The sequence below is a fragment of the Excalfactoria chinensis genome, chromosome 2 (genome assembly GCF_039878825.1).
Source record: "Excalfactoria chinensis isolate bCotChi1 chromosome 2, bCotChi1.hap2, whole genome shotgun sequence".
NCBI classification, from domain to species: domain Eukaryota; kingdom Metazoa; phylum Chordata; class Aves; order Galliformes; family Phasianidae; genus Excalfactoria; species Excalfactoria chinensis.
This window is the reverse complement of record NC_092826.1, coordinates 148,948-277,079: the sequence shown is the minus strand read 5'-3', so window position 1 is coordinate 277,079 and position 128,132 is coordinate 148,948. Positions and strand designations below refer to the sequence as shown.

Here is a 128,132-nt window from a genome sequence, read left to right as displayed (position 1 = left end):
CGGGCTTCTGGTTGGTGTCCCTGCAGATAGCAGGGGGTTGGAGCAGGATGAGCGTTTTGGGCCTTCTCAACCCAGGCCATTCTGTGATTCTGTGATTCTGTGATTCTATGATTTTCTTCCAGCCCGTTGTGATTTCCAAAGCAGAAAGATGAATGATGAGACACAGACACAGCGGAGGCAGGTGTTGTTGATTTCCTCCTGGTGTATTTTGGCAGGGCTGGTCTACATGTTATGCAACAAAACCCACAGATTGGAGTGGGAGCAGTGCAGCCCTGGACATGCGCTCCCATCTCACGGTCTGCTGCTTTCCTTTCTGTCCAGCTGTGCCAATAAACTGCTTTGCAGAGTCACTGTATGAACTGGATCAGGAAACAACTACAAACATTAAGGCATTTGAAATGAAAATGTTCTTTGTCAAGACTGAAGGTGCAAAGCAGGTAGGTGGGCGTAATTCAGTTAAAACCAGGAAGCAATGCAGGACACAATAACACAGAGCATCTTCATTGCGCAGCACCCAAGGGAAGGCAGTGAGTTACTTTTTGTGAGCAGCTGGATAAAAACACGCTGCGTGCAGTTAGATGTGGAGGGAAATAGAATGATTAAATTTGCAGTAATTTACTCTTATTTTTATTGACACAAACGGTGAGGTGGAAACATGGATCTCAACAAGGATACCAATAGATGCATACACCAGAGCTCACTGGAGAAAGAACATTATAGTCAGTCAGCAGTCAGATCTCATCCAAGTCCTGCCTTAAGAATGGAAAAGAAATGAATCGCTGAGCCTTGCCATACCTGAATATCTTTCTTTTGAGCCCAAGACCACTCTAGTCACAAGGTGCACACATCGGTTTCATTTTAATGCACTCTCTCAATCAGCCATCTTCATTACTGACTGCACACACGGCGCTGCTGTGCATTGAGCTCAGCCTGACGTGCGGCCAGGTGGAAATGCAGCTCCAGACAAACTTCAGGACAGGGGAGTGAAATGGAAAGCAGAGCCCTTCTTCTCTGGTGGGTTTGTTGGTACTTTCATAGAATCCTGGAATGGCCTGGGTTGAAAAGGACCACAGTGATCATCTAGTTTCAACCCTCTTGCTATACACAGGGTCACCAACCAGCAGACCAGGCTGCCCAGAGCCACATCCAGCCTGGCCTTGGATGCCTGCAGGGATGGGGCATCCACAGCCTCTTTGGGCAACCTGTTCCATAGTATCACCACCCTCTGTGTGTAAACCTTCCTTCCAGTATCCAACCTAAACCTCCCCTGTCTCAGTTTAAAACCATTCCCCCTTGTCCTATCACTGCCCACCCTCACAAACAGCCATTCTCCCTCCTGTTTAAACACTTCCTTCTCCCTGCAGTCTTCTCCAGGCTAAACAAGCCCGGTTCTCTCAACCTTTCCTCACAGGAGAGCTGCTCCAGCCCTCTGACCATCATAGTGGCCTCCTCTGGACCCACACCAAGAGTTCCACATCCTTCCTGTTCCAGGACCCCCAGGCCTGGATGCAGCCCTGCAGATGGGGCCTCACAAGAGCTGAGCAGAGAGGGACAATCACCTCCCTCTCCCTGCTGGCCACCCCTTTTTAATGCAGCCCAGCACACAGTTGGCCTTCTGGGCTGTGAGTGTACACTGATGGCTCATGTCCAGCTTCTCATTCACCAGGACCCCCAAGTCCTTCTCCACAGGGCTGCTCTCAGTTTGTATAAACACCTGGGATTGCTCTGACCCAAATGCAGCATCCTGCACTTGGCCTTAATGAACCTCATTAGGTTCTCACTTCTCCAGCCTGTCCAGGTCCCTCCGGATGGCTTTTTTCTTCCTTACCCAACGTTGAAGTCCAGCAGCTGTGGTAGCTGCAGCCACCTGAAAAGAGGTTTGCTCATTTCTGACTCCTTGGTTGATCCCACAGCAGCATCATGTCATTAACTGAGATTATCAGCATTCTGGGGCAGCAAACGTTTCCTTCCTATTGGCTCTTTGTTCAAAGGCAGTTATAGCATAGAAGAGCCCTGGTGGAGACATTAGTGACAAACAGTAATTATCCAGATGTATTACAAAGTGAAGCCAGTGTGACAATATATACATTATAATTAGTTAGTAAAGCAAACAGTTTTACTATTGAACGCATTCGCTGAGGTTTCCCTTAAAATAACTGCTATTATATTGGAAGTAATAAGGAAAAATAAACACAATCAACTTGCAGAATAAAAAATGTATTACTTGAAAAAAAACGTGTTATTTCAAAACTTATTATTACTGAGTGGAAACACGCAGGCAATATCATTGTGCTGTAGTGTGATAATGAAGGATTATTGCAGACCCTCAGAAATGAGATCCTCTCTTAGGAATCCCCCTCTGAAAATCAGCCATCCCGGGTATTTTTCAAGGGCATGTCAGAGAGCGGCTCAGGAAGGGCCAAACTCATTAAGAGCTGAAGAACCATTTGGACGATGCTCTCAGAAATACGGTTTGAACTGCAGGGAGCTGGACGTGATGGAAACAATCCAACTGGGCATGCTCTATGATTCTGTGGTATTGCAGTGTCATACAGGGATGAGTCCCAACCTCATAATGAAAGTTGCTTTTCTTACAGTCATCTTCAGTTCATCAATCCTGAATCTCAGCCTGGTCTGGCGGTTGGCAACCTGCACATAGCAGGGGGTTGGAACTGGATAAGTATGGTGGTCCTTATCAACATCCTTATCTAGGATCCGATGAAAGATGGCCTGCTGTCAGGTGAAGTTGGCAAGATGCAATCCAGCCTGAACACATCACAAGATCACACAGTCATAGCAGTAGGAAGGGACCTCTGGAGGCCATCTACTGCAATACCTCCAAAGCAGGCTCTGTCCAGAAAGCTGCACAGGAGTGTCCACATAGGCCTGAATATCGTTATTGTTTTAAAGTGAGACAGGGGAGGTTTAGGTTGGATATCAGGAGGAAGTTTTTCACCCAAGAGGGTGGTGACGCACTGGAACAGGTTGCCCAAGGAGGCTGTGGATGCCCCATCCCTGCAGGCATTCAAGGCCTGGCTGGATGTGGCTCTGGGCAGCCTGGGCTGCTGGTTGGTGACCCTGCAGATAGCAGGGGGTTGGAGCTGGATGAGCACTGTGGGCCTTTGCAACCCGGGCCATTCTAGGATTCCGTGATTCTATGATCCCAAGCTCAAGGGTGGCATTCCCTGCTCAGTCATGCAGAAGACTTCAGAAACAGAGAAAACAGCCACACCTTCAATGCGACACTGTAAAACAAAACCCATAATACTAATTGTAACTGCAACATGGCTTTGAAAGATATTTTGTGCATAGAAATAGTAAAAATTTAGAGAAGTGAAGTAAAAATCATAAGGCAGAAATAAAGACATGTAAAGGCATAAAGCAGAAAATAATGAGTCACATACATCCATCATTTTTAAGCATGTTGTATTAGAACTGGAGGGCCAACGAGGACTGACCTGCAGATGACTTCAATCAGGGAAAGAAACCTTTCCCTTAGTTTCAGTTGTCTCTGCCATTCATGATAAGCTCTGATGACACAAAGACGAGCAGCTTAAAGCTGGCACACAGCCCTGAGTGTCCTTTGGCACAGCCTGCCTACACCAGGGCAGCACAGACAGTTCAGCTCAAAGATGAAAACCAGACGGCCAAAGTATGACCTGAAAAAGAAAGTGGCTGGGTAAGTGACAGGGTTTTGGAAAGCCATAGGAGCACAGAATCAGAAACCTAGAGTGGCCTGGGCTGAGAAAGACCACAATGCACACTGAGTTCCAACCATCAGACCAGGCTGCCCAGAGAACCCATAGGATTTCATAAGAATCCAGAGTGTGCCATAGGGACCCACAGGGTACTGTAAGAACCCCTAGGGTGCCATAAGAACCCCTAGGGTTCCAACATCACATAATCATCATAGAATCCTAGAACAGCCTGGGTTGAAAAGGACCACAGTGCTCACCCAGTTCTAACCCCCTGATGTGTGCAGCTTCATTCAGCAATCAGGCTGTAAGAATTCTATAGAATACAGCAAAATATTTCCTTAGCAATGTGTTACCTGCACAAACTGACCAAGCACTCTGTGCACTGGCAAAGACCTCCAGGGTATGCACACAAAATACACACAGACGTTGTGAGGTTCTATACTGTCACAGGTAGGCTGTGAGCATCCCAGCAGCACAGCGGGACTTTCTATGAGTGCAGTTTTGCTCATGCTTTGCTTCAAAACACATTTATTTGATCTTGCCTTTAGCAAAACAACCACCTGCACATTAAAAGCAAGAACAGAACGTCAAAGCCCTACCGAAGGAAAATACTTCAGGCCACACACAGTTCTACCCAAGAGAAAAGAAGATGACAGAGCAAAGAGATCAGCACAACTATGATGTGCTGCTGGAATGCAGCTTTTCTAATAGCAGAAATCACTGAAAGATTAAGAAATCACAGATTTAAAACTGTTTCACCTCACTATGCAGCTGCATTCCAAGTTACTGTCTCCAACGAGCACTTAAAGTGAGGGGATATTGTAAATGGAATCCTTTCCTGCAACACAGGGATAATCACCTCATCACATCCCAATTGAGTACTGAGGAGTTAATTGGTGTTTGTGAAGCATTCCAGCAGTGCAGTGATGAGCAGCCTGGCTCCGACAGCTCCATGGAGGTTAATGGTCCCATCGGTGCGGTGTCTGAGTGGCAGGTGGTGAATAACGCCCTGGGCCACGCAGGGAGGGACAATGAAAAGCAGCATTTATTTACTGGTGACCACTTCAGTTCCACTCTCCCCATCTTGTAGCACTGAGTTAAATAAGTTCCTATAGAAGAATATCCCACAGGTATGTAACTTCTCTGTACCACTGTGCATATTTCCAGACTCTCAGGGCACCGTCTTGTCTCCTTGATCACAGAATTATAGAGTGGCCTGGGCTGAAAAGGACCAGAATGACCCCCTGCTATGTGTAGGGTCACTAACCACCAGACCAGGCTGCCCAGAGAACTCATAGTGTGCAACTGAAATCCATAGTGTGCCACAGGGATCCATTAGGTGCCATAAGGATCCATAGGGTGCCGTAATCATAGAATCATCATAGAATGGCCTGGCTTGCAAAGGACCCCAATGCTCAGCCAGTTCCAGCCCCCTGCTATGTGCAGGGTCACTAACCACCAGACCAGGCTGCCCAGAGAACCCATAGGGTGCCATAGGGATCCACAAGGTGCCACAGGGATCCATAGGCTGCACAAAGGATGTATAGGCTCTTAAGGTACCCTGTTGATCCATAGGTCACCTAAGGTTACCATAAGCATCCACAGGGTACCACAGGGATCCATAGGGTGTCCTAAAAATCCATGGGGTGCTACTGGAATCCGTTAGGTGCCATAAAGATCCATAAGGATGCCCTGAGGATGCATGGGGTGCCATAAGGACACATAGAATCATAGAATCCTTAGAATAGCCTAGGTTGACAAGGCCCACAGTGCTCATCCAGTTCCAACCCCCTGCAGTGTGCAGGGTCACCAACCACCACACCAGGCTGTTAAGAGCCACATCCAGACAGGCCTTGAATGCCTCCAAATAGGATGGGGCATCCACAGCCTCCTTGGGCAACCTGTTGCAGTGCATCACCACCCTCTGGGTGAAAAAATCCCTCCCAAAATCCAACCTAAACCTCCCATCTCAGTTTAAAACCATTCCCCCTTGTCCTATCACTTGGACTGGATGATCTTGAAGGCCTTTTCCAACCTGAGTTGATTCTACGACTCTGTGAAGGAGAACTGAGTTCAGCTGTGACGGGGAAATGACTCACAGTGATGCCCCACAGAGCTGTGGGTGTCCCATCCTTTGAGTCGCTCAATACCAGGGATGGTGTCTGCGCAGCCTCAGCTGCACCCAGCCCACATCACGGGGTTGGCACTGCTGCTCTCTGAGCTCCTTTCCAACCCAACCAACCCAGCCATCCCTCAGCCCTTTGGCCGTACAGTAAGAGCCCCCCGAGCGCCGCTCCACCCCCGGAGCTCCTCAGCTCTGTTAAGATGGCGGCCGCGCCCTCCGCCCCGCCCCGCCCGCCAGAACCGGGCCGCCCGCCCTGAGTCACCGCCGAGCCGCCTCCCGCCGCACCCTCCCCGCAGCCCGGGCACCGCCCGACACACGGCAGCCGCGGAGCTCGCCAAGTTGAATAAGATAGAACATGAAAGGCGAAATAACAGGAGCTGCCACGCCCGGGGCTGCGGGGAATCTCGCTTAACCCTTTTTCTGCCCGCACCCGGACCGGCTGCATGAAGGGCCGGCTGGGCAGCCCCTCCGTGGGGTGGGGGCGCTGTGGTGGGCTCACCAGGGTGGATGAGATACCCTGGGTACAATTTCACATTGCCTTTGAGGGCATTCCTGTGCAGGTGGGGCACGTTTATAAGGCCTCACGGACCCTTGGGGGCACTCAAATATATTGGGAGGGCTGTGTGGGTAAGGCCTTGGGTGCACAGCACTCTGCTGAAAGAGGCCTAAGAGCCGGCCCTGCTATGCAGTGCTGCTCCTGCATAGGCCCTGCTGTACCAAAGTCCTTCCAGCACAGACCCAGAGCGTGACAAGGTCCTGCCGAGCCCAAACCTGCTGTCCCAGAGCGGTTCCGGGCTGTGTTGTGCCTGAGCCCAGCTGTGCTGCAATGGACTCCCAGGCCCGCTCCCAGCACCAGGCCCAAGCTGGTCCGACAGGCTCGGGGCAGACGGAAGGGAGAGGCCGCCCGCGGCTCAGGAATGTGCAGCCCTTATCTCTGCTCCCCTGCAATCCTGGGGAGGGAATAACTCTCCGGAGTTTGCCTTTCTCTCGCTCTTACTCACCCTCTGCCCTGGGTGGAGCTTGATCCTGCGGGCTCGGAGGTGCCCGTGAATCAGGCTGCAGGCACGTCCAGGGCAGCACAGAGCCAGCTGAGAGAACGACCCGTCACCTGCCCGGCACACCTGGGAAGGTAGGAGAAGTTCAGAGCTCCTGGGGTACCCGAATGGCGGTGTGAAGCGGTGGGCAGGGGCTGGGGAGGTCCATTCCTGCTCCAATGCTTTGGGCTGGGCGCTCAGAATTTGTGGCAGGGAATTTGTGCAGGTGGGAGATGGCTGCTTGGTGGGTTTAGAGGCACATGTTGTGAGTAGTGCAGGGGGGGAAGGAGAGTCCGAGGAGATCACAGAATGGCTTGCGTTGGAAAGGACCACAGTGCTCATCTCCTTCCAACCCCCTGCTATGTGCGGGGTCACCAACCACTAGACCAGGCTGCCCAGAGAACCTATAGGGGTCCATAGGGTGCCATAAGGGATCTATAGGTAGCCGTAATCATAGAATCCTTGAATAGCCTGGGTTGAAAAGGATCACAGTGCTCATCCAGTTCCAACCCTCCTGCTATATGCAGGGTCACCAACCAGCAGACCAGGCTGCCCAGAGCCACATCCAGCCTGGCCCTGAATGCCTCCAAATGGGAGAGGGAATTTGGGAGAGTGAGTGCCGCAGCACAGACGATAGTGTGGCTCATGAGGAAAGGGACCCATCAGTCTCTTGCTCAGGCGACCCATCTCGTCTTCTTGGAGAAGAACCCAACGGGAGGATGTTTCCAAATGTAGCTCTGTCCTTGGGAAGAAATCTCACAGCCTAAATCTGCTTCCCATAGAGAATTAACTGACCTTTTCCTGGGGTGCAGACCCTCATAGAATCGTAGAATAGCCTGGGTTGAAAAGGACCACAGTGTTCATCTGGTTTCAACGTCCTGCTATGTGCAGGGTCACCAACCACTGTGTGCCCCAGATACTGGGTCAGTGTGTGGTAGTAGGGCTGGAAGAGCCCTGCAGAAGGCAAAGAGCCAGGGAATATCTCATGAGGCTCATTGTCCCATGCCTGCTTTGTGCTCATGCTGCATGCATGGGTGTATAGCTGTCTGCCAGCATGGCCTGCAAGCAGCAACGCAGACGTTCATGCACGTACATGCAGAGGCACAGGCAGATGTGTACGGACACATTCACACATGCATATAGCTCATTTTTTCCACAGCTGTGAGCCTGTCTGACTGAACTCTGGTTTTGTGTGTGTGCAGAGAGGAAGGAGAAGGAAGGTTTTGTGTTCTCAGCACTCTAAATTGACTGCAGTCAATGGAGTTCAATTATGGCCTTTGTCTGGCCCCAGGACCCAGGTTCTCTATCATCTACAACGGTTAGAGGAGGAGAAGTTAGAGGAGGAGAAGGCGTCACTTGGAGGGGGGAAGAAGCGCCTATAAAAACTTGCTGAAAGCAGTTAATTGGTGAAAGCTGCAATAAGCTCAGCTGTGATGGAGGACAAACATGCAAACAGCAAACCAGTCTCCATGCAGAGCCATGACAAATACAGTGCAGAACTCTGGTGAGCAGGATCACTTAGCACAGTCTACAGCAGCATGTATTTCCACTATCATAGTACCAGAGTGGGATCATGGCTCAGGAGGCAGACAGTTATCTGCCCTGCCTCATGGCTCAGGCAATTGTTCTGAACAACTGAAACTTAACCAGCAAACTGTGCAGGGTTGGACTTCATTCAGTTTATAAATAAGGGGAACGATTTGGGGCTGCTTTTCAGGCCCCATTTGGCAAACCTTGATGGAGAAGAGTTGTTTTCTACAATGTCAGTCAGGGTGTGGGGGATAGTAAAGGCCCAGGGCTGCGTGCTGTTATCCTCCAAATTGCACCATACATTATTGGGCTTTTTCCTGAAGTTATTCATGTTTTCATGACTGAATGGGAGTGACAGGAAAGAAGGGACAGACTCTTTAGTAGGGTCTGTGGTGATAGAACAAGGGGAGATGGCTTCAGGCACAAGGAGTGTAGATTTAGGTTAGATATAAGGAAGAAGTCTTCTGCAGTGAGGATGGTGAGGCACTGAGCAGTTTACCCAGTGATGTGGTGGATGCCCCATCCCTAGAGACTTCCAAGGTAAGGCTGGAGCAGGTTCTGAGCATCCTGGTGTAGCCATGGTGTCTCTGTGCAGTGCAGGGGAGTTGGACTGGATGGCCTTTAAAAATCCCTCCCAACTCTAAGGACTCTGATTCTGTCAGGCTGAAAGAGAGTGAATTTGGCGTAAGCATTGCTTTTCCATCAGGTAACCTCTCTGTAGAGGACTCGTTTACATGCAGAATCTCAGTTTTCAGTCCTTCTCAGCACACAGCAGTAGCTCTAAATATTGTTTTGCCCCAGTGACTGCCTGCGCCACTGCACAGTCTTTATTATTGCATAAGAGTTAAGACTGACAAGCTGAAGCACTTTCTCAGTAACCACTTCACAGGGAAAATTACAACATGTAACTTTTCTTCTCCTTTGCCCTTCCACTGCCCCATAGGAGGATCTCCTGGACCTTCTCCTATGAGGAAAGGTTGAGGGAAATGGGCTTGTTTAGCTTGGAGAAGAGAAGGCTCTGGGGAGACCTCACTTTGGCCTTCCAGTACTTGAAGGGAGTGTATAAGCAGGAGGGGGGATGGCTGTTCACAGGGGTGGATGGTGACAGGACAAGGGGGGATGATTTTAAACTGAGACGGGAAGTTTAGGTTGGATATTAGGAGGAAGTTTTTCACCCAAGAGGGTGGTGACGCACTGCAACAGGTTGCCCAAGGAGGCTGTGGATGCCCCATCCCTGCAGGCATTCAAGGCCAGGCTGGATGTGGCTCTGGGCAGCCTGGCATGGTGGTTGGTGACCCTGCATATAGCAGGGGGTTGGAACTGAATGAGCGCTGGGGTCCTTTTCAGCCCAGACCATTCTAGGATTCTGTGATTTTGAATGAATGTTTCATTTTGATTCTGCAGTAGTTAATATCAAGGATCCTTTGCACTGACAGACAGAGGTGAGTGGGAGTCCAGGAGGCATTCAGCAGTGCTGAAAGGTTCCCATCTCTGCTGTACCACTTGCTGGTAGCATGCAGTCTCCAAACAAACAAAGGTGACATTTTGCTCACCTTGGACATTTTGTTTCTTTCATCGCTTCTTAAGGTGAAGTAGAACATGTGTGCAGTATGGGAGATCAAGCTGTTATCTCTAGAAGTTCAGTGAGTGAAATGAATGAATGACTTGAAGCAATTTATTATCTGGTGACTGCGACTCCGGGTGAAATGAAATTCCTAAACCACAGCAGACAAACACAACATCTTTTAAAATGATGGCTGTGATGCGCATAAAACCACTTAGAGCCAAGAGTGGGCTCCCATTTGCTCATTTGACATGGGGTTGTTAGCAGGGGCTGATCAGATGGCCACAAGTGGAAGCCTGGAGTTGCATACAGTATTGTGACAGGAATAACAGATTTCCTATTGTTATCTTCCAAACAGAAACTTTGACAGCAATACAGGCATTGAGCCTACAACTGAGAGAGCCTTAGAATGAGAGCACTGAGAGACTTCAGCAGAAAATACAGACAGGAAGATTGGAAGAGAGCTGTGGTCCAGCATCCCTTGCTGTAGCTCTTGTGAAGTTTCCATGGCAGTATGTTATGTCTAAACCAGGAAATCCTGGGGTGCACTGAAAACTGAGAGTGCTCCATGCAGATCACTGTGAGACTGGCAAGTAAGCTGAGAGGTCCTTTCTGGGTAGAAGTAAAATCCTTAGTTGAGAAGTGCATACAGGAGCAGGTCCCAGATGGGCCGAGCATAGCTGTCACTGTTAATGGCCTGCTTCAGCAGGATTAGAAAGCACCATCCATCCATCCATTGCACGGTGCAGAACTAAAGAACCAAACATACCTTAAACCATAGTTCAGAAGACAGATCCCTTCCCACTCTTCTATCTAATACAGCATTTCCTTGAGAGCAAGTCAATGTTTTCCATGTCCCGTTACCATGCCAACCATAGGCATGACCATAGGCATCACTGTGCTCTCCTAAAAGTTACTCTCACAGAACATGAGCAGTCTGCTCTCCCGTCTTCTATTTTATCAAGCCAAAGGCACATTTTTAAATCACTTGTTTCTAAGCTTTGGAGGTTCAGGACGTTGTGGGAACCTGACAGTTCTTCACTACCCACCATACAGTGGTGTAAGTGATGTCATTTAATAGGAGCCAGCTGTGGCCCACTCACTCCTTTGGGATCACAGCTGAGAAGTCTCTCCTTTTCATTGTTCTCCAGGATATATCCTTGATGGCACTCAGAATCATTTTGGTTCACTCCTTCAGTGGCATTTGGCAGTCCCTCTCATGCTGACAGCATGAAGTGGTTGTGCAGCAGTGTTGGGAGTCTGGCAGGCAAAAGTGAATCATTTTGGGTTGCCTTCTCCTCTTGATGGTGCCCAGCCAACAAAACCAAGGCGTGTAAGCCCAGGAGGTTGTGCATATACTTGCCTATAAGCGTGGGGTCACGGGCAGAGATCATTTTCTACCACCCCTTTCCAAGCAGTGTGGAACAGCCACTGCTTGTCAGGCAATCTCATCTGCTTGTGCATGGAGTGCTGTGGAAGCCTCAGCTTTTGGGAGTGTCTGGAAGCAGAGAAGCAGGTCCAGCCAGGGAAGGCATCACCTGAGAGAGGCAGAGTGGGAACTCGCTGTGCAGGCAGAACGCGTCACAACAAGCACTGCAGTCAGCACTGCAAAGGCAGATAAAGCTGCCCGAGGTGCTGAGGCATCACCAAGGCTGGCATTAAGCAGCAGCAGATGGAAGGGAAACATCGAACCAGTTTCCTTTTGCTTAGGTGGAGAAATAGAGTCCGTCTCAATTCAGTTTTGATTCACACCTGATGTTTCATTCAGGAGAATGAAGAAAAATGCGTGTCTTTTTTTGGTTGCTGTTTAAATGCTTTGTGGCCTTGTCTTCATCCTTCACTCACTTTCTGAGACTGGAATTTCACACTGCTCTTCTGGAAACCAGGTGAAACTCCATTGAAACGTGTCCAGTGAGGCTGTGGATGTCCCTCCCTGGAAGCACTCAAGGCCAGGCTGGATGGGGCTGTGAGCAGCCTGGGCTCTGGGGGCTGTCCCTGCATACAGCAGGGGGTTGGAACTACGTGGTCTTACAGGTCCCTTCCAACCCAAACCATTCTGTGTCTCTATGTCTGAGGCATCAAATGAAGCACAAGCTAACAAGCTCTACATATACATATTTAGTTTCTGCTCTTGGTTTAGAGGTAAAAGGAGGACTTTTACATCTGTAATTTTCCCCTCTGCCTAAGATTAAATGTGTCCTTATGACTGAACATTTGTCTCTGCAGAGATACGTGCAGGCTGTGCCCACATCACCTCCTGCTGTTCTCACTGTGGAGTGGGCAGTGCTTGTGATGAGTATCAGGCTGATAAAGGTGCTCCCAATTACACCAATGTGAACAGAACCAGAGGAAGGTTCTGTAGAAGACTCCCTCCTCAAAACAGCCCCTGGTAACTGAATGAAGAGCTGCATCTCCTTTCTCTCCTCCTGTTTCTCCTCTGCAATGTAGGGACAAGGGGGAATGGTTTGAAACTGAGACAGGGGAGGTTTAGGTTGGATATGAGGAGGAAGTTTTTCACCCAGAGGGTGGTGACGCACTGGAACTGGTTGCCCAAGGAGGCTGTGGATGCCCCATCCCTGCAGGCATTCAAGGCCAGGCTGGATGTGGCTCTGGGCAGCCTGGACCCTGCCCACAGCAGGGAGCTGGAGCTGGATGAGCACTGTGGGCCTTTGCAACCCAGGCCATTCTGTGATTCTATGTGTTCTGCATGAGGAGGGCAGATTGCCTACAGAGGTGCAACCAATGCGGTGTCTTTGGGAAGGCCCGAGCAGATGGGTGGGGGAGGCCTTCACTACTGAGGTGAGATCCTTCCTCTCATCAGCCCATTTTATCGGCTTTCATCTCCCACTTGTCAGGTTTTCAGCAAGCTCCTTCGTGCTTTCCTTCATCCTCTGCCCCTGAGCATGGGAGGAGCTGTTCATAAGCAGCTACAAAGTCTGCCTTCTCCTTCAGCTTCTTCCTGCACAGAAATGTCTGTGCTATATTAACATGCTAATCAGCAACTTCTGAGGAGCAGTGTTGAATAATTCTTTATATTGCCCTCTCCCTATCTGTGTTCATTATTGCCTGGTGGACTGGGAGGAGGAATTTCTTGGGGAAGAGCTCAGATCTGTAGTTTGGGTTCATTCATTACCTGCTGTGGTGAGGTTCTAATTGGTGCTTTTGGAAAGCTACTCTAGAATCTATGTAACAAATAAATTCACAGCTGTGTCCTCTTGTTCCATGCACCCTCAGTGGTGGAGCGTGATACTCCCGGTGAGGCTTCTCATCTGTTTCATGCAAGTTACTTTTCTTTGGGCAGTGGGATAGCTCTTACGTTACGAAACTCCATCCAGATTTTGTTTCCCTTATCTCCCTGCAGAAGCTGGCTGTAGTATAGTGCTCATAAGCCACTTAATTGCACAGCAGATGATGCATGCAGTGCTACATTCGCACATCTCCCTGTTCCTTTGCACCCCTTGGATATCTTTCCCTTTCATCTGTTTGCCATGTTTAATGTGGTTTAGATTATGAGAGCTGCTTAAGCAAGGACGAATTTAGTGGTTGCTGATGCTTCATCTGCCTGACTCCCAACCAAAACCTTTTGCTGTAACTGAAAATTGAACCAAAGCAGCATGGGTGTTTGCCTGTCCCCACCTGGGATTCAGGGAATTCAATTGCTTGTTGCTGGGGCAGTTCAGAAATGGGAGAAATGAAAGGAAATTAAAAAGAGATTTGTAATCCTGTTTTATCCACTAGCAGGATGCTCCTTGCTCTGTAGTAGTCTAAAATCAAATGGAAAGTTATGAAAGAAACAGAATGTAAAGGGTTACTCTGTGCTGGTGTGGCCTCACCTCGAGTGCTGTGTACATCTTTGGGTGCCATAGCATAAGGAGGACATAAAAGTATTAGTAAGCATCCAAATGAAGGCTGCAGGGATGGCGAGGGTGTGGAGGGGAAGATGTATGAGGGGCAGCTGAGGTCCCTTGGTTTGTTCAGCCCAGAAGGAGGCTGAGGGGAGGCCCAGTGTATCCTCAAAGAGGCCAGCAGGGTCAGTGTTAGGAAAAGGTTCTACACCAGAGGGAATGGAACAGCCCCAGAGGGCAGTGGGAATGCCCTGAGATGATGCAGCGCTCAGACGTTGGGTTTGGGGCAGATTGGGGCAGCGCTCAGACGTTGGGTTTGGGGTTTTGAGTGGTCCTGTGTGGGGCCGTGCATTGGGCTCAGTGATCCTTGTGGGTATGATTCTGTGATGGTAGCACTGTGAGTAAGGCTGTACTTCACACTCAGCTTGGAGCTCCAATCCCACAACTTCCAAAAATGATGTGGGAGGAGAGAATAATTCAGAGGGACTAAACCAGAGGATTGCCAGAGACACAGAACATGCAAGAAAGAGCTGAATAAGGTGGTATTGTCCATCTAGAAATGAGATGATTGAGTTGATGCATACAATCAGTGTGGCACAATGAGGTTCAGTAGGTACTGATTTTCCTATCCAAAGCAAAAAACAAATGGGTGGCGGGTTCCAAAGCAAAGGAGGCTGTTGTTTGCAGCTGAGCTGTAAAACTTCTGCCTCTGGCTGCTGTAGATACTGAGATTATAGATGGATTTGGGGAAACTTTGTGAGTTGATGGCAGCAAAGTCCTTTGAAGTCATTAAAGCATATCTGGCTCAGGACGTTTGTGTGCCTCGAGAAGCTAAAATTGAGTTTGGGAAGCTGGTGAAGCATAAATGCTCATCTTATCTCTGTGTGTTTTCCATGTTATTGACTCTTAGATCCTTTTGCAAATGGGATTCTGGACTACCAGAATATTTAGTCTGATCCCATACAGTGGATTTCATGTTCTCCCTTCGTCATTTGGTTTCAGAAACATACAGTAAAGGGAGGGTTCAGGCAGTGAGAATGAGTGTTGGATACCAAACATCTGGGGACTCTTCGTTTAGACAGGCCAGAAAGTAAAGACCTTTAGTGCTGAGGAGTACCAAGCATAGTGTACTGTATGGAATGGGATTGGGAAAACCTATAATCTTTATGGAGGATTACGACCTAAATCAACATCGCTCATATGAGGAAGAGTCATCATAGCAGTTTAATGAGAGAAAATTGCTTGACATGTGTTATTTCAAATACGGTTTCAGATTAAGGACTTGGCCACCCACAAAAACACTGTATAGTGAGGTGTGTCATCACAGAGTGGCTTTTTACAGGGCTGCCTGTGTGTAGATACCCTGTGGTAAGTGCAGGGCACTGCAGTTCACTTCCATTGCAGAGGTAATTACCTTTCACTCCTGGTGAGGAAAGTGCACGGCAGGCATTGCCGTGAGATTCCTACAAACACAGCTTACTTCACACTAATTGTGTGATGAGTCCATAATCTACCAGCTATTAGCTAGATGAGTATGCTACAGTCATTTCAGTGTACAAAAGCAGATTGCTTTCAGAAGGCCGTTGATAAGATCTGTCACAAAGCTTTCTGAAAATAATCATAGATTGGCCTGGGTTGAAAAGGACCACAATGCTCATCTTGTTCAAACCCTCTGCTATGTGCAGGGTCACCAACCACCAGACCAGGCTGCCCAGAGCCACATCCAGCCTGGCCTTGAATGCCTGCAGGGATGGGGCATCCACAGCCTCCTTGGGCAACCTGTTCCCATATCAGTGATAATGAATACTGGGATCATAGAATTCAGAGAGAAATGCAGATAATTCTGAAACAAAACCTCTCCAATCCAGCTGAAAAGCCAGAGTAATGCAAATGAAACTATGTGCTGCTGGTGCAGGGTTTATTCATACAGTTATATGCCCTTTGGATTATAAATAGTTTTGGTCGGTGATGGTTTGAGTATATTTATTATAATAACCCCAGACTTTCCCAGGTAATTTAAAGTGCTGCTTTCTGAAATATGATTAGAAATCCTATGTTATGTTAATAGGTTTTCTGTTGAGATGCTGTCAATCATTAAAGAGAAGGTATTAATGCTCACTGATAGCAGACATCCCAGCAGTGGGGTCTGCTCCTGGTGCTGCTCAGGAGGATGCTGAAATGTTCAGGTTGTCATTAAGCAGTCCTGCTAAACTGCAGTGATAGCGTAAAGCTTTAGGAAATGGTAAATATCAGTAAAGGCAACATCACAATCTGATGGAATGTACTTTAAGATGAAGAACAATGTACCGAAATCCAGAATGAAGGTTAGAACTGAAGCCATTTTGCTGCGATGTGCAGTGTAAGATAGAGGCACCATTAGGGCACTTTTCCTTCTGGAGGAAGAAGATGAATGACATTTTGAGAGGAAGTCTAAAGAATTCGTGACAGAAAGGCACAAACATTGTCCAGGGACAATAAACAACAGAAAATCTGTTGGGTTTAGCATGGATGGAGCTCAGCAGTGGTGCACGCTGCACTGGAACAGACAAAGGTGTGGCACTGGGTAATCTTCCTACTTTGCTAATGGAGGCATTGAGACAATTAAAATTGGAAGGTGAAGATTAATTTGACTTTGAAATGAGATTCATTGTTACTGAGGAAAGGCTGTGATGGCTGAAGCAGGTTGCTAAGAAGTGGGGCTGTGTGCTGCCTGCTAGCCATGGCTATTGCTTCTCCTCTTATAGATCGAAATAGAAGTGATGTACTTCCCAAACTGAAGTCTTGTCTGAAGCACCTGGCAAGTGGTTTTCCTCATGGCGCAGCCATATGACTGTATGTTATATATGTATGTTATAGTCAGTGCTAAGCCAATGGTTTGCAGTGCTATATAAGATAATAATCCACTCTGTGTACTCTTCATTAAAAGGAAGTTGTGATATTGAGTGGGCAGCAGACATTGCAAAATGGAAATGCATGCTTTAAAGTATTAAGCTTATAGAGACCCAGATCAGCCCATAAAATGCTGACAATTAGGATTGTGTTGATACCCAGATACCCAAAATGTCAGTGATATTATTCCTCTCTGTTTAAAGTCGTAAAACAAAAGCACGAATAATGAGGCTGTTAGGTACTTGATTTTTGTGAAAGCCAAAAGAAATAGAAGGCGCCCATACAGAGCGCCGTGGGTCAGTTGGTAAACTGATGCATCAGAACATGTAGCTTAAACAGCTAATAATCAAGAATCCATTTCATAGGTAGAAAAAGGAGATTGCATCTCAACAACACCTCAAAACGTAACAGGTGTCAGAATAAGCAATGAGCTGAAGTTCAGTGAAGATCAATACACACCGATGTAAAATCAGGAGTAAGGAAGTAGCTTCATTTTAAATATGCTGTTTCTTATGCAGGCCAGAATGCCATGGGCCCTCCTGGCCACCTGGGCACTGCTGCAGATCAGACCTCACTTTGGCCTTCCAGTACTTGAATGTAGCATATAAACAGGAGGAGAATGACTGTTTGTGAGGGTGGGCAGTGATAGGACAAGGGGGAATGGTTTGAAACTGAGACAGGGGAGGTTTAGGTTGGATATTTGGATATTTTCATGCAGAGGGTGGTGACGCACTGGGACAGGTTGCCCAAGGAGGCTGTGGATGCCCCATCCCATTTGGAGGCATTCAAGGCCGGGCTGGATGTGGCTCTGGGCAGCCTGGTCTGCTGGTTGGCGACCCTACACACAGCAGAGGTTTGGAACTGGATGAGCACTGTGGGCCTTTTCAATCCAGGTCATTCTATGATGATTCTGTGAAATCAAGAAGTTTATTTTCTGCCTGGCAGCTTTGAGCCACTCGTGACCAAATGTGTCTGTATTGGATGGCTCTCGTTGCGTATGCAGTCAATTTTGTTGGCATATAAGAGTGCTCTGGGGTATCTGAAACATAGCAGATGTGGCACAAAGCCCTGTGAGAGACTCAGCCTTTCTCAGCCAGCAGCTGGAAGCCAGGAAAAGTGCCCGAGGGTACCACTGGTGGCATTAAATGGCTGAACTGCTCCCCTTCTGCTAGTTAGTTTGCACTTATTTATGTTCAGCTTATCAGACACTGAAGGGCTCACATTGGGATTGTTTCTCTTACTGCCTGATATGTCTGCTTGGATATTGCTAAAACAACAGGGACTGCAGAGCAGTTAATGAGTAGTATTAGCCAGTGTGCTTAATGGCCTGAAAGAAATTCTTGGGTCCCATTCTGCTGCGTTCTGCTTATAAAAAGGAGTTTAGAACAATTTCCAGACCATATTGGCGGGATCAAACAGGGCCTTTGCTTTCTTGTGCAGTGTAGGGGTGGAATTCTTGTGTGCTTCATCTTTCCAGTCCCCTTCTGCTATTTCATTATAGGTTTTATCACTTTGGTGCTACGGATCTTCCTTCAGAATGTGGCACAAGGATGGATGGAGGGATGGTCAGCGGCTCTTTGTGGGGGATCCTTTGTCACATGGCTGCATTTCAGCTGCAGAAGCTGGAGGAGCTGCCTGATATGAATGCAGTGCGTGACCACCCTCTGTGTGAAAAACCTCCTAATATCCAACCTAAACCTCCCCTGTCTCAGTTTAAAACCATTCCCCCTCGTCCTACCAACAGCCTCGAGAGTTGGTTGTGTATATATCCGTAGGGAAGTATCACCACAGCCTCCGGGCCCAGTGAGGGTTTGGAAGGGTTGGAGCTTCTGTATAGAGGGGAAAAAGCTTGAGCAAATGAACATAATAATAATACTCTGATTGAGGACTGCAGGCTTTACACACTGGAACAGGTTGCCCAAGGAGGCTGTGGATGCCCCATCCTTGCAGGCATTCAAGGCCAGGCTGGATGTGGCTCTGGGCAGCCTGGTGTGGTGGTTGGTGACCCTGCAGATAGCAGAGAGTTGGAACTGGATGAGCATTGTGGGCCTTTTCAACACAGGCCATTCTGTGATTCTATGACCATCATTTTACCCGCTGTGTCAAACACATCAGCCAGCTGCCCAGGCCAAAAGGATGCTGTGCGGGCAGGAATTTGTTCCTGCAGTGATAATGCAGCGATATTCTGTATGACAGTCTTCCTTAAAGCTACTGGAGTAGAATCGTAGAATCATAAATTGGCCTGGGTTGAAAAGGACCGCAGTGATCATCTGATTTCAGCCCCCTGCTCTGTGCAGGGTCACCAACCACCAGACCACTGGTTTCTAGTTAGCAGCTGTTAGCACTTACATGGCTAGAAAAGCAGTTCAGTGCTGTGTAAGGTGATGTGATGTGCTTCGTGTGCTTTCTGCATGCTGCAGAATTGGCTGCCATTCATTAATTTCCCAGTCTGCAGCAACACAATGGCTGGCATGAAGAACCTTGCTTTGTCTCCATGTATACAATCAATATTGTCTATGTCCATGGAACCATTTTAAGCCCTAAAAAGTACCAGGAGTTTCTGTGAAGAAATACCCCAGGAATGCATAGCATTGTCACCAGCCCAGTAAACATCCTCCAGCTCCTCACATGCTGCTGTTCCACAGTGAGCATGTCCCATGCTTTGCATGGCAAAAGATGCACAGAATGAGCAATATGCTTTCAAAACCATTTCCTGTGCATGCAAGCAGCAGAGAAGTCAGCTGCAGCTTCAGGTATTATCTTGCTTCACATATGATCACGATAAACATGAGCTGATGGATGAGTGCAGTCCTACAGAAGTGACTTGGGTACCTCCTGAGCAGAAGTTGCTCCAAATGGTAATGCACTGTGATGCAGCAGAAGCACAGCTTTGGATTCCACACACCTCTGCAGGTACCCTCCTGTTCTGCCCACCTTGCAGACTTCATCTCAGCTCTTAACTCCCTGCAACAAATGGAGCAGGAGAAATGGGGAGGGAGGTGTTGGCCTCTTCTCCTGTAGGCACCTCTGTGCATTGCAGGGCAGTTGGACACAGTGACCTTTAAAGGTCCCTTCCAGCCCTAAGGATTCCATGATTCTGTGATAAGCAGCTCCTCATTCCCTATCAAACCTGTGGCAGCTGTCAGGCAGGAGTTCCAGAAGGACCAAAATGAAGGAAATATGCAGCAGAAGTAAAGCAGGGAGAGAGCTCTGTGAGATAGACAGCCCATGTGGGACCTTGCTTGGAACCCATTGACAAAGGCTCCCATTCAGTTTAGATGCAAGTCTTTGCTTTTATGCGTTTGTTCTTCTCAGGAGAATTTACCGAATCCTTTCTCAGATTTCCTGAATCCAGAGTGGAGAGATGATGGCAGACATCATTTATTGGCATTCTTGCATGATGGATGGAAGATTAATCCTAGAAGGTTATGGTATCATTGATAACAAAGGGGGAACTCCATGAGGTGTTGCCTTATTGCTTAAACTTCACGTGCAAATCAAATCTCTTCCTATAGCTTCTCTCAGTGCAGCAGTGTGCTCTTGCAGCTCAGAAAGAAAATGGTGTCCTGTGCTCCATCAACAGAGGGATGGCCAACAGCGACAGGGATTGTCCCCCTCTGCTTTGCTCTTACGAGGCCTCACCTGCAGTGCTGTGTCCAGGTGTGGAGTCCCCAGTACAAGAAGGACGGAGAGCTGTTGGAGAGGGCCCAGAGGAGGCCACAAAGATGCTCGGAGGGCTGCAGCACCTCCCCTACAAAGACAGGCTGGGCTTGTTCAGCCTGGAGAAGAGAAGGCTGCAGAGTGACCTCATTGCAGCCTTTCAGTACCTAAAAGGAGACCATAAACACAAGGGGAGTCAACTGTTTGAAAGGGCAGATAACAGCAGGACAAGGGGAAGTGGTTTGAACTTGAAGGAGGGGGGACTGAGGTTGGATGTCAGGGTGAAGTTCTTTACTGTGAGAGTGGTGAGGTGCTGGAACAGCTGCCCAGAGAGGCTGTGGATGCCCTGTCCATCCCTGGAGGTGATCAAGGCCAGGTTGGATGGGGCCCTGGGCAGCCTGGGCTGGTATTAATGTGGAGGTTGGTGGCCCTTCCTGTGGTGGTGGTGGGGTTGGATCTTCATGATCCTTGAAGTCCCTTCCAACCCAGGCCATTCTGTGATTCTGAGGTGCAGACAGTTGTTCCATTTCTGATATACAAGCATTGCCTTGCCTGTGTTGTAGGACCCCATCATACTGAATGCCTTCCAGGTAGATCCCAAGAATGGCTGTAATGCTTTAACTCACCAGAATCCCATTCTGTATGTTATTATTTTTTTTCCTAAGAGCTGCAGAATATTTAAGAAGACTCCTGCTTAGGGGTTGTGTAATCTGCTTGCAAACAGACGTACTGCTGTGTGATTGATTTGCAAGGAGGGGATTTCAGAAGCATCCTAAAAGTCAGCTGACGTTAGCATTTCCTCACACTTCCATTCTGGGTAATCTGATGACTTCTGGAGGGAAAAGAGCTCTTTTTTACAGCTTTCCTGCCTCTCCTTGGGAACAGCACAACAGTCAAATGCCGCTACTCCTAATTCATGGCACTCACTTGTGAGGGACTCTCCTTCTATCACTGCAGCTCTGGAGCATGTAGGCTTATAGTGGCAGATCCATAACTTCTGTTTGTTTTTGTTTTTCACAGTTCTCAGATTTGTGCATCTGCTTCTGAAGGACTTGAGGAGCTGAATGGCAGAGCCTTACCAGGCAGGCACAGCAATGGCACACTCAGCAGACGGCAGCTGCTCTGCATGCAGGGTCTGATGGTGCTTCCTCAGCACTGCCTTACAAGAAGGAGCTGTCTGGACACAGCATCTCCGTCCCCACTTCTCACCCCGTGAGCCCAGCAGGGTGACGGTGCAGATCTTCTTGCCTTGTTACTCAGCTGCAGGACCGGTGACGCTCCAGAGTTCGGTGTGATCCAGTTCAGGTGTTTGCTGCAGCCCTCTGGCTCTGTTTTCACAGGTAAATGTGACGTGGGGAACCGCCTCCCTTCCTCCCCAGCCCCACCTCAGCCCCACTGCTCTGTGTTGTGGGCCCGGCTCTGATCCCCGAGGTCAGCTCTGATCCCTCTGCTGCTTGTCCTGCTGCCAGGTGGGCGACGCTGTGTGCTGTGCAGCAGGAGGGCTGATGGCCCTCTGAACGTCCCAGACTGTGCTGACAAACCTGCTCACTGCCTGCCCTCAGGCCACACCGCACCCTGGGCCCAGCCCACAGAGCCAAGCAGACACCCCATGGCTTTCCCAGCCTAAGCTGACACTCCTTAAAGCACACGCAGAGAAATGACAGCTTCCAACACGTATGTGCAGAGCCAACGCCCTCCTGGAAGGCTGTTTTTGCTGTGGCAGCACAACTGGGTGCAGATGTCTGTCCCTGTTTGTCTCATGAGCCTCCTTCCAATCCCTCCTGGGCTGTGATCTCTATATTCAGTCCTACAGGAATTCCTCCAGCTCCGTGTTTGCCCTAAGCCAGCAACTTGAAGAAAAACATAAATATGATTTTGCTTTTTCAGAAAGGCACTTCTTCAGTTGTTCACTTCTTGCTTGTTCATGTTGACAACCAGAAAGCCTGAGGTGACTTCAGGGACTTCCTCCATTGCAAACACAGCCCCACGCAGCCTTCCTTTGTTTCCTGCCCTACCTTTCCAGCCACAAATTGTTATAGTGGGAAAGGGTTCTGACAAAGCATTGCCTGTCTCTCCTGCTCACAGCTGCCTCCTTGAGCACTTCTTGTTGCCCACCAGAGATCGATGGGCCCAGCAAATCATGGTGCTGACCAATATAGACACTTTGAGAAAGCAGGAGATTTTCCTCATACAATGGTCTGGGTTGCAAAGGCTCATCCAGTTCCAACCCCCTGCTGTGTGCAGCGTCGCCAACCACCAGACCAGGCTGCCCAGAGCCACATCCAGCCGCACAGGAGAGCTGCTCCAGCCCTCTGACCATCATGGTGGCCTCCTCTGGACCCACCATGTCCTTTCTGTGCTGGGGGCCCAGGCCTGGACGCAGCCCTGCAGATGGGGCCTCACAAGAGCTGAGCAGAGGGGGACAATCACCTCCCTCTCCCTGCTGGCCACCCCTTTTTAATGCAGCCCAGCACACAGTTGGCCTTCTGGGCTGCAAGTGTACACTCATGTCCAGCTTCTCATCCACCAGGACCCCCAAGTCCTTCTCCACAGGGCTGCTCTCAAGAAGAGCATCTCTTTGTGTCCAACTTACTGTACTCTCTCTCCACTTCCCAGGCTGCAGCTGTTCAACTGACATCCCTTCAGCTCAGGCAGCAGTGCTGTCTCCTGCTGCCATTGCCACCTCCTTAGCCCCACCATGACCACTTCAGCCACTACAGCACCAGCACTGAAACCACACTTACAGCCAAACTGTGCCATCATCATTCATCCTCTCCTGGTTATTTGTTACCCTGCCTCGTGTACCCATTTCCCCCGGCATAGGTGTCCCGTCCAGGTCAAGCAGCACGTATCAGCTTGAGCTTCACACAGTGACTGCTGTGATACACACATACCTCACCAGTGAGACTGACCTTGCTGGTGGAAGTGCCAGCTCACACACCCTCAGTTTATGAGTGGCAGAATTGCTAATAGCAGCAGCTCGTGATTTGCATCGGGATGGATCCTTTATTCTTTTTGTTGTTGGTCTGCAGATTAGTCAGGGAATTTAGTTTGGAACTGACCTGTCTATCTTGACTCAGAGATACTTGGCCTTTGTCAGCAGCAATCAGGAGCTGTGTAAATCCTGGTGAGATATTAATTGCTATGCAATGAGTGTCAAAGGTTTAGGTAGATTCATACGTGCGTTTTAGTACAGCTGGATGCTGTGTTGACGTGAAAACAGTTCTTCATCCTAGGCTGCAGTGATGCTGGAAGTGACAAAAGAGCCAAAATCAGATGAGAAGAAATGCCACACATCAGATTGATGGTCAGAGGGCTGTTCTCCTATGAGTAAAGGTTGAGGGAACTGGGTTTAGCTTGGAGAAGAGAAGGCTGCAGGGAGACCTCATCGTGGGCTTCCAGTACTTGAAGGAAGTGTATAAACAGGAGGGCGAATGGCTGTTTATGAGGGTGGACAGTAATAGGACAAGGGGGAATGGTTTTCAACTGAGGCAGACTGGATAGTAGGAGGAAGTTTTTCATGCAGAGGATGGTGACGCACTGGAACAGGTTGCCCAAGGAGGCTGTGGGTGCCCCATCCCATTTGGAGGCATTCAAGGCCAGGCTGGATGTGGCTCTGGGCAGTCTGGTCTGCTGGTTGGCAACCCTGCAGATAGCAGGGGGTTGGAAATGGATGAGCACTGTGGTCATTTTCAACACAAGCCATTCTGTGATTCTATGATCCTACAATATCAATTTGGTATTTCCTTACCAATAATGGCAAGCAGGGATGCATGGGGAAGAGTGGCAGTACTTCCTCGGAGATCTCTTGTGGTCCACAATTATACCTTTAATGGTCTACAGAGGATTTTCTGCTTAAAATCAGGTTTGTCTCAAGTCTCAAGCATTAGGTTTCCCACAGGCACATCACTGTAAAATACCAAATAAATTAGCCCAGGTTTTCTCAGCCTTAACTCCAGTAGACTGAAGAAGTAATCATGCCCCTTGTTTTCATTTCCTCATGGCTCTCATGAGGACTTCTGAGCATACAGCAGTATGGCACCCTTATACCTGCCTGCATTCCCTTGCTTCTACTCACATATTGAAGTGATGTTAAAGCACAATTTATAAGGATTCAGTGGGGGCATTTCTAGACCTGCATGTGCATTTGCACACCAATTTTATTTTATTATTATTATTTTTGCATCTGGAAATGAGCTTCAGTGGCATTCAGATAATAACCAGCATTGTTGGTTTTCAGAGAAAAAAATGAAAAGATTAAAATAAAAGACAAATTTTAGCTTGGCTGTGAGTAGCCTTTGGTCCAGATGCCCATGCATTGTTTTGTTATGTGATGCCATAATTGATTTGTTTCTCATTTTGCCCCGAAATATTTAGCTACATTAAATTCCTCCAGTGATTACCATCTTTGCCTGCTTTAAGGTGAGCATTAATTATGAATAAACTTTCTGGTAATCCCAGATATGGATACTGATTTCTGGAAGAACTTGAGAGTAGTCCTGATGAGAAGAACCGAGAGGTCCTGGGAGATGAAAAAGTAAGCCAGCATTGTGTGCCTGCAGCCCAGAAGGTCAATAATATCCCAGTCTGCATCAGAAGGGTGGCCAGCAGAGCAAAGGAGGTGATGGTGCCTCTCTGTTCTGCCCCAGATGGAGTATTGCATCCAGGTCTGTGGTCCTCAATGCAGGAAAGATATCAGTATTTTGGGGAGGGTCCAAAGGAGGGCCATGCAGTTCGTCAGAGGGCTGGAGCATCTCTGTTATGGAGACAGGATGAAGGAGCTGGGCTTGTTTGGTCGGGAGAAGAGAAGGCTGCGGGCTGACCCGCATTATGACCTTCCAGTATGTAGAGGGAGATCATAAACAGAAGGAAAAACAACTTTATACATGAGTAGATAGTGATAGGACAACAAGGAATGGCTTTAAGCTGAAGGAGGGAAGATTTAGGTTAGGTGTTGGGAAGTTTTTCACTGAGAAGGTGTTGAGGTGCTGGAACAGATTGCCCAGAGGTTGTGGATGCCCTGTCCATCTGTGGAGGTGTTCAAGGCCAGGCTGGATGGGGCCCTGGGCAGCCTGTGCTGGTGTTTGATGTAGCAGTTGGCCATTGTGCCTGTGGCAGCAGAGTTGGAACCTGATGATCCCTGAGGTCCCTTCCAACTCAAGCTGTCCTATGGTTCTTTGATTCTCCAACATTCTCTTTTGATTTTACCATCGTGACCCCTCAGCTTTCACCACTCATGAGGACAGGTGTATCGTTGAAGTGGACCTGCTGCCATGACAGTCCCTGTTCTCATTGTTGTCTCCTCTTTTCTTACAGCTCTCCCTCCCCTCATGGCTCGCCGATCTCAAAGCTCCTCACAGGGGGACAATCCACTTGACCCTAACTACCTTCCCCCCCATTATAAGGAGTATTACCGCTTGGCTCTGGATATACTCACCGAAGAGGGCAAAGAAAGTTACGAACGCTTTCTGGCAGAGGAGGCGGCCCCTGATTTTCTTTGCAACTCAGAGGTGGATCACATCCTACAGAACCTTCAGAAGCCTCAGTATGCCAATCAGGAAGGTAGCACAGACACGGCGGGTGACAATGATGTGGATGGATCCTCTGGGACATATTGGCCCATGAACTCAGACCTTGCTGTTCCGGAGCTTGACCTAGGCTGGCCCATGGTCTTTGGTTTCAGGGGAACAGAAGTAACAACCCTCGTGCAACCGCCACCCCCTGACAATCCCAGCATTAAGGAAGAGGCTCGCAGAATGATTCGAGCTGCTCAGCAGGTGAGACATGAGAGAGTCCAAGAGCAGAGAGAAAGACTGTAAGTAAGTTTGTGAAAGGATGCGCCGTGTCCTCTGCTAAGTTCCTTAATGTTGCTCTGAGGACCTGAGTCAGAAGAAGGTTGATTCTAAAACTGCTGCTTATTTCATTAAAGCTGGTCTCTGTTCTTTGGATTTGAGAAAAACTGTGTAAGGCCACGATAAAGTACACCAAGAGTTCAGAAAATCACAGAGTAGCCAAGGTTAGAAAGGGACCTCTGGAGGTCATCCAGTCCAGCCTCTCAATCAGAGTCAATTAGAGAAGGTTACTGAGGACATTTCCTTGCGTACATCCAAGAGTGGAGATTGCTGTATTTCTGGGCACCCTGTTGATCTTTAGTCACCCTTACAGTAAGAAGTTTTTCTTCTGTATGAGTGGAACATCCTGCATTTCAGTGTGTGTCCACTGTGTCTTTTCAGTGGGTAACACTGAGATGAGTTTCTCTCCATCTTCCTTACTCCTTCCCACCAGGTATTGTACACTGATAAGAGTTACGAAGGACAGGGAAATTCTACAGAGCTTTGAACCATGGAATCATTTCAGGTAGTTATGGAGAGTGATGAGGGGTTTCCCTTCAGATTAAGCAGCCCCAGTTCCCCTAGATGACACTCACATGCCTTGTTTTCTGGAACTGCTTTCAAAGCTACAATTAAAAGCTACTTCTAAAGGTACTAGTGGCATTTAGAAGTGGCTCTACAGTGGCTGACTCAACATTGGCCAGGACTTTATTTTAAAATGGCAAATATGCTGGAGGGTGTGAGGGGGTAGTGGCCAGGCAGGTCAATGATAATACCTGCCAGTGAGGTTCTGTGACCAAAAAATGTCTGCTGTGACCACTGGATTAATGGATAAGAGAATGATCAGCCTCAGAGAGGATTTTCTCTCACTTTGCACATCGTATACACAATACACATGTCAGATAACAAATCTGTTTCCACTTCTGGAGCCCATTGAATAGGATGTTGAAGTGGAGTCAGTTTAACAGTGCAGCTTTGGAATGTTGTGTGCTGGAGAACATGAACAGTAAGGCTGCAGGCAGGCACAGATCTCTGAAAACTTCCCTGTATTCTTTTCCTAGGTGGTAGCCATAGTCATGGACATTTTCACTGATGTGGATCTGCTGCTTGAAGTGCTGGATGCTGCTTCTCGCAGAGTCCCTGTGTACATCTTGCTCGATGAAATGAACTCTCAGCTTTTCCTTGATACTGCTGCAAAATGCAGGGTCAATCTGAACTATGTGGAGGTGAGCAACCCAAAACCAACCCGACTTATAATTCCCATCCCAAGAGGGGTACATCTGTGGACACAATGGGCTGTTCTTACAGTAAAAACTTGAGAAAGGGGAAATCTGGGCCAGAAAATAGAGAAATATATTTGTGAAGCCAGGAGACCTGGCACAGTACAGGCGTGAAGGCAAAGGGCCCGCTGATAAAAAAGGTTGCTTATGCATTGTGCATGCAGACAGAACAGCTAGTGCTGGAGTATAAGAATGGCGGCAGGAGGGACATTAAGAGAGTATGGGGAAAAAAGGGGGGCAGGGGAAGTAACTGCCTTGTCTGGTTTGCAGTTCCTAAGAGTGAGAACAGTTTCTGGCCCAACCTACTACTGCCGCACGGGGATGTCTTTCAAAGGACACGTGAAAGAGAAATTCCTCTTGGTGGACTGCATGGTGGTGCTGAGTGGCAACTACAGGTGAGAAGCCCTGTGATGTTAATGGCCCAGTGTCACTGAATAATAGACTGTTTGTTTTCTGGGTAATGCCGTTTCAGCTGCTGCTGATAAGGAAGTGTTAAACCTAACTCAAAATAGTGTCACCAACTCTAACCAGACAACCCAGTACAAACCAGAACAGTTGAAAGAGACCCAGCAGTATGTGTTTACCTTTCAAGTGCAAGTTAAATGTATTACCCATTTCTCATGTTTTCTTTAGTAAGGACTACACTATGCTCATAGAATCACCGAATCCTAGAATGGCCTGGGTTGAAAAGAGCCACAATGCTCATCCAGTTCCAACTCCCTGCTATCTGCAGGGTCACCAACCAGCAGACCAGGCTGCCCAGAGCCATATCCAGCCTGGCCTTGAATGCCTCCGAATGGGATGAGGCATCCACAGCCTCCTTGGGCAACCTATTCCTGTGACGAAAATCAGGATGAGTTTCCTCAGACAAGCAGATGGTGAAACATGTAGTTGTGCAGCTGAGTTATTTGATGCTAATGCTATCTTTACTTCTCTTTGTAGTTTCATGTGGTCTTTTGAGAAGATCCACAGAAGCATCGCACACATCTTCCAGGGTGAGCTGGTGGCCAGCTTCGATGAAGAGTTCCGGATTTTGTTTGCACAGTCAGAACCTCTCATTCCTCCAGCCAATGTCTTGGCAAAGGCAGAGAACCCATTTGCCATTACTCCCTTTGGCAATAACATGCCATTCTTTCCTAAAAAATCACCCCTTATGTTCCAGAGGGACGACAACCTTTTTCCCTCCTTTATGGACAGAGTTGATCCAGACAGGTACTTCCTGTCCAATTTCAGGCGAGATGATATGTTACGCCATACCGTGGAGGGGTCAGCCATGCGAATGTACAAGAAGGTAGAGATGGAGAATGCTCAGATGGATCCCGTCAGGGGTTTTCTCCGTTCTAAGCAGTTGGAGTTGGATGCTTTTAAGAGACACAGTTTTGCAGAAGGAACGTTTGAAAATTTTGCTTCTTCTAAGCAGTATGCCAGGCAGATGTTCATGAACAATATGGATGAATTTAAAATCCAGTCTAGTCATTTTCAGAAGGATCAGTTCTACCAGTACCAGTTTGAACACCCCCACCTTTCTGGCAGACCCCAAGGGTTCTTTGACAGAATACGAGGTGGTAGGCCAGGATTCAATGAATTGGAAGAGGGAGGACCTCTACCCTATGGAGAGGGACCCAGATACCCTGAACTTGAATCCGGTTTTCCACAGGAGGGTTTCCCCTTAAGGCTGGATTATGTGCCTTCAAATTCTTCCAGGGAAGTGAGACATGGCTCTGATCAGCTGAACCCTGGAGGCAATGGCCCAATGGGAATGATGCTAAGACGGCAGAATATAGGACAGAAATTTATTTGCCAGACTTCTCCTACACAGAAGCAAAGCCTGGAACAGCGCCTGTTCTTACAAGACAAAGATGAGGACCAAGATCAGGACAAGAACACTCAGGAAAATAGAACAGGTTTACGCAACTGGAGGATTTCTTCATACCTCAGTGCATACCAGTCAGAACCGGAAGAAGGTCTCCCAATGCCTATGGAATCGGAAGCATATAATGATGTTCTTGGGGATCCCCTCACAAAGCACCCCACTGACCTCATCCCAGCATTCAAATCCCCTGTATCTTTTAATAGCAAGTCGCTGGGCATTGAAAATGCCAAAGAATTTGCAGATCCTGAAAGAGGAGGTGAAGAAACACCTATGATGAAACAAGATGCCTTTAGGTCCAGAATAAATCCCTTGATCCAGAGGAGCTCAAGACTCAGGTCCTCTCTGATTTTCAACGCTGCCAAGTTAGATCAGCCTAACACAACAATAGAAAAGGTTCAGATGATCCATAAGGAGCAAGTGTCCAATGAACTGACAAAAGACAATGAAACTATAAAGACAGCCACCTCATCGAAAGTGGCAGAACTTTTAGAGAAATACAAAGCTGTGGGCAAAGACGCCGAGCGAGCAACAGTCACTCACACCAAGGCTGTTTCTAGTTTTCTCCAGGAGGAATCACAGAACGCAGAAAAGAAATGTACAAAATCTGTGCAATATAAGATTCTGGAGAGCAGAGTACTGGAGTCCAAAGACTCCTGCAGTACTTACAAAATGCATGGAGAGACTGACAGACCGTTTGGAATGGCTTCATCAACCCCCCAGCTCCTCGATGCATTGAGTAAAGATCCCTTAGCACATCTGGGCACTAAAGTGGACAAATTATCGTCTCGGTTTTACCCTATAGAAAATAAACCTGCTTTTCCAGAAAAGGAGAGTCTTATATTTGTAGGAGATACTCAGAAATTGGCTCTTCCAGAAAAGAAGGAAAGGGTGACGTTCAAGGAAGACGCTGACAAATTGGTCAGTACAGAACTGAAGAAACCGCAGGTTAGGACGGGTACCACATCAGCTATTGAAAACCTGTCTAAGGGTCAAGGATCTGACAGCTCCCTCAATAAATCTGAGGAAGAGTGTTCAAAACAGGAACAAAATACAATGGAATTTTTAAGAAAAGGATCCCTACGGTTGAAGCAGTTTTTGAACCCAAAAGGTGAAAAGAAATTGGAGGAGGAACCCAGTTCTGAGATTGGAAAATCCGACAAACAGCCCATGGGTCTCAAACGATCTTCCATAGGTGACTGCCAGGAAATGGTGGTGGAAGAAGAAAAGAACCATAAATTTACATCGCCACTTCCTCCCAAAAGCAGCCAACCAACACAGGGCAGATTTCCTTCATCCACAGCCAACATTCTCTACAGCAGCAATCTCCGTGATGACACCAAGGTGATTTTGGAACAAATCTCTGCAAATAGCCAGAAGAACAGAGCCGAACTGGCCAAGCAGCTGCCATCCACCAGTAATCCCGACCTTTCTAAGTCAACTATGAGCTTGGAAAGGAAAACCGAGAAGGAGAAAAGCTGCAACATCCAAAGATCAGAGAGCTTTGGGAGCCAGAAACGAAACCTTCAGCGTCAGCCGTCAGAGGACAGAGATACCCTTCTGAAAAAAATGGAGAATATGCGGAAGGAAAAGAGAGTGTACAGCAGATTTGAGGTCTTCTGCAAAAAGGACGAGCATACAAGTCAGAGTGAGGAGGAGTACGACACAGACGCCAAAGACAAGAAGATGGGAAAATTCATGCCCAAAATCCTGGGGACCTTCAAGACCAAAAAATGATCACAATAAACACTATTTAATTCCATATCATCACTGACTGTCAAAGGCCAATGAGGAAGCAACACATTTATGATGGCTGTAAAGCTCTTCGAGGGTAGCAGGTGGGATATGTTCAGCATTACTCCTATGGCACGATTTGCCCCGTAGAGTCATGTGGTAACAGGAAACCTTATTACAGTATATTTAAAATAAAATTATTACATTGTCAAGATGTTTAAAATAACGATGTCTCTTTATGTTACCTTATTTATATATAGGATCAGGGAGCCTTTTCAGTACTTAAGAAAAATAATTCCACTTTCAGTAGGGAAAGAAACAACAGCAACAACAACAAAGAAAAAGCAGTGATTGAATTCAAGCAAGGAAAGGAAAGCATGTATGCATTTAAAAAAGCAGTTGTTTCTCAGGTGCAGATATCCTTACTTTGCACCTAATGACCGAGCTAATATGGGAGTTACCTTGTTGAAAAATGACAGGAGAAAAACATTTTAAAAGTACCTTTTTTCCCTTAGGTGTGACTGTAGTCTATTCTGGAAGAAAATGCCCAGTTTTCCTATTTGCTGTTTAATGAGCCTATTGGTTAAGTATTATTATTGGTTTGTTTTCTTCTGTATAATGGGAGTGCTTTATCTCACAGCTTCCTTACAGGGCTTTGATATCAATCTTAAGCAGTATTGAACACAGCCCGGACTAATCAGGAATTGCATTTACAAAACCAATCAGGTTTCTGCTGCTATGTTGCACTGTCTGGATGGACGGAAGATGCAGAGGCCAAGAAGCAATTGGACACACAGTTTGAGTTTCTTTTTCCCTCAGCTTGGACTGTATCCATTTTTATATATTTTCTTTATTTTTCCTGGCTAAGGGGATGGGAGAGAAGAATGTTCACACGTGGAAATAGGCTTCTGAATTTCTTGATTGCATTGGCTGGAGTTACATGCTTAACTACTGAGCTGCAAGCTTAGCAAACCTATTGAGGCACATGGCTGATGGAGGGAGGCCGCATCAGTCCCTGAAGGTAACTTTGAGACTGCAGGTGTTCTTTTTAGGATAGCACCTCCCATGGCAGCAGGCTTGATGTACTTTGAGCATCTGTAACAATTTTAGTGCTTATTGAAGAACTTAGGAAATGAAGATATAAAAGGAAATTACCCAGTTTCCATCTTACTACCGATGGTGGTAAAAAACCAACTGTAAGAATCAAGGGAGATTATCATTTTAATATAAGGAATTCTACCTGGAAGTAAATTTGAGAGGAAAAATAGGGTAGAACCAGTCAAAACTAGGGAAAAAACAAAAACAAACAAACCCAAAACAGGCTGAAGTTGCTTTCTTATTAATATCCCGTATTATACAATTGCTGTAATTGTTTGGATTGGCAGGATTTTATCCTGCTCAGCACAGTGTGTTCATTGTACAAATGTGTTCCTGGCCAGAACTGGAATGGCTGATCTCGTGTGGTGCTGAGCTGGTTAGCAGCTGTTGTGGGCTGTATGCAAATACTGCTGAATGAATCATAGTCATAGAATGGCTTATGTTGCAAGGAACCTTACAGATCAATCAGTTCCAACCCCCTGCCATGGCCTTGGTGCCCCCCACCTGCTCAGGCTGCCAGGCACTCATCCATGCCCATGGGCACCTGAATGGGGTACCCACACTTATCTGGACAGCAGTGCCAGGGCTTCAGTGCCTCCTGAGGAACATTTTTCCTCCTACTATCTAATCTAAATCTCCTGCCCCACTGCCACCCTTCTGCTGATGCAGCCCAGGATGCAGCTGGCCTTCTGGGCCACAAGCACACACTGCTGGATCATCAGGGGAGGTTTAGGTTGGATATTAGGAGGAAGTTTTTCACCCAGAGGGTGGTGACGCACTGAACAGGTTGCCCAAGGAGGCTGTGGATGCCCCATCCCTGCAGGCATTCAAGGCCAGGCTGGATGTGGCTCTGGGCAGCCTGGGCTGCTGGTTGTCAGCCCTGCACACAGCAGGGGGTTGGAACTCAATGAGCATTGTAGTCCTTTTCAACCCAGGCCATTTCATGTCCTGTGTTCATCCATCAGGATGCCTAAATTTTTCTCCATACAACTGAATAATTCAGTTGGTAATGACAAAAGCCATTCTAAGGCTGTTACAAAGTTAGTGTTATGGTCCATCGCTTCTCAGCCTGAGACTTGTTCACAGGAAGCATTAGATCATAGAATCACAGAGTCGCCAAGGTTGGAAAAGACCTACAAGGTGCTGGTGCTGCCCTTTCAGTGGACTCACAACCCTAAAATAAGCACCAGCCTCCTGCTGCAGTCAGCGAGACCTGGCAGCTTAAGACTACATGAGTCAACACACTGTAGGATGCTCCTACACAGACCTCTCACTGCCCTGTACTGTATCAGCTGTTCCAGAGATAGCCAGGAATTGCCTATTTTATGAATAAACCAGGATAAAATAGGATTTCCCTGTGAGCTGCATTTCCAACCCCCTTAGGTGACCAGACTGGATACCAAAAGTAAATGTGCTATTTTCTTTTTTAGTTTAACCATAGACTTTGGTGTTTAGGTACTGAAAAATAAAATGGACAAGCTGTCAATGGCAGCAGTACTCACATTTTGCAGTTTAATGCCTGGATTCCCTCTTTAACCACAGTTCCAAAGCTAAGAACACTAACATCACAAGTGAAGTACAATTTCATGGACAGAGACCAATAGGCATTAAATAAGAATGTATAAAGAATCAGCATTTGACCAGGAAAAGAGTTTCAAAATTGACTATATGTAAAGGACCAATGGAAGCTATGGGATGTGACACTGTAGTCCCACTTCTGCCTCATGACAGCTTCATGGTGCTGCAGCAATAGAATCTCTTGCTTTCTGAAAGAAGCTGTCATCATCTTACATACTGAATAGGACACCCCTTGTGTATTTCTCCCTTCAGCAGACTGCAAACAGCCACGAAACCATACGCTTTTTCCTGTAGCACAACACTGAAGATTTATGATTGCAGTGCTGACATTATTAATACACGGCAGGTAGAGTATTAAGTATCGTAACAGAGCCCACCCATGCTTAAAATGCTTTTCTACTTGGTTGTGTTGAAAGTAATCATCACTGATTTTGTTTAGTCAGGCTCATTTGCTTGCCCTGAAAGAGTCTTATATAAATAAGTGTGCTATAAAATGAAGGTCTTTAAGATTATCTGTGAAGAGTTCAGCCTTGATCTTCAGGAAGCAGACAGTTAATTGTTCTGCTCAAAAAAGGCCTGCACTGTGGCAGAACCTCTGACCCCACTGAAGAAATGTATGTCTGAAGACGGCCAAGTATGGAACACTGCAGCCTTCTGTGATGTTTTGCAGCAATGAAAATAAGGAATAGGGACAGAACTCGCATGGTGTGGGAGCAAATAGTTGGACAGACTGGAAGGCAAAAGGATTCATTTCTTTTCCTTGTTGTTTTATCCCAAGGAAAGCTATGAATTTCTGTTCGGCTGGGACAACTTCAAATGCCTTTTATATTGAGCTCCCATTCGCTGTTCCTGGCTTAATTAGGGGGCTGATGAGTCCTAGTTTGAACTCTTCCATGTTTGCTCCTTGTGTTGCTGGGAGGAATTTGATATCGGAAGGCTCTGCAGTGCAGATTTGCATATGGTTCCATAGGCCTGAGAGTAACTGCCCATCGATGCTTTCGGATCACCAGCAGCTCCCACATTCGCAGTAACACGGAACATCTTTTTACTGGATTTCAGAAGGGGCTGAACATCTTTGCTGTGAAATTGAGTATTTCGTGGATTCTGTGTGAGAAAGAAAAGCCAAGGCAGTTAGGAATCCGTAAACAGCTTTCTGAAATACAAATAAGGGACTCAATTTGCATCATCTGAATAGTAGAAGACATTGTGAATGTGAACTGACTAACAAACAATAAGAACAGTGTGGTGGAAATGGCATGAGGGAGAAAGGCTTTAAAAGGGGTATGTCAGGTATGAGCTAATGGCACTGGAGCAAAAAGGCCTGTTTAGATTGTAACTAGGGCTGGATGGGGCCATGGGCAGCCTGATCTACTGCCTGATTACTGTGGCAGGGAGGTTGGAACTGATGATCTTAATGGTCCCTCCAACTCAACCTATTCTATGACTCCACAGTTCTTTTGAGTGCCTAGAATTAAATATTCTGGCGAAAAGTTTGTGCTTATAAACCCATAGAGCAGCATTAGGTATGTCAGATCTGTAAGGTTAAAACCACATCTGTCCTCAGTGATTACTTCACACGGGGCTTTAAACATTACCAGACAAAACACTGGGAATGCAGGTATTGCAACACTGAGGATTAGAACATGAAAGCTCCAATCTGAATCTGCTGCATATTAGAGGTAAGTTATGACAAGTAACTTCCAGACACATTTCAGGTAGCACACTCTGCAGCACTGCAGTAAAGGAGACATATTCACTTATGCTCTGCAAGCCCAACTGCCTTATTGCACTCAGCTACTGGTACCAATGGACTGACACTACATACAGGCAGTGAAATTGAATTCTAACTGATGGGCATTTATTAACTTAATAACTCTCAGCAATATCACTTGCCTCTCATGTACGTTTCTTTACCGAGTTACAAATCATGGTATCTAGTCCCTGAAAAGTTATCTTTGTTCTGCACAGGACTGCTACTTACACTGCAAGGCTTCTGCACAGTTGTAGGAAGCAGCTGAGCATTTGCATTTGCCCACGTAATTTGTCTCCTCTGCTTCCCGTTGCTGGTGGTTCTTCCTTGCTGAGGCGGTGGTGCAGAACAGGTCCTGATCACAGCACCAGGATTTGCATTAACTGCTGGAGGAAAAATGTGAGAAAAAGTAGGAAAATCATGAGGACAAAGAATGTACTGAGGAAAGGACAGAACTTAAAGACCGAGTCAGCAATGGCCACTTCCCTTCCTCTTACTTACAGGACAAAAATATTCTGAATGAATCTCAGAATCACAGAATCCCAGAATGGCCCGGGTTGCAAAGGCCCACAGTGCTCATCCAGCTCCAACCCCTTGCTATCTGCAGGGTCGCCAACCAGCAGCCCAGGCTGCCCAGAGCCACATCCAGCCTGGCCTTGAATGGCTGCAGGGATGGGGCATCCACAGCCTCCTTGGGCAACCTGTTCAGTGCGTCACCACCCTCTGGTGAAAAACTTCCCCCCAATATCCAACCTAAACCTCCCCTGTCTCACTTTAAAACCATTCCCCCTTGCCCTATCACTATCCACCCTCACAAACAGCCATTCCCCCTCCTGTTTAAATGCTATATTCAAGTAATGGAAGGCCACAATGAGGTCTCCCCACAGCCTTCTCCAGGCTAAACAAGCCCAGAACCCTCAACCTTTCCTCACAGGAGAGCATTCAACCATATGATTCAAGAACATTTGACTGTACGATGGCAGTACCTACTCTGAGCAGCAGAGTGCGTTATGGGGTTGTATATCACATTGATCTTTGATCTCTGATGTAAAGATGTTGAGAAGTCCTCATTCAGGTTGGATGCCTGTACTTGGACATTGGCTGTACTTCCAGCATCCGTGTGTGGATGTTTTGGCAGAGGCGGCGTTGCCACTCTGTGGCTTTTCCTGGTGGTTAAAGTTGCAGGATTGGGATTTGGAAAGAATGGTCTGGGTTGAGACTGACTTAATTCAGTGTCTCCTCTCTGCATTTGCTCCTTTGGACGGCTATTGACTTTCTTTTCGAGGATCATCTACAAAAAGAAGCTGCTTAGAGTTAACACAGCTACAAGGCAAAGCAGAGGAATAAAATACAAAACGCAAGAGACAAACGTGCAAATAAATCATTTCACAGGATGTGAAATAATTATATTTTGAAAATTAATTTGGCGTTGGAAAGAAGATAAAAATTCTCAGCAGAAAGAAAGAATGGGCTGAAGCATTAAGAAAAAGGATCGACTCAGTAGATGATTTTAGCACATCTTGGGAGAGAATACCAATACATATTAACCATAGCTAAGGCAGAATCTATGTGCCAAGAAAAGTTCAGCTCTATGCAGTTTTCTCCCATCTCCGTCTAGAATTGTTTGACACACGATAAGAATTAGTTAGAACTTGTTTCTTACCCTTTAACTGGGATTATCAACAACCTGCTAATATTCATAACATCTTTTCTGCCTACGTTCAGCATTCATTTAGTCATTTCCTCATGACTCCTAACACTTTATCACAGCAAAATGTATTAGTTTATTTCTCTATTAAAGACCTCAAATAAATTTTAAGTAGGTTCAATTCTTTTTTTCTTTAAACCAGCTTTATTTTTCCTCACCCTGGGAAGGAGGACACCTTTAGCATCTGTTCTCACTACATTTGTCCACCTATAAGCTCCCTCCTCAGTCTTCTCTTCCCAACTGCCATCCTTTCCAGTGCCAGTTTCACTACAGTCAAACCCCTACATTCATTTTCCATCTTCTGTTCTTCTCACCATCTTCCTACCCTGCCTCATAATGATGAACTGTTCATCCTGAAGGCTCAGATTACATCCACTTTTGCTGCTCCTTTTATTTCTTCGTTGTTTATTCACTGTGGTTTTCCTCCCACGGCCTCACACCACTGTCCAACACAGTCCATCCCATCCCGTCCAGCAATTAGATCTGATCTGTATCTTTGCCCTTTAAGCATGACTCAAACATTGTCTGCCACCCTTCCTATCTTCTCTCTCTTCCTCTGTTCTTTTACAGCAGGTCTCACCCACTCACATTATTTCACCAACTCTGTACCCATCTACAGCCAAATTACTGAGCCAGTTTAGAGCCAGCATCAACGTGTAATCCTCATTCCATGCCCTCTTCCCCCTTTCCAGCTGAACCTCTCATTTTTCTTGTCTTCTAATCTACTCTTTTCCCTCTTACTTAAACCTACAGGGAAAGTTCAGCCTCTTATTTTCCTTGTGATTTTAGCATGTATTCCAAGTGGTATCAAGCACTGCTTTTCCCTTTTTCCCTGCACACTCCAAGATCCAGCATCACCTTATTTATTTTTTTTTCCTTCATTATTACATCATTTTCTGATCATTCAACTTCTATTATTTCTCCACATTAGTGTGTCCAAATACAGCTCCTAAGACTTGCGGAATCTCCCTTATCTCCTCAAAACAAAGAGACAGACTTGTCCCATTACCTAAACAAAGGACAAGGTTATCTATTAAGGGACTTACTGAGCTGCAACTCGTGCCAACATCAGCTTCATTTATCCTTCCCTTGTTCTTCCTTCTCTGTTAGTAGTTCTGCCATGCCCAGATGAGGAGACAAGAGGCTGGAGAGCAGCCCCACAGAAAGGGATGTGGGGGTTCTGGTTGACATCTTCCCCACAATGGGGAACAGAAGTGCTGATTTCTGCTCAATTCTGATGTGACAGAACCCAAGGGAATGGTGTGGAGCTTGGATGGACAGGGGGTCATGCTAGGGGCCAGGAAAAGGGTGGTAGACATGGAACAGGCTGCCCAGGGCAGTGGGCATAGCCCTGAGATGCTGGAGCTCAAGGAGTGTTGGGACGCTGCTCCCAAACATGGGGTTTGGGTGGTTCTGTGTGGAGCCAGGAGATGGGACTCAGCAATTGATCCTTGTGGGCAGCTTCCAACTTTTAGGGTATTCTGTGACGCTGTAATTCTTAAGTCTGTCAGTTTCGTGTATGTGATGCATCGTGCAATGGCCTTTGACTACCACTGAGCAATTAACTGTATTTTGCATGTGACAAAAGCTCACATGCACATCCACAAAGTTGCTCAGAGAGAGAATGGAAGAATGGGGACCCCAAATAATACTCTGCCAAGCTTCTCCCAGGCCATCAGCCCATCAAAGTCCATCTGCACAGAGGAGTACAGGGCTGCACAATGGGAAACCAGGTTAAGGACTCTTGGAGAGGGAGAAGCAAACTACTCAGATGGGTCCCTCCCAGAGCCATCCCAACAAAACCATCAACCCCACCACGATCAGTCATCAGCAAATCTCCAGATCACATTAAAGGCAGTTGCTGCCTAAAAGTTGGACACATTATGGGATGTAGGGGAAAAGCAGCTTGGTATCTCATGGGACTTATTACAGGGTGCTTAAGGAAGGAACCAAAGGCAGGAAAAGAGAGAAGTTCAGGCAATTTGCAGAGAAACAAGTGTGGAAAACAAGCAGCTAAAGGTGTTCAAACAGCCATTCTCATGTAAAAAGCTGGTCTATACACTTATTTGCACGGGAACAATGCAATTTGTTCTATCTTATCATTATTTTTTAACTCTTCCCTGTGTGAGGGGGGTCTTTATTTTGTCTGTATGTATGACCACAGGTCCGAGGGCCCACAAGTTCATTATGCCAGCAACTGTGTGTACGTGTTTGCAGGTATGTGATGGCCAGCAAAGATGAAACCGCTCTCGTTAGTGAATAGCTCCAGCTGCATGGGGGCACAAAGGTGAGTGGGTCTCTACAGGCCAGCCCTGGTGATGAGAGCACCCCTGTTCCTCTAGGTTTGAAAGCACAAGATTTGGGAGCACAAGTGGCACTGGCTGAAGGACGTGGGAAATCCAGGCTGTCTATGTGTGCGTAATTTGTACCTGCAACTGGAGTTAGGCAGCATTTTCAGGGACTCATATGTCACAGTGCAGTAACTGGGGGCAATCACAGAACCACAGAATGGCCTGGGTTAAAAAGGACCACAATGCTCATCCAGTTCCAACCCCCTGCTGTGTGCAGGGTCGCCAACCACCAGACTGGGCTGCCCAGAGCAACATCCAGCCTGGAAGGATGGGACGCAGTAAAGAAGAGGTAACAAATTATGAGACAGAGATCAAAGGCTGATGGAATCAGGCTGTAAAGAGAATAGCAAGCATCAGGTAGGTTGTGAACCCGGACTACTCAATCAAGGGGGAAACAGGAGGAGCTGTTGGTGTTGGGGGATACACAGCTGTGATGTGGTTTTGGTTATGTGTTCCTGTTTACAAGATGTTCACCATTGCAATGTCAAACTAAAACTTCTTCACAGGAGATCCTGCCTCCAAAAAATCATGTATTTCTCACACTACTCGCAGGACCTGGGGATGCACAGCAGCAGTCACTGGAGAAGAGAAGGCTTCAGGATGACCTCATTGCAGCCTGCCAGGACCTAAAGGGAGCCTTCAAACAGGAGGGGAGTCAACTGTTTGAAAGGGTAGATAACAGCAGGACAAGGGGAAATGGTTTTAAGATGAAGGAGGGCAAAAGGAGGTTGGATGTCAGGGGGAAGTTCTTTACTGTGAGAGTGGGGAGGTGCTGGAACAGCTGCCCAGAGAGGCTGTGGATGCCCTGTCCATCCCTGGAGGTGTTCAAGGCCATGTTGGATGGGGCCCTGGGCAGCCTGGGCTGGTATGAAATGTGGAAGTTGGTGGCCCTGCCTGTTGGGGGGTTGGAGCTTTGTGATCCTTGGGGTTCCTTCCAACCTGGGCCATTCTGTGATTCTGTGTGAATGATAAGCAACAACAAGCTGTAACTGTAAGAATGTAAGGAAAGCCCAAAGGAAGGCAAACAGAAGAGAGTGGCAGAATTCAGTCAGTTTAAGAATGACAGTTACTTGGGGGATTAAGACTTCAGAAAATAGGGCAAAAGAATGTACCTCATATAATTTGTTTCGATATTCTGCCACAGACAGCTGAGTATCATCACCTAAAGGGAGAATCACATCATAACCCAGAGAGGGCTCCCTGGCAGGGCAATGAAACCTAGGAAGATGACAACATGGTGTAAGCCACTACGACTCAAACCAGCTTCTTTGTTTTATTTCCTACAGTAAGCATAAAGGGAACTCATGCTAAAAGCAGCTTTATAACATCTCGGCAGAATATGGGAACTGGCGCATTGGCATTACTCACCTTTTCACATACGGATGCTGAAGGGCCTCCTCTGCTGTCAGCCGTTTATCAGGGTTAAACACTAAAAGCTTCTTCAGAAGATCTAATGCAGGCAAAGGAGTAGAGGATGGTAAAATCTCCTCAAACGTTACCCGCTGCCTGCAAGTTAGGAAGCAATTAGATAAGCTCATATAATCTACTTCACAGTCCTCAGAGCCTTAAGAGTTGGAAGGAACCTCTGAGGGCACTGTTCCTTTGTTGTTCCTTCTTTATTATAGCATCCAGAGAATCCACACATTTCATAGCTAGGAGGATAGGACTGCCAATTCCCTCATGAAGAAGAATGCCCAGGTCGTGATAGATAAGAGTACAGGGTATTTAGAAACTTGCTCTGGCCTTAGGCTTGTGCAGAAGTGTTGCATTTCCTTTTATTTACCAGTTAATTTACTAGTTAATGTAATCATTGACTTAAGCAGGATTATGTAGTGGTCTGTGTGAATAACAGGAGAGTTCAAAAGAACCATGAGAGGTACAGTGAAAAAAACAAAAAATCACACAGAGTCATTAAGCAGCTGGAATGAAGCTGTCAGCCTAAATAGATTCAGGTTCTCCACGTGTGAACCAATGATATTACATAGGTCATGTAATAACTAATATTACGTGAGCAATATCAAGTAAGTAATAAGTAATAATACCTCCTATTTACTTCCATGGGAACTACAGCAGTTACAAAGAGCACAATACCACTATTTGACAGAGCAAATTCTCAGCTACCAGCCATTATCTCCAAACACAGCCACCACAGCTACGCATTTTTGCCACCTTTATATACGTTTCCATGTCAGACAGCATTCTGTCAGACTGCCATCTGTCACACAGTAACAAAATGTAATGGAATATTGGTTCAGCCTCTACTGCCAAACCACCAACATCCACCTCTGATGCTGCGGGCCTACATAATACAATAGGCCCCCATAGATACCCAAACAACTCAGGACAGTAACATTCTAATTTGGAGAAAGTACAGATGACAATAGCTTGCAGTCATAGAAACATAGGATGGCCTGGATCATCCAGTTCCAACCCCCTGCTGTGTGCAGGGCCACCAACCAGCAGCCCAGGCTGCCCAGAGCCACATCCAGCCCGGCCTTGAATGCCTGCAGGGATGGGGCATCCACAGCCTCCTTGGGCAACCTTGGCACTGTGGGCCCAAGGTTTGTTACTCCCAGATTACAACATCATCAGTCTTCCTGTCATGTATTTTGGTGAGCATTGGGAGAATTCTGTATACACTAAACTGCAGTCATTGACATCTGAGACACGTTTAACGTACAGAACTTACCTGGAAGCCATGCGGTCAATAATTGAGGCCCTGTAGTCTGACTGCATAGCCATAATATCTGCAATCACAAAAATACAGCCAGTCAACAATTAGCAGAGCTTTACAGTTTGTGAAGGAAAGAAGACCCATGGCATTAAATTGTCATATAGGAAATTAGCCTAATAAATGTCATAGAAAACTATTCTAACAAAGATCAGAAGGAAATCTTATGGAGTGGAGACAGAATATCTACTTGCTTACACATTTTCTCATAACATTCACAGTTTCTATTTACATTCTCAACATGCACTCTTATACCTCCACACTTAGAAACACCAAGATACATGAGGCAAAATGGCCTGGTCCAAATTGCTGTTTTACACCAAGAACAAGAGATGGAAGCTGTTTCCTGCTGTGTTCTTTTCGACTGCTGACAACGAACCATTTTCTGGGTATGTCTGGCAGACCCTTAAAGTCAACAGTTACACTGGAATGGCCTTTTCTTTCAGAATCTTGCTTCACAGTTCCCCACAAATCTCATGGAAAAGTTGCTGCTCATAGTTTAGGCTGGATATTGGGAGGATGTTATTCATGCAGAGGGTGGTGACACACTGGAACAGGTTGCCCAAGGAGGCTGTGGATGCCCCATCCCTGCAGGCATTCAAGGCCGGGCTGGATGTGGCTCTGGGCAGTGTGGACTGGTGGCTGACGACGCTGCACAGAGCAGTGAGGTTGAAACTAGATGAACTTTAAGGTTCTTTTCAACTCAGGTCATTCTATGATTCATTCTATTATTTAGATTTTCAGACCAAAACTGCAATTTACTATGACTACGCAAGTCCAGCTGAGGTATGATAGTCTGTTTTAAACCTTTACCATCTTACAAGACTCAAAAATGCTTTGAAGGCCTTGTTCTTCTTTCTCATCTAATCAAGTATAGGCCTGTTTTACTACAAAATTAGCCTTTCTCAATTAAGTTTTATTTCCTTGGGAAGATGTTAGAAGAAGTCATAATGGATATCTTCTTCCCGATCACGGTGGGCTGTTTTCTTTCATTCTTTTTATCTCTTCTTCAACTAACTTCCCCCATAGAAAAAAGTCTTACCGTCTGAGGATGGGGCAGGAATGACCCTCAAGATCTGTTCTATTTGATTGATGGTTGATGTTCCAGGAAAAAGAGGTTTTCCAAGTAGCAGCTCACCCAGAATACAGCCAATGCTCCACATGTCTACCCCTTTAGTGTAGCTACAAATAACAACAGAAAAGAGTTAGGACTATCTTTATAGCACCTGGCATTCATATAGTCTATTTTACTCTATTTTGCAAGAAAAATAAGCTCAATTACTCCACACAAAACCAGAGAAGGAAACATATTAAAGGTGGGTTTCAGAACAAGGCAATATCTACTTTTCACATTACCAGTAGTGAAGATATAAGCTGCTGCTTAGAAGCAACTGATAGGTGTAATATGATTTTTCAGGACATAATGCGGTTAGAACATAGTTACCATTAATTGAGCACAAGAAATGGCAAACAGCGGATAAATCATAAAAAGGTTTGCAATGGAACAGACCTTAAAGACGAACTATTTCCAACCTCACTGCAGTGTGCAGGGACTTCCCATTGGATCAGGTTGCTCAAAGCCTCATCCAGTGTGGGCCTTGAGCACCTCCAGGGACAGGACTTACCTTCTCTGGGAAAACAGATCCAGTGCCTACCCACTTTTACATCCCATCTAATTCTACCTTCTTTTATTGCCCCTTCTCCTGTCACTACATGTTCTTGTAAAAAGTCCCTTCCCAGCTTTTTCATAGCCCCCCTGTAAATACGAGGAAGGTATGAAGTCACCCTGGAGTCTTTTCTCTTCCAGACTGAACACCCCCAGCCCTCGGCCCATCTTCATAGGAGATGTGCTGCAGCCTCTAAGCATCCTTATGGCCTCCTCTGGACTCACTCCAACAGATCAAAACAACAGTCTGCAAAACACCCAGATTTCAAATTTGGGGTATTAACCCTACACGTATTTTCTATTGGGAAGCATCTGCTTGTACTGAAGATCTTCCTTAGCCAAAGTACAATAAAGAAAACCTTTCAGCTCCATCAGTAAAGAAAAGCAATGCTTGAAAAGATGATCAGAGGGCTGCAGCATCTCCCCTACACAGACAGGCTGAGGGAGCTGGGCTTGTTCAGCCTGGAAAAGGATGCGGGGTGACCTCATTGCAGACTGCCAGGACCTAAAGGGAGCCTTCAAACAGGAGGGGAGTCAACTGTTTGAAAGGGTAGATAACAGCAGGACAAGGGGAAATGGTTTTAAGATGAAGGAGGGCAGATTGAGGTTGGATGTCAGGAGGAAGTTCTTTATTGAGAGAGTGGGGAGGTGCTGGAACAGCTGCCCAGAGAGGCTGTGGATGCCCCGTCCATCCCTAGAGGTGTTCAAGGCCAGGTTGGATGGGGCCCTGGGCAGCCTGGGCTGGTAATAAATGTGGAGGTTGGTGGCCCTGCCTGTGGTGGGGGTTGGAGCTTTGTGAGTGTTTTTTCCCCAGCAGTGATGGAATTATACAACGCCACCCCTTCTCTCATAGCAAGCAGTTACCTGCGGGAGGAAAGTAAGATCTCAGGGGCTCGGTACCAGCGCGTGGCCACATACTCTGTTAAGGCAGGGCTGCTTTGCTCTTCATCCGTCTGACATAAAGAACGGGCCAGCCCAAAATCACAAAGCTTCACAAAGCAGTCTGCATCCAGCAAGATATTTGAGGGCTGAATTGAAGAAAGGAAAATTAATAAGCTCTTTACACTCAATGGCAGAAGGTCACTATCAACATTCCTCTGCCAGTCTCATTCTTTTCATACATTTCTAGTTAGTGTTTAACAGAAAATCCGAGTGAAAGATAAGGACTAGGAACTGAAACATACCTTCTGATCCCTGTGAATAACGTTTCCTGAATGGATGAATTTAGTGGCTTTCAGGAGTTGATAGAGAATGTAACACTTGTGGATGTCTTTCAGCAAATTCCCCCTCTTAATCACAGCATCTAAATCTGTCTCTGTGATACACAACAGTACAAGATTACTGAGTTGCAAATACAAGTTGCTCCAAACCAGGCCAAGATGGACCATTTTACAGGCTGCAGCCTTTCAAGTGAACTCTCAGTAGAGGTTAATACATTAATAACTTATAGCATGGCAATAGAATAACAGAATCATAGACTATGGAAGGGCACCATAAGGATCGAGGGCAACTCCAGAGGACCACCCAAAAATCACAGTATGTCTGAGAGCGCTGCTCAAACTCTTCTTTAGCACAGACTGGCTTGGTGCTACGAACCCTGCCCTTGGGGAGCTGTTTCAGTGCCCAGATATACTCTCCCTGCAGAACCTTTACCCACTTGACCCTCCTCTGTCATAACTGCATGCTGCTCCTTTGGGTCCTAATGCAGACAGATCAGTGCTTGCCCCTCCTAATAAAGCTGTGGGTCACCATGAAGGAGACCTCACTGCAGCCGTCCAATACTTGAAGGGAGCATATAAACAGAAGAGGGAATGGCTGTTTATGAAGATGGACAGTAATAGGACAAGGGGGAATGGATTTAAACTGAGACATGGGAGGTTTAGGTTGGATATTAGGAGTCAGAGTCCAAGCCTGCAGTCTATATTATCTATTACTTGCAGATTATGCTACAGTAATTGTTCCATTATTACACAACTTTCTTACAATAGAATTATCTGTAGTCTCTTCTATATGCAATTCTGCCGTCTCTCCTATCTCTGTAAGTCTTCTAATTGGACACTCACTGTCTTCCCTCTTCCATTCCAACCCAACTGTTCTCTCATCATTATTACCCCCTCTAAATTTTCACTGCTGTTCCCATCTAATCACAACAAGGAAGGAAGAAAGACAACCTGCAAGACAGGGTAGGTTTAAATAGACGACACGACACTCAGTCTCACCCATAGACTCAAAAATGAGATAGATGTCCTTGTTGTTCTGAGCTCGGATAACATCAAGCAACTTGATGATATTTGGATGCTCTCCAAATTCCTGCAGAGGGAAGAGAGACCCAACAGTCAAAGCCGAGTGCCTTTCTTGTGAGTCATACAAGAGGATGGTAACTTATTTCCTTTCGTATTATTCTCTAGAACAAACAGTGCTGTTTCCTTCATTATGCTTCTACTGAAATGTAAAATGTATTTAATCCTTTTCCACAGTATGGAACCAGCTAATTACTCTAAAACTCTGTATAAGATACTGGTATTGCAAATGCTGCTGTGTTATGTATGAGTAAAATCCAGTCCACAGCACTGGAACAGGCTGCCCAAGCAGGGTGTGGATGCCCCATCCCTGGAGGCACTCAAGGCCAGGCTGGATGTGGCTCTGGGCAGGTGAATCAGACCATCTCTTCATTGCATTTGGATCGCTGTGGTTTTCTAATGACTGCTTCCCAAGGCAGTGAAAACAAAAAGTGAAAGGTAATGTCAATACTGAACACTGCATTTTGAGAAAGAATGAGAAGAAAATATGTGAGCATCAGAGAGAACTGAAAATCAAAGAGCAGAGGGAAAATGGACCTTACCCGCAGGAACATAACCTCACGGAATGTTCTCTGGAAAGAAACAAAAAACTGTTATCACATTAACAGAATGATAGAAGAGAGCACGGACTTCCCATGGGAAACCCACACCCATTCGCATTTCTAAGGTAGAGGAAAACTTCATCTAGCAGACAGGCTTGGGAAAAAGAACAGTTGTTCCTTAGATGAGTATACAAATGCTCTCCAGCTTTAGATTCTATAGGGCATCATATTGTCCATCCAGGTAAGTTTAGGTTGGATATCAGGAAAAAATTCTTTACAGAAAGGGTTGTGAAGCACTGGGATGGGCTGCCCAGGGAGGTGGTTGAGTCACCATCCCCAGGCGTGTTTAACAACTATCTGAACGTGGTGCTCAGGGCCATGATTGAGCAGAGGGCTGTTGGAGTTGGGGGAGGATGGTTGGGTTGTGGCTGGACTTGATGATCTTTAAGGTCTTTTCCAACCTGAGCAATTCCATGATTCTACACCTCTGTGAATACATTTTATTCTCAGTGACTTTCAGTAATCATCTGTAGGTGTTACAGGACACAAAGCCTATCGTTTATTGCTCCTTATTATCCTAATGTAACTGCAGACTGTGCTATTACATACAAACTGCCAGGTGACGAGCAACTTCTGCAGACACAAGTAAGGAAAATATCTGTGATTCCCACCATACCCCTCAGGACATAAGTGTTATACATGGCCTCTCACCTGAGCATCTGTTCTGTTCCTGAAAGCATCAAAAATCTTTTTAACTGCAACTATTTCTCCTGTCCTGCGATTAATTGCTTTCCACACGATGCCGTAAGCCTGGAGGGGAGAAAGGACAGGTGAGTGGTACAATACAGCATCTCATGTGAATGCAGATCTCCAGCGTGGGGATTCAGTAGAGAAACTCAAGTCAACAATCACCTACAAGAAAGAGGAATAAGTCCAATACTTAATACTTTGGAGGACTGAGTCCTCTGGAATCTCTTAGATCTCTGTTATCTCTTAGGTAAGTATGGAAACCACTCAGCAAATACAGGAACCATTTTACTCTGTGCAGACATTTAAACATTAACACGAAAGCAATGACACCATTGTGCAGCCATAAAGCACTCCTTAGAATGCGGAAAGATTCAAATCTACGACCAAAAGTAATTAAGTTGGACGTGTGCCACGTGGCAGACCCAGTAATGAGCATCTGCAGGGATGACATTAATTAACAGCTAAAAATCAGGTTAAATTCCCAGCTCCATAGACTCATAGAATGGCCCGGGTTGAAAAAGCCCACAATGTTCATCCAGTTCCAACCCCCTGCCATGTGCAGGGTCACCACCAACCAGACCAGGCTGCCCAGAGAACCCATAGGGTGCCATGAGGATGCACAGGGTGCCATGAGGATGCACAGGGTGCCATAAGGATCCATGGGGTGCCATAAGGATGCACAGGGTGCCATAAGGATGCACAGGGTGCCAAGAGGATGCGTAAGGTGCCATGAGGATGCACAGGGTGCCATGAGGATGCATAGGGTGCCATAAGGATTTTAGGGTGCCATGAGGATGCATAGGGTGCCATAAGGATGCACAGGGTGCCATAAGGATGCACAGGGTGCCAAGAGGATGCGTAAGGTGCCATGAGGATGCACAGGGTGCCATGAGGATGCATAGGGTGCCATAAGGATTTTAGGGTGCCATGAGGATGCATAGGGTGCCATAAGGATGCACAGGGTGCCATGAGGATGCATAGGGTGCCATAAGGATCCACAGGGTGCCATAAGGATGCACAGGGTGCCATGAGGATGCATAGGGTGCCATGAGGATGCACAGGATGCCATAAGGATGCACAGGGTGCCATGAGGATGCAGAGGGTGCCATGAGGATGCAGAGGGTGCCATAAGTATGCATAGGGTGCCATGAGGATGCATAGGGTGCCATAAGGATGCATAGGGTGCCATGAGGATGCACGGGGTGCCATAAGGATGCACAGGGTGCCATGAGGATGCACGGGGTGCCATAAGGATGCACAGGGTGTAATGAGGATGCACAGGGTGCCATAAGGATGCACAGGGTGCCATGAGGATGCACAGGGTGCCATAAGGATGCACAGGGTGCCAAGAGGATGCATAAGGTGCCATGAGGATGCATAGGGTGCCATAAGGATGCATAGAGTGCCATGAGGATGCATAGGGTGCCATAAGTATGCACAGGGTGCCATGAGGATGCACAGGGTGCCATGAGGATGCAGAGGGTGCCATGAGGATGCATAGGGTGCCATAAGGATGCATAGGGTGCCATGAGGATGCACAGGGTGCCATGAGGATGCACAGGGTGCCATGAGGATGCATAGGGTGCCATGAGGATGCACAGGGTGCCATAAGGATGCATAGGGTTCTTTCTGCCACCAGCGCTCATAGGAAGGCGGCAGGGACGGAAGCAAAGGCCCGAAGCGGCCCAACACGGCGACCGCGGGGCAGTGTAGGACCCGAAGCGGCGCCCCCCTCCCCCGGCCACCCCCGCCGGCCGCTCACCCCCTTTCCCAGCCGCTTCTTCATCTCGTACTTCTCCGCCACGGCCGCGTCCACCTCCGGTTCGACCATTGATGGCGGCGCACGGCGCCGCTCCGCGCTCATCTCCGTCGCTATGGAAACGGACGCGACGCACGGCGCGTGCGCGAGCAGCTTGAGGCCGCCGCATGCGCACTGGGCGGCACCGGCCGTAAAGCGGTCTGCAGAGGTCGTAAAGCGGTCGTAAAGCGGCCCTAACCCTAACCCTAACCCTAACCCTAACCCTAACCCTAACCCTAACCCTAACCCTAACCCTAACCCCCCCCCCCCCCCCCCTTTCCTTCCTTCCCCGTCCCCCCGCTCCTTCCTTTCTCTCCCCCATCCCATCCAGCTTCCTTCCCTCCTTTCTCTAGCTGCTGTTAATTTAGATGCCTGTATTGTGCCTCTGTCCTTCTTACTCACTGCTCTGGCAGTCATCGCTCCCATAACTTCCATGCTGACAAGCTCATCTAAGTGCAAACCAGATCCTCACTAAACATCTGCTTGTAATATTTGGCTTTGTCTTTCTGTGTGTGCCGTTCCCAAGTCACCCCCTAGCGGCCTTTTAATGCGGTGCATGTATCTGGTTAAGAATTAACTGTCATTTGTCTGACCAGAAAGTAATGACAGGATGAACAGTTTAGCATCATTCACCCAGATAGGGAAGGTCCTCTGCAGAAAGCAAGAGTCCTTATCTTCCTTCTTTCTCAGGGGCTACTCACCTCTTCAGGCTGCGCTCTGTATTCTTTGACACAGTCGGTATCAGCTTTAGGAACACGTAACAATAGGTTTGTTAGGAGCCCCTTTGGCCTGCTGTTCTGTTTGTGTTTCCAGTTGGTAGGAAAGATAAAACCGACTGGGAGTCACGGGACTCCCTGAAATCAGAGTAAGAACCTCAGTTTTCAGAAACTCGCTCACTTATTTATTAGCCTCAATCCCAATTAACTTGTATTTCTGCTATTAATAAGATGGTTACACAGACTGATTACTCAGATGCTGGAAACAAACCGATGCCATCAGTGACTGGAAGAGCAGCGGAGGTCACTCGCTGCAGGGGTTTACCTGGGAGTCAGTTCAGCAATGACTTCTGTTCGGCTTCTACATTGATTACCTGAATAAAGGGCTGGAGTGCAATCTCTTCAAGTTCGCAGAGGATACAAAAACAGGAAGGAGTGGTTGTTACAGGAGGTGGATGTGCTGCCACCGTGTGGCAGGCCGGAGAAATTGGCCTTCAGGATCCTCATGCAGTTCAGTTGAAAAATGCCAAGTCTTGCATTAAGGGATCAGCAAGTTTGCTGATGACACCAAGCTGAGTGGAAGGAAGGGTTGCCATTCAACAGACGTGGAAGGTGGGCTCAGGTGAACCTAACGAGGTTCAACACAGCAAAGTGCAAGGGTTGGCACTGGGGCTGGTAGAACCCCATGCAGAGAGGAACCCGGGAGTCCCGGTGGGTGAAAAGGAGGGAGGTGATTGTCCCTCTCTGCTCTGCCCTGGTGAGGCCCCATCTGCAGTGCTGTGTCCAGGTCTGGGCCCCCCCATAAAAGAATAACAGGGAGCTGTTGGAGAGGATCCAGAGGAGGCCACAAAGATGCTCAGAGGGCTGCAGCGCCTCCCCTACCTTCAAAGACAGGCTGCAGGAGGTGGGCTTGTTCAGCATGGAGAAGAGAAGGCTGCAGGGGACCTGAAAGGACCCTATAAACAGGAGGGGAGTCAACTGTTTGAAAGGGTAGATAACAGCAGGACAAGGGGAAAGGGTTTGAACTTGAAGGAGGGGGGACTGAGGTTGGATGTCAGGGAGAAGTTCTTTACTGTGAGAGTGGGGAGGTGCTGGAACAGCTGCCCAGAGAGGCTGTGGATGCCCCGTCCATCCCTGGAGGTGTTCAAGGCCAGGTTGGATGGGGCCTTGGGCAGCCTGGGCTGGTAATAGATGTGGAGGTTGGTGGCCCTGCCGGTGGTGGTGGGGTTGGAGCTTCGTGATCCTTGAGGTCTCTTCCAACCTGGGCCATTCTTTGATTCTGAGTGTGGGAAGGGAGGAGGAAACATATGCACAGTACAGACTGGGAGGTGTTGGCCTAGAAACTGTAATGAGAAAGAAGCTGGAGGTGCTGCTGGTCCTAGTGGACACCAGTTTGATTATGAGGCAGCAATGTGCCCTTGCAGTAAGATAAAAGGCCAGTGTCATCCCAGTCTGCACTCTGAAGAGCCTTGCCAGTTGCTTGGAGCCTTCTCCATTACTCACCTGTGATAAGATCACATCTGGAGTGCTGAGTTTTGGCCTCCTCAGTGCAGGAAAGACACATAAAGGAGTGCATTCAACAAGGAGCTGCATGGATGCTTAAAGGCTTGGAGCATTGCAGTAGATGGAGAGTCTGAGAGCTGGGATGTGTTGGCTCAAAAAAGGCTCAGTGGAATTTCACTAACATGCTGACAGAGCCAGTGGAGATGGTGGGGGGGGGAAAGCCACACTCTTCTGAAATGGAAATTTAAGGAATTCAATTTAAAAGAACATTTTTACTCAGTGTAGCCAAACACAGGAACAGCTGCACAAACAGTGTCAAAAAAGGCTGTGGAGTCCTTGTTGGTGTGGATATTCAGAACCCCATGATGTTTTTCCTGCTCTGGTCTGTGCTTGTTTGAGGTCTCCTGCATCCTCAACTGCACTGATTGTTTATATTTTATTTATGTTTTACAACTATTTTGTGACTATTCAAGCTGAAAAGTAAGAATAGGCTCTGATGTCATTGTTGAAGAGATAAAGAAAATCCAGTGGTGTTCAGCTTAAAATGTGAATGGCACAACAGGCTGCTATCACTGTCTGCCTTTTGCTGTTCAAGTGAAACGCTACAGTGAGAAAGAAAAAGAAAAAAGAAAGAAAGCAAAGGTTGGAGGAAAAAGGAAAAGAAAGCAAAGATTAATATGAATATGTGGTACTCATTGTTAAGGCTAATGATCAAATACCTTGAGTGCACATATTGTCTGAAGGGCTTGGTTGCTTGTTTATTTATTTTCTCTCCTTTGGAGTCTAGGAGAAGGTAGAATTAATTAAGTCTTTGCTGTGTATGAGATTTTGGAAATGAATGTTGCTGGAGAAGTTGGCCTTCATCAGCTCATTGCATGGTGTCAATAAATGCAGTTTGCAGTGTGAGCTATGTCAGCGACTCCTTTCATCCACACACACAGCACTCAGCTACCCTGATTACTCCCGAGCCTTCTGTTACCTAACTGGTTGTAACAGCCACTGATGTCCAGCAAGGTCTGGTGACACAGCATCATTGGAGAGGAACGGGGAAGTGTTTCTTTAGGCTAATATCCACGTTTGAAAGGGCTGTGAGAGCTGCAGGTGTCCTGGTTTGCCCTGTGTGCCTCCTGCTGGTGCAACCTGTGCCGCGCGTGTGCCATGTCCTGAGTGCAGTGCTTCTCTCGAAGGAGCTGCTGGTGCTGCTCTCTCAGTTCAACCTGGATTTCTTTAAGGACTTTGGAGCATTGGATAAGCCTGAGCAGTTCCTGGCGCAGGTGCCGGTTCTCAGCTTTTACTTGTTTGATATGCTGAATTAGGGACAGTAATGCTGCTTCTTCTGCTCTCTTGGTGAGAGCCAGGATTTTCTGACGGGAGTCCTCCTCACGATCAGCCTTGGCCTGCTGAAACCTTCTCTTGATTTTGTGCATTTCTTCTGCATGATGGATCTTTGTTACCAGCAGTTCCTTCTCCAGCTCTTTAATCTTTTTTGTCTGTTCCAACTGCAGGTCTTTGAAAGGCTGCAAGTCTTCAACCTCGCTGTTCATAAGAGAATACTTCGTCTCCACTTCCATCAGACAGTTTCTTGCCTCCTTTTCTTTTTCTGCGTATTGTGAGATTAGTTCCTCTTTCTGCTTCTGCACCCGAGACAGATCGGTTTCATTCTGCTCGTTTAATGTTATTATCAGATTCTGACACTTCTGGCTGTGCTTTGCTAGGTAGGAGAGATAAACGTTGCTCTCTTTCCGATTCCGTTTGGCTTCCTCTTCGAGGAATTTATTCTCCTGTAGAAAACGCTCCACTCGTCCCATGTATGTGTTCACATGTTCTGTGAGAATCCTGTATTCTTCCTGCAGGTATAATTTCCTCTCTCTGACAAGTGTTTCCGTGGATGTATCTCCATCTTTTAGTTCTTCCTTATTTTTCCCAGCGCCAGAGCTGTCTTGTTTACTCTGTTTTGCCTTGGATGCCATATTCTACAGTGGGATATCAATCTTCGTCAAACTGCAATGGAATGAAAGATGATAAATTTTCATTAAGCATTTGTATCGCTCACATGAACATGACATTTTCTCCCCAGTCAATCCATCTTATGTCCTTCTGATTTCAACTGGTGTGTCAGCCACTTTTCCTGGCTTTGTATTATCAGGTAACTTGCTGAGGGTGGAATCTGTCCCTTCACCCAGGTTGCTGTTGAACAAGACCTGACCCAGCACTGAACCCTGGGAAACACTGAATCCATGGAATGGTTTGGGTTGGAAGGGACCCCAAGGATCATGAAGCTCCAACCTCCCTGACACAGGCAGGGCCACCAACCTCCACATTTATTACCAGCCCAGGCTGCCCAGGGCCCCATCCAACCTGGCCTTGAACACCTCCAGGGATGGACGGGGCATCCACAGCCTCTCTGGGCAGCTGTTCCAGCACCTCACCACTCTCAGAGTAAATAACACTGCTGGTTACAGGCATCCAACCAGACTGCTCTGCTGATGACCACTCTCTGAGCTTTGCCAGCCAACTAGTTTTCAGTCCACCTCACCATCCTCTCGTCTGTCCTGCACTTTCTAAGTTTCATAACAAGGATGTTGTGGGAGATGCCTTCTTGAAGTCAAGTTACACAATATCCGTTGTTCTCCCTCCATCTACCCAGCCAGTGATGATATCACTGAAGGCTACCAGGTTGCTCAAGCATGATTTCCCCTTGGATAATCCATGTTGACTACACCTAATAACCTTCTCTTCCAGTTGCTTGGACATGGCTTCCAGAACAAACTGTTCCATCCATCACCTTTCCAGGGACAGAGGTGAGGCTGACTGGCCTGGAGTTTCCCAGATCCTCCTTCTTGCCCTTTTTGAAGACTGGAGGGACACTATCCTGTCTATCCTCCAGGCTTCGGGAACCTCTCCCAATCACCAGAACCTTTCAGAGGTGATAGAGAGCAGTTCAGCAATTACCTCTTCCAGCTCCATCAACGCACATGAGTACATCCCATTGAGGCCCATGGATGTGTATGTATTGATTTTGGCTAGATGTTCTCTGACCATCTCCTCATTCCTAGGGAAGCTTTCTGTTCCCCAGACTCTCTCTCTTACCTCCAAGGTTTGAAAGTCCCAAGGAGTCTACAAGTAAAGACAAGCAAAGAAGGCATTCAGTATTTCTGCCTTCTCAGGGTCCCCTGTTACCAGGACTGTTATCAGTCCTGTCATCACCTTCCTGACCATTTGTTGGACTCTAACCAGTATGTCCATATATAGAATACTTAGGAGCCCATAACTGAGCCTAGTTCTCCAAGTACAGCCTCACCAGAGCTGAGCAGGTGCCATTTTTAGGGAGCTTCCTGATTTGATAAACAGCTGCTAAAGGAGTCCCTTCCAACCTCAACCATTTTGTGATTCCTTGAAATCATGAGGGTAACGTAATGGAAGTGCAGAAGACTTGGGGAGATAGCTTTAGCCAGTGAGATAGGCTGCAGGCTGAGGGGAGGGAGAGGCAGCTCTGGAATGGGTGCCATGTATGTGGGGTGCCACGTATGTGAGCAGAAAGCCTCTGGGCTTCTTATTCTTAGATGCACACCCAGGTTTTCACAGAACATCTCAGATTTCAGCCTAGAGTGAGGAGATGTTTGTAAGTGAAAATACCGGTGGGACTTAATCGAGTTGCTAGTAAAATTGTCCACAACAAGATGCACCTTTATGGCACAGGATTTGTTTCCAGAGGGCAAAACATGAATAAGGAGTGCTGAGGCACGTGACAGTACAGAAGCTGCAGGGGTCTGAAATGCATCCTTTTTCCTTTAGCTTCAGAATAATGTTTTTGTTGGTCTTCTCGTTTGTGTGATGCAGTTTTGTGCTGGTGAATGTAGCTGAGTTAATTCTAAAGCTGAGAAATAAAAAGACACGTCTTGTAAATTTTGAGAGAGAGCCAAATAAAGATGATGGGATAATCGGAATCTTTTATAAACGTGTCTTCTGTGTGTATCCAATGATTGAAGCAAAGGACTTCATAGGTGATGTCAGCGAGGGAGGGAATTCTTGAGATAACAGTAAATGGTAATATGGTTATTTCAATGTATATTCAGGCTGTGGCCGCTATGCCCAGATTTGCTATTTTTAAGCAGACGTTTTATCAGAGGTTTTAAACATTCAGCATTATGCATTAAAACTGCTGAGCTACCTGCACTGTACGAGACAGGTAATTCCACAACAGATACTGAAGCAAGGAAAATAGATCAATGATTCTTACAGGCAATCAGAAAATAAGGGATTGAATTGCATGTTGCATGCTGAATTTCTCAGTCATTCCAAGGAGGAACAGTGCAGTCAAGGATCTGGAGCCAGAAAGGTCTGATCAGTCTAATGTTTTTAAAGAACATTTGTAAGTGAACATTACTGAATCCTGATGGACCCACTAGGCCCTTCTAAAGTATGCAAAATTCGAGCAGATCGGTGAACAAAATAGAATAAATATTTTAATTTAAAATGTCCAGTCATAGTAACAGCAGAATAGGGTCCAAGCTGGGAACGTGGCAGCTGTTTTAGAAGTCGAGTAGGTATAGGGAGACCTAAGAATCAGTGCTGAAATCCCTGTGGTTGTCTTTTGGGGAACAGTTTCCAAAGAGCTGGATGGGTGTTGTTACACTGGCAAACAGTAGAACTGAGTTAACACTGGTTATGTGGGCTTATGGGAAAGAAAATTGCAGAGCTCCACGAATGTTAGAGAAGTGACTAAATCTGCACTGAAAAACGCAGACCTTGCTAAAGTTGGTATTATACAAAATGCCTTCATAAAAAACCCCAAACACCGACCTTTCCTGCTGTTGTGATCTTCACAGCGTTTCCATGTAGACCCTTCTGGCTGTTCCTGGCTTGCTGGACAGCATTTGCTTGCAGTCAGACTGTGATCTCTGTGTTTGTAAGCTGTGCGTGTCCATGGTGACGAAATGCTGCGGAGTCACAAGAGCTGCTTGGGACTGAGGTTCTCAGAGCTGTTTCTGTTCCTATCTGCATTGTGAGGCCTGACTCTGAAACTCCTTGTTACATATTGGAGTAAATTTAGCAGAAACAGAAAGACAGTTTGACTTATAAGAATATGATTTTAAAAATATATATATTTATTTATTCATTTATTTTTCGGGGGGGGGGGGAGGGGGGGGGGGCTGATATATAAATAGGGAAACAGTTTCAGCTAGCTCTTAGGATTTGCTGTAGGAAAAGTTATGCCTTAAGCCATATTCCTCCTTAAGAATTAGATGCCAGTATTTACTCAAGCTTTTTTTTTTCCTTTCAGTACCTAAAGGGAGCCTGTAAACAGGAGGGGAGTCAACTCTTTGAAAGGGTAGATAATAGCTGGACAAGGGGAAATGGTTCTAAGTTGAAGGAGGGAAGATTGAGGTTGGATGTCAGGGTGAAGTTCTTTACTGTGAGAGTGGTGAGGTGCTGGAACAGCTGCCCAGAGAGGCTGTGGATGCCCCGTCCATCCCTGGAGGTGTTCAGAGCCAGGTTGGATGGGGCCCTGGGCAGCCTGGGCTGCTATGAAATGTGGAGGTTGGTGGCCCTGCCTGTGGTGGGGGTTGGAGCTTTGTGATCCTTCTGGTCCCTTCCAACCCAGGCCATTCTGTGGTTCTGTGATTGTTTCCCTCTGAATAATCCTTTTTATGAGGAGGTCCATTAGTCTAACTCCCCTGCAATGGTGTCCAGCAATGCCTGTCTTCTCCAAATGCGTGATGAGAAAGTGCAATGAGCTCAGTGGTTACTGCTTGTGCAGACCTAGTGAATATGCCCCCAAATCCTTTCCTTTCGTATCAAACTGCCCTCTGGAATAATAAGTTTCTTGAGTCCTTTTTCTGAAAGTGTTATAGAATGAATTTTGAGAGCAACTTACGAAAATAGGCTCGATAATTTGAAGTTTATAGCTGACTGTGCTAAATCTTCCTCTGAAGCAATGCTCTTGCTGTATTGTCTCCTCTCTGTCTGCAGCTGATACAAGCAGCTTTCCACTGCAGTGCAGCCTGGCTGTATGTCCGGGGAACAAGACAGAGGTTGATAAGGCACCAAAGGAGAGGTACCGATACTAAACAGGGATCTGGATTTGATGCACTGATGTTGTTTCTGCTTTTGGTTTGTTCTTTCCTGTGGCTGTTCTCTTTGCATGTTGCTGGACGTCTTACCCCTGGGACTGCCAGTTTCCTTTCCAGGCCTGTTTTGAAATGTGAACCCGAAGCTGACATTTATACTTTCTCCCCTTTTGCTTGGTAGTCCAAGTCCCCAAATCTCTGAATGAAAGACTGGGAGTGAACTCAGTATGAACCAGTACAGGTAATAACTAAGTATTGCACTGGCCTTTTGTGAAATAAGACTATTTATTTCCACACAGCCTTAAAAATTAACCTTCAAGGGTTAAAAAATAATCATCATTTTTCCTCTTACGTGTATGCTGAATCGCTCCTGACCACCACCGTCAGAAATCTGGCTCTACAGATGCATTTATTTTCCACTTGTACTTCTTCCATGAACCATTTTAAGATGCAGATGGTTGGGCACAAGCAGAACAGAAGCAGGCCACAAGCAGAAGTTTGGGATGCTAATGCTGTGATGCAGTCTGAGAAAGTAATGAAACAGGCCAATGTTTTGTACAGCAATTGTGGTTCTGTGGGGGAGGGGCTCTCGGGGGAGGTGGGCTGTGAACTGGCTGAAGGAAAGAAGCCAGACAGTTGTGATCAGTGAGACAGAGTCTAGTTGGAGGCCAGTATCTATCGGAGTCCCTCAAGAGTCAGTACTAAGACCAGTATTATTCCATATACTTATCAGCTACTTGGATGAGGGAATGGAGTGCACTGTCAGCAAGTTTGCTGATGACACAAAACTTGGAGGACTGGCTGACATGCCAGAAGGCTGTGCTGCCATCCAGCAAGACCTGGACAGGCTGGAGAGTTGGGTGGGGTGTAATTGAATGAAATAGAACATGGGCAAGTGTGGGGCTTTGCAGATGGGCAAGAACAACATCAGGTGCCAGGATAAGTTGGAGAGCAGCATGGGAGAAAGGGGCCTGGGGCCCTTGGTGGACAGCAGGAGGACCATGAGCCTTGTGCCAATGGCATCCTGGGGTGTATTGGAAGGGCTGTAGTTAGCAGGGTGAGAGAGGTTCTCCTCCAACTCTACTCTGACCTCGTGTAACGGCATCTGGAGTATTGTGTTCAGTTCTGGGCCCCTCAGTCCAAGAAGGACAGGGAATTGCTTGAGAGGGTCCTCTCTTGCGAGGTCCCTCTGAATGGCATCCCTTCCTTCCATTGTGTCAGCCGCACTACTCAGCCTGGTGTCAGCAGGATGCAGCCAGTCTATGGTTTTCATCAAAAAGACCACCAGATGACCACAGATGGATACCACACATGCGTAAAAGAAAGGAGACTTGGGGCAGGAGAAATGTCAATCATTCCGGGGACTCATTGTAATAATCCAACCTTTTCTTGGATGTCTAATGCATATGTAAGCAGCCTGTTCTTTAAGTATGTTCCTTTCTTGACAGCTGGTATGCAGGCTAGGTGGGAGTATTCCTGCTGCATCTGGTGTGTGAGCAGCACTGAGTAAATATACTTGCTTTATGACTGCTCTGTGGTTATAGAGTTTGATTCTGCACAACACTTCCAGCCAGGCTCTTGGAGAAAGAGTGGATGTCAACTGCAAGGAAACACCTTCGCCCTGAGCTGGGACCTGCTCTTCCAGGAAGCCCTCCAGGCTGGAGATGAGCTTCCTCAGAATGGACTGCTTTCACTGCTTTCAAGTATATCTCACTATTTGGCTCAGCGCCTCTCTGTTATCACTAAGAAGGGAGAAGCAACAAGGTTTGAACAGAGTCTAACACTACCTTCAGCCTGCAAAATGGGCCACAATACTAGGAAATCTGATCTTGAGAGTTTGTGGTAATGGATCCTAGGATCTTGGGTGAGCTATTATTGCAGGCTCTGTCCCTACAACAACAGACTGTGTTTTGATTTCACAGACACCAGTAGCAGTATTGTTCTGTTATCCCATATCCACCCCCAAAAAAACCAAAAGACACTGTTCTACAGCCAAAACAGAAACTGATGTTTAAACTGCAACACACAAGAAGCATTACTGGTCTCATTCCTCATATGGCAGCAAATTAACCCCAGTCTCCATGACAGCTCTGCATTATGCAGAGCAAACGTGCATCAGCAAACAAAATGCTATCGGCTGCAAAAGCTGAGAAACACTTTTTCCTCTCAAAGGAATTCACTCAGCTGTAAGCACCACCATTTATACACACAGACTCATATCACACTGCTGCTATCTCCTGTTCCCCTCTCTAATGCTTCCACAATGGCTTCTGGTACAGCACTGCAGTTCTTTCCTTCCCTCTTGTTTGCTCAGTTATTTCTCTAGTTGCATAGCGATACTTTTTCGACATTAGCCACTGCAACCACCACCAACCAAGAGCTGGGAATGGACACGGCAGGAGGACAGAGGTGTGAGGGAGCAGCCAAGGCAGCGGAGAGCATCAAAAGGCCCTGAAAAGCATCACAAAGCCACAGCCAGGAAGCTTGGGATGAGCAGCATCCAGGATGCTAGAGACTATTTGTTCCCCTACAAAATGGCAACAGAGCTCTCGCTGCAGGCATCACAAAACCAGGCAAAATGGGAACACACCCAGAGCTCTGCTGCATGCACCCCACGGCCAGAGCATTGCAAGCTGAGCTGCATTGCTGTATCTTGCATTCATCATGGTCCCTGTGAATGAAGACTTGGAGCACAGTCAAGGTGTTGATTGAGCACCAGAGTGCCTTTATTCAATCGAAGAAAGGAGGACGGGAGAGGGACGGGGAAAGATGGGATTCATCCTCTGTTGTTGAGGAGAGAGCGGCTCAGAGCTCGTGTTGCTGCCTGGTGCCTGGGACTGCAGGCCTGACTCCAGGTTCCCATCCAAGGGCTCGGCTTCTCCTCAGTGACACTGACTTGGTCCTGCTTGGAGGTGCTGCTGTTGGGGCACTTGGGCTGTGTTTGGGCTGGGCTGCACTGCAAAGGCACCGCACAGGTCGCCCATAGAGAATTTCATATGGGCTTCATCCTTCCTTGGTTGGGGTTTAGTGGTTTAGTTGGAATTCTCACAGGTGCGAGAGGCAGTGCTTGCAACCTTGGTATCCCAGCCTCTTGGCCAACTTTTAGTATTTGCAGCTTAGATAAATGGCTCCTCTTTTCCACCTGGCCAGTTGACTGTAGCCTGTAAGGTGTATGCAACTGCCAATTGATTCCCAATAAAGTACTGACTTGTTGAACCACTTTAGCAATAAAATGTGGGCCTCAATCTGAAGAGATTGTTCCTGGCACCCAGAACCTTGGAATTATTTCTTGTCACAAAACTTTTGTTACTTCCCTGGCCTGGTTAGTCCGGCACGGGTATGCCTCAGGCCATCCTGAAAAGGTATCTGCTAAGACAGCATGTATCTGTACCCCCCTTTTCTTGGGAGCTCTGAGAAATCTACCTGCCATTATTGTCCTGGATAATTTCTCTCCCTGTTTGCCCCAACTGAACTTTGTGGCCTGTGTTAGGATTATCTGGTAAACAAACTTCACCTTGCTGGGTCACTTGCCTAATGGCAGTATACCAATTTCGGGTGACCTCTCGTTGAACAAGATATTTATATAATGCTTCTGCTCCCCAGTGAGTGTTCCTGTGTTCAGTCACCACAGCCCATCATATGGCTGCTGGAATCATTCTTTTCCCTTGTGCTGGAAAGGTCCATCCTTCCTCTTTTACCTGCCCTTCCTGATAATTATTTATCGAGTTCCAATACTCTTTGGAGTGCTTTGGCTCACCATCCACCTGCATGTTACCATCTGGAATCAAGGAAGCCTCCACCACCTCACCCTCTGCCGCTCGCTTTGCTTCTCTGTCAGCCAGCGCATTTCCCATTCCTTCAGCACTGTCTCCCCTTTGCTGGCATCAACAGTGCATTTTAGCAACCTTCTCCAGCTGTTGGACTGCCTCCAGGAGTCTGACTATTTCTTCAGCGTGTTTAAGACCTTTCCCTTGGCTTGACAACAGTCCTCTTTCTTTCCATATTGCTGATATGGGTGCATGAATAGCACTAAAGGCATATTTTGAATCAGTCCAAATCTTTATCTTCCCATGTCGAACAAAGCTGCTCCCATCTGTGTATCAGGTGTCTTCCGCATCCTCCAGTGGTTCTTCTTTCAAGTCTCTGTGACTGGAATAGACTGCTTCCATAGTCTCCAAACAGTCGTGAGACACAGGTTTTCCTGTAATTGCACTAAGAAAAGCAGCTGATTTACAATATTTATTACTGTTATTTCTCCATCATCTTGCTCCACTAGAATGGCCTGATACTTCAAAAATCTCTGAGGGGAAAGCCAATGTCCCCCTTTCACCTCCAGCACTGTAGAGACCGTGTGGGATACCAGTGCAGTTCTCTTCTGCCCCATTGTCCTAATTCTGGGGCCTTCATTAACTCCTCTTTCAACTGCTTTCAACCGGGCCACAGTCCAGGCTGGTGACTGTGGTTTCTTGCAGGCTCACGTCAGCCCCTTCAGCAGAACTAGGAGAAATGACTGGCTGAACAATGACGGCCTCCTTCTCTCCGTCGCTTCTGTCACTCGGAAGGCTTTCATTTGAATTGCAGCCTGACCCCAGGTTCCCATCCAAGACGCTCGGCTTCTCCTCAGTGACACTGACTTGGTCCTGCTTGGAGGTGCTGCTGTCGGGGCACTCGGGCTGTGTTTGGGCTGGGCTGCACTGCAAAGGCACTGGGCCACAGTCCAGGCTGGTGACTGTGGTTTCAGGCAGGCAGAATTGATCACCTGAGGAATTCAGCTTTATTTGCCTTCATCTGTGTTTCTTCTTGCTGGATCTCATGCACTCTGCTGGCTTCAGTCTGTGTTTCTACTCCAAGAAGAAAATAAATGGGTCTTCACAAACCAGAAAACTGGAAAAGCACCCTCAAGTCTGCTGTTTGAGCCTTCTTCATTTCAAGAGCACATGCTTTTATCTCCTCAGCACTCAAACACTTATTGTTTACATGGAACCTTCTCTCTCCGAGGCTGTAGCCACTGTCTCTTGTCCTGGCAATGGCACCACTGAGCAGATCACCTCCATTCTCTGCATCCTCCATTCAGCATATTTGCACATGGATAAGATCTCCCCTGAATCTTCTCCAGGATTAACAGTCCTAGCTCTCTCAGCCTTTCCTTATAGGAGAGATGTTGCAGTCCCTTTATCATCTTCTGAGCCCTCTGTTGGATTACGTTAGGTATGATTCTTGTAACAGAGAACTCAGATCAGGACACGATGATCGATGTGTGGTCTCAACAACGCTGAACTGAGGGGAAGGAACATCTCTCTCAATCTGCTGGCAGTACCTTGCTTATATGCAGCCCAAGGATAACATTAAGTTATTTTTGGTGTATTTTTTCTTTTTCTTTTTTAAATTCTTTTTTCTTTTCTTCTTCTTTTTTTTTTTTTTTTTCATCAAGTTCACATTTCCGTTTCACATTCACTCACGAGGGTGCCTTTATTCAATCGAAGAAAGGAGGACATGAGAGATCCGGGGAAAGATGGGACTCATCCTCTACTGTTGAGGAGAGGGTGGCTCAGAGCTTGTGCTGTTGCTTGGAGGCTGGGACTGGTGGTCTCATTCTACGTCCCCCTCCAAGATGCTCGGCTTCTCCTCACTGATGCTGACCTGAGCCTGCATGGTGGTGCTGCTGTCAGGGCACTAGGGCTGTGCTTGGCCTGGGCTGTCCTGGGACCCCTGCACTGGGTAGCAATCCAGGCTGGTGCCGGTGGTGTCTGGCAGGCTCAGGTCAGCAGCTTCCGGAGGGATGGGATGAATCAGGGCTTGCACTTGGATGACATTCTTCTCTGCATTGATGCAGCCATATGGAAGGCTGTCGACTGAAATGCAGCATCCTGTGCTTCCTAGCAGCTCTGTGTTGATGGAAGCACAGGATGCGCTGTCGTCCCATGCCCGGCGTCTTCGGGGAACACAAGGGCTCGGGTCACCTAGGAAGGAGTAGATGCACAGCGGTTAGTGTCAAACGTTCACAAGATGAATCGTGCTTTAAAGAGGATCTTGACATTTGGCTATGTAGTGGTGGTGGGCAGAAGCAAATAGGCTTCTAGCAACAGTGTCACTGTCTTGACAGTGATCCTCGTGCAGGTGCACCTCTTGTGTTGACAAGAGACACATTTGGGAAAGACAGGGGTGAACCAAAGATGTCAGGCACGGGCTCGAACGCCAGAAGGAGGTACAAGCCCACTGAAAGCATGAATCCTACCTGTGCTGCTGACAAGCAGTGTTTTGAAAGCTGCATTTGCACCCTTACCTGCCAGGACCAACACTTCTGCTTCTGAGGGCTCCCTGGCACTGCTCTGCAGTTGGCGTTCGGCTGCAGGGGATGGTTTGCCCAGGCAGAAGCAGGAACGCCAACTGCCAGCTGGTGCCTGCTTCCTCTTCATGGGCACACTTGGTCTGGAGAGAGAAAACAGAGCATGCTGCCAGTCGTGGTGCAGGGTGAGGAAAGAGCTGCTCCGAGCCCTTGACGACAGTTGCCCATTCCTGGCAAACCCACCCGACTAATGATGGTAGGGGCTGGAAAGGGAAGTCCTCTTTACCTTTCAGATGAAAAATCAAGGACTGTGTGGAAGATCCTCATTACAGCTGCGGGGCCTTCCTCCACCTCAGTGTTGCTGCTCCGTGTCGCAGCAGGAGAGCTGCTCTGGCCTCTCCTCTCTGCCAGAGCCTCCTGCAGCGTGAGCAGCTTTGCAGATGGAGGAGACACCCACACAGACTTGGGCCCAGCAAGAGAACTGTGCCCTGCAAGGGGAAACCACAGGTAAGAGGGAGGATCAAAAAGCAGCAGCACAGACATCCCAGTTCTGCATTTCTCTCAGACTTGCTTATCAGAGCCACTGGAAGAAGAGGGGCTCAAAACATCTGAATGGCAGTGACGGTTTTCTCCATGTAAATTATGGGTTTGGACACTCTCAGAATCCAGGAACAGGGCACCATATTCTAATCTAAACCCAGAAGCCTGCTGTCTCCTCAACAGTAAGAGCATTTTCAAAGGTCTTGGAGAAGGCCTGGATTGGATCAAGGTGTCAGATCAACATCAAGCTAATGGAGAAGACTCTCACCTGCTCCCTCTCCCACGGCTGGTGTGGATGTGGAGGGGAAGAGGACGTCTGTGTGGGTGATGAGGAACTCCACCACATCTGACTGCATCTGCAGCTCCTTGCAGGCAGCTTCTCCGCTGGTGCAGGCAGACTGGCTCTGCTGGGATCTGAAGAAAAGGCAGATCTTACAAGTCATTTCCCCAAGATCGTTTCCCCAAGTCTGAATTTCTGTAGCCAAAAACTGACAAGTTGGGCTCTGGAGACTTCCGCAGTGGGCAATCAGCGATGCCACTGACGAAATTCTCCTGGATGATCAGGGACACAGCAGTCCCAGCTAAACAAGTGACTAGAAACTGTCATCTGGAAATTGTGCCCCTGGCGTTGGGCAGGAGCAGAAGTAAGCATCGTGGTGAAACGGAAAAAGAAGTTTACCTTAAGAGGTTTGGAGCCCACACTATCGCTAAGTTCTGAGCATGCATGTTGGTCACGGAGCAGTTCCCAGCCAGAGACGCCAAGTGTTTCATTAAGTACTCCAGCGTCCTGGAAAACAAGAGGGGCAGATGTTCAGCACCAAAAAGCAAGCCGTGCTGCAGTGCACAAAACAAACCTCACTTCACGCTGGTTGTTGTCATTGCTACTGTCCCCGAATAGGAAGTAGGTAAAACTTAACTATGTGCCACCACGCTGCAGCACCAAGCCCCAGCACAGCACAGCCGCAGCCATCAGCTGCACCAACCGTGCCCCCATGCCAAGGAACCGACCCAGTCAACCGACCCGACGCAGCCTTCAGCCGCTTCAGCGTGCACAGGCATGATGCTGCCAGCGTGAGGCAACACCTGGAATCGCATCATGGCCCTCTGAAAGGCAGCAGGGCTGAGCTCAGCAGACCGAGTGCAGCACTGACCTGTAGTGAGGAGCGGGCAGCTGCTGGATGGTGTCCTGCATTCTGAGCAGCCGCTCCTCCTCTGTAGCTGAGCAAACAGCGTCCTGGAAAAAGGCAGGAAGGGATTCAGACACCAGGCGGGAATAGCAAAGGGAAGGGAATTCTCGCAAGCATCGCAAATAGCTTAAATAAGCACCTCCTGGCACCACCAGAAGTGGCATCAGCCAGAGGCAGGAGGTGGCAAAGACATGCCTCATGGGGCTAACAGAAAGAAGACCTCGGAGCTGGGGCACTGCTGCAACCATCAGCCAGGACGCCCAGGGAAGAGGTACGTGTCATTTCCAAGACATTGCCCTGAGCTTACCGAGAACTTGCCATACAGCTGCTCGGTCAGCAGAGGGTTTGGGAGCTCCCTGAAGTACATCTTGCACAGGGAGCTCACGCTGTGAATGTCTCGGACGCTCAGCTCGGGAACCTGCTCCGACTCGAATTCATGGCTGCAGAGAAGGACACAGGATTGAGCAGAGGGCTTTGAGAAAGAGGAAAGCAAGTCCAAAGCCACAACAAATACAGTCAAGAAAAGGAAGGGGTTCCTCTGAACGCCCGCAGCATGGCACGTGCCCCTGCTGACAGCTGTGTCAGTCGCAGCACTCTTACCGTAGTTGCTGGATCCTGGACGCCACGCCAGACAGGCGGTAGATCCCCTGCACCACGCCATGCTGCTCGATGAACTCAGCGCAGCTCTGCAGGACCTGGGGGACTACAGAACAAGAGCCAGCGGTTAGCTTAGCTTCTGACTCAAGTCCTGGGTCAGGCCCTGCTCTTCTCACATCCCACCCAGTAAGCCCAGCCGGGCTACCACTTGCTTCCTCCTTAGAGGAGAAAGCTGGCAGAGACAGCTGTGAGGAAGCTGCACAGAGACGTGTTCTTGGCTTTCCAGAAATGCCACCACCTAGCAACAGCCTGGAGAAAGTAATTCTGGCAAAATCACAGACACTGCAAGTCCCATCACAGCTCCCTGGGGAATGGAGGAATCCAATCTCACGACCAGAAGAGCTAGGAAAAGGCTGCAGGATGCTCTCTTTGGCCAGAAGGCTTCCTACGTTTTCAGACTGAAACAATTGTTGGATATGATCTCCCTTTCATCTTTAGATGCCCAGCGGAGGGAGATCTCAGCAATGGGCTGTTCCTTACCATCACGGCCAGAGCGGAGAAGGTGCTCCCCCAGGTCACACCCAAACACCCCTTCCTTCGCCGGCTCCGGCTGCTCCGATCTCCTGGGGCGAGCCTTCACCACCGAACGAAGGAAGGTGCTGAGCTTGCCCCGTTTCTTCGGCACTGCAAAGAAACAAAACAAAGAAACCAGTTCATTTCAGGCTTGGCTCAGTTGGACGAGGCTGAGCTTAACGCCTTCGACCGAGCACGGAACATCGGGAAGAACATTCCCAACAAGGACACGCAAGAACGGATTTTTCCCGTCCCTGCACGTGCCCAAGGCCAGGTCAGAAGGGGCCCCGGACAGCCTGCTCTCGACTCCTGCTAAATGCGCAGGCTGGGCACCCAGACTGAGGCAGGGGCCTTGGAGCCTGAGGATGATCCTTTAGGCACCTTCCAATCCCAAGCCATTCCAGGAGGATTCTGTGACTTCCCCAAGCCCAACAATAAACACAGTGGGATTGGGACAGATCTCTGCGTGTTCCCATGGACCTTAATGCAGTCCTGTTGCTAAGCTTGCTCAACGCGGGCATTAACGAACGCCCTGAAAGCCACGCTCTGACCCCATTTTACTAACCCGCATTGTCAAATGTAACATGTGTACCTGGCTTTGGCAATGAATTGATGAGGGACTCGGGAACTTTTCCACTGATGAGCTCCACGCACTCACCAGGGAAAAACCCAACCTGTAACAAGAACAAAAAGAGAGGAGGGCATTAGCCTGAGCCCAGAGCCAAAGGGAATGTCCCCTGACAGTGACACAGGGCAACCGTTTGCATCCGGAAGCCATCCTGTGCAGGCAGAGCAGCTCCAAGCTGATATTCCTGACTCTACTGAAGTTGGGCTCTCTAGTCGAAAGCGTGTGCCTACCTGAAAGCCAAGCTTGCCTCTCCACCAGGGGCTCAGCTCCTTTGGTGGCATAGAAATAATGCACACCAAGTCTCCCACCTGCAAGAGATTGAAACGTCAATCCCAGCTTCAGCACAGCTGGCAGGAAAGCACAGCTCAAATAACTGCCTTCTTCTGCGCCACAGAATATCCTAAAGCTAGACAGCAATTGCACCAATGCAGCCCCAAGGCATTTTCCCTTCTAAAACTGAACTTGGAGGTACAAGAGTCACACAACATACACAGTACTGCTGTGCAGTAGGAAACAGGTCTCAAAATCAGCTGGCTCTCTGCCAAAGGCTATGCAGGAGCTCCACTTTAACCACGGGCATCAGTTAGCAGGGCTTCCTGAACACATCTGCACACTTCACACACCCGTCTGCTGTTGCTCAGAGACCAGGCTCCCATACTGGGCAGGATCTGCTTGATTACAAGGTTCAAATGCCCAATCCAACCATACTGGAGAGATGGCTGAACTCCTCCTGACCCAGCGCAAGTCTAAGCTGGAACCGAACCTTCGAAGCTTCACCTCGTGAGACATTCTGAAGGTGTCTGAGAAGATTCCTGAGCCGTTCACACCCTAGACTACTCTCCCGTGCATGACAACAAGGAACGCCTGTAACTGCTTACCTCCAGGGAGACTTCATCCGGCCCCTGGGCGACGTAACGCTTAATAACATGGGCTGCCGCAATCGCTGGCACGTTGAAAGATGACTCCGCACGCACCAGCTGCGGCTTCCACATGTTATCAGCCTGCAAAACAGAGCACAGGCCGTGGTCAGGAGCTGAGGACAAACCAGGAGGATTTCAAGGGGAGGAGCACATCTGCAGAGAAAGCTGCAGGAAATGCGCTCCCTCCTGATCAGGAGCACTTCAGAAGGAGCTGCACTTCTCATCACAGTTGTTTCTCTTCCTGGCGTGCAGTGCCAGGCCATGCCAAGATGCATCTCTCTCTACCCAGACTCATCAGCAATGGCACTGGCGCAGACAGGTGGCCAGGCCCTTTTTGGCCCATTCTTTCCTGCAGGAGAGCACATCTGCGGCTCCCTCTGCTGGCTCAACACAGAGAACAAAGACAAGCCAGAGCTTCATACTGTACCTCCGTGCCCGCCACCTCGGGCTCACATCTGATCTCGCTGCATGCGTTGCCCATCCCAGCAGGTGTGACAAGCTGGAACAGAGAAGAAACACACGTCTGTTTTCTCTATTCACCCAGCACAGTATGGAGGGACTTCTTCAGAACTACCCTTGCATACTCTGCGGCATAGGCAAGAGTTCGAGAAACTACCCCTTGCTTCAGTAAATTCAAACGTGACAGCCTATTAGGCAGCGCTGTACCAAGTTGCTATCCCTCTGCCAGCAGATGGGGACTCTGGCACAGAGCAGCAGATGCAATCACCCAGAGCACTCTGACAGTGCGATAGCAGGGCATTAGACAGCATCCTTCTGAGGGCTGAGCTGGAGGGCAGTGAAGAAACCCACGGCATGTAAAACGACGTGGTGGGACAAAACATGGCACGTACCTGGCAACGAGATCACCTCAGGCTATCTGCAGCAGTTCCTGGTCACTCTGCTCAGATCTTATGAGAGCAAAAGCTGCACCAAGGCAGTGGGCGGAGGGTGGGCAGAGGAGAGAGAAAGAGCAGGTCAGTGAGCAGGGCTAAGACAGCCATGGCATAACGCACACAGCACAACCGTCCCATCCACTTGCTGCAAGACATGCTGAGTCTCAGGCTACGTGATGCCTGTCCACCCAGCAACCTTACTCTGCTTCCATAATTGAGCAAAGAAGACAACGGAAGAAGCATGGGACAGGTGCCACCTTTATGGACACCCCCTTTGGAATGTGTGTACCGGGGGAAGATTATGTCTGACGGTCAAGAGTAAGCAATATGGTGCTTTGAGCGCTGACAGCCAGCACTTCTCAACACCTCGCTGCCCACCCGTCCATCCCACGCTGGCTCAGCTTACCTACAGGATGCTGCGCACGATGGTACTCAAACAAAGGCACTAAACGCACAAGAACAACAAGAAAACCAACCACTCCGAACTCCTACTCGCCCACAAAGGAACACAGAACGCACCGCTCCTCCCCTCATTCCAGCCGCTTATGACATCACCAACGGCTACCAGCCTGCTCCACCATGACCCCCACAAGGGGGGGAGGCAAGACCACGGGGTCACATCTGATTCCAACACGGCACCACAACATTGCAGAACTCAGTGTGGGGTTGGAATTACGTCCTGGTGTGGCAGCGCAATGGGAGGTGTTTGGGCACAGCTGAAGAGCTGACAGACACCTGACGTTTCCAAAGGAGGGTGCCATATTCACTCTCAGCATTTTTTTGTCCGTGTACAGCTCCAACCCTTTGCACACCTCTGTGCACGCACATATATGTGCATGCTCGTCCTTGCACACATACCCACTGACATGCACAGACCAGAGCAACCCCACTGCTTTGTACACACATGAACACAAACGTGTGTAACAGCACCCATGCACAAATACACACACACGCGCATGCACACAAACTCGTGGAACCCCACTGCTTTGCACAATCCCGTGCACACTCACGTGTGTCATGCACTGATTTCCCAGCCAGTCCTCGTGGGGTCTCTTACCAAGGACGGGAGTGCAGGGGAGCAGCCAGAAGCTGTTTGCATTCCCTGCTGTCTGCTGGGCAGGTTTGTTGGCGATGCTTGGGTTGCTTTGCTTTCCCTTGGGAGGTGGGAAGGAGCTTTGTATGGAGGCACATCCCGTGCCAGAGCATCCCGATGGCACGCGTGGGATCAGCAGGTCTGTCAGAGAAGTGGGTGAGGTTGCACGCCAAGCTGCAGCAGAGGAAGGGAGGAGGTCCCAGCACAGCTCTGCACCACGCTCTGCCACGCTGGGCAGCTTGTTCCTGGCTCAGCAGTGCCATCAGACAAGAAGCAGGGAAGGAAAGCAAGGATGGGGATACCATCAAGCGCAGTTGGTGCATGACTGTGCAGACCCGCAGACCCAGAGCTTGTGGGTTGTTTCTGTAGCATTTGTGTGCTGTAGCTGAGCAAAAGGTTCTGCTGCTTGATTCTTCTTCTGAAAGAGCTGCCTACAGGTAAATGTCTGCAGGGATGGAGGATGTGACAGAAAGCATTTGTCTCCACATCAGTGTAGTTACACTTGGTCTAGAGAGTGAGAGAAGCAGGCAGCACTGCCTGACATTGGTCAGGGTGAGCTCCTCCTGCCACAGCGCCATGATGGCAGGGCTGGAGATGATCTGCAGAGCCAGCTCAGAGGTGGGAGCCAGGAATGGACATGGCAGGAGGACAGAGGTGTTAGGGAGCAGCCATGACGTCCAAGAGCATCAGAAGGCCCTGAAAAGCATCACAAAGCCGCAGCCAGGAAGCTTGGGGTTGTCATGAGCAGCATCCAGGATGCTAGAAATTATTTGCTCCCTTACAAAACGGTAGCAGAGCTCCTGCTGCAGGAGTCCCAAAGCTAGGCAAAATGGGAACACACGCAGAGCTCTGCTGCACTCACCCCACAGCCAGAGAGCTGCAAGCTGAGCTGTCTTGCTGTTTCTTGCACTCATCCCAATCTCTGCGAATGAAGACTCGGAATGCAGTCAAGGCATTGATTGAGCATGAGCATGCCTTTATTCAATAGGAGAAAGGAGGGGGTGTGAGGTATGGAGGAAGGATGGGACTCGTCCTCTCCTGTCATCACGAGAGTGGCTCAGAGCTTGTGCTGTTCCCTGGAGCCTGGGACTGGTGGCCCGATTCTACACCCCCTTCCAAGAGGCTCGGCTGCTCCTCAGTAACGCTGACCTGGTCCTGCTTGGAGGTGTCGCTTTCGGGGCACTCAGGCTGTGCTTGGTCTGGGCTGTGTTGCAAAGGCACTGGGCCACAGTCCTGGCTGGTGAGCCTGGCACTTGGAGCCTGGCACTGGTGGTCTGAATCCACGCCCACCTCCAGGAGGCTCGGCTTCTCCTCACTGATACTGACCTGAGCCTGCATGGTGGTGCTGCTGTCAGGGCACTCGGGTTGTGCTGGGATTGTGCTGTCCTGGGACCCCTGCACTGGGTCCCAATCCAGGCTGGTGCCTGTGGTGTCTTGCAGGCTCAGGTCAGCAGCTTCAGTAGGGATGGGATGAATCAGGGCTTGAACAATGGTGACCTCCTTTTCTCTGTCGTTCCTGTCTTGTAGAAGGCTGTCTTCCGAACTGCAGTGACTTGTGCTTCTTAACAGCTGTCCATTGATGGAAGCACATGATGCTCCATCGTCACTTGCCCTGGGTCCTCGGGGTTGACAGGGGCTCAGTTCACCTAGGAAGGTGTAGACAGGTGTTACTGTCAAACATTCGCAAGATGAATCATGAAAGAGGTTCTTGACATTTGGCTATGTAGTGGTGGTGGGCAGAAGCAAATAGGCTTCTAGCAACAGTGTCACTGTCTTGAAAGTGATCCTCGTGCAGGTCCAGCCCTTGTGTTGACAAGAGACTCGTTTGGGAAAGACAGGGGTGAACCAAAGATGTCAGGCACAGGCTCGAACGCCAGAAGGAGGTACAAGCCCACTGAAAGCATGAATCCTACCTGTGCTGCTGACAAGCAGTGTTTTGAAAGCTGGATTTGTACCCTTACCTGCCAGGACCATGACTTCTGTTTCTGAGGGCTCCCTGGCACTGTGCTGCAGTTGGTGTTCAGCCATAGGCGATGGTTTGCCCAGGCAAAAGCAGGAACACCAACTGCCAGCTGGTGATTCCCTCCTTTTGCTGGGAGAACTTGGTCTGGAGAGAGAAAACAGAGCATGCTGTCAGTCACGGTGCAGGGTGAGGGAAGAGCTGCACTGAGCGCTTCCAACAGTTGCCTGTTCCTGGCCCTGCCTGCTTTCTGCTGAAACACAGCTTAGAAACGCGCTCTGTTTCAAACAGCAGAGGACGCTTCCATTCCTACAGCTCAGCCCTCAAGTCCTGCTGGCTAGATTCCTCTCAACGATATCAAGCAAGATGCGGAGCATGTGAGCAAAGGCTCCACAGCCGGACAGGACAGGAGCTGGCAGGCGTTAACTGCTTTATGAGGAACCGTGCAGCCATAAGGGAAGCTCAAAAGCATTTCTGACTCTTACTGCTAATACCTCCTTGGCCTCAGCTCACTGCCATCTTTAATTTCTAATGCCAGCAAGTCTAACCAACAGCTCTGCTTACAGGAGAGGTGCAGTTGGTATCAGGCACGTGGCCCTGAAATCTGGAAAACACTAATATTTCCAGGTACAGCCAGCACAGGCCAGGATAGACGCCAGCGTGGCTTTCTGCATCTTGTGACTGCCTGCCCAACCAGGAAGGAATGGCACCCTTGTGTGGCTCCACTGAGCCTGTTGGGCAACTGTATGTTAGTTGAGTCCTTGGAGACATCATGGATAAAAATAAACCAATAAAACCCACCCGACCAAAGATGATAGGGGCTGGAAAGGGAAGTCCTCTTTACCTTTCAGGTGGAAAATCAATGACTGTGTGGAAGTTCCCTGGCACAGCTGCGGGGCCTTCCTCCACTTCTATCTCTATATCCCTGTACTGTGTCACAGCGGGAGAGCTGCTCTGGCCTCTCCGCTGAGCCTGTGCCTCCTGCACCGTGAGCAGCTTTGTGGATGGAGGATGCACCCACACAGACTTGGGCGCAGCCATAGAACTGTGCCCTGCAAGGGAAAACCACAGGTAAGAGGGAGGATCAGAAAGCAGCAGCACAGCCATCCCAGTTCTGCATTTCTCTCAGACTTGCTTATCCGATGTATGTGCTCAGATGTATGCTTGTGGCAAAGAACACAGCCATAATTAAGAGTAGCTCACTGCATCAAAACAGGCAAACAAAAACCCTAGAAAACCTGGGGGGCAGGGAACTCAGAAAGCTTTGTTGCCACATTTCAATCAAGCTTCACCTGCTTGCAAAACATCTTAACAGCTGTGACGGTTTTCTCCATGTAAGTTATGGGTTTGGACACTCGGGATCCAGGAACGGAGCACCATATTCTAATCTAAGCCCAGAAGCCTGCTGTCTCCTCAACAGCAAAAGCATTTTCAAAGGTCTTGGAGAAGGCCTGGATTGGATCAAGGTGTCAGATGAAGATCAAGCTAATGGAGGAAGACTCTCACCTGCTCCCTCTTCCACGGCTGGTGTGGATTTGGAGTGGAAGAGGCTGTCTGTGTGGCTGATCAGGAACTCCACCACAGCTGACTGTGTCTGCAGCTCCGTGCATGCAGCTTCTCCGCTGGTGCAGGCAGACTGGCTCTGCGGGGATCTGAAGAAAAGGCAGATCTTACAAGTCATTTCCCCAAGATCGTTTCCCCAAGTCTGAATTTCTGTAGCCAAAAACTGACAAGTTGGGCTCTGGAGACTTCCGCAGTGGGCAATCAGCGATGCCACTGACAAAATTCTCCTGGATAAGCAGGGACACAGCAGTCCCAGCTAAACAAGTGACTAGAAACTGTCATCTAGAAATTGTGCCTTGGGGGCTGGGGAGAGCAGAAGTAAGCATCGTGTTGAAACGGAAAAAGAAGTTTACCTTAAGAGGTTTGGAGCCCACACTATCGCTAAGTTCTGAGCATGCATGTTGGTCACGGAGCAGTTCCCAGCCAGAGACGCCAAGTGTTTCATTAAGTACTCCAGCGTCCTGGAAAACAAGAGGGGCAGATGTTCAGCACCAAAAAGCAAGCCGTGCTGCAGTGCACAAAACAAACCTCACTTCATGCTGGTTGTTGTCATTGCTACCGTCCCTGAATATGAAGTAGGTAAAACATTCTCACTGCCACCACGCTGCAGCACCAAGCCCCAGCACAGCACAGCCGCAGCCATCGGCTGCACCAACTGTGCCCCCATGCCAAGGAACTGACCCAGTCAACCGACCCGACGCAGCCTTCAGCCGCTTCAGCGTGCACAGGCATGATGCTGCCAGCATGAGGCAACACCTGGAATCGCATCATGGCCCTCTGAAAGGCAGCAGGGCTGAGCTCAGCAGACCGAGCGCAGCACTGACCTGTAGTGAGGAGCGGGCAGCTGCTGGATGGTGTCCTGCATTCTGAGCAGCCGCTCCTCCTCCGTGGCAGCACAAACAGCGTCCTGGAAAAAGGCAGGAAGGGATTCAGACACCAGGCGGGAATAGCAAAGGGAAGGGATTTCTCGCAAGCATTGCAAATAGCTTAAATAAGCACCTCCTGGCACCACCAGAAGTGGCATCAGCCAGAGGCTGATTCAAGCCTTCCAGTACCTAACCTGTGCTTCAAGTCTTCAGTGACAGAAAATCCACTGGATGGGGCCAGAGGAATGCATCTCACCCCACACCCTCTGTATGGCCACCATTTGTTTAAAGGATCACTCTTCCTTGAGGCACAAAACTAGAGCAGTTTACACAACAGACTGACACCACAAGGGCTGTTCTCTAGATACAAACTGCAGCAAAGAGTGTAACAAAAATGGGAAACCAACACTCATATCAGATCTGTGTCCCATGAGGAGCATAATGCTTTACTCCCCTTCCAGAGGAAGATACAAAATCCAGCTCAGATCCAGAACGTAGTACCAAATAGCAATAAGTATCTAACGTTTCCTGTAGTGAAAGAATTCTACGCACAAGATGATGAAGGATGTCTGAGTTTCAGCTGGGACTGAATTTTCTTCAGTGTCTGATAGTATGAATGCTTTCGTTCTAGAAAAGCAATGTAGACAGCGCAGTGATGCTTGAAGTTGCTGCCAGGCAGCGTTGTGCAAAGCCAAAGTCAACATCAGCTGAGTGCCCAAGGAAGTGAGAAGGAACAGAATTAGGACAGCTGACTGAAACCGGCCAAAGGGATGTTCCATACCATACGACAGCTTGTGGAAAGAGTTTTGAAGGGGGTAGAACTTCATGTGAATCTCTTCCACTACCAGGAGGCTAACTGGACACGGACTGGTAGGTGGTGAGCAATTGCTTTTGCATTCATCATAACTACCATCCCTTTCTCTATCTCAGTAAATAATTCCATCTCACTTTGTGTTACTTTTTCCCCCTTCGGTTCTCTCCTGCAGTCCACTGGAATGGAGTGGAGGACTGTGTGCTGCTGAGCCACCTGCCAGGTTAAACCACAACAGCAGGGTAACTTTCTCTCTCCAATTTAGAAACAGTGAAATCAGAGAGATGCCCTGTAAGATAAGGTGATCTGAAAATGCATTTAGAAAGTATCAGAGAAAGATCAGTAACAACGGCAGCACAGAAAGCACGGAGCAGCACCGACAGGACTCTCTCCCATTCCCCGTGCTCAATCAGAGCAGTATGCACAAGTGCTCCAGTTACGCCCTGGGTCGTCACTGTGGCAGACCACACCAGCTAAGAAATCTGACCCTGGCCTCAAACTGTGTAACTGAAGCATTGCATTCATGCTGTGGGTGGCACAGATCACTCAGAAGGTGATGACATTCGGGGGCTCTGGTGTCCCACAGACCTCGCAGATGCTACTTCAAAACACTGAAATATGTTAGGAATTAAAACCAGTTCTCTTACCGTGAGTGCTGATTAATGGCTTCTACAAAAAGAGAATATATCACATTTCCTACTTCATTTTCAAACCAGTGAATCTTGAACCCAGTCTCCACTGAGATCTGTCAGAATCATTTCATTTCAGCTTTATTTTTATATTATTGTCTACTGCTAAAGATAAAAACAGTAAACCGAAGTGTGGCAGAAACTATTTCTTACCTCTAAGACTGTAAATATTTCTTTGGTGTCTCTCTTACATGATACAATGGGCAAACATGTGGATGACTTCAGTTCTTCGTGGCATCAGTTTCTGTTTTAGCACGAGGCAAGTCATCCTTAAGAGACCATAAAAGCAAGCTATGGAATCGCTAACTACTGTGCCATACCAGGTACCACATCTGACTGCTGTGGAGCATAAAAAGCACATATGGCACAGTGCACAATTCAACATCAACTCAGCAAAGACTGACATCACTCCATAGAAATTCTGGAACGCAGATCTGTGAAAACTGAACAGAAAAACATTCAGCATTTTCATTGGCATTTTGTGAAAGTTGCTGTCATGATGTTGAACTTCCTCCACTTTACAGCCAGAGAATATTGCCCTCTGAACAGCGAGGAACAAGATTTGTGGTGCTCTGTTCAACTTTTTCCAGTTCTACAGCTTCTTTCAAAAGCCAGTGGGACCAGCAGGCTGCATTCCTATGTACCATCCCCCTGCCCCCGTGTTCTTGAGAACTCCACAACTCCAACAGAAGATACGATCATACTGAAATGCGTTTTGGCTTACCCCTAAAGTAACTTTGTCCATGATTTTTATTGCAACTCTTTCACCAGTAAGAAGATGCCGCCCGAGTGTTACCTTTGCAAAACCACCCACAGTTCAAAATACAGATGCTTAAAGTTGAGTGTGAATTCTTCTCTAATGTAATACTAGAGGAAGAGGTAATCGGCACCATCATTTTCCAACTGGTTTCAAAAGTCCAATTTCAAGTTTATACAAATGAAACCTGACATAGAGAACCGACATGAGCTGTCAATCTATTCTCAGATTAACTCTAGAGTGGTGAGACAGACTGTTAGGCGTGCTGTTTCTGTACAAAGATGGCACTTACCCGTTCCAACTGCTTAATGCAATTCCCAGGACTTGAGAATTTCCTCGTAGCTGTTGACAGACATCCTGAAATGTGCATGAACTTAAGATCCTCCAAGCACGTGCAACGAGGAAGTGCCAGCAGTGTTCACATCCTCCTTAGGACATCTTCTTAGAGGCAGATCCAGCGCTGCTCATCTTCTCACCAAGGTGCATCCCCCTCTCACCCAGCAACAACAAAACGCAGTGCATGAAGCTGACTTCTCTTGGGTTAACAATATGTAACACCCCTCAGGGCTTTGTGCCACAGAGCAGTAGCAGGGCTGGACTACAGCTTTAGGAAGCAGTGGAAGCCTTTCCCTGTATGGTTACAGTGTCCCTGCACGCACCCCACAACCAGAGCAGTGCAAGCTGAGCTGCCTTGCTGTTTCTTGCACTCATCCCCATCTCTGCGAATGAAGACTCGGAATGCAGTCAAGGCGTTGATTGAGCACAAGCGGGCCTTTATTCAATAGGAGAAAGGAGGGGGTGTGAGGTCTGAAGGAAAGGTGGGATTCATCCTCCCTTATCATCATGAGAGTGGCTCACAGCTCGTGCTGTTGCTTGGAGGCAGGGACTGGTGGTCTGATTCTACGCCCCCACCCAAGACGCTCGGCTTCTCCTCACTGATGCTGACCTGAGCCTGCATGGTGGTGTTGCTGTCGGGGCACTCGGGTTGTGCTGGGATTGTGCTGTCCTGGGACCCCTGCACTGGGTCCCAATCCAGGCTGGTGCCTGTGGTGTCTGGCAGGCTCAGGTCAGCAGCTTCAGGAGGGATGGGATGAACAAGGGCTTGAACAACGATGACGTTCTCATCTTCATTGATGGTGCCATATGGAAGGCTGTCGATTGAAATGCAGCATCCTGTGCTTCCTAACAGCTCTGCGTTGATGGAAGCACAGGATGCGCTGTCGTCCCATGCCCGGCGTCTTCGGGGAACACATGGGCTCGGGTCACCTAGGAAGGAGGAGATGCACAGCGGTTAGTGTCAAACGTTCACAAGATGAATCGTGCTTTAAAGAGGATCTTGACATTTGGCTACATAGTGGTGGTGGGCAGAAGCAAATAGGCTTCTAGCAACAGTGTCACTGTCTTGACAGTGATCCTCGTGCAGGTGCACCTCTTGTGTTGACAAGAGACACATTTGGGAAAGACAGGGGTGAACCAAAGATGTCAGGCACGGGCTCGAACGCCAGAAGGAGGTACAAGCCCACTGAAAGCATGAATCCTACCTGTGCTGCTGACAAGCAGTGTTTTGAAAGCTGCATTTGCACCCTTACCTGCCAGGACCAACACTTCTGCTTCTGAGGGCTCCCTGGCACTGCTCTGCAGTTGGCGTTCGGCTGCAGGGGATGGTTTGCCCAGGCAGAAGCAGGAACGCCAACTGCCAGCTGGTGACTGCTTCCTCTTGCTGGGCACTCTTGGTCTGGAGAGAGAAAACAGAGCATGCTGCCAGTCGTGGTGCAGGGTGAGGGAAGAGCTGCTCCGAGCCCTTGACGACAGTTGCCCATTCCTGGTAAACCCACCCGACTAATGATGGTAGGGGCTGGAAAGGGAAGTCCTCTTTACCTTTCAGATGGAAAATCAAGGACTGTGTGGAAGATCCTCATTACAGCTGCGGGGCCTTCCTCCACCTCAGTGTTGCTGCTCCGTGTCGCAGCAGGAGAGCTGCTCTGGCCTCTCCTCTCTGCCAGAGCCTCCTGCAGCGTGAGCAGCTTTGCAGATGGAGGAGACACCCACACAGACTTGGGCCCAGCAAGAGAACTGTGCCCTGCAAGGGGAAACCACAGGTAAGAGGGAGGATCAGAAAGCAGCAGCACAGACATCCCAGTTCTGCATTTCTCTCAGACTTGCTTATCAGAGCCACTGGAAGAAGAGGGGCTCAAAACATCTGAATGGCAGTGACGGTTTTCTCCATGTAAATTATGGGTTTGGACACTCTCAGAATCCAGGAACAGGGCACCATATTCTAATCTAAACCCAGAAGCCTGCTGTCTCCTCAACAGTAAGAGCATTTTCAAAGGTCTCGGAGAAGGCCTGGATTGGATCAAGGTGTCAGATCAACATCAAGCTAATGGAGGAAGACTCTCACCTGCTCCCTCTCCCACGGCTGGTGTGGATGTGGAGGGGAAGAGGACGTCTGTGTGGGTGATGAGGAACTCCACCACATCTGACTGCATCTGCAGCTCCTTGCATGCAGCTTCTCCATAGGTGGAGGCAGACTGGCTCTGCGGGGATCTGAAGAAAAGGCAGATCTTACAAGTCATTTCCCCAAGATCGTTTCCCCAAGTCTGAATTTCTGTAGCCAAAAACTGACAAGTTGGGCTCTGGAGACTTCCGCAGTGGGCAATCAGCGATGCCACTGACGAAATTCTCCTGGATAAGCAGGGACACAGCAGTCCCAGCTAAACAAGTGACTAGAAACTGTCATCTGGAAATTGTGCCCCTGGCGTTGGGCAGGAGCAGAAGTAAGCATCGTGTTGAAACGGAAAAAGAAGTTTACCTTAAGAGGTTTGGAGCCCACACTATCGCTAAGTTCTGAGCATGCATGTTGGTCACGGAGCAGTTCCCAGCCAGAGACGCCAAGTGTTTCATTAAGTACTCCAGCGTCCTGGAAAACAAGAGGGGCAGATGTTCAGCACCAAAAAGCAAGCCGTGCTGCAGTGCACAAAACAAACCTCACTTCACGCTGGTTGTTGTCATTGCTACTGTCCCCGAATAGGAAGTAGGTAAAACTTAACTATGTGCCACCACGCTGCAGCACCAAGCCCCAGCACAGCACAGCCGCAGCCATCGGCTGCACCAACCGTGCCCCCATGCCAAGAAACCGACCCAGTCAACCGACCCGACGCAGCCTTCAGCCGCTTCAGCGTGCACAGGCATGATGCTGCCAGCGTGAGGCAACACCTGGAATCGCATCATGGCCCTCTGAAAGGCAGCAGGGCTGAGCTCAGCAGACCGAGTGCAGCACTGACCTGTAGTGAGGAGCGGGCAGCTGCTGGATGGTGTCCTGCATTCTGAGCAGCCGCTCCTCCTCTGTAGCTGAGCAAACAGCGTCCTGGAAAAAGGCAGGAAGGGATTCAGACACCAGGCGGGAATAGCAAAGGGAAGGGAATTCTCGCAAGCATCGTGAATGGTTTAAGTAAGCACCTCCTGGCACCACCAGAAGTGGCATCAGCCAGAGGCAGGAGGTGGCAAAGACATGCCTCATGGGGCTAACAGAAAGAAGACCTCGGAGCTGGGGCACTGCTGCAACCATCAGCCAGGACGCCCAGGGAAGAGGTACGTGTCATTTCCAAGACATTGCCCTGAGCTTACCGAGAACTTGCCATACAGCTGCTCGGTCAGCAAAGGGTTTGGGAGCTCCCTGAAGTACATCTTGCACAGGGAGCTCACGCTGTGAATGTCTCGGACGCTGAGCTCGGGAACCTGCTCCGACTCGAATTCATGGCTGCAGAGAAGGACACAGGATTGGGCAGAGGGCTTTGAGAAAGAGGAGAGCAAGTCCAAAGCCACAACAAATACAGTCAAGAAAAGGAAGGGGTTCCTCTGAACGCCCGCAGCATGGCACGTGCCCCTGCTGACAGCTGTGTCAGTCGCAGCACTCTTACCGTAGTCGCTGGATCCTGGACGCCACGCCAGACAGGCGGTAGATCCCCTGCACCACGCCATGCTGCTCGATGAACTCAGCGCAGCTCTGCAGGACCTGGGGGACTACAGAACAAGAGCCAGCGGTTAGCTTAGCTTCTGACTCAAGTCCTGGGTCAGGCCCTGCTCTTCTCACATCCCACCCAGTAAGCCCAGCCGGGCTACCACTTGCTTCCTCCTTAGAGGAGAAAGCTGGCAGAGACAGCTGTGAGGAAACTGCACAGAGACGTGTTCTTGGCTTTCCAGAAATGCCACCACCTAGCAACAGCCTGGAGAAAGTAATTCTGGCAAAATCACAGACACTGCAAGTCCCATCACAGCTCCCTGGGGAATGGAGGAATCCAATCTCACGACCAGAAGAGCTAGGAAAAGGCTGCAGGATGCTCTCTTTTGCCAGAAGGCTTCCTACGTTTTCAGACTGAAACAATTGTTGGATATGATCTCCCTTTCATCTTTAGATGCCCAGCGGAGGGAGATCTCAGCAATGGGCTGTTCCTTACCATCACGGCCAGAGCGGAGAAGGTGCTCCCCCAGGTCACACCCAAACACCCCTTCCTTCGCCGGCTCCGGCTGCTCCGATCTCCTGGGGCGAGCCTTCACCACCGAACGAAGGAAGGTGCTGAGCTTGCCCCGTTTCTTCGGCACTGCAAAGAAACAAAACAAAGAAACCAGTTCATTTCAGGCTTGGCTCGGTTGGACGAGGCCGAGCTTAACGCCTTCGACCGAGCACGGAACATCGGGAAGAACATTCCCAACAAGGACACGCAAGAACGGATTTTTCCCGTCCCTGCACGTGCCCAAGGCCAGGTCAGAAGGGGCCCCGGACAGCCTGCTCTCGACTCCTGCTAAATGCGCAGGCTGGGCACCCAGACTGAGGCAGGGGCCTTGGAGCCTGAGGATGATCCTTTAGGCACCTTCCAATCCCAAGCCATTCCAGGAGGATTCTGTGACTTCCCCAAGCCCAACAATAAACACAGTGGGATTGGGACAGATCTCTGCGTGTTCCCATGGACCTTAATGCAGTCCTCTTGCTAAGCTTGCTCAACGCGGGCATTAACGAACGCCCTGAAAGCCACGCTCTGACCCCATTTTACTAACCCGCATTGTCAAATGTAACATGTGTACCTGGCTTTGGCAATGAATTGATGAGGGACTCGGGAACTTTTCCACTGATGAGCTCCACGCACTCACCAGGGAAAAACCCAACCTGTAACAAGAACAAAAAGAGAGGAGGGCATTAGCCTGAGCCCAGAGCCAAAGGGAATGTCCCCTGACAGTGACACAGGGCAACCGTTTGCATCCGGAAGCCATCCTGTGCAGGCAGAGCAGCTCCAAGCTGAGATTCCTGACTCTACTGAAGTTGGGCTCTCTAGTCGAAAGCGTGTGCCTACCTGAAAGCCAAGCTTGCCTCTCCACCAGGGGCTCAGCTCCTTTGGTGGCATAGAAATAATGCACACCAAGTCTCCCACCTGCAAGAGATTGAAACGTCAATCCCAGCTTCAGCACAGCTGGCAGGAAAGCACAGCTCAAATAACTGCCTTCTTCTGCGCCACAGAATATCCTAAAGCTAGACAGCAATTGCACCAATGCAGCCCCAAGGCATTTTCCCTTCTAAAACTGAACTTGGAGGTACAAGAGTCACACAACATACACAGTACTGCTGTGCAGTAGGAAACAGGTCTCAAAATCAGCTGGCTCTCTGCCAAAGGCTATGCAAGAGCTCCACTTTAACCACGGGCATCAGTTAGCAGGGCTTCCTGAACACATCTGCACACTTCACACACCCGTCTGCTGTTGCTCAGAGACCAGGCTCCCATACTGGGCAGGATCTGCTTGATTACAAGGTTCAAATGCCCAATCCAACCATACTGGAGAGATGGCTGAACTCCTCCTGACCCAGCGCAAGTCTAAGCTGGAACCGAACCTTCGAAGCTTCACCTCGTGAGACATTCTGAAGGTGTCTGAGAAGATTCCTGAGCCGTTCACACCCTAGACTACTCTCCCGTGCATGACAACAAGGAACGCCTGTAACTGCTTACCTCCAGGGAGACTTCATCCGGCCCCTGGGCGACGTAACGCTTAATAACATGGGCTGCCGCAATCGCTGGCACGTTGAAAGATGACTCCGCACGCACCAGCTGCGGCTTCCACATGTTATCAGCCTGCAAAACAGAGCACAGGCCGTGGTCAGGAGCTGAGGACAAACCAGGAGGATTTCAAGGGGAGGAGCACATCTGCAGAGAAAGCTGCAGGAAATGCGCTCCCTCCTGATCAGGAGCACTTCAGAAGGAGCTGCACTTCTCATCACAGTTGTTTCTCTTCCTGGCGTGCAGTGCCAGGCCATGCCAAGATGCATCTCTCTCTACCCAGACTCATCAGCAATGGCACTGGCGCAGACAGGTGGCCAGGCCCTTTTTGGCCCATTCTTTCCTGCAGGAGAGCACATCTGCGGCTCCCTCTGCTGGCTCAACACAGAGAACAAAGACAAGCCAGAGCTTCATACTGTACCTCCGTGCCCGCCACCTCGGGCTCACATCTGATCTCGCTGCATGCGTTGCCCATCCCAGCAGGTGTGACAAGCTGGAACAGAGAAGAAACACACGTCTGTTTTCTCTATTCACCCAGCACAGTATGGAGGGACTTCTTCAGAACTACCCTTGCATACTCTGCGGCATAGGCAAGTGTTCGAGAAACTACCCCTTGCTTCAGTAAATTCAAACGTGACAGCCTATTAGGCAGCGCTGTACCAAGTTGCTATCCCTCTGCCAGCAGATGGGGACTCTGGCACAGAGCAGCAGATGCAATCACCCAGAGCACTCTGACAGTGCGATAGCAGGGCATTAGACAGCATCCTTCTGAGGGCTGAGCTGGAGGGCAGTGAAGAAACCCACGGCATGTAAAACGACGTGGTGGGACAAAACATGGCACGTACCTGGCAACGAGATCACCTCAGGCTATCTGCAGCAGTTCCTGGTCACTCTGCTCAGATCTTATGAGAGCAAAAGCTGCACCAAGGCAGTGGGCGGAGGGTGGGCAGAGGAGAGAGAAAGAGCAGGTCAGTGAGCAGGGCTAAGACAGCCATGGCATAACGCACACAGCACAACCGTCCCATCCACTTGCTGCAAGACATGCTGAGTCTCAGGCTACGTGATGCCTGTCCACCCAGCAACCTTACTCTGCTTCCATAATTGAGCAAAGAAGACAACGGAAGAAGCATGGGACGTGTGCCACCTTTATGGACACCCCCTTTGGAATGTGTGTACCAGGGGAAGATTATGTCTGACGGTCAAGAGTAAGCAATATGGTGCTTTGAGCGCTGACAGCCAGCACTTCTCAACACCTCGCTGCCCACCCGTCCATCCCACGCTGGCTCAGCTTACCTACAGGATGCTGCGCACGATGGTACTCAAACAAAGGCACTAAACGCACAAGAACAACAAGGAAACCAACCACTCCGAACTCCTACTCGCCCACAAAGGAACACAGAACGCACCGCTCCTCCCCTCATTCCAGCCGCTTATGACATCACCAACGGCCACCAGCCTGCTCCCCCATGACCCCCCACAAGGGGGGGAGGCAAGACCACGGGGTCACATCTGATTCCAACACGGCACCACAACATTGCAGAACTCAGTGTGGGGTTGGAATTATGTCCTGGTGTGGCAGCACATTGGGAGGTGTTTGGGCACAGCTGAAGAGCTGACAGACACCTGACGTTTCCAAAGGAGGGTGCCATATTCACTCTCAGCATTTTTTTGTCCGTGTACAGCTCCAACCCTTTGCACACCTCTGTGCACGCACATATATGTGCATGCTCGTCCTTGCACACATACCCACTGACATGCACAGACCAGAGCAACCCCACTGCTTTGTACACACATGAACACAAACGTGTGTAACAGCACCCATGCACAAATACACACACACGCGCATGCACACAAACTCGTGGAACCCCACTGCTTTGCACAATCCCGTGCACACTCACGTGTGTCATGCACTGATTTCCCAGCCAGTCCTCGTGGGGTCTCTTACCAAGGACGGGAGTGCAGGGGAGCAGCCAGAAGCTGTTTGCATTCCCTGCTGTCTGCTGGGCAGGTTTGTTGGCGATGCTTGGGTTGCTTTGCTTTCCCTTGGGAGGTGGGAAGGAGCTTTGTATGGAGGCACATCCCGTGCCAGAGCATCCCGATGGCACGCGTGGGATCAGCAGGTCTGTCAGAGAAGTGGGTGAGGTTGCACGCCAAGCTGCAGCAGAGGAAGGGAGGAGGTCCCAGCACAGCTCTGCACCACGCTCTGCCACGCTGGGCAGCTTGTTCCTGGCTCAGCAGTGCCATCAGACAAGAAGCAGGGAAGGAAAGCAAGGATGGGGATACCATCAAGCGCAGTTGGTGCATGACTGTGCAGACCCGCAGACCCAGAGCTTGTGGGTTGTTTCTGTAGCATTTGTGTGCTGTAGCTGAGCAAAAGGTTCTGCTGCTTGATTCTTCTTCTGAAAGAGCTGCCTACAGGTAAATGTCTGCAGGGATGGAGGATGTGACAGAAAGCATTTGTCTCCACATCAGTGTAGTTACACTTGGTCTAGAGAGTGAGAGAAGCAGGCAGCACTGCCTGACATTGGTCAGGGTGAGCTCCTCCTGCCACAGCGCCATGATGGCAGGGCTGGAGATGATCTGCAGAGCCAGCTCAGAGGTGGGAGCCAGGAATGGACATGGCAGGAGGACAGAGGTGTTAGGGAGCAGCCATGACGTCCAAGAGCATCAGAAGGCCCTGAAAAGCATCACAAAGCCGCAGCCAGGAAGCTTGGGGTTGTCATGAGCAGCATCCAGGATGCTAGAAATTATTTGCTCCCTTACAAAACGGTAGCAGAGCTCCTGCTGCAGGAGTCCCAAAGCTAGGCAAAATGGGAACACACGCAGAGCTCTGCTGCACTCACCCCACAGCCAGAGAGCTGCAAGCTGAGCTGTCTTGCTGTTTCTTGCACTCATCCCAATCTCTGCGAATGAAGACTCGGAATGCAGTCAAGGCATTGATTGAGCATGAGCATGCCTTTATTCAATAGGAGAAAGGAGGGGGTGTGAGGTATGGAGGAAGGATGGGACTCGTCCTCTCCTGTCATCACGAGAGTGGCTCAGAGCTTGTGCTGTTCCCTGGAGCCTGGGACTGGTGGCCCGATTCTACACCCCCTTCCAAGAGGCTCGGCTGCTCCTCAGTAACGCTGACCTGGTCCTGCTTGGAGGTGTCGCTTTCGGGGCACTCAGGCTGTGCTTGGTCTGGGCTGTGTTGCAAAGGCACTGGGCCACAGTCCTGGCTGGTGAGCCTGGCACTTGGAGCCTGGCACTGGTGGTCTGAATCCACGCCCACCTCCAGGAGGCTCGGCTTCTCCTCACTGATACTGACCTGAGCCTGCATGGTGGTGCTGCTGTCAGGGCACTCGGGTTGTGCTGGGATTGTGCTGTCCTGGGACCCCTGCACTGGGTCCCAATCCAGGCTGGTGCCTGTGGTGTCTTGCAGGCTCAGGTCAGCAGCTTCAGTAGGGATGGGATGAATCAGGGCTTGAACAATGGTGACCTCCTTTTCTCTGTCGTTCCTGTCTTGTAGAAGGCTGTCTTCCGAACTGCAGTGACTTGTGCTTCTTAACAGCTGTCCATTGATGGAAGCACATGATGCTCCATCGTCACTTGCCCTGGGTCCTCGGGGTTGACAGGGGCTCAGTTCACCTAGGAAGGTGTAGACAGGTGTTACTGTCAAACATTCGCAAGATGAATCATGAAAGAGGTTCTTGACATTTGGCTATGTAGTGGTGGTGGGCAGAAGCAAATAGGCTTCTAGCAACAGTGTCACTGTCTTGAAAGTGATCCTCGTGCAGGTCCAGCCCTTGTGTTGACAAGAGACTCGTTTGGGAAAGACAGGGGTGAACCAAAGATGTCAGGCACGGGCTTGAATGCCAGAAGGAGGTACAAGCCCACTGAAAGCATGAATTCTACCTGTGCTGCTGACAAGCAGTGTTTTGAAAGCTGGATTTGTACCCTTACCTGCCAAGACCATGACTTCTGTTTCTGAGGGCTCCCTGGCACTGTGCTGCAGTTGGTGTTCAGCCATAGGCGATGGTTTGCCCAGGCAAAAGCAGGAACACCAACTGCCAGCTGGTGATTCCCTCCTTTTGCTGGGAGAACTTGGTCTGGAGAGAGAAAACAGAGCATGCTGTCAGTCACGGTGCAGGGTGAGGGAAGAGCTGCACTGAGCGCTTCCAACAGTTGCCTGTTCCTGGCCCTGCCTGCTTTCTGCTGAAACACAGCTTAGAAACGCGCTCTGTTTCAAACAGCAGAGGACGCTTCCATTCCTACAGCTCAGCCCTCAAGTCCTGCTGGCTAGATTCCTCTCAACGATATCAAGCAAGATGCGGAGCATGTGAGCAAAGGCTCCACAGCCGGACAGGACAGGAGCTGGCAGGCGTTAACTGCTTTATGAGGAACCGTGCAGCCATAAGGGAAGCTCAAAAGCATTTCTGACTCTTACTGCTAATACCTCCTTGGCCTCAGCTCACTGCCATCTTTAATTTCTAATGCCAGCAAGTCTAACCAACAGCTCTGCTTACAGGAGAGGTGCAGTTGGTATCAGGCACGTGGCCCTGAAATCTGGAAAACACTAATATTTCCAGGTACAGCCAGCACAGGCCAGGATAGACGCCAGCGTGGCTTTCTGCATCTTGTGACTGCCTGCCCAACCAGGAAGGAATGGCACCCTTGTGTGGCTCCACTGAGCCTGTTGGGCAACTGTATGTTAGTTGAGTCCTTGGAGACATCATGGATAAAAATAAACCAATAAAACCCACCCGACCAAAGATGATAGGGGCTGGAAAGGGAAGTCCTCTTTACCTTTCAGGTGGAAAATCAATGACTGTGTGGAAGTTCCCTGGCACAGCTGCGGGGCCTTCCTGCACTTCTATCTCTATATCCCTGTACTGTGTCACAGCGGGAGAGCTGCTCTGGCCTCTCCGCTGAGCCTGTGCCTCCTGCACCGTGAGCAGCTTTGTGGATGGAGGATGCACCCACACAGACTTGGGCGCAGCCATAGAACTGTGCCCTGCAAGGGAAAACCACAGGTAAGAGGGAGGATCAGAAAGCAGCAGCACAGCCATCCCAGTTCTGCATTTCTCTCAGACTTGCTTATCCGATGTATGTGCTCAGATGTATGCTTGTGGCAAAGAACACAGCCATAATTAAGAGTAGCTCACTGCATCAAAACAGGCAAACAAAAACCCTAGAAAACCTAGGGGGCAGGGAACTCAGAAAGCTTTGTTGCCACATTTCAATCAAGCTTCACCTGCTTGCAAAACATCTTAACAGCTGTGACGGTTTTCTCCATGTAAGTTATGGGTTTGGACACTCGGGATCCAGGAACGGAGCACCATATTCTAATCTAAGCCCAGAAGCCTGCTGTCTCCTCAACAGCAAAAGCATTTTCAAAGGTCTTGGAGAAGGCCTGGATTGGATCAAGGTGTCAGATCAACATCAAGCTAATGGAGGAAGACGCTCACCTGCTCCCTCTTCCACGGCTGGTGTGGATTTGGAGTGGAAGAGGCTGTCTGTGTGGCTGATCAGGAACTCCACCACAGCTGACTGTGTCTGCAGCTCCGTGCATGCAGCTTCTCCGCTGGTGCAGGCAGACTGGCTCCGCTGGGATCTGAAGAAAAGGCAGATCTTACAAGTCATTTCCCCAAGATCGTTTCCCCAAGTCTGAATTTCTGTAGCCAAAAACTGACAAGTTGGGCTCTGGAGACTTCCGCAGTGGGCAATCAGCGATGCCACTGACGAAATTCTCCTGGATAAGCAGGGACACAGCAGTCCCAGCTAAACAAGTGACTAGAAACTGTCATCTAGAAATTGTGCCTTGGGGGCTGGGGAGAGCAGAAGTAAGCATCGTGTTGAAACGGAAAAAGAAGTTTACCTTAAGAGGTTTGGAGCCCACACTATCGCTAAGTTCTGAGCGTGCATGTTGGTCACGGAGCAGTTCCCAGCCAGAGACGCCAAGTGTTTCATTAAGTACTCCAGCGTCCTGGAAAACAAGAGGGGCAGATGTTCAGCACCAAAAAGCAAGCCGTGCTGCAGTGCACAAAACAAACCTCACTTCATGCTGGTTGTTGTCATTGCTACCGTCCCTGAATATGAAGTAGGTAAAACATTCTCACTGCCACCACGCTGCAGCACCAAGCCCCAGCACAGCACAGCCGCAGCCATCGGCTGCACCAACCGTGCCCCCATGCCAAGGAACTGACCCAGTCAACCGACCCGACGCAGCCTTCAGCCGCTTCAGCGTGCACAGGCATGATGCTGCCAGCGTGAGGCAACACCTGGAATCGCATCATGGCCCTCTGAAAGGCAGCAGGGCTGAGCTCAGCAGACCGAGCGCAGCACTGACCTGTAGTGAGGAGCGGGCAGCTGCTGGATGGTGTCCTGCATGCAGAGCAGCCGCTCCTCCTCCGTGGCAGCACAAACAGCGTCCTGGAAAAAGGCAGGAAGGGATTCAGACACCAGGCGGGAATAGCAAAGGGAAGGGATTTCTGGAGTACTGCATGCAGTTCTGCAGCCCTCAGCACAAGGAGGACTTGGAGTTGCTCAAGCAGGTCTAGAGGAGGGCCATGAAGGTGATCAGAGAGGGCTGAAAGCACCTCTACTATGTGGACAGACTGAGAGGGATGGGGCAGGTAGCAAAAGAATGAGGGGAAATGGCTTTAAACCAGAAGAAGGTGGATTTGGATTGGATATTTTGACTACTGTGAGAACCATGAGTACAATGCTTGACAGACTCAGTGTAGTATAATAAGCTTGAATTACTTACAAGGCATGAGAAGTCCTCTGAATTAAGACTGAGAAAATATCACAGACTTGAAGAGAAGCACTTTTTCCCCTTGTAGGTAGATTGTTCTCTTTATTCCCTGTACCTAAAAAGAAGTAACAGTGACTCCACAAATGATCTCTCCTAGATAAAACTTACATTTTATATCTATTCTTTCTGAAGTTTTACAGAAAGCTTGGAATGCCATTGTTAACATTTGTACAGCATCTCCAGAAGCGCTCAGTTCAGCTTTCCTCATTTATTTCCAGAAGTTACAGGAATGAATTTATTTCTTTAAGTATTTGTGAACTGTAATTCCCCGAACTTGCTTGGTTGTCTGAGCCACGTGTTGATATTTTCCACCTCTTAGTGAAACATTTCACTAATGTGAGTTAAGCCAGCATGTGACATCTGTTGCTCGTCCATCAGTTTCTGTTTTGAGTCTGCCTGGACTTCCAGAGATCCATAAGGATTTTAGCATGGTAGAAGAGAACATATAAATAACATAGAAAGGCTGAGAAAACACAATTAAAGGAGAAAAAAAGAATAACTGTGAACTTCAGAAATGTAGTTATTAGGTAGACTATGAAGTGCTGCAGTGGTACCTTACCTCTGAAAGGTATGAAATATTTCCTGTTTGAGAAGAAGTGAGTGTTAGAGTCTGTTCATGCAGTAAGGTTATTTACTGTAGTAGTGGGCTTCAATACAGAGAATTACTGACAGACGCTTATTACCTCTGATGTTAATGCTGAGAGACTCTCTCTTCTCCTGTTGTGAAGCACAGAAAGCTCTGTTGCACAGTCTTCATTGAGGCGTCCCAGCTGCAAGAATAAGACCTATACTGAGGAAGCAGCTTTCAAGTCATCTCACAGCCCAGTCTCACCGTGATAGTGTTCTGCTATGCAGCAGTCAGTAATTAGCCATGATTTCAGATGCTTTTCTAAGCAGTTAGTGTTATGGCTACCTATTACAAGGAGCAAACAGAAAGAGCCACCCAACTTCAGCAACTAGTCCCTCTGTGGCAACAGGTTCTGAGCTCTGAATTCAGGTACAAAACCTGTCAGCAGATGAGACTTTTGACTAGAGCAGAAGTGACGCTTCTGTCTCCTCTTAATCACTAGTTACACGGCATGCACAGCACAGCTGTTCTGCAGAGAAACAGCGCCACCCAGTGACCAACGGCAGCCATTGCCTGCAAATACACAGCAACTTCCCAGTATCTGCAGCAACAATCTCCCCACACGCTCCAGTTCCCACCCCAACCCTGCTTCCCCAGCCTCCCACCCTTGGGAAACAACTGAGAGACAAGGAGACAGAAATGACAAGCACAGATCCAGAGAATCGTAGCATGGCTCGAGTTGGAACGGACCTTAAAGATCATCAAGTTCCAAGTCGCCAAGTTGCAGCTCACCAGATCAAAGTGTCCAGGGCCTCATTCAGCCCAGCCTTGAATAGCACCATGGACGAGGCATCCCTACCTCCTGTCTTATCCACTGCTCCTCTCTCCTCAGTTGCCTGCAAACTTCCTGAAGGTGCACCCAGTTCCGTTCTCTTTGTCACTGATCAAGAGGTTGAAGAGCACTGGTCCCAAGGTGGACCCCAGAGAGACACCACTTGTCAGCAGCCTCTGAAGCAATGTATTCTCACTTCCATGCTGTGAGGATGCCAGCGGTCCAGAAAAGAGTTCAGAAAATGCTTCTTTGGGTACGTGCACTTACTGAACCAGTGAACAGCATCAGAAGGACCTTGCATGAGCCAAGGGTGACTTTACAGTTGTTTAACTGCAATCCGCTTCTTTGCGTCTACCTAGTGGGCAGAAACACTCCAGCTGTTACTTATAGCATTGAAAAGAACTGGAGACAATTCTTCTATTCCTAAGAGCTTCGAGGTGCCTAGAAGCACAAATAGAAACCAGCAGTATTTCATCACTTCACCTAAAGGAAGGTCAAACACCTGAGCTGGGAAGAGCAGTTACAGAACCTGCGGTTACAGCAAACGTTCCACGAGCATTTTGTATTATCAGACTGCCTAGATACAGCTCAAATGCATACTGAGTATGTTCAGCTTTCTTTATGAGACATCTTTTGTTTATAAATCACTTTTAGTTATACAGCACGGTTAAGAACATCCAAATGCAAGCTGCTTGAAGACTGTTTAATTACTAAAATAGTAATTGTTTCTATAAGCCATAACTAGTACCATGTTTTTATTTGAGAATTTCCAGCACACAGCAATGCTAACCTTCAAGGATTCAAAGCATGGAACAGTTAAACTTGTTTAAACACTGAATACTTTCTAAGTACTCCATCAATGTTTTGACCTTATGCAACAGCATTTTGTAGATCAATCTTTATAGAAGCAGCTCTTTTACCTGTAGCAGTTGGTGAACTAGCAGGGTACTGCAAGGTGAAAGCCATTTTGGAACAGTGTATTTTCCTCTCTGCAATAAAAAAAATTAATGAAAATAAAATAACTAAAATAAAAGAGGATTTAGAATGAACCTTGAACAACTATTTGGATGATACTGACATTTCTTTACTTTCCAAACGTAGGAACAGACATATGCAAAATCAGCCTTAAGAATCACTTGAATAAATTCAATGGTGAAATTAAGATGTGCTTGGCTGAGGGCAATGCTGGAAGGCAAACTGCTCACAAGAGCTACAAATTGCATGAGATCACACCAGACATACTTTGCTCTGACCACAGTTATGGCACATAGTCGATTTCCTTCAGTATTCCCAAAATGAAGAGATTATGGGGAACAAAATACTGTGCACAGACACTATGATCCTGGTTAGATTCAAGCAGCAGACTTAAAACAAGTCAGAGTTTTAGATTCCAGGATATTTCAAGATCCATAACATGTGAAATTCAGTTACACAACAATGCCTAGGTGTCTGCATTTCAAGCAGCTTTCAGATCACAGACACATAAAATTAAAACAAATTCAGTGCAGAAATAGCAAGTCTGTATCTTAATACCTGTGAGATTATCCATTTTTTACTGCATTCTGACTAAGTTCTAAAACTTGCTCATCCCAGTTCACTTAAGCAAGTTCCACCAGTTCAACTAATGAAGCTCTAAGATCCTGCGTATGTTAGGCAGATAGGACTAAGCAGTGCAGAAATGATCTCTGACAGCTTTAAGAGCTCCATTCTGCTTGCAAACTCGCAGTCCAAAACTATTCACAATTTTAAGGAAACGAACACCTGAAGCAGTTGGATCATCTGCCATTTGCTGCATTCTGCTTCTTGGCATAATGGTTAGCACAAAGGGTTTTCTGCTGCCCTGCAGAAACGAACAAAATCCTGCTTACAAATGGACAAAGTCTCAATGTACAGCATAGTTTGTGCCAGACTCAAAAGCCACGTCATTCAATTAATGTGCTCAGGTTGTTATGCACTCCAAAAGGAAATGGAACCAAATGCTGAATTCCGAAGGCAATCTATGGGGTTTTGCATTGCCTTCTGATTCTGGAAGAGGAAATTCTAATAGCAAATGCAGAACTTTGCTCTTCATAGACATGAGAAGAGCTGGCGTTTAATGACATTCATTTCTGGTAAATCAAATGATGTGTTTTTATTTTTACTACATATAGCATAGGGAGCAGCCAGTTGAAGAATCAGATACAAAAATCTAGCCCATTGGCAAGAAAATACTTCTTAAATTCTGTATGCTATCATGTCATAGAATCAGGCTACAGTGCCACATAGGCCAACCAAGTGTGGAACCAAGTCCACAAAATACTGGTAGACAAAGCAGCAAAAAAGGGGGACAATATTCATCAGACAGGCCTTTCTACCCACAGCTCAGCGTGTTCTGCCATCAGAAAAGTAAGGTCTCTTGTCAAGCTCAGCTATTTCCCTTCTCAGTGTATTCTAGCACCACTGATACCCAATGTTATCCTCCTGTAGAGTGCCATCGTATTGTCATCATCCAAAGGAAAAACCCACACAGCAGAGCATACAGCAGTACACCCATGCTCCAAATATCCGCCTGAAAAACAAAAAGACAAGCTTACAAACCTGAAGCACCCAAAATGTCTTACTGACAGATTGCATTGTCTGTCCTTGCCAAAGCCCACACACAGCCCATGAAAAGCTGGCTCTTTCCCTCAGCAAAAAAACCCTTACAGTCCCAGAGAAAGCATGTAACACTCATTCAATTGCTCTTCCACTCAACTTAGAGCGCTACTAAAACCAGTATCTTCATCTTAGCTCATCACACTGCTGCAGTTCCTTTGACCAGGATTTCACTGGCAAAAACGAAATCAAAACCCTCACAAGGGATTTAGCACAGTTGTGTGTTACTGGCTACGAGAGCTGTCAGCACAGTCACCTGTAAGGCTTTGCTGCTGCTCTGTTTATGTACAGGCACAACAAGGTTCACACACCTCACAGTGCAATTCTCACTTGGACTGTAAAGAAAAAGGAGGCTTGAAAAGCAGTGTGTGGAAAACAAACAAAGCCAGAATTAGAACAACAGTGGGGCCATGGCACTTGTAGGAATTGCTCTGCCTTTAACAGCAGAGCGATTCAAGAAGTATGAGGGCATTCCAAACCAGACCAGTTTGGACAGATGAACAACTGCAAGGAATGGGCTCCAAAATTTCAGACATGAAATCAAAGCTGGAAAAACTCTTCACATTTTCATCTCCCAGTTTTTAGTACATGATGCATTACAATGGAAACAAGTCTTCACATACAACTTGGCAGCTAAAGACAAGTCTGACAAAACAGACTGTGCAAAAATGTGACAAATGATGGATGATTAACAGAGCAAATTGCTCTTTCAAAAACTTAGTAGTAGAAAGAGATCTCTGAAGCTGCTGTTTTGTAGAGCCCCAAAGCAGTCGCTTGAGACAGTTCAAGATTAGCCAGAGACAAACCAGCCAGCTGCGTGAACTGAGACCAATTGCACTTTTCTAGTCTGTGGCCATCGACAGCTTCTGAGAGCTACCAAGCAATGCAGCCTAGCAGAATTCAGAAGGGAAACCAAGAGAGCCTACCTGAGCTCCACCGCGTTTAAATGCTCCATGCAGAGGGGAGGGAAAGAGGGTAAAACAAACACCGGTCTACATACCTCTGAGCCAGTATCCACTTTGCCCTGGATTAGCTCTGGTGCTGAAGAAGCTGGGCTTCCACAGCATGTGCTCAGGCGGTAATCAAGGCCTCCCTGGAATAACACAAAGAATAGAGAGAAACATTTGCTTTAACAGAGTTGATGTCTTCTGGGAATAACATTCCAGAAGCCTCAGAGGCTTCTTCTCCTGTGTATATTTTCATTCATCTTACATTTTGCTTTCATTCAATGTGACCTCACTAAGCAAGTATTGTCTAAGACCGTGAGTATCACATAAATGTGCAGATCTCAAGCTGCTCACTTATCCAGTGCCCTTGGCATGATGCATTATTTTCCTCAGCTGATCATCTGGATTGTGCCTGTTGGTTGTGCAACAACAGCCTGTCGGCCTTGATTACCTGTGAGAGGCTCCAACTTTGGCCAGCAAAAATTATTTGAGGGTAAGTAATTCTCTTTGAATCAGTAAGGCAGCCTTCCCATTCTTTCTTACCAGCACCCATCTTCCATGTTAATAAAGGCTTCTGGAAATCAGTTTGAAGATCAAGAAGCAATTCAGTTCAAGCATATGCAATCACAGGATCCGTATGTCACCTGCAAAAGTCATTTTATTCTATCCACAATCTCAGCCTACCTACAGTTCCTTAGAAGGTTCCTGAGGCACACCAACCCCATACTCCTACCACATCCCCTTGCATAAGAGAGGTGATGTACCTACAAGATTATCTACAGCTTAGACTATGAAAATAGGGAGTCTAGGTGGAGAAAATAATCTAACTGTGCTTCTGAGCAATCTGTTAACCACTCTCACACAGTTCAGGCCATTCCAAACAAGATGCAAGTACATGCCAGCCACAGAAACAGCTTGATTTTAGGGTGTTTGCTTGGACAAGTCCCTGTTGCATATGGTGGTCAAACATGCATTTTATTTAACAGATGCTCTTCCCTTTGGCTTTGCACAGAGTCCAAAGTCTATCAGCTTCTAATTATCAGTCAGCAGATTTTCCCGGTGGATGGAAAGCAGTCAGGAATGATTTTCACCCAAGTGCCCAAGGAAAGACATTTTCTCTCCTGTTCTTTCTTGCTGTGGACAGTGGTTCCCAGTCTACTAAAAGCTCGCTCGCTCTCGCCGTCTCAGAGATCTTCACTGACTGCTAGCAAGTACCCATCTTCCAATAGCCCAGGTGGGAAATACCAGCTTGTATCTGTTGGAAAGGACCTGGGGACTAGGAGGACAAGTGGTGATAGAGCACAGGCTGAATGCAAGCCAGCAGTGCGCTCTGACAGAAAAGAAGTACAACAATGTCATCAGCTGCATTAAAAAGCAGCACAACCAGACCAGGACAAGTCATTCCTGCTTCAACACTCATTGGACCGCATCTACAACACTGTATCTAGTTTTGGCCAGGAAGGATAACAACCTGACACAGATTCTGTGGATGACCTGCAGCCTGTGCAGGGGGCTGAAGCTCCCACTCAGTGAAGGGAAGCTGGGGAGAAAGATGTTGGTTCAGAGGAACCTCATGGCAGCTTCTCAATGCCATAGGGGGGATTGGGGGTGCGTATGAAGATTGACTGAGGCTGTGGCCAGCAGGTCACGATGGGATAGTGACAGGAAACAGCCATACACCAGAACAGCAGACTAGATAGAAGGAAAAAGCTTTTCAAGCACTGAACATATTCCCCAGAGAGAACATGCAGCCTCATCCCGGGGAGAAGGCGATGATGAGAGTGGGAAAAGCTCTTGAGAAACTTGGTCTGACGATTCCCAGAGCAGCAGGTTCAGGCACAGATCTCTACAAGTCCCCTCCACACCAAGTTACCGTCCAAGCCTATAACTCCATCAGCCTCTCAGCTGGAAGCCAGTTTCTTCTAAGAGGGATAGACAGTGCTTTCTTTTTCAGAGGGGAAAGGTTCTTTAGATAGAGGGATTTCATAAGATGCCTAGGAAAATGCTCGTGCTGTAATGATTTGATTTACTGACAGATACCGGCAGCTTAAAACATGCAAAGCTCTAACCTACTTGTGAGGAAAGATTCAAGCCTTCCAGTACCTAACCTGTGCTTCAAGTCTTCAGTGACAGAAAATCCACTGGATGGGGCCAGAGGAATGCAACTCACCCCACACCCTCTGTATGGCCACCATTTGTTTAAAGGATCACTCTTCCTTGAGGCACAAAACTAGAGCAGTTTACACAACAGACTGACACCACAAGGGCTATTCTCTAGATACAAACTGCAGCAAAGAGTGTAACAAAAATGGGAAACCAACACTCATATCAGATCTGTGTCCCATGAGGAGCATAATGCTTTACTCCCCTTCCAGAGGAAGATACAAAATCCAGCTCAGATCCAGAACGTAGTACCAAATAGCAATAAGTATCTAACGTTTCCTGTAGTGAAAGAATTCTACGCACAAGATGATGAAGGATGTCTGAGTTTCAGCTGGGACTGAATTTTCTTCAGTGTCTGATAGTATGAATGCTTTCGTTCTAGAAAAGCAATGTAGACAGCGCGGTGATGCTTGAAGTTGCTGCCAGGCAGCGTTGTGCAAAGCCAAAGTCAACATCAGCTGAGTGCCCAAGGAAGTGAGAAGGAACAGAATTAGGACAGCTGACTGAAACCGGCCAAAGGGATGTTCCATACCATACGACAGCTTGTGGAAAGAGTTTTGAAGGGGGTAGAACTTCATGTGGATCTCTTCCACTACCAGGAGGCTAACTGGACACGGACTGGTAGGTGGTGAGCAATTGCTTTTGCATTCATCATAACTACCATCCCTTTCTCTATCGCAGTAAATAATTCCATCTCACTTTGTGTTACTTTTCCCCCCTTTGGTTCTCTCCTGCAGTCCACTGGAATGGAGTGGAGGACTGTGTGATGCTGAGCCACCTGCCAGGTTAAACCACAACAGCAGGGTAACTTTCTCTCTCCAATTTAGAAACAGTGAAATCAGAGAGATGCCCTGTAAGATAAGGTGATCTGAAAATGCATTCAGAAAGTATCAGAGAAAGATCAGTAACAACGGCAGCACAGAAAGCACGGAGCAGCACCGACAGGACTCTCTCCCATTCCCCGTGCTCAATCAGAGCAGTATGCACAAGTGCTCCAGTTACGCCCTGGGTCGTCACTGTGGCAGACCACACCAGCTAAGAAATCTGACCCTGGCCTCAAACTGTGTAACTGAAGCATTGCATTCATGCTGTGGGTGGCACAGATCACTCAGAAGGTGACAACATTCGGGGGCTCTGGTGTCCCACAGACCTCGCAGATGCTACTTCAAAACACTGAAATATGTTAGGAATTAAAACCAGTTCTCTTACCGTGAGTGCTGATTAATGGCTTCTACAAAAAGAGAATATATCACATTTCCTACTTCATTTTCAAACCAGTGAATCTTGAACCCAGTCTCCACTGAGATCTGTCAGAATCATTTCATTTCAGCTTTATTTTTATATTATTGTCTACTGCTAAAGATAAAAACAGTAAACCGAAGTGTGGCAGAAACTATTTCTTACCTCTAAGACTGTAAATATTTCTTTGGTGTCTCTCTTACATGATACAATGGGCAAACATGTGGATGACTTCAGTTCTTCGTGGCATCAGTTTCTGTTTTAGCACGAGGCAAGTCATCCTTAAGAGACCATAAAAGCAAGCTATGGAATCGCTAACTACTGTGCCATACCAGGTACCACATCTGACTGCTGTGGAGCATAAAAAGCACACATGGCACAGTGCACAATTCAACATCAACTCAGCAAAGACTGACATCACTCCATAGAAAATCTGGAACGCAGATCTGTGAAAACTGAACAGAAAAACATTCAGCATTTTCATTGGCATTTTGTGAAAGTTGCTGTCATGATGTTGAACTTCCTCCACTTTACAGCCAGAGAATATTGCCCTCTGAACAGCGAGGAACAAGATTTGTGGTGCTCTGTTCAACTTTTTCCAGTTCTACAGCTTCTTTCAAAAGCCAGTGGGACCAGCAGGCTGCATTCCTATGTACCATCCCCCTGCCCCCGTGTTCTTGAGAACTCCACAACTCCAACAGAAGATACGATCATATTGAAATGCGTTTTGGCTTACCCCTAAAGTAACTTTGTCCATGATTTTTATTGCAACTCTTTCACCAGTAAGAAGATGCCGCCCGAGTGTTACCTTTGCAAAACCACCCACAGTTCAAAATACAGATGCTTAAAGTTGAGTGTGAATTCTTCTCTAATGTAATACTAGAGGAAGAGGTAATCGGCACCATCATTTTCCAACTGGTTTCAAAAGTCCAATTTCAAGTTTATACAAATGAAACCTGACATAGAGAACCGACATGAGCTGTCAATCTATTCTCAGATTAACTCTAGAGTGGTGAGACAGACTGTTAGGCGTGCTGTTTCTGTACAAAGATGGCACTGACCCGTTCCAACTGCTTAATGCAATTCCCAAGACTTGAGAATTTCCTCGTAGCTGTTGACAGACATCCTGAAATGTGCATGAACTTAAGATCCTCCAAGCACGTGCAACGAGGAAGTGCCAGCAGTGTTCACATCCTCCTTAGGACATCTTCTTAGAGGCAGATCCAGCGCTGCTCATCTTCTCACCAAGGTGCATCCCCCTCTCACCCAGCAACAACAAAACGCAGTGCATGAAGCTGACTTCTCTTGGGTTAACAATATGTAACACCCCTCAGGGCTTTGTGCCACAGAGCAGTAGCAGGGCTGGACTACAGCTTTAGGAAGCAGTGGAAGCCTTTCCCTGTATGGTTACAGTGTCCCTGCACGCACCCCACAACCAGAGCAGTGCAAGCTGAGCTGCCTTGCTGTTTCTTGCACTCATCCCCATCTCTGCGAATGAAGACTCGGAATGCAGTCAAGGCGTTGATTGAGCACAAGCGGGCCTTTATTCAATAGGAGAAAGGAGGGGGTGTGAGGTCTGAAGGAAAGGTGGGATTCATCCTCCCTTATCATCATGAGAGTGGCTCACAGCTCGTGCTGTTGCTTGGAGGCAGGGACTGGTGGTCTGATTCTACGCCCCCACCCAAGACGCTCGGCTTCTCCTCACTGATGCTGACCTGAGCCTGCATGGTGGTGCTGCTGTCGGGGCACTCGGGTTGTGCTGGGATTGTGCTGTCCTGGGACCCCTGCACTGGGTCCCAATCCAGGCTGGTGCCTGTGGTGTCTGGCAGGCTCAGGTCAGCAGCTTCAGGAGGGATGGGATGAACAAGGGCTTGAACAACGATGATGTTCTCATCTTCATTGATGGTGCCATATGGAAGGCTGTCGATTGAAATGCAGCATCCTGTGCTTCCTAACAGCTCTGCGTTGATGGAAGCACAGGATGCGCTGTCGTCCCATGCCCGGCGTCTTCGGGGAACACATGGGCTCGGGTCACCTAGGAAGGAGGAGATGCACAGCGGTTAGTGTCAAACGTTCACAAGATGAATCGTGCTTTAAAGAGGATCTTGACATTTGGCTACGTAGTGGTGGTGGGCAGAAGCAAATAGGCTTCTAGCAACAGTGTCACTGTCTTGACAGTGATCCTCGTGCAGGTGCACCTCTTGTGTTGACAAGAGACACATTTGGGAAAGACAGGGGTGAACCAAAGATGTCAGGCACGGGCTCGAACGCCAGAAGGAGGTACAAGCCCACTGAAAGCATGAATCCTACCTGTGCTGCTGACAAGCAGTGTTTTGAAAGCTGCATTTGCACCCTTACCTGCCAGGACCAACACTTCTGCTTCTGAGGGCTCCCTGGCACTGCTCTGCAGTTGGCGTTCGGCTGCAGGGGATGGTTTGCCCAGGCAGAAGCAGGAACGCCAACTGCCAGCTGGTGACTGCTTCCTCTTGCTGGGCACTCTTGGTCTGGAGAGAGAAAACAGAGCATGCTGCCAGTCGTGGTGCAGGGTGAGGGAAGAGCTGCTCCGAGCCCTTGACGACAGTTGCCCATTCCTGGTAAACCCACCCGACTAATGATGGTAGGGGCTGGAAAGGGAAGTCCTCTTTACCTTTCAGATGGAAAATCAAGGACTGTGTGGAAGATCCTCATTACAGCTGCGGGGCCTTCCTCCACCTCAGTGTTGCTGCTCCGTGTCGCAGCAGGAGAGCTGCTCTGGCCTCTCCTCTCTGCCAGAGCCTCCTGCAGCGTGAGCAGCTTTGCAGATGGAGGAGACACCCACACAGACTTGGGCCCAGCAAGAGAACTGTGCCCTGCAAGGGGAAACCACAGGTAAGAGGGAGGATCAGAAAGCAGCAGCACAGTGATCCCAGTTCTGCATTTCCCTCAGACTTGCTTATCAGAGCCACTGGAAGAAGAGGGGCTCAAAACATCTGAATGGCAGTGACGGTTTTCTCCATGTAAATTATGGGTTTGGACACTCTCAGAATCCAGGAACAGGGCACCATATTCTAATCTAAACCCAGAAGCCTGCTGTCTCCTCAACAGTAAGAGCATTTTCAAAGGTCTTGGAGAAGGCCTGGATTGGATCAAGGTGTCAGATCAACATCAAGCTAATGGAGGAAGACTCTCACCTGCTCCCTCTCCCACGGCTGGTGTGGATGTGGAGGGGAAGAGGACGTCTGTGTGGGTGATGAGGAACTCCACCACATCTGACTGCATCTGCAGCTCCGTGCATGCAGCTTCTCCATAGGTGGAGGCAGACTGGCTCTGCGGGGATCTGAAGTAAAGGCAGATCTTACAAGTCATTTCCCCAAGATCGTTTCCCCAAGTCTGAATTTCTGTAGCCAAAAACTGACAAGTTGGGCTCTGGAGACTTCCGCAGTGGGCAATCAGCGATGCCACTGACGAAATTCTCCTGGATAAGCAGGGACACAGCAGTCCCAGCTAAACAAGTGACTAGAAACTGTCATCTGGAAATTGTGCCCCTGGCGTTGGGCAGGAGCAGAAGTAAGCATCGTGGTGAAACGGAAAAAGAAGTTTACCTTAAGAGGTTTGGAGCCCACACTATCGCTAAGTTCTGAGCATGCATGTTGGTCACGGAGCAGTTCCCAGCCAGAGACGCCAAGTGTTTCATTAAGTACTCCAGCGTCCTGGAAAACAAGAGGGGCAGATGTTCAGCACCAAAAAGCAAGCCGTGCTGCAGTGCACAAAACAAACCTCACTTCACGCTGGTTGTTGTCATTGCTACTGTCCCCGAATAGGAAGTAGGTAAAACTTAACTAAGTGCCACCACGCTGCAGCACCAAGCCCCAGCACAGCACAGCCGCAGCCATCGGCTGCACCAACCGTGCCCCCATGCCAAGGAACCGACCCAGTCAACCGACCCGACGCAGCCTTCAGCCGCTTCAGCGTGCACAGGCATGATGCTGCCAGCGTGAGGCAACACCTGGAATCGCATCATGGCCCTCTGAAAGGCAGCAGGGCTGAGCTCAGCAGACCGAGCGCAGCACTGACCTGTAGTGAGGAGCGGGCAGCTGCTGGATGGTGTCCTGCATTCTGAGCAGCCGCTCCTCCTCCGTGGCAGCACAAACAGCGTCCTGGAAAAAGGCAGGAAGGGATTCAGACACCAGGCGGGAATAGCAAAGGGAAGGGAATTCTCGCAAGCATCGTGAATGGTTTAAGTAAGCACCTCCTGGCACCACCAGAAGTGGCATCAGCCAGAGGCAGGAGGTGGCAAAGACATGCCTCATGGGGCTAACAGAAAGAAGACCTCGGAGCTGGGGCACTGCTGCAACCATCAGCCAGGACACCCAGGGAAGAGGTACGTGTCATTTCCAAGACATTGCCCTGAGCTTACCGAGAACTTGCCATACAGCTGCTCGGTCAGCAGAGGGTTTGGGAGCTCCCTGAAGTACATCTTGCACAGGGAGCTCACGCTGTGAATGTCTCGGACGCTGAGCTCGGGAACCTGCTCCGACTCGAATTCATGGCTGCAGAGAAGGACACAGGATTGAGCAGAGGGCTTTGAGAAAGAGGAAAGCAAGTCCAAAGCCACAACAAATACAGTCAAGAAAAGGAAGGGGTTCCTCTGAACGCCCGCAGCATGGCACGTGCCCCTGCTGACAGCTGTGTCAGTCGCAGCACTCTTACCGTAGTCGCTGGATCCTGGACGCCACGCCAGACAGGCGGTAGATCCCCTGCACCACGCCATGCTGCTCGATGAACTCAGCGCAGCTCTGCAGGACCTGGGGGACTACAGAACAAGAGCCAGCGGTTAGCTTAGCTTCTGACTCAAGTCCTGGGTCAGGCCCTGCTCTTCTCACATCCCACCCAGTAAGCCCAGCCGGGCTACCACTTGCTTCCTCCTTAGAGGAGAAAGCTGGCAGAGACAGCTGTGAGGAAGCTGCACAGAGACGTGTTCTTGGCTTTCCAGAAATGCCACCACCTAGCAACAGCCTGGAGAAAGTAATTCTGGCAAAATCACAGACACTGCAAGTCCCATCACAGCTCCCTGGGGAATGGAGGAATCCAATCTCACGACCAGAAGAGCTAGGAAAAGGCTGCAGGATGCTCTCTTTGGCCAGAAGGCTTCCTACGTTTTCAGACTGAAACAATTGTTGGATATGATCTCCCTTTCATCTTTAGATGCCCAGCGGAGGGAGATCTCAGCAATGGGCTGTTCCTTACCATCACGGCCAGAGCGGAGAAGGTGCTCCCCCAGGTCACACCCAAACACCCCTTCCTTCGCCGGCTCCGGCTGCTCCGATCTCCTGGGGCGAGCCTTCACCACCGAACGAAGGAAGGTGCTGAGCTTGCCCCGTTTCTTCGGCACTGCAAAGAAACAAAACAAAGAAACCAGTTCATTTCAGGCTTGGCTCAGTTGGACGAGGCTGAGCTTAACGCCTTCGACCGAGCACGGAACATCGGGAAGAACATTCCCAACAAGGACACGCAAGAACGGATTTTTCCCGTCCCTGCACGTGCCCAAGGCCAGGTCAGAAGGGGCCCCGGACAGCCTGCTCTCGACTCCTGCTAAATGCGCAGGCTGGGCACCCAGACTGAGGCAGGGGCCTTGGAGCCTGAGGATGATCCTTTAGGCACCTTCCAATCCCAAGCCATTCCAGGAGGATTCTGTGACTTCCCCAAGCCCAACAATAAACACAGTGGGATTGGGACAGATCTCTGCGTGTTCCCATGGACCTTAATGCAGTCCTGTTGCTAAGCTTGCTCAACGCGGGCATTAACGAACGCCCTGAAAGCCACGCTCTGACCCCATTTTACTAACCCGCATTGTCAAATGTAACATGTGTACCTGGCTTTGGCAATGAATTGATGAGGGACTCGGGAACTTTTCCACTGATGAGCTCCACGCACTCACCAGGGAAAAACCCAACCTGTAACAAGAACAAAAAGAGAGGAGGGCATTAGCCTGAGCCCAGAGCCAAAGGGAATGTCCCCTGACAGTGACACAGGGCAACCGTTTGCATCCGGAAGCCATCCTGTGCAGGCAGAGCAGCTCCAAGCTGAGATTCCTGACTCTACTGAAGTTGGGCTCTCTAGTCGAAAGCGTGTGCCTACCTGAAAGCCAAGCTTGCCTCTCCACCAGGGGCTCAGCTCCTTTGGTGGCATAGAAATAATGCACACCAAGTCTCCCACCTGCAAGAGATTGAAACGTCAATCCCAGCTTCAGCACAGCTGGCAGGAAAGCACAGCTCAAATAACTGCCTTCTTCTGCGCCACAGAATATCCTAAAGCTAGACAGCAATTGCACCAATGCAGCCCCAAGGCATTTTCCCTTCTAAAACTGAACTTGGAGGTACAAGAGTCACACAACATACACAGTACTGCTGTGCAGTAGGAAACAGGTCTCAAAATCAGCTGGCTCTCTGCCAAAGGCTATGCAAGAGCTCCACTTTAACCACGGGCATCAGTTAGCAGGGCTTCCTGAACACATCTGCACACTTCACACACCCGTCTGCTGTTGCTCAGAGACCAGGCTCCCATACTGGGCAGGATCTGCTTGATTACAAGGTTCAAATGCCCAATCCAACCATACTGGAGAGATGGCTGAACTCCTCCTGACCCAGCGCAAGTCTAAGCTGGAACCGAACCTTCGAAGCTTCACCTCGTGAGACATTCTGAAGGTGTCTGAGAAGATTCCTGAGCCGTTCACACCCTAGACTACTCTCCCGTGCATGACAACAAGGAACGCCTGTAACTGCTTACCTCCAGGGAGACTTCATCCGGCCCCTGGGCGACGTAACGCTTAATAACATGGGCTGCCGCAATCGCTGGCACGTTGAAAGATGACTCCGCACGCACCAGCTGCGGCTTCCACATGTTATCAGCCTGCAAAACAGAGCACAGGCCGTGGTCAGGAGCTGAGGACAAACCAGGAGGATTTCAAGGGGAGGAGCACATCTGCAGAGAAAGCTGCAGGAAATGCGCTCCCTCCTGATCAGGAGCACTTCAGAAGGAGCTGCACTTCTCATCACAGTTGTTTCTCTTCCTGGCGTGCAGTGCCAGGCCATGCCAAGATGCATCTCTCTCTACCCAGACTCATCAGCAATGGCACTGGCGCAGACAGGTGGCCAGGCCCTTTTTGGCCCATTCTTTCCTGCAGGAGAGCACATCTGCGGCTCCCTCTGCTGGCTCAACACAGAGAACAAAGACAAGTCAGAGCTTCATACTGTACCTCCGTGCCCGCCACCTCGGGCTCACATCTGATCTCGCTGCATGCGTTGCCCATCCCAGCAGGTGTGACAAGCTGGAACAGAGAAGAAACACACGTCTGTTTTCTCTATTCACCCAGCACAGTATGGAGGGACTTCTTCAGAACTACCCTTGCATACTCTGCGGCATAGGCAAGTGTTCGAGAAACTACCCCTTGCTTCAGTAAATTCAAACGTGACAGCCTATTAGGCAGCGCTGTACCAAGTTGCTATCCCTCTGCCAGCAGATGGGGACTCTGGCACAGAGCAGCAGATGCAATCACCCAGAGCACTCTGACAGTGCGATAGCAGGGCATTAGACAGCATCCTTCTGAGGGCTGAGCTGGAGGGCAGTGAAGAAACCCACGGCATGTAAAACGACGTGGTGGGACAAAACATGGCACGTACCTGGCAACGAGATCACCTCAGGCTATCTGCAGCAGTTCCTGGTCACTCTGCTCAGATCTTATGAGAGCAAAAGCTGCACCAAGGCAGTGGGCGGAGGGTGGGCAGAGGAGAGAGAAAGAGCAGGTCAGTGAGCAGGGCTAAGACAGCCATGGCATAACGCACACAGCACAACCGTCCCATCCACTTGCTGCAAGACATGCTGAGTCTCAGGCTACGTGATGCCTGTCCACCCAGCAACCTTACTCTGCTTCCATAATTGAGCAAAGAAGACAACGGAAGAAGCATGGGACGTGTGCCACCTTTATGGACACCCCCTTTGGAATGTGTGTACCAGGGGAAAATTATGTCTGACGGTCAAGAGTAAGCAATATGGTGCTTTGAGCGCTGACAGCCAGCACTTCTCAACACCTCGCTGCCCACCCGTCCATCCCACGCTGGCTCAGCTTACCTACAGGATGCTGCGCACGATGGTACTCAAACAAAGGCACTAAACGCACAAGAACAACAAGGAAACCAACCACTCCGAACTCCTACTCGCCCACAAAGGAACACAGAACGCACCGCTCCTCCCCTCATTCCAGCCGCTTATGACATCACCAACGGCCACCAGCCTGCTCCACCATGACCCCCACAAGGGGGGGAGGCAAGACCACGGGGTCACATCTGATTCCAACACGGCACCACAACATTGCAGAACTCACTGTGGGGTTGGAATTACGTCCTGGTGTGGCAGCGCAATGGGAGGTGTTTGGGCACAGCTGAAGAGCTGGCAGACACCGGAGGTTTCCAAAGGAGGGTGCCTGCTTAACTCTCAGCATTCTTTTGCAGGGCTCTTTGGGATGCTTCAAACCCATTTCACTGCCCAGGTCATTTCTAGAAAGTCCAGCTGACAAATGCTCACTTTGTCTGGGTAACGCCTCTATGCATCATGAATGAAAAATAAAATTAAATGGGCACGCCACCCTGTGAAACTTACCTCTCTGCTCTTCATGTCAGCCAGACACCTAAGATGAGCATTACGTGTCCCTGCTCCTGACTGAACATGCACCCAAGTCTGTGTTCCACTCTGCTCCACATCAGGGTCTAAAAGAAACACAGACAGAGGTGATTAGAAGATCCTTTGTGCAAATGAAAGTGCAGGCTGCAAGCCTATTCTCTTTAGCAAGAAATACTACTTGAGAATCCACAGATAGTTTTTGGAGAGGGAGTATGAAAGATGAGCAGAAATGAAAGAGATTCATTAAAATAACCGAGTTAATCCTCTCCCTGTCAAAAAGGAGGCGTTCTGGGCACTGTAAGCAGCAGTTCTGAGAACACCTTGCACCACAAATTGTGGCACATGCAGTTTCTTCCCACAGGCCCCTCAATTCTGTCGTTAGTGTCAGATTCACTCCGGTTAAAATACGGGGATCAGAACCGCCATTCAGTTCTGCTGAGGCAGGATCAAACCGCCGGGATCTCGTCCAGTTCCATTCCCTGCTTCTCCTGGCACGGGTGGGGAAAGGAACAGCAAGTGATATCACCTACCCAGACTTCTGCTGGGCCTTCCATTCCTTCGCCCATCCCAGCGAGAAGCAGGAGAGCTCTCGTGGCACAAAGCTCGCAGCTGGAGAAATCAAGGCTGCCTCTAAGATGGTGCTTTCAAACAGCACGAGTAACTGGATGTAGGACTTGAAACACAAGGGTAACATGAAAAAGCCACCAGTCCCCACAGATGGGGCTGTTCGCAGAGACAACAGCTGCGTGCTTTCCAGCAGTGTGATGCTCACCCAACAAAGCGCTCAGCCAGCAGATGCCTCCAGCGTCTGAGCATCCATTTGGAGATGGCTTTCTTAACATCCAGGCTGAATCTCCCCTCATACAACCTGAGGTTGTTCCTTCCACTCCTGTCACTAGTTACACGGGAGAAGAGCAGGACAACCCCCACCCCCACATAACCTCTCTTCAGGTAATCGTACAGAATGATAAGGTCTTCCCTGAGCCTCCTCTCTTCCAGACTAAATCATCCCAGTTCCATAAGAAGCTCCCATAAGATTGTGCTCTAGACACCTCACAGCTTCACTGGTCTCCTCTGGACACATCTCAGCATTTCATTGCAGTGAGGGGCCCAGATCAGAACACAGAACTCCAGGTGAGGACTCACCAGTGCCGACTACAGGGGGATGATGGATTCCCTGCTCCTGCTGGCTCCAGCCTTCTGCATTCCAATTCCAATCTCAACCATTCCTGCTGTGGTAGGACTTGAATCCTCATTTGGGGCTGGAGCTCAACAGGTCAGCACATCAGAAATAACACAACGTGCCACTGGAAGACGTGTCTCAAAGCCCAGAAAATCCAACTCTCTGACCTTGGCACAACTCACCAACCAAGAGCCAGGCCTTGACAACTTGGCTGATCTGAGCACGCGGGAGGGGGCCAGACACTGGACCACAAGTGTCCATTTCCACTGCAGCTCCCTGTAGAGAACAGCACCAATCAGCAGGCGTGAATGAATTCATTGACAAGCTGCACAATCAGTCTGTTCTTTATACAAAAAAAACCCCACATCAATTCCAATTCAAAAAAGGGAGGAGTTAATATGGACCAAGATAGTTCCTGTTCTAATGCCTCATTCTCTCACCCCAACTTTTCTTGCCTCATCCCCAACTCCTGGATGATGTCCACAAGCTTAATGGCAGGTCTCAATCCCATAGGATTCCTTTCACAATACTCCATCAGAAAGGATGTTACACTTGTTCTACACACTCAAGCGGACTGAGTCGGTTTCTCAGTCACTTAAAACACACAGAAGCATCCAAACCCAGAGCACACACATCCCTTCCTGTGGTACTGGAGCCCACAGCTCACCTTCACACCTCTGTCGATTCCCGGTGTTTTACACCCATGCAGCCTCGCTATGGTTCCATGGGTGTCACCCAAGACCTGCAGGACCTCTTTCTCCGCAAACCCCACCTGCAGGCACTGGCTCATGAGGTTCACCACCTGCCCTCTGCGCAAGAACAAGCATTAAGAACGAGAGCAAAGTGCATCGGATTCAACCTGGCCTGCTCCGACCCTCAGTCCTGCCAGGGATGCAGACTCATCCTCAGAGCCAGGCTGGACATCAACACATGCATCATTCTTCAAACACCCCATCCCAGCAGCAAGGGATCAAAGCACTGGGACAGCAGAAACAGAAATGCTGTGAGAGTTTCCTGTTGGCACTGAACATGAACAAATCTACTGCTGAGCAACAGGATATGAGACAAACAGCAGAAAACAACCAACCTGCAGAACTAACTCCTTTGGGGTTGGTCCAGACGTTTGCATGCTCCCTTTCCACGGCCCAGGCCAAGCTTGCTGAGCTGCTCCTCATTTGCACAGGGGGAGAACGCTGCAGATGGGATGTGGTGGCTATGCACACCATGCCTTTCTCCTGCTTTTCCTTTCTCCATCTTCCATTAGCAAACAGCATCTCCAAGCTTTCCTTCCTGAAAAAATCACTGGTAAAAAAAGAACTGGCAAGCTTGCTTTTAAAATTGCCTTGTTTATACAGCTTGATGCTTTAAAGCAGAAGCTCACCTAGCAATGACCTACGTCAGACAAGCTCAACCTGCAGGGAAAAGTTATTTCTCTCTGTCGGCAGGCTTTGCACACATTCACAGGTGCAACATTCTGCCCAGATCTCAGCACAACTTCACTAATGGCTGAAATCCAGTTTATGCCCGCCACGTTTTTCTCTCTTCTGAAACACTGTACTGCTGCAAGAAGCAATGATGCAAGTAAAGAATCACATAATTGGAGCTGGAAGGGATCGCTAGAGACCATTCTCCTGCTGGTCATGTTCCTTTAAATGCACCCCAGGATCCCACTGGCCTTCTTGGAAAATATTTCCACATTAGGCATACATTTCAAGGAGGCTCCAGACAAGTGGAGACAGGGGAAAGCACTGGCAAGCCAAAGCAGGGCAAATTTTCCCACACTGCGTTAGCTACAGGGACGATAAATCATGCCCCCAAACTGCTTGCACTAGAACACCCAACCTGAAATCATAGAAGCTGCCGAGATACGAGTTTATCACAACCCAGAAGTCCTTTAGATCATGCACTCCCTGGTGCAGTGACACTGGAGGATCAGAATCCTTGGAGAAAAGAACCGGGCCTGCTCAGCTCCTTCCCACCCTCCCAAGGAAAAGCAAACCAACCGCACCGCTGCCAGCACAACCCCGCAGCACACAGCAGGGAACACAAACAGCTACCCAGTGCTCCCCTTCACTCCCAGCCTAACTACGAGTCCACCGGAGGATTCAGTGGGAAATCAATATAGAACACATGAGTGCACACAGGATTGCATAAAGCCAGGATGGAATTGCACACGTGTGTGTGTGTGTGCACAGGGCTGCACAGAGGACATCTCCCTATTGTCCACCCTATAGACATATCCCCCTGTATCAGAGAATCAGAATGGCCTGGGTTGCAAAGGACCGCAGCGATCATCTAGTTTTAACACCCCTGCTGGGTGCTGGGATGCCAACCACCATACCGGGCTGCCCACAGCCACATCCAGCCTGGCCTTGAATGCTTCCAGTGATGGGGCATCCACAACTTCCTTGGGCAACCTGTTCCAGTGTGTCACCACCCTCTGAGCAAAAAACATCTTCCTAAGATCCAACCTAAACCTCCCCTGTCTCAGTTTAAAACCATTCCCCCTTGTCCTATCACTATCCACCCTCATAAACAGCCCTTCCCCCTCCTGTTTGTGCGCTCCCTTCAAGTACTGAAAGGCCACAATGAGGTCTCCCCGCAGCCTTCTCTTCTCTAGGCTAAACAAGCCCAGATCCCTCAGCCTTTCCTCATAGGAGAGCTGCTCCAGCCCTCTGATCATCACAGTGGCTCTCCTCTGGACCAACCCCAACAGCTCCACATCCTTCCCAGGCCTGGACACAGTATTGCAAAGAGGACCTCACAAGAGCTGAGTAGGAGGGGACAATCACCTCCCTCTCCCTGCTGGCCACCCCTTTTTCAGTGCAGCCCAGAACACACGTGGATGTATCTTTTTTCATACTTAGATTCCCATCTATGTACATATATAGATCACACCTACACCCCCACCATCTGCTAGAACTCCATATTCCTCCCCATAGCACCCAACAGCCCCCAGGAGCCCCATATCACCCTAAGGCCCCCACAACCCTCTCTCTCTCTATACACCACCCCTTCAAGTCCCATACCTGCCCATATCCTCCAATAGCTCCCCACAACCCCTACACACCCTCATAGCCCCCTAGAGCCACTAGTCCTCCTATGGCCCACCACAGCCCCATATTCCCCCTAGAGTCCCCCTCAACTCTCTGTAGGCCTTTACAGCCCCTGCACAGCTCCCTACAGTCTTATATGACTACCTAGAGTCCCCCCACAGCCCCCTACTTTCCTATATCCCCCAGTGGCCCCCCCACATCCCTCTACGACCCCTGAAGAAAAATCAAAACTAGAGCGGTGCACTTAGAAAGAGGCCATTGAAAACAAATGCAAAATGCACACCTGCACAGGCTTACAGGGAAAACTCCAAGAGAAGCAATCTACACAGAAAGATGCTTTCCCCAGCTGCCCCCCCCAGCTCCATATCCCCCCTTTCCCCCCTCCCAGTCCCAAATCCCCCTCTGCCCTCCCCCCCAGCCCCATATCCCCCCTCTGCCCCTCCCTCCCAGTCCCATATTCCTTTCTGCCCCCCCCCCCCAGTCCCATATCCCCCTCTGGCCCTCCCCACACAGCCCCATATCCCCCTCTGCCCATCCCCCCCAGTCCCATACCGCGTTCTCCCCCCCCCAGCCCTCTCCCCGCACCAGTGCCGTTCTCCCCGCACTCCGGCGGAGCTGTCCTCAGCACTCGTTCCGTGGTGCCGGTTTCCGTCCCGGTGCAGCTCGCACAGCCCCGGCTGCCGCGCCGGTCCCGTTCGGCCTCGGACCGGGCTGCGGGAGCCGCGCTCTGTGTGGAGCCGCCCCTCCAACGGCCGGGACGCAACGCTGGTTCCCGCGCACTGCGGCTCAGCCAATCGGAGCCGGCGGAGCTGCCGCTGCCCAATGGGAGGCCGGGGGAGGGGCGGACACCGGTCAGGAGCTGGGAGCCAGGAATGGCCGCGGGGGGAGGACAGAGGTGTGAGGGAGCAGCATCCAAACAGCAGGAAAAACAGCACTGAACAGCAGCACAAACCACAGACAGGAAGCTCGGGCTGATCGAGAGCAGCACCGGGATGCGAGAGATCGTTTGCTCCCATCCACAATGGCAGCACAGCTCCTGCTGCAGGAGTGCCTTAGGAATCCAACTCCATCCCCACAGAGCAGAGATCAAGCAGGTATGATCGTGGCGTTCCTGAGACCCCATGAGCATCAGCCCCTCCCCCTTGCGTAGTGAGTGGTGGGGGTGGGGGTGGGATGAAGGCTCATCGTCTTCCTCGCCTTCAACTTTCCACCCTGCGGGAGGGGCACCCCCCAACCTGCTTCCAGCTTGCCCTGCGGACATCTAATCACCACGCTGCTCTGGGGCTGTTCCACCCTGATCTTCATGGCCTTCATCCCCTTGTTTCCTCAGACTTAGTGTCTGCAGCTCCCCCTCTCTCTGCCCCCCCCTTGCAGCAAGCACAACATTGGTTTTTTGAACTAGGCTTTACAGCACCTTTCTGGGCATGTGATACTTACTGCATAAGTGATTGCATCTGTCATGAGCAGCCTGTTTTCTATCTTGTCATGGATAGTTACCTGGTCTATTAGGCAATGATGCACTTGATAAGTACAAAGGTGTTAATGTCTTAATATTCTATTTCTACTCAGAATACTGACCAAAGGAATAAGTTTGATGTCAGCAGTGGAGAAGCTGTGGAAAAAGATGGCAAAGTCTTGGAGATGGTGTCTCAGTAAGTATGCTGGGAGTGGGGTTGGAAATAAAGGATGCTTCTTTCTTGCAATTTGCCACCCTCACATCTGGTCACGTTACATAGGATGCTAGTTACACAGGATCACGGAACACCAGCATCTTCACCATCTTGCAGTTCTTAAAACAGAAGTTTCTTAGGCACTTTTTGCTCTGAGATAGAAATTCAGAGAAGAGTAACATTTATTTATTTGTTTGTTTGTGTGCTTACTTATTAAATGCATGAAATAAATTGGTTGTTTTTCGATTCAAAGCGGTGTTTTTAAATGCATCAATCCCCATGATGAATGCAAAGAATTAGCTAGTCCCTTGCAAACTAAAGCAAGTTTTCTCCAATAGTTTGAATACTGATGTATCATCCTTTCAGTGAGTGAAAAGTATTGAGTGTTTAAGCAACAGGAATAAGTGTTTGTTCTTAAAGCGTAGTTAAGCATTTGAGTGTGGGGAGAAAAAAAACAACATTCCAGTGTGGGTGGTTTAATGTATATTTTAATTAATAAGTGTTTCCTGTATTCAGTGGAGAAATGGCAGATGTGGTGTGACAGGAGAAATGTCCTTTGCAGGGGAGTTAATAACAAAAACACCTTGTCTTTTTACTTAGTCCTTTTAAAGAAGGTGAAGGATGACTATACAAGGTTTGATCAGACATAAAAACACTTCAGCATTTAGTTCTATTATTATCTTCCTTGCTGTATAACGTGGCTCTCGGTGTAAAGGCATAGAAGAAGGTGGTAGTTGTAGATACATCTTGTATTTGTACGCCAGTAAGATTAGTAAGTTATTTTTATATTCTTATAAAGCTCCCGATACCTTTCATAGCCTTTGTTAAATTAGGTTGTTCTGCCTCTAGAGCAGCTACGAATTTGAGAAGTGCCTTTGTGAGTCAGAAGAAGATCTGTAGCGTAGTATCCCATTTCCAGTGGGGAGAGAAAAGAACGGTGCAAGCATACATTTTTACTTCTCAAGCACTTCTACTGTCTCCATGGACTTAGCAGTGCATAGCTCTGCTTTATGGAAATGTATGTGATTTAGTGCTTAAAAGGGAAAACATATTTGCCTTAAGAGCCTTCCAATGTAAGATCCATAAGTACACAAGATGTATTCTGTATTTTTCCAGGTCTAATGACATGGCTGGTTCACAAGAAGGCAGCAAAGAGAGTGTGCTGAAACCAGCACCTTTCAAAAGAGGCCGAGTGCAGAAAACCAGACCAAACCTAGAAAGAACTGTTGCATGGAGAAAAGACCACGGACATGAAAAAGATCCTGAAGAGGAGGAAGCTGAAGGTGGAGAAGCAGAAGGATGTGCGTTACACCATGTGAATGAAAGCAAGGATTCGTGCCACAAAGATGTAAGCTTCTCAAGCAGCTGCATAGATGTAGTTTTGCTGGGCAGCGGTAAGAAAGATTTACCACTTAATCTGCAAGCATGGTGTTTGTGTGTCTTATTCCTTCCAGTTAAACTGAACTGTCATAGAGTTTTCTAGTGCTTGTAATTAGATTCCGCTTTCTGTGGAGACAGAGATTATATTTCACTGATGTTTTTGTTGGTGGTGGTGGTGATACCAGATTTGAAAAGAGAAGTGCTGAACAGAAAGGATAATGTTGAAAAAAAAACCATTTCAGATGGAATGTATGCAGAAAAATAACAAATTTTTCTCTTTAAAGTATTCGGGGATTTTAGCTGATGAACAAAAAAAAAGAACTTAATTTTTGAGGTGTTTTAATACATGAATGATTAAAGTAAATATGTTTTCTTCCTTTCATTCCAAAAAAGAGATTGGCCAAAAATGTTTTTCTTACTAGAGTGGAACTTGTCTTCGTTTTAGGGAGTGGCTGATGCTCCCAAGAAAAGCCCACAGCAGCTAAAAGCTGTTGAAGATGAGAAAGGACCTTCAGATGTCTTGAAAGACGCTTCAGATCTCAGTACAGGGTAAGATTATTTTTTAAGTGGAGAGATGGAGTGGAGGATGCGCTCCAGGTTGGACGTGTCTGTGACAAGTTCTCCTTTTGGTAAAGAAAAAGGTTAATGAATAAGAATTTAAGAAATGCTGTAGATCTGTTTTGTAGTTTTAGAAATTATGACCTAGATGAAGGATTTGGTTAAATGTTTACATTCCTCTCAAGGTTTGACTAGAAGTTGCAGCTGCTTTGAAACTGCTTCATTCTTCTTACATTTGCTGACCTGTCCTGAAGGTACAGGTTCTTGATGTTTGATGTGATCTGAGTTGATCTTTTTCATGACGTCCCTTCCTTTGCTCTCGTTCTAGCTACTGCTGAAAATTAAATACAAGCATTTGAAATGTGATTGGAAGAATTCATCTTGTCCCATGCCATCAACTGCCTGTTTGGTTTTTTAGGGAGTCTGGTCCTGAGATCCAAGAAGACAAAACTGTTACTTCATCAGTTCGGTAACTGAGGAGTCGATTCCATAGACCAAAGCCAAATTTCAGAACAACAGGTAGGAAGGAAGAGATGGATATAAATAAAGGTGTATCACAGGAGTGAAGTGAAGTGAAGTGATTAGGGAGCAACTAAAAGGAGATGGTCTTTTTGGACAGGAAGTGCTCTGAGGAGTGATTAGTACTGAGCTTTGTGAACATAAAGCTATCTCCTTTTTGGGTTTAGTACCATGACTTGCTTTTGCTCATATTTTTTTTTCCTATTTTTCAGAAAGCAGAAAACTGTGAAGTCCTGCAGTCATTGGAATCCTTAGGAAAGGCAGAGTCAGTTGGCCCACAGGATGTTTCTGAAAGCTCAAGTTTTAAGTCCCCAGACAAACCTTCTGGATCAGAGTGTGGCAACATGGAGGCCTGTCTACCTGTAGATTACCTGAATGAGACCTCAAGTACTATTGCTGGGTAAGGGTCTAGCTGCATTTATACCTCGACTAACAAGGATGGCATTTTAAGAGGTTCTGCTGATGGATTTCTAATTGACTAAGAATGTCTAATAAAAATTCTGAATGTTACTACTTGTAGATTTAACGCTAGTTGTATGAAAGCCTCAGTTACTGCTATGCTAAGCATCACATGAATGAATGTTTACTTTCGATTGAGAGAACAGTTTGTGCTGTAAGGGATCTTAAAGACTATCTCATTTCAACTGTCCTGCCATAGACAGGGATACCTCCCACTAGATAAGGATGTTCAGATCTGCTAACCAAACTAGCCTTGAACACCTGCCTCTAGGTGTGGGGCACCCATAGCTCTGGGCAACCACCGCTCTTCCAGGCTCCTGTGAAGTCTTTCTCCGTGTTTATTATATGCCCACTTTAAATATTGAAATGACTCAATGAGGTTTCCCCCCCAGCCTTCTCTTTTGCAGGCCGAAGGAACTCAGTTCTCTGTCTTTCTGCACAGGGGAGAATTTGTGGCTCTGATCATTCTTGTGGTATTTCTCTGCACTTTCAGTAATAGATCTACATATTTCTTGTGCTGAGGACCCCACAGCTGGATGCAGTACTCTACATGGGGTCTTCTGAAAGCTGAGTAGGTGGGGAGAAACACCTTCCCCACCCTGTTGACTTGTTTTGGATGCAGACCAGAATATGACTGCCTCTGGGCTGCAAGTGCTTGTTGCCAGCTCGTATCCAGCTTTTCATCTCTTAAGCCCTTATCCACTGTGCTGCTCTCATTCAGGTCACCCTCCCAGTCTTTACAGGTGTTGGGCATTACCCCAGCCTTTCTGCAGGATGCCGTGCTGCACTTTGTTGAGCTTCACGAGATGCACATGGGCTGACTTCTTGTGGGTTGTCTGAATGGCATCCCTTCCTTCTCTCGTTTCAACTTCACCACTCAGTTTGATATCATCCATAGACTTGCAGAGGATACACGCAACACCTCTGTCTCATTACTGAAGCTTTTAAATGGTATTACTCTCAGTATGGACTCCTGAGAGATGCTTTGCATCTTGAACTTCTTAGTTCATGTGGTAGGAAAGTCCAAACAGAGAAAATGCAGTGACTTAGATCTCCTAAACCTATTCCTGTTCAGATAGAGGAGACGATGCAAGAGGTATAATGTAGCTGTGTTCTGTGTCCATGTTTGTTTTGTTTCTTCAAACAGAAGCTTTTGTTCTAATTGCAATTGCTAGTACTTGTTAAGTTTAGTTTGTTAAGAGTAGTGCTGACAGTAGCAAGGATGTTTACTTGACACATGTACTTGATTTCAGATGAATGTACATCAGCCTGGGATCCAAACAGTGTTATGAACTATCAGTAGGTCTGCAGGGTGCTCACCAGGTAATTAATCTGGGACTGGATTTAGGCACAGTCTGATGTGCTTACTGCATGTTTTGAGACCTAGGGTGGAGCAAATGGAGCATTTCAGTTCTACATTTGAATGTCAGGGAATGAGAGAGATTACCAGTACAGTTTATGGTTTCTCTGCAGGTTTGTCCTCCTTTGTTCTTGTGATATACTTCCTGTAACATAAAACTTAAGTAATGGGTTAAGTTTAAACATGTGTCTGTTACAAGATACAGCCCTATATCTCTTTAGTTTAGGCTGCAGAGGTTGACATAGCAGTGGAATCCACTCCTTCCCTGTGCTCCAATGTAACCCTTCCACAGGCTGGAGGTATTTCAAGGAAGATCCTGCTCTGTCTGGTGTGGGCAGATTCAAAGCCTGTGGTCCTTACATTTTGGCAATTATTTTTTCAAAAGCTGTTTTTGGCCTCTCCCATGAACTGCTTTTATAGTTCAGCCTGGAGTAAAGGCCTAGTGTTTAATTGTGGTTTTAGACTAGAATTAGAACTCTAAGAATGTAACAAGACTGAGTATCATCTCAACTGAACAAACACTGGAGTGGACATTGCTTCCAGCTCTCCTTTTGGTTTACTACTAGTAGTTCTCTTCCTCTTTTCTCCTGTTGAAATCCTTCTTATTTCCATAAATTAATCATACAGTTTCTTGCTCTGAATGACAGTGAGAGAATTTAAAGCAGAAAAAATGATAAAATCAACAAAATCCGTTTGAGTTAAATAACCAGCTCAAAACGTCTCAGCTAGATAATGTAGATTTTCTGATTCTTCTCGTTAGTTACAAGCAGCATTGCCAGTTCTTCCTCCAGTTGCTTCCTTCTTTTACCTGCAGTATTGTTTCGTACTTGATTTGTGGAGGGATTCCGTGAGATGTTCAATGTCTGCTAAGCATGTAGTTTATTAGGAAAAAAATAAAGTATTTGACAGATTTTTCTACCAGGGCTGATGAACTGAAATGCTTTCAAACTAATCTTTACAGCTGGATATATCTCTGAATATCCCTGATGTGCCGGTGGCTACTAATGGAGAAGGTCTTTCTCATGTGTCTGTCCAGCCAGTCATACAGGAGGAGGAAAAAGGAAGCACCTTACCAGCTGTAAGAATGCCTCTTTATTTTGACATCTTATTCAGCATTGCCATCTACTTTGGGAACCATCTCTCAGGAACTATTGATAATTGCGTTCTTTCTCCTTGGGGAGCCAGTTGATGAAGGAGACAGATTCCCACTGTGTCCTCACCGTGTCTCCTTCACCTTCCTTTTGTCTCTCTTATTTTATAGCAGATACAAAGCTCTGGCCTCTGACTGGTTTCCAGGCCTGTTTGTGACAGTATAGATATGGAAAACTGTAACATTTTGTCAGCTCCTACTATCTGTTTTAAAGCCAGGGTGACCTCTGGGCTGAGAATTCACCAGGATGCATTACATTAAAATTGCAGACGGATTTTTATGTAAATACCTGATATGTTTTTCTTTTTGCTTAAGGAAGCAACCGAGCATGAAAATCCAGAAGCGGACAAAGGTAGATATGCAATTCTCTTGTTTGTGTCTTCTCCATTAACATGCTACCAATTTGTGGTTACTCTTGGAGAAAATTTCAAAATTCATGTATTTTAGAAAAAAAATGCTCATGAGGTGCTGGATTCTTTCATGTCTTTTTGAACAGGCTTAAACTATCTACATTCTTCTGTTCTCTATCAAGTAGATGGACCAAGCATTGCAAAGTTTTGTTTCTTCGAGTTGGAATGTGCATTTTCTGAGTCCTATTCTGTAGTTATCTGTACTGGGAGAAGAGAAACATTTACAAACCATAGAATCATAGAATGGCTTGGTTGGGAAGAATCTTAAACATTATCTAGTTCCAACCCCCAGCTTACAGCTGACTTGACGTGTCGTGAAGCGATAATAAAGTGGCCAGAGTCTAAGCTTTGTCCTTTGTATGTAAGGTCCCTAACTCAGCTCTGACCAGAAGAAAGTACTCTTTCCATAGGAGATATGTGTCCAACCCTTACAGAACTGTTGCTTTTCAGAATTGCTCTCACTTAGGAATTTAATTACATTCTCAGTCTTTGTAAGGAGCACTTGATATTGCCTGGGCTACGGTTTTGGTTGAGGGAGGTGAAATCTACTGTCTTGCTTTGGTTTATTTCGGTACGATAATTTTGGAGGATGGAAATGTTTAGTTTTGTATGACCAGTTAGTTAGGAAACAGAAGTTTAAACAGGGATATAGTTCAGTGCTATTACGGGTTATGGATATCTGCATTTAAAGACTTTCTCCCTTTCCATTCTTGGTGGCTTGGTTGGTTATGAGATGTGGTGGGATAAAGTAAGATGGAAAAGCTCATGGATTGAGATGTAGACAGAGAGATCGTTTTACAAGACAGAAAGTTCATTTTATTGCTAACTAAAGGTAGAGTTGAGTGGTGAGAAGCAGGGAAGACTAAAACACCTCGTCCCCACCACACTTCCCCATCCTGGCCTTTCCCACCTTCAGCTTGACACCTTCACTCCTAACTCCTCTTTCCCCATGCTGCTCGTGAACAGAAGAAGCAGGAGCTGCAGTCAGCCCATAGTACTTTACCTCCACCACGCGTTCCTCCTCGTGGTTTTCCGCTGGCCTAGTATGGGATCTTTCCCACGGGATGCAATCCTTCACAACTCTTCAGCGTAAGCCTTCTCCACCATATGTCCTCCAGACAGCGGTTCCTTCAGGGGGTGTCATTCAGGGAGTTCTGAATGTAGTGGATGAGAACTGCCATCTGTCCATGAGTATCTTAATTCAGGAATGGCAACAGCGTAAAAATGCATTCTGTGCTGTATGGATGATAACATCAAATGCTTTTGGGATGTGGTTACATGAATTTCTTGTAAGTATACTTGTGATTTTTTACCTCTGAACAACTCTGTAGGAATTAGCGATGGAAGCACTGAACCTGCCATGACTTTACTTGCAATGGGTGATCCAATGTTGCAGTTAAAAGCAAGCACTGAAGGTATGAACTGATTTATGAGACAAAGTCTTCCTTGTGCATTCTGGGTCCACCTAAGGAGGAACAGAGCAGTAGCTGCAGAGCTTCTCTACATGAGGCTGAATAGCAGGAGGACAAGAGTCTTGGATGGGAAAAGCAAAGCACCTTACCAGGTAGTGCCAACTGCATCACTGTGTGTTTCTCAGAGCTATTTAAGGAAGGATGTGTTTTAATTGATCTGTGTTGGCTGCACAGATTGGACAAAAGGGAGGATCTAGAGTTAAATGGACATAAGTGATCTTTGCAGACCTTTAAATTGAAACATAGGCCTTCCCTTCCGACTAGCTGTAACGTTAGGTTACCAGGCTTTTAGTCTAGTTTTTGGTAGATTTTCATATAGAATTTATCATCTACTTCCACTGTTTGAATATTAACTTTCTAAATTTTGCTGTTCTGTGTTGTTTGCTGTTCTAACTAGAATGGACACACGTGTTACCTGCGCAAGATGAGATGAACGTGGCCAACAGTCTTGTGAGCCACGATGAGTCAGAGCAAAACAGAGCTCCTTATCAGTGTGTAGTTTCTTCAGCTACTTCTGCCCAGGTACCTTGCAAGGATGGAAGCAACGTTAATGTGGAGGATCGAAGCACTTCTGCAGGAACAGGTGCTGAAGAATATGTCAAGGAAAATGCAGCAGATGCCAGGTTAAATTACTACTTCAATTAATTTGTAGAGACAAATCCTCTGATGCTGCTCACTTTTGCAGGGTTCTCTATGGAATTTTGTTTTGAATTGCAAGCAGTCTTGCTTTAGTGAAAATTTCTCAGCTTAGGTAATTTTCTGTGTCATATGGAACCATCACCTATATCTTTTCTTTATAATTTTTGCGATGTTGTTCTGTGATTTGAGAGATGTGAAATTTATTCGTCACTCCAGAAGTTAATTTATGTTTGGGAGGGAAGAATGATAGAACTTTCTTGGTATGAAATTGCTGCTAATCCTTAAGATCATTTTCCCAAAGTACTTTATGGCTAATTGGGCCAAGGCAGATTGCTTAACTGTCATTGCTCCTGCGCTCTGCATATAGAACAAATATCAAGGAGCAGTGATCTTCTATCATTGTGTTTGTCAATTTTACTCAGATATTCTTCAAAGTTAAAATAGATGGAACTCTTTTTCAGAAAGAATCTAGAGATCATCATGTTCTGTTGTTTGGAAGACTGTTGACTGCTTGAACAAATTATCAGCTTATACTCTTCTGTAAAAACATAACTGAAGCTTTTACTTAAGTTCAGCAGTTCTTTTGCTATATTTTTAACCAAAATTTAGTAGCATGTGATCAGTGTTAGATCACTGATCATCTCACATTTTCATACGTTTCAGTTAGTTTGATAGAGGACGTACTAGTTTGCAATAAACGTACTTGTTCCAGTTACCAAAGTAGCTGATGTTTGCTTTAGTTTTGTTTTGTTTTCTGCCAAATAATGCCTCCTCTGTCAGCTGCAGTCTGTGTTACATCTGTTCATTGTCATCTGTTTTACCTCTCTCATCTTTTTTGTACAGCGTCTTTGCTGAGAATATCTTATTGCTAGATGTCAAGAAATCAAGAGCTATGCTGATGGCATTTCTCCTTCTTACCTTTAGCAACAGTTCTCTGCCTTTGGTGAACAGTATGAGACTGGGAAGAGACAGTCTCCAGAAGTCAGATCCAAACACTGGGAGTACTGAAGTCTAATGAAAGTGCAGTTCAGAAGCCTCTTAATATGAATGTAGTTGTGGAACAGCTAGACAGTGTTCAAAGTGGTAAGCCTGCTTCTTATTTATTATTATGAGATTTTAAAATAGTTTCTTCTATCAGATTCGTGGCTCTTTATAACATAAAACTGAAGTGATTTTTCCAATTTCTGTTCACAGATTACATGTCAAAGCTATACCATGAGATACTCATTTATTGTAGTTTTATACATAAACCAAAGCCTCAATTTAAAATTAAATGAAATGCCAAAATCAATTACTGGCCTGGGAATGACAGAAGTACGGCACAGTGTGCTTTCCTTCTGTTGTTATTGTCATTGCTTTCCATCAGAACTGGAAGGGGAGGTGTACAGAATAGTTTTGTTTTTCATAACGCAGTTATGGAAAGTAGTGATATGTAAGGTGGCAAAGAGCACAAGATACCAAGGCAAGATGTGTATATCATAAATACAAGACATAAATTTTAACCTACATATACGCCAGCATTTTTTAATAAAGAATGTATGTATACGATATATATAGGAGTAAACTTCAGTATGTATATTTATACAGAACTACATATATATGCATTAAGTACAAAAACTCATATTTGATATACAAGAAAATGCTCAAATTGCGTAACGTAACTTATTAATCTTAAAATACAACTTCATATTTCTTAGAGTCCATGGACTTGAGAGGCAGTACAGAAACGCAGGCGGTGGAACAGGTCAGGGTCGGACCAACTTCAAGGGATGTTTCAGGCCTTCAGAATTTTGGAACTAGGATGGAACTTGTCAAGCAAACGGACAACAAAGGGAGGTAGGAAGAAATCGTCAGCTAAGATTCTTCTAACATAAGAGCTGAAGTGTGTGCATGATGGAGATTGTGTGCTTATGGACACTGTGTGTTAATTGCATGGAAGTTTAATTTAGACTTCTGTTTTGAAGATTTTTATTTCTCAGATGTTACCTGAAGACTTTTGAGTGTCAATGTTGATCTGTGCTTGCTGTTTCAGTACTTACTGATCAACTTGCTACTTCACTGCCTGTCAACAAACCGTGTCTGGAAGGAAACATTAATTGATGGATCAGTTTGCAAACATTAGTGAGCTCCTAAGCTTTCTTGCTTGGTCGTGCCTTTATTAGTAAAGTCTCAAGTTAGTGGTGTTATGGAGATTTTCTACTGAAATATTTCATATAGATCTGTTTGAATGTTGTGTATGTTCTTTAGTAATTTTTAAACAGGTAAATGTGTAAGCTTCTCAGTAAACGCACAATTAGAATCATATTATACAGAGTTTAAGCCCTTACGCAGGGTACCCTTAATTGGTTTCAAACTATCTGATCATACATCTTACAGAACAGAGAAAGAGATGGAAGATGTTTGTGGAAGTTCTGGGCACTTGTCACCAGAATGTGTGGAATCTCACCTTGGGCCAGAGGATGATCTGGATGAAAGTTCTCTGGACAGAGCTGTGCAAAATCCTTGCCCTGCCAAGGACAGTCAGTGTACAGTCAGCTTTGCTCAGGTAAGTCATTTAATTCAATTACAGCCTGGAAGTGCCCGGTTTCTCAAACTCTGTAGAGGGAAATATTTGGTGCAAATGTGCTCACCTGTTTTACAGACCTGGTATTTCTGATTCTATTTATTCATTTATTTTTGCACAGGTATAGTCACATTTAACCATGACAACAAGCCTCAGTTTTTAGGATGTCAGCAATAAGTGATGCTTGTTAGCAAGATGTTGAGAATGTCTCAGTTTTGTTGGAAGAAGTACGTGTGACTGCAGTGTCATTCAGTCCGGCCTCTTCCTGTTAAATCTCTTTAAACTGAAGTTACATACTGCAGGGACAATGCATTTCCGTTGTCACCTTCATTCGCTTTGCTTAAACAAACTTGGTTTTGTTTCAGTAAACTTTCTCCTTTGATGTACTCCTTCCCATTTCTATGCATAACTGCCTTTTACATATACCTGTTGGGCCATGGATATATTTTGCATCTTTAGTTTTGCAGTGGTTTATACCATTCTAGCATAAAGAATTACCTTATTTTTTCCTGAGGGGGTTTCATTCACTCTTCCCTTGAGACCTCCAGCATTGCTTGATACCAGCATACTTGCAGTTGCTGTGGAATGGCTGAATTGCAGTGACTTGTTTTCTCAGTGCAACCTGTAGATGTGTCATTTTAGAACAGGGTGCAGAAAAGACTGTGCTCGTACTGGAGTGGCAGAAACAGTAGGAGGAGGCAGCTTGCAATGGAGGATTCCTTCTCTTAGCAAAGAACTTCTACCATAGAAGGATGGGTGTGTTGCAGCGCTGGGTGCTTCTCTTTGGCACTTGGTTGTTTTGAAATGGTTGGTGGAACTTACATTCCTAGAGCAATTTGTTATGTGAGTCATCAGTGACAGAGTTGTGCGCTGGGAAATATCAATTTATTTCAAGACATCATCCATGCAGACAGTGAGCTGCATATGAATTACATATTACTTTTGTTGGTCTGGTATCCTTCAGCCTGGAATGCCTTGAAGTAAAAGCTGAGAAAACACAATTTTAGGTTTTATGTCTCTTTGCAGTCTGACATGCTTTGTTTCTTCTTTCGTAGAGTTCTTTGTCAAGCTTACCGTGTTGTTTTATTTCAGATATTTCCAGAATGAAACAAATGCTAAGGATTGTCAGCAGCAACACATAAGCAGCAGAGAAGAGACTTCAGGTATAATGCACACTATATATTTTAAGTGAGCAAAAAAGTTGTGTATCTTACAGTGATGCAAAGATTAATTAAAAAAAAAAAAAGAGAATGTGTTGTTGTGATTAAATAATCTACTTAATGAACAAACAAAAGGACCGATAGCTTAGTGTCATTCCCCACTCTTGCTTCTTATTTAAGTTTCATTATTGCAAACTAGACTTGGAAACCTTTCGGATGACTCCTTGAGCTTAGATATCAATAGAAGGGAAGTTCTTGCTCTTTTCTCTCAGCAGTGAACGCCTGCTCATTACCTGTGCCGTGTTCAGCATTTGTTAGAGCTCTTTGTGACACTGACTCACATACCCCTCAAAACCTGAAGGTGGTAGAGGGAGGAAGCCCGTGTATTTTTTCAGCAGCTTAGTGAGCTGTAGTGGCTCCTGAAATGTTGAAGTGAATGCCAGCAGCAGTGAATGTGAGTGGCTGGGCTGGACTGTGCAAGTGTAGAGCAAGAGGAAGAGGAGAATGGGAGGTGATAATTGAAGAACACACACTTTTCAGCTGCTAATCATTTAAAAGTAATGCAGGGTGCCAAGGTGAGAACTGCTTGTTGGTAAAACAAACTAAAACAGAGCTTGGAGGTTTGGAACTAAGACTTGGGTAGGATATGGGAAAATCAGTGTTAGAAGCCCAAAATACTTTCTTCCTGCCAAATCCACAGGCATGCGCAAAAAGCAGGGTTAATATTTATTGCCATATGTCCATCACCATGCTCTGATTTTGTGTCTCGTAGAGCATTTTAAGTAATCTTCAATGAGAAGATGCTGGATTTATTCTACTTGTGAATTTCAGGAGATTTTTGGACTGAACCTGTTACTGTCTGCTTAGCAAATATTTTCCCCTGCTGGAGAGCGCTAATAACTGAAGGTGTTCATGTTACTGTGCTGTAACACAGTTCCCTTTTTAGTCTTTGTTGGTCTTTTAAGAAGTACATGCGCTGTTTAATCAGTCTCTGAAGAAATCAACAGAAGGAAAGCAGAATTCCCGACAGTACAGTTTTCAATCAGCTGAGCCTTTGAAGGGTTTGGAGATGTACTTCTTGGTTCTGAAGTGAACTTGAAAGAGAGATGGTGGAATTGTAAGCAGCTGGATGACTTCACTAAGCTCTGTTGTGTGCTGTAAAGATTGGGGGTGCGGCTGTACAACTAAATTTCTCCAGCTCTTTCCATACAATGTCTGTAAGATTTTACAGACTTTAAAAGTAGATTGTGAATTCTTTAGTCTTAGCGGTGGTTTTGAACAACAAAATGACAAAAAACTGAAGAGAAAAAAAAAAGCCCTCATCTTTTAAGCCATTTTAATATTATGCTCATTTTTGGACTACGGTGTTATCAATGAAAGGGAATCACTGAAGTTTTTTAATGACTCTCACCTCTCTTACAGGTAATCCTTTCCAAATCAAAGGGGCTTCAACAAATACAAATGTTCTTACTGCTGCCCTGCTGCCTGAGCCTATTACAGCAGGAGATGAGAGAAGCCAGTGTGAAACTTGAGAGAATTCAGGGAAAGCATCGTTTCACAATGTAGCGTCCAGCCAAGAGGAGGTGATGTGCAGGTCAACCTCCAGCAGGAAAACAGAAATAGGTGAACAAGGAAAAGCGGGAGATAAACATGAAGCAGCACAGTTGGAATGCACGGAAAGCCAAACAGAATCTTCTAAAGCTCCATTACTCAGGTATTGACAGAATGTTTCTGTCAGCCTTTTCTGTTAGATGTTTTTCCATACTGAGTCATTGATATCCTCTTTCCAGTTAGTACTACAAGAGCAGCACTGCCCTCCTCTGTGACCTGTAAGAATTATAGGTCTGTCCTCAGAAATTGAAAAGGATTAAACTGTCTCCTTTGAAATTTGGAGTGTTTTAGACATTAAATAGGCAGATTGACCAAGGGATGATGCTACTGATGTACGATCTGTTTAGGCACTGACAGATGCCTCTTCTGATACAGACATCCGTGAGGCTGTAAGACAGACTTAGGGTCATTGTTTTTCCTAGCTCAGTCTAATGCTTAGATATGCACCCATCCATTTGTTACGATTTTCGGCCTCCTGCCAATAAGATTTGGTTTTGATGCAGTACTCGCCATGTTTCTACAAGTACTAATTTTGTCTTTTCCCCATGGGACTTTCTAGCCTGACAGCTCAGAGGATATTGTTCTCATCTGTCCATCCAGCTATCTGAATTATGTTTTCTTGCTTTAATATACCATTCCATAGTATTTAAATGCTTTAGTTTCTTCTCTCTGTTGTACTTGTGCACACTGTTTCTGACTGTTATTTGTATCTGGTATATCTGCAGCAGCTGGGAAACGATGAATTGAAATGAAGAATCCTTGCTTTGATACAGTTTGTACCTCCTCTATCCTTACTTCATTGCTGTGCCTTCTGATGTTATATTATGTTTATATTATATGATGTTATATTGTTTTTCCCCACTGATGACATGACGTGTGCTCTTCTGAGTTCTTCCTGCAGGTCTGTGTCTCTGTTCCTCTCAGAAACCGTTCTGAACATCTGGTAGTTACAGGCTCTAGTTCAGAGACGAGTTACATATCCTTGTTCTCAAGGGTGGAGGTTGTTCGGTGTTCCTTTAACGCTTCATAAACTCCCACGTGCCTGAATAGTCAGTAACACAGAAGTCCTGGGATCACTTCTTGTTTTTTTCCTTGAGAGTTTCCAAGCATTTCTGAGGTGTGTGTTTGCTGTAGCATGAACTGGATTCCTGTAATACTATTTACATATCACTTTTATGGATCGATTCTATGACGTTCTTACTGTACTTGTTCAGAGCAGGAGTAGATGAAAACCATTGGGATTTTTATCTTTAATTTGCAGAAAAAGCAGTTCTGAACTTGCAGAAGAAATGCAAAGGAGGAGAGGAGAGATCCCAAACCCACAGATGGGGACCACAAAGCAAAGTCTGAAGGAAACAACTCCGTCTAATAAGGATGATGGGGAATCTTGTTCCTTTCCCTCTAGAAGCACATCGTCATTTGTGGAGTATGACAGCGTAGCTGCTGAAGCTGTAGTTATGGTATGTTTGCTTCTGAATGTCTTTGCATTTCTGAGCTGTGAGAAACAATGAATTAGTCGCTTCCAGGTGAGCAGGGGGGCATGCTGTGTTCCAGTTCTGAGAGACTGATCTGCTGCAGGGAATGGTTTCTGACTGGTGCATGTCTAGGAAACTTAAAGGGAAACAGAGCAGCCTTCTCTGTGCACGTCTGTCTATGAGCATTTTGGTTTCTCGGGAAGTTGTCGCCCATTTTTCTACTTGTGCAGAAGTTGTACAAGGTTTGCATCTGCATATGCTTATACTTGCATGCAAATGCGCTCTGTTACGAGCAGCCTTTTCTTTTTCTATTAGGCTCCACATAATGAACCATCCGAGAAACCTCCTCATTGTGCTGAAGATCAAGAGAAGGAAGAGGAGCCAACCAAAAGCTCAGAGTATTTTTCAGTGACATCTTCATGGAGGTAGATGACCCAGAGTAGGAAATTGGCTTTATAAAGATGGTGGGATCTTAGCGCAACTAAATAAAAAGCCTGAAAAGCCCAATGACTTTAGCTCCTTTAAAATGTATAGAGGAAAAGCCTGGATAACATTTCATTTATACAACGATAATCTTTGGAACCGTCCCATTGGAGTGAGAGGA

The 128,132-nt window shown here is 47.7% G+C and overlaps 3 protein-coding genes across 6 annotated transcripts; 1 reads left to right on the top strand and 2 right to left on the bottom strand.

Annotated features, from left to right (window-relative positions):
* The first annotated feature begins 6,813 nt into the window (after positions 1-6,813).
* Positions 6,814-31,103, top strand: FAM83H (family with sequence similarity 83 member H). Its single transcript, XM_072329998.1, has 6 exons — positions 6,814-6,952; positions 21,366-21,685; positions 25,662-26,122; positions 27,238-27,402; positions 27,727-27,851; positions 28,399-31,103. The coding sequence occupies exons 3-6, from the start codon at positions 25,676-25,678 to the stop codon at positions 31,061-31,063; spliced, it is 3,402 nt and encodes a 1,133-aa protein (XP_072186099.1). The 5' UTR covers positions 6,814-6,952; positions 21,366-21,685; positions 25,662-25,675; the 3' UTR covers positions 31,064-31,103.
* A 2,538-nt stretch (positions 31,104-33,641) lies between these two features.
* MAPK15 (mitogen-activated protein kinase 15) lies at positions 33,642-49,419 on the bottom strand. 4 transcript variants are annotated; one of them, XM_072328692.1, is made up of 13 exons: positions 49,297-49,419; positions 47,496-47,594; positions 46,785-46,814; positions 46,162-46,252; positions 45,127-45,257; positions 44,807-44,970; positions 43,319-43,458; positions 42,235-42,292; positions 40,914-41,051; positions 40,658-40,763; positions 36,477-36,777; positions 35,718-35,869; positions 33,642-34,840 (listed from the first exon to the last, which is right to left on the bottom strand). In XM_072328692.1, the coding sequence occupies exons 1-13, from the start codon at positions 49,396-49,398 to the stop codon at positions 34,613-34,615; spliced, it is 1,740 nt and encodes a 579-aa protein (XP_072184793.1). In that variant the 5' UTR covers positions 49,399-49,419; the 3' UTR covers positions 33,642-34,612. The 4 variants fall into 4 exon arrangements, with proteins under 4 accessions (XP_072184793.1, XP_072184792.1, XP_072184796.1 ...); XM_072328691.1 differs by having other exon boundaries at positions 33,644-34,840; positions 35,718-35,872; XM_072328695.1 differs by having other exon boundaries at positions 33,644-34,840; positions 35,718-35,872; positions 49,328-49,401.
* Positions 49,420-50,215: 796 nt separating this feature from the next.
* On the bottom strand, positions 50,216-56,460 carry CCDC166 (coiled-coil domain containing 166). The gene is made up of 2 exons (XM_072330161.1): positions 56,355-56,460; positions 50,216-53,552 (listed from the first exon to the last, which is right to left on the bottom strand). The coding sequence occupies exon 2, from the start codon at positions 53,519-53,521 to the stop codon at positions 52,616-52,618; it is 906 nt and encodes a 301-aa protein (XP_072186262.1). The 5' UTR covers positions 53,522-53,552; positions 56,355-56,460; the 3' UTR covers positions 50,216-52,615.
* Positions 56,461-128,132: the final 71,672 nt, after the last annotated feature.

What these genes read in the sequence shown, in the direction of transcription:
- MAPK15 (XM_072328691.1), bottom strand. Translation starts at nt 49,398, where the DNA reads ATGAGCGCGGAGCGGCGCCGTGCGCCGCCATCAATGGTCGAACCGGAG. An exon ending in AGAAGCGGCTGGGAAAGGGG is followed by an intron (nt 47,595 to 49,296) that starts GTGAGCGGCCGG and finishes TCTCCCCTCCAG; the next exon opens with GCTTACGGCATCGTGTGGAA. An exon ending in CTGTGCAGAAGCCTTGCAGT is followed by an intron (nt 34,841 to 35,717) that starts GTAAGTAGCAGT and finishes TTTCTCACACAG; the next exon opens with AATCCACGAAATACTCAATT.
- FAM83H (XM_072329998.1), top strand. Translation starts at nt 25,676, where the DNA reads ATGGCTCGCCGATCTCAAAGCTCCTCACAGGGGGACAATCCACTTGAC. An exon ending in TCAATCTGAACTATGTGGAG is followed by an intron (nt 27,403 to 27,726) that starts GTGAGCAACCCA and finishes TCTGGTTTGCAG; the next exon opens with TTCCTAAGAGTGAGAACAGT. An exon ending in GTGCTGAGTGGCAACTACAG is followed by an intron (nt 27,852 to 28,398) that starts GTGAGAAGCCCT and finishes TTCTCTTTGTAG; the next exon opens with TTTCATGTGGTCTTTTGAGA.
- CCDC166 (XM_072330161.1), bottom strand. Translation starts at nt 53,521, where the DNA reads ATGGCATCCAAGGCAAAACAGAGTAAACAAGACAGCTCTGGCGCTGGG.